The sequence below is a fragment of the Rhinatrema bivittatum genome, chromosome 12, assembly GCF_901001135.1.
Source record: "Rhinatrema bivittatum chromosome 12, aRhiBiv1.1, whole genome shotgun sequence".
NCBI classification, from domain to species: Eukaryota; Metazoa; Chordata; class Amphibia; order Gymnophiona; family Rhinatrematidae; genus Rhinatrema; species Rhinatrema bivittatum.
In genome coordinates, this window is record NC_042626.1 from 1,604,676 (window position 1) to 1,726,571 (window position 121,896).

General features: G+C 50.3%; 1 protein-coding gene across 4 annotated transcripts; it reads left to right on the top strand.

The window, feature by feature from the left end:
* Window positions 1-34,869: 34,869 nt before the first annotated feature.
* On the top strand, window positions 34,870-119,652 carry FOXP4 (forkhead box P4). Of its 4 annotated transcripts, none has more exons than XM_029572695.1 (17): window positions 34,870-34,947; window positions 69,582-69,768; window positions 79,754-79,843; window positions 87,358-87,480; window positions 87,554-87,637; window positions 88,986-89,118; window positions 89,544-89,739; window positions 101,279-101,383; window positions 101,908-101,995; window positions 103,220-103,285; window positions 104,277-104,478; window positions 104,571-104,647; window positions 104,883-104,984; window positions 107,501-107,622; window positions 114,442-114,508; window positions 116,372-116,523; window positions 116,781-119,652. In XM_029572695.1, exons 2-17 carry the CDS (start codon window positions 69,598-69,600, stop codon window positions 116,923-116,925), a joined length of 1,923 nt encoding a protein of 640 aa, XP_029428555.1. In that variant the 5' UTR covers window positions 34,870-34,947; window positions 69,582-69,597; the 3' UTR covers window positions 116,926-119,652. The 4 variants fall into 4 exon arrangements, with proteins under 4 accessions (XP_029428555.1, XP_029428554.1, XP_029428556.1 ...); XM_029572694.1 differs by lacking the exon at window positions 34,870-34,947 and adding an exon at window positions 46,917-47,065; XM_029572696.1 differs by lacking the exon at window positions 34,870-34,947 and adding an exon at window positions 46,917-47,065 and having other exon boundaries at window positions 88,989-89,118.
* The last annotated feature ends 2,244 nt before the right edge of the window (window positions 119,653-121,896 follow it).

The following is a 121,896-nucleotide window of genomic DNA, read 5'->3' on the forward strand; positions in this document are numbered from 1 at the left end:
CTGTTGAGGGGGTGGTTGGCAGGGTTCATTTTTTTTATGATTGATTGGATTTCGAGGGAGGAGGCAGTGTCAAAGTTTGCCCATTTTGTGGTTTCCTTTATGCTCATTTTGATGGTTTGGCTGTTGTTGATTAGAAAAGAGATGTTCAATTTATGAGCGTCCGTTTTCCTAACCCGCGCACAACCATGTCTCCTGGGCACCCGATGCCATGGATGCATTAGGGATGCACGATTTTTCCCTAGCATATCCTTTTTAGCATGGCAGCTCATCTGTCTATTGCATTGAGCACCCAGGAGAGGTGAATGTGTGTGCGACCAGTTTGGATGCACATTTTTAGCATGTTGGTATTGCATCGGCCTGTAAAAGTATGTATACATATGTAAGTATGAAACCTCCGCTCAACTAACAAAGGTCTATGAAAAATTCTACCTGCTCATTCCAAACAACTTACCTCAACTCGGAAGAGAGCCATATCCCTAGGAAGTCCTGAACTCTGGAACTCCCTCCCAACCGAACTAAGAACACAATAAAATTTAAAAACCTTTAAAACAGAACTAAAAACTTGGATGTTCAGCAAAGCCTACCAAGACACCCAATGACTCTGTTACTACTGTACTCCCTACCGGCCCTATGTAAACATGTTGAACCAAGGCAAGCACGTAATATAACCTGTACAGTGTGACATCCAAACTACGTTTATAATGCCCACATTAACTATGTTAACAACAGCATGAACCTTTTGAACACAATGTTAAACCTCAAAACTTTGTAAACCGTTGTGATTGCAATAACCGAACTACGGTATATAAAACTCGATAGATAAATAAATAAATAAATGAGCTGCTGAAAAGAGACATCAGGAGAGGAGACAGCAACACCTCTGAGACACCCTGTGAGGGGTGCACACCAGCTGTGTACTATCCACATGCCTGCAATCAAAATCACTGACACCATTTTCATTTTTCACCAAGAAATGTTTTTGTTTAGAAAATTCCTTACACTATAGTTATATATGCAAGAATTGCTTGAAATAAAACATGTCATTCTGTCTCAGTGGCTTCCTAAACCCACATTTTCCTCTCCAGCATATACCTGATAGGAAATCTCCTTTCCAGCAACCTCTCTACCTCTCTCCTCTGCCGTCTCTGGCCCAGGACGCTTGTTTCCAAGTTATCCCTTGTTTCCTGCTCTTCCTCTTTTCCTTTCCCCATCCAGAGTGTGGATGGACCTGTCCTCTTCTTAGGATCTCCAATCCCAGGGCTTTTACTTCTTTAAAGTGAAATGTTCTTTTGGAAACTCTTCAATTTCACCTCAATCCCTAGGAGTCTTCCTGGTGTGGTTAGTGCAGTTAGTGTAGCTGGGTTCAAAAAAGGTTTGGATAAGTTCTTGGAGGAGAAGTCCATTAATGGCTATTAATCAATTATACTTAGGGAATAGCCACTGCTATTAATTGCATCAGTAGCATGGGATCTTCTTAGTGTTTGGGTAACTGCCAGGTTCTTGTGGCCTGGTTTGGCCTCTGTTGGAGACAGGATGCTGGGCTTGATGGACCCTTGGTCTGACCCAGCATGGCAAGTTCTTATGTTCTTATGTTAGTGACCTCCCTCTGAAGCGATTCCATCCTGTTTCTCTCCTTCTGAAGGTGGGGTCTCCAGAATTGTACTCAGTATTCCCAGTGAGGTCTCACCAGGGACCTGTACAGGGGCAATTTCACCTCCCTTTTCTGCTGACCCTTCCTCTCCCTATGCAGCCAAGCAGCTTTCTGGCTTTTACCATCACTTTATCCAGCTGTTTGGCCACCTGAAGATCATCAGATACAATCACCCCCAGATCCCGCTCTTCCCTTGTGCTTAGAAGAATTTCAAGTCCAATACTGGACCTGTCTTTTGGGTTTTTGCATTCGAAATCCATTACTCTACATTTTTTAGCATTAAATCTTAGCTGCCAAATCCTAGACCATTCCTTAAGCTTTGCTAGGTCCCTCCTCATGTTTTCCACACCTTCCTGGCTGTTCACCTGGTTGCAAAAACCCAGCACGGAGCATGTTTCACCATTTGGACTGCATCGGGAGGGATAGAAGCCCAAAAACTAAACTAATTTCAGTGTCCAGGAAGGTTTCCAAACAAGACAGCTCCAAACACGTGCAAAAGAAATGCAAGTGGGGTAGAAATGTCCAAAACGGCCCTTCTAATAGCATCTCTGAAGGCACGGAACAATTAATGTAATGGATTTATATGTGTTTTATTATTTTTTATAGCAACGGGTGCCAGGACAATGAGCAAAAGGCAAATGGCACTGCAGCATTAAAGGGTTTTGGCCAAGGCAGCTGTAAAAACAAATCAGAGACATAGACTAAGGGGCTGAAATCTACTGCAATTTTGAATAAAAGTTGGAAATGCTTGACAACCTCTTCATTGACCTCTTGATTTGATGACTCCTACAAGGATTCCGGAACCTTTGCTGCTAGACTATTGACGCATGGCTGGTCACCAGCATGTATACCGCATCTGCAAAAAGACAATCCTTTCGCTATGTCGCTCATGGAAATATTGAAAAGAACCGGTCCAGGACCACCAGTAACATCCCCCTCCTCAGAGTAAACTCCATTTCGCACTGGTCTTTGTCACTTCCCACTTAGCCAGTTTCTAACCCAATCAGACACTCTAGGTCCCATACCAAGGGCACTCAATTGATTTATAAGTCACCTATATGGAACAATGTCAAAGGCCTCGCTGGAATCTAAGTATATTCTATCTAGCACTCTCCCTTCATCCAGCTCTCTGGACACCCAGTCACAGAAATTGATCAGATTCCTCTGACAAGATTTGCTGCTGGTAAAACCCTGCTGCCTCGGATCTTGTCATCCATTGGATTCCAGAAGCTGCACTCTCCTCTGTTTTAGCAGTAATTACATTAATTTGCTCACCACAGAGGTCAGACTGACCAGCCTCCTCCTTACTTCCATATCCACCCATCCCCAGACCTCTGGAACTACTCCCATCTCTAAAGAAGCATTGAAAAGGTCAGACAGGGAGCTGCTAGGACTTCTCTAAGTTTCCTCAATATCCTGGCCCCATCGCCTTACCTACTTTAAGTTTAGTTAGCTCCAGACAAACACACTTTTCTAAAACTCTTATTTGTGTTTGTTTTTGTGGTCCAGACTTGGCCCATATGTTAGGTATGGTTGGGACAGAAGTGGAGGATAGTAGTTGGGGAAAACAGTTGGCGAGGCAGGTAGAAGACACGAGGGAAGGGGAATTGCTGTTGTATTGTATAAGCGATTTTTTATGGGCATTTACAAAACCTGGATGAATCTCAGCTGGACAAACTAGACGGACCATTTTGTTCTTCATCTGCCATCATTTACTTTGTTCCTGTGTTTCTATGCACTCTGACTCCTTTACTACACCTAAGACCTGCATCTCTCTCAGCTGCTTCAGCTCTTCCTTCATTTTGACTTCCAGAAGTTGGTATGGCCTCTTTCAAACTACTTTCTTCAGTTTGTTTTTTATAGAATGTGACAACTAGATCCAACCATCCTGGAATGGCAAAAAATCCTTCTGAATTTTGGTATCACCTGGGCCCTGAGCCAACCAACTTTCAAGCTGTGCTGACCCAGAAGTTCACCTGCAGGTAGTGACTGGCTCTCTGCAACTCCCTACTCCTAGGACTTCCAGCCAATCACCTCTCCAACTTTTTCAAAATACAGCGGCCAGACTCCTCACTGGGAACAGAAAATCTGATCACATCACCCCGGCTCTGATTGCTCTATATTGGCTACCCCTGCAATCCAGAATAATATACAAAGTTCTAACAATAATTCTCAATAACTTGAATCCTAACAATGAACTGCTAGGAATAAAATGTAATCCTCATACTCCCTCATGTTCTCTTAGATCCCTCGACAAAGAATTACTTCAGATCCCTACTATAAAAAACTACCACCTAAAACAAATCAGATACAGAGCTTTATCAATAGCTGGCCCTGTTCTCTGGAACTCATTACGAGAAATCCTTCGAACGTCTACTGACACCAAGAAATTTAAACAAGAACTGAAAACCTGGCTTTTCCACAACACCTTCTCTATATCTCTGTAACTAAAGCTCACCCTTAATTCCTTGACTCTTTCCCTGATTGTCATCCAGTTTATTTGTCTACCCTTCAACTCTACATCTGTTCTTCTTTTTTGTTAAACCTTAAACACCCTTGTGATCTAGTGCTTCTCACTTGGAATGACGGTATATAAAAACCTAAATAAAGAAATATAAACATCTGAAGAATACAGACATCCGCATGGCTCAGGTTCACAGAGAGCCATGCAGCGCCTGCGGGGGCAGTCCAGGAGGGGGCCTGCCAGACTGCATGACTGATGGCTGCCACTTGGAGGCTGCAGGCTTGGGGTCTGAGCCTTACTGGAGGGTCCAAGGCTGGGGCTCTGAGGGTGGGTGGAGTTGGGGGCCTAAGGCTGAGGCTGGAGGAAGGCTGGCTTGGGAGGAGGTCAAGGCTGGCTGGTGTGGCTGGGGAAGAGGCTGAGACTGGCTGGCTTGCAAGAGATCAAAGAGTCATGGCTAGCTGGCTGGAGAAGATGATGTTGGCTGGCTGGAGGGGAGGTTGGATGGGTTGATGCTTGCTGGCTTGGGGAGAGGCTGGTTATGGGAGGGGGGCATCGAGGCTGGCTGAAGAGAGAGATGGGACGGGCAAAGCTTCACTGATTTGTTTACCCCCCCCCCCCCAACAAAAAGTGTGCATCTGTGTTATGTATCACACATCTCTGTATGTGTAAGTGTGAGTGTGTGCAGTGCAAGCTGAGACCGTATACATTCAGTGCATGTGTGGCTGATAGCTCTGGGGATTGACATCCTGCTGCGCTCTTTGTGCACTGCTTCCTGGAACTGCTGATCCTGACAGAAAGGAGGAAAGAAAGATCAGACTTTGTAAAGTCCACATGCGGCAGCTAAATATAAAAAGTGAGTGCACTGGAAGTCTGCAGTCAGGGTTTCTACCTTGGAAGCATGAAAGCAGAAGTAAACTGTTGACTGTTTCATCGCAGGATTAAGTGTGATAAATGGAGGTTTTGTTCTGCCTCTGTCCAGATGTTGTGTCTGTGCTGGGTTTTTTACATTCTTGGCTGGGAGCCTGTGTATATTTTGGATACTACAGGGAGTATATAATATCACTGGGAAATGATGTCTTCTGCTTACCTTAGAAATAACATTTCCTCTCACCATTTCTAACACTTTGCTTTTCTTTGCATGTTTTCCTTTTATTGGAGGAATTCTTTTGGCAATAATTAATGAGGACAAAGATTTTCCCACCCCTGCCCCCCTCCCTGAAAGTTGTGTTCTTGTTATTTGTAGAATGAGGAACAGAGGGTGGGGGTGCATCCCCCTTCTCTCACCTTTGACCCTCTCTTGCAGGAAGTACCTGTTGCTGTCTGAGGAATGGCAGGCAGGGACTGTGAAAGATGGCATTGAGCAGGAATTCGGACCTCCCAATCTGAGGAAGCGAACAAAGGGCGGCCTGTGCGAGAAGCCACTGCCACGTGTGCTCCTGCTCAGGAAGTGCTGAGTCCTCACAAATCCATGTGCAGGAGCGGCAGCACACAGCCACATGTAATATCCTCCAGCACCCTCTCCCTCCACCCCGGCTTCTGGCACTGACCGCTGAGCACTAAGGTGGACAGTCTCTCACTTTATTCCTGACATGGACAGTCTCACTTTCCTGCCTATCACGGACAGTCTCTCACTTTACTCCTGACATGGACAGTCTCTTGCTTTATTCCCTGACAGTGACAGTCTCTCACTTTACTCCTGACATGGACAGTGTCACTTTCCTGCCTATCACGGACAGTCTCTCACTTTACTCCTGACATGGACAGTCTCTTGCTTTACTCCCTAAGGTGGACAGTCTCTCACTTTATTCCTGACATGGACAGACTCTTGCTTTACTCCCTGACAGTGACAGTCTCTCATTTTACTCCTGACATGGACAGTCTCTTGCTTTACTCCCTGACATGGACAGTCTCACTTTCCTGCCTATCACGGACAGTCTCTCACTTTACTCCTGACATGAACAGTCTCTTGCTTTACTCCCTGACAGTGACAGTCTCTCATTTTACTCCTGACATGGACAGTCTCTTGCTTTACTTCCTGACAGGGACATTCTCTCATTTTACTCCTGACATGGACAGTCTCTTGCTTTACTCCCTGACAGTGACAGTCTCTCATTTTACTCCTGACATGGACAGTCTCTTGCTTTACTCCCTGACAGTGACAGTCTCTCACTTTACTCCTGACATGAACAGTCTCACTTTCCTGCCTATCATGGACAGTCTCTCACTTTACTCTTGACATGAACAGTCTCACTTTCCTGCCTATCATGGACAGTCTCTCACTTTACTCTTGACATGGACAGTCTCACTTTCCTGCCTATCATGGACAGTCTCTCACTTTACTCCTGACATAGACAGTCTCTTGCTTTACTCCCAGACAGTGACAGTCTCTCATTTTACTTCCTGATGCATACAGTCTCTCACTTTCCTGCCTGTCACAGACAGTCTCACTTTCCTGTCCGGCGGCGAAGTTCTAGTGCTGAGAGAGCAGGAACCTGATCACAGCTCGAAGCTGCTTGGCGGTGCCTCACAACTTCTCCTTTTCTCTTTGCTGTTTTTCTTTCCAAGGTAGCAGCGTGGGAGCTTTGCCAAATGTAGAGTCCCGGGGGAAGCTTCCCTCTCTCTGAAAGAACCCGTTTGGCTGCCAGCTCAATCACAGCAGTGTGGAAGGGAAGTAGCATCTGGAATTGTTCCTTCTCACAGCCAAGTCACAATTGTTTAGTCTGAGAGTTGTCTAAGAGAGAGCTGGTCTCTGGATCCACATCTGCCTCTTTTCCTGGCCACCCCGTGCCTGTGCAGGAGAGCTCAGATCAGTAAAGGTAACAAGCATGACGGACAAAATGTGCCAAAATAAAACTTTTCTACCTCTCTCTGTACAGCTGTTTCCTCTCTAAAAGTTGCCTTTTGTAAGGGCATCTGCCTTTCTCTGCTCACTCATGCAAACCACCCAGAGAAGAGAGGACCTCCCTTACTGCTCATGAGGCCACCCCATGTCCGGAGTCTCCTGTACAGTACAAAGCCTCAGCTAGAAGGCCTCACCTTCAGACATAAGCCTGATCAGGAAAGTCATTCCTTTGTACCTTAGGAAAGAGAGGGCAGGAGTTACAGTGTTACTAATGGCGCAGATGGCATATTGGGTGTTTCTAGGGGTAGAGGAGAAATGTTAGACTACTAAGGGCAGAGGAAGGATGCCAGGATATGATGTTGCTAAGGGTGGAGAAGAGATATCTGCTTATGGTGTTACTAAAGACAGAGAAGAAATGTTAGGCTACAATGTTACTAAAGACAGAGAAAAGATGTCAGATTACAAAGGGCAGAGAAGGGATGTCAGGATACAGTGTTACTAAGGACAGAGAAGGGATATCAGGTTACAGTGTTACTAAGGGCAGAGAAAAGATGTCAGGCTACAGTGTTCCTAAGGACAGAGAAGGAATGCCAGGATACAGTGTTACTAAGGGCAGAGAAAATATGTCAGGCTACAGTGTTCCTAAGGACAGAGAAGGAATCCCAGGATACAGTGTTACTAAGGACAGATAAAAAAAATGTCAGATTACAATGTTACTAAGCACAGAGAAAAGATGTCAGGTTACTAAGGGCAGAGAAAGAATGCCAGGATACAGTGTTACTAAGGACAGAGAAGGAATATCAGGTTACAGTGTTACTAAGGACAGAGAAGGGATATCAGGTTACAGTGTTACTAAGGGCAGAGAAAAGATGTCAGGTTACAGTGTTACTAAGGACAGAGAAGGAATGCCTGGATACAGTGTTACTAAGGACAGATAAAAAAATGTCAGATTACAATGTTACTAAGGACAGAGAAAAGATGTCAGATTACAAAGGGCAGAGAAGGAATGCCAGGATACAGTGTTACTAAGGACAGAGAAGGGATATCAGGTTACAGTGTTACTAAGGGCAGAAAAAAGATGTCAGGTTACAGTGTTACTAAGGACAGAGAAGGAATGCCTGGATACAGTGTTACTAAGGACAGAGAAGGAATGCCTGGATACAGTGTTACTAAGGACAGAGAAAAGATGTCAGGTTACAATGTTACTAAGGACAGAGAAAAGATGTCAGGTTACTAAGGACAGAGAAGGAATGCCAGGATACAGTGTTACTAAGGACAGAGAAGGGATATCAGGTTACAGAGTTACTAAGGACAGGGAAAAGATGTCAGGATACACTGTTACTAAGGAAAGAGAAAAGATGTCAGATTACAAAGGGCAGAGAAAGAATGCCAGGATACAGTGTTACTAAGGACAGAGAAAAGATGTCAGGTTACTAAGGGTAGAGAAAGAATGTCAGGATACAGTGTTACTAAGGACAGAGAAGGAATATCAGGTTACAGTGTTACTAAGGAAAGAGAAGGAATGCCAGGATACAGTACTACTAAGGACAGAAAAGGGATATCAGGTTACAGGGTTACTAAGGGCAGAGAAAAGATGTCAGATTACAAAGGGCAGAGAAAGGATGTCAAGTTACACTGTTACTAAGGAAAGAGAAAAGATGTCAGGTTACAATGTTACTAAGGACAGAGAAGGAAAGCCAGGTTACAGTATTAATAAGGACAGAGAAGGAATGCCAGGATACAGTGTTACTAAGGACAGAAAAGGGATATCAGGTTATAGTGTTACTAAGGGCAGAGAAAAGATGTCAGGCTACAATGTTACTAAGGACAGAGAAAAGATGTCAGATTACAATGTTACTAAGGACAGAGAAAAGATGTCAGATTACAAAGGGCAGAGAAAGGATGTCAGATTACACTGTTACTAAGGAAAGAGAAAAGATGTCAGGTTACAGTGTTACTAAGGACAGAGAAAAGATGTCAGGTTACTAAGGACAGAGAAGGAATGCCAGGATACAGTGTTACTAAGGACAGAGAAAAGATGTCAGATTACAATGTTACTAAGGACAGAGAAAAGATGTCAGGTTACAGTGTTACTAAGGACAGAGAAGGAATGCTAGGATACAGTGTTACTAAGGACAGAGAAAAGATGTCAGGTTACAAAGGGCAGAGAAAGAATATCAGGTTACAGTGTTTCTAAGGACCGAAAAAGCATGCTAGGCTACAATATTACTAAGGGCAGAGAAAGGATGACAGAGTACAGTGTTACTAAGGACAGAGAAAGGATGTCAGGCTACAGTGTTACTAAGGGTAGAGAAAGTATCTCAGATTACAGTGTTACTAAGGATAGAGAAAGGATATAGGGTTACGGTGTTACTAAGAACAGAGAAAGGATAACAGGATATGATATTACTAGAGACAGAGAAAGTGTTGTGAAAGCTCTGTAACAGAGCTGGGAGTTAACAATCTCTGTTGTAAATCAGCTCCCAAGGAGGGAGGAGTTAGCAATCTGTTAGTTTTCCGATGCTGGATACTCCTGTTAGAGGAGGAGTTAGCAATCGGTTATGGATCTCTTCCTGTTAGGGGAGGAGTTAGCAATCTTGTTATGAATCTGCTCCTGTGGAAGGAGGAGTTAGCAATCTGATATGGAACTCCAGGAGGAGTTAGTATTCTGTTATGCTCCATAGGCGGAGTTAGCAATCTGATATGCTCAGCTCCTGTAGAGGGAGTAGATAACAATCTGTTCGGGTTTAGGCTGCGAAGTAGCAATCTGTTATGAATCTGTTGCTGAAGACTCCTGATGAGGAAGGAGTAGCAATCTGTACCAGCGGAGTGCTTGGAGAGGACACTCAGCTGTAGAGAAATGTATATAGGTGAATCCTTGGGCCGATAGAAGATGACAACGCCCCCAGGAGGATATCCTGAGAGGGACCACCTGTTAAGCCGGGTATGGAGACAGACACAAATAGTACTTTTATTAGACAGGTTAGTAGAACCACCAGAGGTAGCAGTAGTGAGCTTTTATGCCCAGCAGGGCTGAAGTCCCTCAGATACTGGAACAGTGATCCCAGGGTTGCTGAGCTGAAGAGAAACTGTAGATAGTGAGTAGTCAGGGTATGCTGTGTTCATAGCCAGAACTAGATGACAAATCTCACATAAGGTCTTAAAGAAGCTCAGTAGCTGGAAAGGGTTAGGTCCTTGAGGAGCGAGTACCTGGTTCCAGGGAAAGCTCTGAGAGAGCGATGGTAACTCACAAATGTCTGTATCTGCAATAGCTTCCAGGCAATAGAGAATCTTCAGAGTGTCCAGGAACATGGGCCCTCGAGGAGCGAGTACCGGTTCCTATCTGCAATCTGAAATAAAGAAAAGAGAACGAGGCCCCCGAGGAGCGGGTACCCCTGTAAGTCCGAGGAGGGAGAGTAGCTTGGATGAATCCGTAGCGAGTCCATATTCTTGTCCTTGTCCTTGCTAACTCAATCTGTTAGCAAATGTTGAAACTTTTTGTATTGGAAGTGGATGATGTCAACTCAGGGGGACGCCCCCGAGGTTCGCGCCCTTGCTGGTACATCAATCGGAGTGCGCGCGCCCTACGTCATCAGGCAACATGGCGGATCCGCAGCGTCGAGCTGGTCCGGGGACGCCAGAGGGAGATGGCATGGAGACGCCTCGGCAGCAACCATCCATCAGACCCAGAGGGAGTCACCACAGCGGTAGAGAGGGCGGAGTGAAGGCATTGAGCAGCGACGGACGCAACAGAAAGGATGCCAAGGTTCAGTAATACTAGGGGTGGAGAAGGGCTGAGTTACAGTGTTACTACAGGCAAAGAAGGGATGTCAGTGTTACTAAGGTCTGAGAAGGAACTTCAGACTACAGTATTATTAATAATGGCTGAGAAGGGAGTTCCCAAGAGTTAGGAAGGGATATCTGATGTTACTAGAGGTAGAGAAGGGATGTCAGACTACAATCTTACTAAAGATGGAAAAGTGATGTTGGGTGGGTAATGCTATTATGAAGGTTGAATAATGAGGACTAGGTGTTGTTGTCGCGAGATGCATGGCACTCCTTCCTCCCAGGGGCTGTGAATATTGTGTCCCCAGTATCCTGCTCCACAACACAAACACATAAACCCTTTAATACATACACCCACATGCTCGTTCTCTCTCTCTGTCACACACACACACACACATATTCTCTTTAATACACACACACTGTTGCACTCACTCTCACAGAGATACACACATACACACACAGATATACAGGCAGGAACATAGTATATAAGAACATAAGAACATGCCATACTGGGTCAGACCAAGGGTCCATCAAGCCCAGGTCCTGTTTCCAACAGTGGCCAATCCAGGCCATAAGAACCTGGCAAGTACCCAAACATTAAATAAATCACAAGCTACTATTGCTTATTAATTACTGTAATAGCAGTTTATGGATTTATCCTCTAGGAACTTATCCAAACCTTTTTTAAACCCAGTTACACTAACTGCTATAACCACATCCTCTGGCAATGAAATCCAGAGCTTAACTATGCACTGAGTGAAAAAGAATTTTCTTCGATTTGTTTTAAATGAGCTACCTGCTAACTTCAAGGAGTGCCCCCTAGACCTTCTATTATCTGAGAGAGTTCTGCTTTGCCAGCAGTTTTATTCAATATTTACTTACCTCCAATTACAAAACTCCTTGCTAATGTTACTGATGGAATTAAAATATATGCTGACGACATTCAGTTTTTCATCCAGGTACATCCCACTTGGGATAAAACTCTTGAACATCTTCACATTTGCATTTCTTCTTTCAAACAGTGGCTACATCAAAACAAACTTTCTTTAAACACGTCAGAAACAGAATTTTTATTAATCCACAGGCCTCACTCCATCTGTCAGTATGATTCTGTTTCAATTGATAACTTGAGTTTTCCAATTAATGTTCCTATAAAAAGCTTAGGTGTTTGGATTGACCCTTTCCTTTATTTTCAGCCACAAATCAAGTCCATAATTAAAATTGGATTTTTAAAATTACGTGTATTAGCTGATCTTTGACATCTTCTATATAACCATGATTTCCTCGCTGTTGTTCATGCGATCATCTTTCCTCACATTGATTATTGAAACAGTCTTTATTTAGGTCTTCTATCTAATTCTTTCTATCCACTACAATTGCTACTTAATCTGCAGCTAGACAGATTACTGGAGTTAAACGTTATGATCACATTACTCCTGTAACTGATGAACTGAAATGGTTACCAATTCAACAGCAAACTTTTTATGAAATTGGTAAGACTATTTTTAAGCTATTAAGTTCAGATTCATATCCATGGGCTAATTGTTTGTTAAAAATATATAAACCTTCACATAAGCTGAGATCTTCCCAATGAGGACTACTTGATATACCATCTGTTCGTCATGCCCGTCGTTCGATAACAAGGGACTCTGCCTTTTCGGTCGTGGCATCCATCTTTTGGAACTTCGGATGGCAGACTGCCTTAAGAAATTTAGACTTCTTTTAAAAAGCTTTTTACTGAAGCAAGCATTTCTTTATTTATTTTTATTTATTTATTAAGGCTTTTATATACCGAATTTCTTGATACAAATCAAATCAATTCGGTTTACAATGAACTAAGTAGAATATACAATTAACCAATCAACAAGAGATACAGAGCATACAGTTACATTATAACAAGGAAGCCTTAACTTGGAGTAGGAAAATAAAGAAGGGGTGCACTTCTTAAGAAGTTAGAACCGCATGCCTGATTTCTTTTATTATGATTTGGCAGCTTGAGATTTCGTTATGATTTATGATTTTATTAGGTCTTTTTGTGTGTCTTATGTTTATATGTATGTTTTTATTATGAATGTTATTTGTATTGTAAATCGCTTAGGCCTTTTTTTGTGTTAAGTGATCAATAGATTCAGTAAATGAAATGAAATGAATAACCGATGTACATTAACTTGTTCAAGTCCTTTCATGATTTTGTGGACCTCTATCATATCCCCCCTCAGTCGTCTCTTCTCCAAACTGAACAGCCCTAACCTCTCCAGACTTTCCTCATAGGGGAGCTGTTCCATCCCCTTTATCATTTTGGTTGCCCTTCTCTGTACCTTCTCCATCGCAATTATATCTTTTTTGAGATGCGGCGACCAGAATTGTACACAGTATTCAAGGTGCGGTCTCACCATGGAGCGATATAGAGGCATTATGACATTTTCCGTTTTATTAACCATTCCCTTTCCTAATAATTCCCAACATTCTGTTTGCTTTTTTGACTGCCGCAGCACACTGAGCCGACGATTTTAATGTGTTATCCACTATGACACCTAGATCTCTTTCTTGGGTTGTAGCTCCTAATATGGAGCCTAACATCGTGTAACTACAGGAAGGGTTATTTTTCCCTATGTGCAACACCTTGCACTTGTCCACGTTAAATTTCATCTGCCATTTGGATGCCCAATCTTCCAGTCTTGCAAGGTCCTCCTGTAATGTATCACAATCCACTTGTGGTTTAACTACTCTGAATAATTTTGTATCATCCGCAAATTTGATCACCTCACTCGTTGTATTCCTTTCCAGATCATTTATAAATATTAGAGATGTGAATTGGAACCGGAATCAATTTGGATTCCGGTTCCAATTCACATGTGGGTTTTATTTTCATTGGGCCCGATCGCGGTTTTGTTTATCGGCTGCGCCCGAGCCGATAAACAAAAAACCCACCCCGACCCTTTAAAACTAATCCCTTAGCTTCCCCCACCCTCCCGACCCCCCCAAAAAACTTTTTACAGGTACCTGGTGGTCCAGTGAGGGTCCCTGGAGCGATCTCCCGCTCCCGAGCCGTCAGCTGCCACTAATCAAAATGGCGCCGATGGCCCTTTGCCCTTACCATGTGACAGGGTATCCATGCCATTGGCTGGACCCTGTCATATGGTAGGAGCACTGGATGGCCCGCGCCATCTTGTGCTCCTACCATGTGACAGGGGCTGACCAATGGCACCGGTAGCCCCTGTGACATAGTAAGGGCAAAGGCTATCGGCGCCATTTTGATTACTGGCAGCTGATGGCCCGAGTGCAGGAGATCGCTCCAGGGACCCTCACTGGACCACCAGGTAGCTGTAAAAAGTTTTTGGGGGGGTTGGGAGGGTGGGGGAAGCTAAGGGATTAGTTTTAAAGGGTTGAGGTGGGTTTAGGGGTTATTTTTGTGTGCCATTTTTCCCGCCCTCCCCCAAAACAATAAGAGAACCCCATGATCAATATCGTGAGGTTTTCCTATCATTTTGGGGGAGCCCCCGATTTCTGACGATTTTGAAAATATCGTCCGATATTTTCAATCGTCCGAAGCCCGATTCACATACCTAATAAATATATTGACACGCACTGGTCCAAGTACAGACCCCTGAGACACTCCACTGTTTACCTTTTTCCACGGTGAAAACTGACCATTTAATTCTACTCTCTGTTTCCTGTCTTTTAACTAGTTTGTAATCCATGAAAGACCCAAAAAACAGCAAGGCAGGCGATCTAGCAAAGCCGTGAGGAAGCAACAAAAGAGTAGATGCCCAAGAAAGTCTTTGCCAATTCTTTAATAAGTGGAGACGTATAAGACAAGTTAAAACGCCCGACTCAGGCCGAGTGTCACCACATTCCAGTGGCTGCCTCAGGGCTTAAATTTAACACACTCAAAAATTCACAATGGAATTCAAATTGCCATCCGCAGTGTAGGCATATCTGATGTGTAATGGGTAATGCTTAACCATCTGTCGGTTCCATTCACTGATGGTCCCGCATACGTCTTCTGCAGATCAACTCAAATCGTCAATGCATTGACAAGAGGGGAGACGATTCGAGTTGATCTGCAGAAGACAAGAGTTGATCTGCATTGACAAGAGGGGAGACGATTCGAGTTGATCTGCAGAAGACGTATGCGGGACCACCAGTGAATGGAACCGACAGATGGTTAAGCATTACCCATTACACATCAGATATGCCTACACTGCGGATGACAATTTGAATTCCATTGTGAATTTTTGAGTGTGTTAAATTTAAGCCCCTGAGGCAGCCACTGGAATGTGGTGACACTCGGCCTGAGTCGGGCGTTTTAACTTGTCTTATACGTCTCCACTTATTAAAGAATTGGGAAAGACTTTCTTGGGCATCTACTCTTTTGTTACTTCCTGTAATCCATGAAAGGACATCACACAAAAAAGACTGACAAGGATATATTGCAGTTGCCAGCCACAGAGTATGACCTCTTGTAAGATCTCAGTACAATTCTGGTCGCCGTATCTCAAAAAAGATATAGTTGCATTGGAGAAGGTACAGAGAAGGGCAACCAAAATGATAAAGGGGATGGAACAGCTCCCCTATGAGGAAAGGCTGAAGAGGTTAGGGCTGTTCAGCTTGGAGAAGAGACGGCTGAGGGGGGATATCATAGAGGTCTTTAAGATCATGAGAGGTCTTGAACGAGTAGATGTGACTCGGTTATTTACACTTTCGAATAATAGAAGGACTAGGGGGCATTCCATGAAGTTAGCAAGTAGCACATTTAAGACTAATCGGAGAAAATTCTTTTTCACTCAACGCACAATAAATCTCTGGAATTTGTTGCCAGAGGATGTGGTTAGTGCAGTTAGTGTAGCTGGGTTCAAAAAAGGTTTGGATAAGTTCTTGGAAGAGAAGTCCATTAACTGCTATTAATCAAGTTTACTTAGGGAATAGTCACTGCTATTAATTGCATCAGTAGCATGGGATCTTCTAGGTGTTTGGGTAATTGCCAGGTTCTTGTGGCCTGGTTTGGCCTCTGTTGGAAACAGGATGCTGGGCTTGATGGACCCTTGGTCTGACCCAGCATGGCAATTTCTTATGTTCTTATGTTCTTATGTTCTTATGACATAGAGTGTGACCACTTGTAAGATCTCACTCCTTATCCAGGACATAGAGTGTGACCGCTCATAAGATCTCATGCCTTATCTAGGACATAGAGTGTCCCCATTTGTAAGATCTCTCTCCTTATCCAGGACATAGAGTGTGACCACTTGTAAGATCTCACTCCTTATCCAGGACATAGAGTGTGACTGCTCATAAGATCTCATGCCTTATCTAGGTCATAGAGTGTCCCCATTTGTAAGATCTCACTCCTTATCCAGGACATAGAGTGTGACCACTTGTAAGATCTCACTCCTTATCCAGGACATAGAGTGTGACTGCTCATAAGATCTCATGCCTTATCTAGGTCATAGAGTGTCCCTATTTGTAAGATCTCACTCCTTATCCAGGACATAGAGTCTGACCACTTGTAAGATCCTACTCCTTATCCAGGACAGTTTTTGTCATTGTCCTCATTTCTACTCCACCATCTCAGGCAAATAAGCACAGGAGATCCCCCACTTAATCAGACCTATCACCTCTCATTTCCTATTTCTAGCTCCAAACTTTGTAAAAATCTAAAGAGATACCACTACTAGCATGGCTGCAGCCTCCTAAGAACATAAGAAATTGCCATACTGGGTCAGACCAAGGGTCCATCAAGCCCAGCATCCTGTTTCCAACAGTGGCCAATCCAGGCCATAAGAACCTGGCAATTACCCAAAAACTAAGTCTACCATGTTACTATTGCTAATGGCAGTGGCTATTCTCTAAGTGACTTAATAGCAGGTAATGGATTTCTCCTCCAAGAACTTATCCAATCCTTTTTTAAACACAGCTATACTAACTGCACTAACCACATCCTCTGGCAACAAATTCCAGAGTTTAATTGTGCGTTGAGTGAAAAAGAACTTTCTCCGATTAGTTTTAAATGTGCCCCATGCTAACTTCATGGAGTGCCCCCTAGTCTTTCTACTATCCGAAAGAGTAAATAACCGATTCACATCTACCCGTTCTAGACCTCTCATGATTTTAAACACCTTTATCATATCCCCCCTCAGTCGTCTCTTCTCCAAGCTGAAAAGTCCTAACCTCTTTAGTCTTTCCTCATAGGGGAACTGTTCCATCCCCTTTATCATTTTGGTTGCCCTTCTCTGTACCTTCTCCATCGCAATTATATCTTTTTTGAGATGCGGCGACCAGAATTGTACACAGTATTCAAGGTGTGGTCTCACCATGGAGCGATACAGAGGCATTATGATATTTTCCATTTTATTAATCATTCCCTTTCTAATAATTCCCAACATTCTGTTTGCTTTTTTGACTGCCGAGCACACTGCACCGACGATTTCAATGTGTTATCCACTATGACGTCTAGATCTCTTTCTTGGGTTGTAGCACCTAATATAGAACCCAACATTGTGTAATTATAGCACGGGTTATTTTTCCCTATATGCATCACCTTGCACTTATCCACATTAAATTTCATCTGCCATTTGGATGCCCAATTTTCCAGTCTCACAAGGTCTTCCTGCAATTTATCACAATCTGCTTGTGATTTAACTACTCTGAACAATTTTGTGTCATCTGCAAATTTGATTATCTCACTCGTCGTATTTCTTTCCAGATCATTTATAAATATATTGAACAGTAAGGGTCCCAATACAGATCCCTGAGGCACTCCACTGTCCACTCCCTTCCACTGAGAAAACTGTCCATTTAATCCTACTCTCTGTTTCCTGTCTTTTAGCCAGTTTGCAATCCACGAAAGGACATCTGTGTATCCTGGTGCCTGCATTTACACCAGGACCAGCTGCTATCTTTCACAACCTGAGTCCAGTTGGAGAATTCAGCACCTTGTGCCGCCCTGCCCCATCTTCCCTGAGTGCATCCCCACCTCCCTAGCTTCAGCCTTTCTCGGAGGCCATTACCTGATTCCCCCTGTGGTGGTTCTTAGTTTTTTGGGTGTTCAAAAGGCCTTTTAGAGGGAAGACAAAGGTATTTCACCTTGCGGCTTGCAGGTAAATATGCAGAATCCCTCTCTGAGAGGGGAAGGTTGGCTGCTTATGTGTAAACATGAGAGTGAAAGCACCTTCCACCCACTCCAAGCACTAAAGGGATTTGATTTAGAGAAAAGTAAATCTGGCACATTTCCTGAGCACCTTCCAGTGTCTGTCAGGCTTAAAAGAGGCCCCAATCCAGAGCACTCACACTTCAGACAGAAAACGAATCAAAACAAAGGAAGAATCAAATCATTCCTTAAAACTTTGCAAGAGAATGAAAAAAAAAAAAAAAAAGCTTTCTGATGCATGAATCATTTCCCAAAGCAAACAGGTTTTTACTTTGCTTTCTCTTTCTTGGTTTCTGTCCAAACTGGGGCCTTTGAAAGGTGCTGGGTCTGAGTTGTGAAAGTGCAGTAAAACTGACAACTCACATGCCCAAGGACTGTTTAGCTGTGCCACAGAGTCAGAGGGCAACCTGGCTCCAAGTCACAACAGCTGAGCCCTCCTGCCCTGGATAAACTCATTCATTTTTAGGTCCTGTGGCTGCTATGCTTGCATCTTTTGCTCCTGTCTAAAGATGAGCCTGGAAGACTGATCCATTTTGGTGGATATGTGAATGCACTCCTGGAGCCTGACTTTCCCTCACTTCAGTCCTTTTGCTGTGAGTGAGTGCTGAGTGCGTTTCTTGCTCTATGGCTTTTAGAACAAGCAGGAAGAATAAGCTGATACTGCTAGTATGCCCATGAGGACTGGAGGGGACTGTGGTGCCAGGCTGCAGGCTGCAGAGGAGGTTTCTGTCAGTGCTGGTAACACCAAAATACTGTGAGCACAAACAGCAGTTAGAATCGGAGTCATCCTGCAGCCGCAAAACTCCGCTCAGACCAATTCCAAGAAGTGTAATTTACACGGGTTAGGACACTAATACTGCCCATTTCAGGCAGTAATATCAGAATTTTATACCTGTTTGGCTGCAGCTGGGCACAGGGTATCTCAAACTGCTAATACTTTCTCCTTTAGTAAAATAAATGCATGGCATTTTGTTCTCTGTTGTAAAATCTCCTCTCTTCCAGCTGCCTGGGCTGTGTTATTAGGAAGGTGCTGGCAGATGCATGCCTGTAACTCAGCTTTGGAGCAGATAACTTTTCATTTTATATTCCACTTTTCTTCAGCACATCAAAGCAGATTACATTCAGGTACTGTAGGTATTTCCCTATCCCCAGAGGGCTCACAATCTAAGTTTGTACCTGTGGCAATGGAGTGCGACTCGAACCCTGGTCTCCTGGCTTGTAGCCCACTGCTCTAACCACTAGGCTACTCCTCCAATTAAAAAGAAGAACTTTGGGAAACTTTAAACACATCAGGAAGAAGATGTGGTGGCACAATGATTTTGTAGGGAGTAGCAGCCTCGCTTCCTGTTAATTCTTAGTGCACCCAATTTCCTCATCAGTAGTTTCAGATGTTTGGAGGACAAGATGGGTATACTCTGTCCAAAATTAAAATGCCCAAGTGGAATTCACAGCACGTGTACTCTTAGATGTACTAAAATGTCCTCGTGGGATTCACAGCACGTGTACTCTTAGATGTACTAAAATTTCCTCGTGAGATTCACAGCACGTGTACTCTTAGATGTACTAAAATGCCCTCGTAGGGTTCACAGCACGTGTACTCTTAGATGTACTAAAATGCCCTCGTAGGGTTCACAGCACGTGTACTCTTAGATGTACTAAAATGCCCTCGTGGGGTTCACAGCACGTGTACTCTTAGATGTACTAAAATGTCCTCGTGGGGTTCACAGCACGTGTACTCTTAGATGTACTAAAATGCCCATGTGGGATTCACAGCACGTGTACTCTTAGATGTACTAAAATGTCCTCGTGGGGTTCACAGCACGTGTACTCTTAGATGTACTAAAATGTCCTCGTGGGGTTCACAGCACGTGTACTCTTAGATGTACTAAAATGCCCAAGTGGGGTTCACAGCACGTGTACTCTTAGATGTACTAAAATGCCCTCGTTGGGTTCACAGCACGTGTACTCTTAGATGTACTAAAATGCCCACATGGGATTCACAGCACGTGTACTCTTAGATGTACTAAAATGCCCACGTGGGATTCACAGCACGTGTACTCTTAGATGTACTAAAATGCCCTCGTGGGATTCACAGCACGTGTACTCTTAGATGTACTAAAATGCCCACGTGGGATTCACAGCACGTGTACTCTTAGATGTACTAAAATGTCCTCGTGGGGTTCACAGCACGTGTACTCTTAGATGTACTAAAATGTCCTCGTGGGGTTCACAGCACGTGTACTCTTAGATGTACTAAAATGTCCTCGTGGGGTTCACAGCACGTGTACTCTTTCTCATATTAAAAAGTATACGCAAGGGTCACAAGATGGGCACTCTAAAAGGGGTGTTCCTTTAGGCATTCGTAGGCTGGGGGAATAAAACCATGTGCAACCTTGGCATTTTTAAAAGTACATGTGCTGCTGTCCCTCCCCCTCCCCCCATGCCACTCACAGAAATAGCAGGTACAATGTAGCTAGAAAATATGTGGGCTATTAAGAATTGTCCCCTTAATTTCCAGAAATGCAGCACTGAATGAAAAGATCTGCTCTTCAGCTGTCTGTGCTGTATTCATGCTTTACACCTCCGTGCGATGGCTGCACGTGGTCCTCATGAAGACGTATTTGTCAGTTGTCTGTGCTGTATTCATGCTTTACACCTCCGTGCGATGGCTGCACGGGGCCCTGATGAAGAAGTGCTCCTCAGCTGTCTGTGCTGTATTCATGCTTTACACATCCATCATGTAATTTTTTCTAGTTAAGTGGCAGCATGCTTTTTCTTTTTGAATTTAGCACCTTTTTCAGGATCAGCCAATCAAGGAGGGTTTTTGAAATCATTGAAATTGTCTTCTGATGCTTTTTTATTTGAACAGTTTTCTCCATATTGAATTTGTGGGGAAAATTTCTAGCAATGAGCGTTCATTTGTTATTTGCTGATTTTTTGGTGGTAAATTTGAATTCCTTTGAAGCCAGGGACTGCTGGTGAGCAGGCTGTAGCTGCCATGTAAATAATGAAATCTTTGCCATTCTTCTGCGTTTGCATGCAGCTTGTTTTGCTTTCTTTTCCATGATGGTGAAACATGGGCAACGTCGCGCTTTTTCCTTGAGTTTAGATGGGATTGAGGAAAGCCACACATTCTTGTTCCATTTGGGACGACAGCAAACTGTCCCTTGGTAGAACCGGAGCTGCTTCATGAGAATTGCTCAAGCAATAAGAAGGGAGATTTATTTTTTAATGTTTATTGAAAACTGATATAATTAAAAAATTATAAGAGATCTGAAGGATTTTCTTTTAGCTATGATAGAAAAATGTCAAACGTTTCCATCAACGTCTAATTTCTGATGGCTTCTCCCCCTTTTTTTTTTTTTTTAAACAATTTCCTTATAAATTAAAATATCAAATATTGTGTAAGAAAGCCCTGGGAATGGTGCTTCCCATGACTTCTTGTTTTAGAGCCGTCAGGTTTTCAGGATCTCTCAATGAATATGCATGAGCGAGATTTGCATACAGTGGAGGAGATCCTGAAACCCTGGGGAAAAGGTTTGTAGCTTGGCTCTTTAATTTCTCTTTTTCCATGCCTCAGCCCCTGTACTCTGTGCTGGTGCAGGATTATGAAAACCTTAGTCACAGCACAGTGCCCCTAACACATTCTTTCCACATCATTTGCTGTTTCCTGTTTACTTCTTTTTCCTGTCTCCATCACTTTCATCCTCACTTTTCTCTCTTAAAGGGCCAGCACCGCAGTAGGTAACGACCGTTCTTGCTTTTCTGAACGCACAGGTTTACATTTTGCAGCGTATAGACCGAGACTTTCAGTCTGTTTTGCTCGAAAGAAAGGAAAAAGTGATGGAGAAGATTGCCTTCCCAGCGACATGCTGGTGATTTTCCTCTTTAAATCTATGCCTTCCATGGTTCCCCCTGTAAGGAAGGAGGAAGCTCACAGCCTATAATTTCCTTGTCAGATCCCAGGCAGCAGGTCAATGTTGTGACTGACTGTGAGAGGTTGGCTCCCTTAAGGGTAATTACTGGAAATTCCCCCCTGAAGGACAGCTCTCTCTAGATATGATACCAGCAGTCTGCTTTTCCCTTTCACAGAAATTCATGAATTCTATAGCAGTAAGTAAGAAAGCAGCCATGCCCTGCCCGTGCCAGGGGGAGTCAGGAGGAAGAGAGAACGACAGAACTGGATACTGCCTTCATTATCTCCATGGGAGACCCTGGGGCTTGGGGTGTAGGAGACAGGAGTGTCTCGGGGTCAGAGGCCCCTGGGGCTCAGGGTGCAGGGGACAGGAGTATCTCGGGGTCAGAGGCCCCTGGTGCTCAGGGTGCAGGGGACAGGAGTATCTCGGGGTCAGAGGCCCCTGGGACTCAGGGTGCAGGGGACAGGAGTATCTCAGGGTCAGAGGCCCCTGGGGCTCAGGGTGCAGGGGACAGGAGTATCTCAGGGTCAGAGGCCCCTGGGGCTCAGGGTGCAGGGGACAGGAGTATCTCAGGGTCAGAGGCCCCTGGGACTCAGGGTGCAGGGGACAGGAGTATCTCAGGGTCAGAGGCCCCTGGGACTCAGGGTGCAGGGGACAGGAGTGTCTTGGGGTCAGAGGTCTCTGGGACTCAGGGTGCAGGAGTATCTCAGGGTCAGAGGTCTCTGGGACTCAGGGTTCAGGAGTGTCTCGGGGTCAGAGGTCTCTGGGACTCAGGGTTCAGGAGTGTCTCGGGGTCAGAGGTCTCTGGGACTCAGGGTTCAGGAGTGTCTCGGGGTTAGAGGCCCCTGGGGCTCAGGGTGCAGGGTGCAGGAGTATCTCGGGGTTAGAGGCCCCTGGGGCTCAGGGTGCAGGAGTATCTCGGGGTTAGAGGCCCCTGGGGCTCAGGGTGCAGGGTGCAGGAGTATCTCGGGGTTAGAGGCCCCTGGGACTCAGGGTGCAGGAGTATCTCGGGGTTAGAGGCCCCTGGAGCTCAGGGTGCAGGAGTATCTCGGGGTTAGAGGCCCCTGGGGCTCTGGGTGCAGGGTGCAGGAGTATCTCGGGGTTAGAGGCCCCTGGGACTCAGGGTGCAGGAGTATCTCGGGGTTAGAGGCCCCTGGGGCTCAGGGTGCAGGAGTATCTCGGGGTTAGAGGCCCCTGGGGCTCAGGGTGCAGGAGTATCTCAGGGTTAGAGGCCCCTGGGGCTCTGGGTGCAGGAGTATCTCGGGGTTAGAGGCCCCTGGGGCTCAGGGTGCAGGGGACAGGAGTATCTCGGGGTTAGAGGCCCCTGGGGCTCTGGGTGCAGGGTGCAGGAGTATCTCGGGGTTAGAGGCCCCTGAGGCTCAGGGTGCAGGGGACAGGAGTATCTCGGGGTTAGAGGCCCCTGGGGCTCTGAGTGCAGGAGTATCTCGGGGTTAGAGGCCCCTGGAGCTCAGGGTGCAGGAGTATCTCGGGGTTAGAGGCCCCTGGAGCTCAGGGTGCAGGAGTATCTCGGGGTTAGAGACCCCTGGGGCTCTGGGTGCAGGAGTATCTCGGGGTTAGAGGCCCCTGGGGCTCAGGGTGCAGGAGTATCTCGGGGTTAGTGGCCCCTGGGGCTCTGGGTGCAGGAGTATCTCGGGGTTAGAGGCCCCTGGGGCTCAGGGTGCAGGGGACAGGAGTATCTCGGGGTTAGAGGCCCCTGGGGCTCTGGGTGCAGGAGTATCTCGGGGTTAGAGGCCCCTGGGGCTCTGGGTGCAGGAGTATCTCGGGGTTAGTGGCCCCTGGGGCTCTGGGTGCAGGAGTATCTCGGGGTTAGAGGCCCCTGGGGTTCAGGGTGCAGGAGTATCTCGGGGTTAGAGGCCCCTGGGGCTCTGGGTGCAGGAGTATCTCGGGGTTAGAGGCCCCTGGGGCTCAGGGTGCAGGGGACAGGAGTATCTCGGGGTTAGAGGCCCCTGGGGTTCAGGGTGCAGGAGTATCTCGGGGTTAGAGGCCCCTGGGGCTCTGGGTGCAGGAGTATCTCGGGGTTAGAGGCCCCTGGGGCTCTGGGTGCAGGAGTATCTCGGGGTTAGTGGCCCCTGGGGCTCTGGGTGCAGGAGTATCTCGGGGTTAGAGGCCCCTGGGGTTCAGGGTGCAGGAGTATCTCGGGGTTAGAGGCCCCTGGGGCTCAGGGTGCAGGGTGCAGGAGTATCTCGGGGTTAGAGGCCAGGAATGTCAGAATGGCAGGGATGACAGGAAATGGGAAAGTTTATTCTTTCAGGGGGTCTGAAGATTGGGGGCTTTCAGTGAATTATTTCTGATTTGGGCTGTAAACAACAAACAGTTAAAAGGAAAGAGAGAGGGAGATATCCTGGCCCTGTGGTAACAATAAACTCTGCTTTTAATTTATGCTAATATCTGGGGTTGTGGTGACAATAAGAACTAAATTACAGACTGGCTTTCTAGCTGGTAATTATCCCCCCATTCCCCTTGCTAGGGAAGATGGACACACAATTATGCTCTCTTGCTGTATATTAATACATATTCTTGACATCTTCAGCAGACCTCGAGCTGTCAGCGGGCTTTTTGTCTACTTTAATTGAAAATTAATGGTTACTGGGTTACCATGGTTACTGTGGGAATGGACGCCAATAGCAGTCACATTTCAAAGAGGGACTGGTGGTGCTGTGTGTCCCCAATGACCTTGGAAGTTAAAAGAAAAGTTAAAATCGGGGGAACGGAGACACGGAAGGTGGAATATTTTGTATCAAAGGAGGAAGAGAAAGTAAAGTCCATCCTGGCCTGACTTTTGGGCTCAGAAAAACACCCACGTGAAAGTGAGAGCGTCGGGGTGAAAGCGCCAAGCAGACAATTAGGTTGCACCACAAGATCTCCTGGGGCATTCCTGCTCTTTCTTTGGACCTACAAGGAGAGACCCAAGCTGAGGGTTAGCAGGGATCTGCCTTGCTGCTCGCCTCAGCAGAAACCCAGGCGCAGGACAGAGCATCATGGAGAGCAAAGCCGGGGATTCATCCTTGTGCTCAGGTCCAAGCTCACTTTACGAGTGGAATTATGAAACGCAAATGTGCTCTGTGTGTAACAGAAACCAAAGCTTCCACCTCAGCTCCTGCCTGCTCTCCCTGGGACACCGGACACTAGGCAAGCTCATGCAGCCAGATGAGCCTTGCAGCACCAGGACACCTCCTTTCAAGAGCTCAATTCCCAAAGACTGCATCCTCCCGAAGAAGAAAGATTCTGGTGGTGTTCTGGTCCCACGCAGAAGACTGTCAGACACTTCTTCTGCGCCACCTTCTCTCAGACCTAAAGATTTCTGCAGTTACTGATTGATTCACTTTCAGGCCGATACAGTAAAGTTGCATGGAAAACAGGTGCTCAGTGTTGAGCACCCGCTTTCCTGACTTCTGCCCAGCCACCTCTTCTGGGTGTGCAATACAATATCGCGATATAATATCGCCACGATATTAAGTTGGAAGATGTGCAGAAAAGCAATATTTTCTGCTTTTCTGTGCCCTTTTTTGGATTTCTCAGAAATTAACGACTGCTCTGGGCTGGCATTAATTTCTGAGCATACAAATGTGCGGATCAGGCACACATTTTTTTTCTATTTGGGGCGAATAGCTAACAGCCTCATCAACATGCATTTGCATGTGATAAGAACTATTAGTTTGGTTTTTTTTTGGGGGGGGGGGGGTTGGTCGCGTGTCCAACCGCATGTTAAATAGTGCGCTCAGCTCAATACGCTTTACTGTATCAGCCTGTTTGTGCCCTCCAGCCAAATGCTGCCTCCCTGGTGGAGACGAGGGTGCATGGCAGCAGAGCTGCCTCCTTGAACAGGGTCTGAGGTCATTTAGTAAGGGAAGGACACTGCACCCATCGGATGCTGGATGGGATTGGAAAGGGAAGAGGAAAAGATGAGTTTCATTCTTTGAATCATTGCAACACGTCTGAAAGAACTTTTATGGCTAAAACCATCTGAAGTGAAGCTCTGCACGGCGTTTGTGTCCTGCAGGAAGTGGCTTCTGTCCTACCTTGCACAGGGCATGGAGCCAGACACAGCTGTGAAATATATATTTGCTACTTATAGACTAGCCAGTCCTCTGACCCACTGATGAGCCGGATCACTGCCATCAAATTCAGCAGCCAGAAACATCTGATCAGACGAGGCTGACCCACTGATGGGCCGGATCACTGCCATCAAATACAGCAGCCAGAAACATCTGATCAGAGGAGGCTGGGCCACTGATGGGCCGGATCACTGCCATCAAATTCAGCAGCCAGAAACATCTGATCAGAGGAGGCTGGGCCACTGATGGGCCGGATCACTGCCATCAAATACAGCAGCCAGAAACATCTGATCAGAGGAGGCTGGGCCACTGATGGGCCGGATCACTGCCATCAAATTCAGCAGCCAGAAACATCTAATCAGAGGAGGCTGGGCAACAGCACTGCCATCTGAGGCGTTAACTTTCAGCTTGCAAAATTCAGTCCTGGCCTGACTTGCCTCTGTTTCATGCTTTCAAGATACATAAGAAGGCGACTGATGTGTAATTGTTCAGTATGTCAGTAAAGCACAGCCGTATTCTGATTATTCCTAAATTTACAGGTGCTAGGTCTGGTATTGATTTCTCTCATTACCATTTAATTTTTAAAGCATTTTACCCATGTTACATGGCAGCCATACGTCCCCAGGAAGAAGTGAGCACAACTTGACAGACTTCAAAACAGGAGGCCAATCCCAAAGCAGCACATGTGACTAGTGGCACAAACCAGCAGGCTCCCTCTGCCCCTCACAAGCTGTCTAAGTGACAAAGAGAGTGAGCTACATAATATGTAATAGGGATGCACATTCATCACATCTGTTTCGATGGGTATGCGCGTACCTCGCTGACTTTCTAGTACACGTGGATAAATGGAGCGTATGCGTGTATCTCATTATTAAGAATGCACTCATAGTCACCGTTTCCCGCGTGAATTAGAAAGTCGGTGAGGTTCGCACACACCCACCGAAACGGATGTGACGAATGCACATCCCTAAGTCATGTAACATACATGCTACATGGAAGAGCTTCTAAGATAACACCGGTGAAACAGAGAAGGCTGCCCAAAGCCCCTACCCCCTGCATGGGGACGTGAAGTGCCCCAGTGAGTTGATGCTCTGGCTTTGATGGCCATTTGCCACACTGAAGTTATAAAAAGCCAATGCTCTTCCATCACAGACCCCCTGCTGTCTTCACTTAGTATAAGACCTCATCTCCTGAACGATACTCCTGGCAGTGAGAGGTACTTGCGTAGAGAAGTAAGGTGCCTGTGGCACAAAAAAAGAGAGCTGCAGCCTTATATCAGAGTGAGAGAGAGAGAAAAAATCCTGCAAGGGGGGAGGAAGGGAGAGGCATGAAGGCTTCAGAAAGAAAGGAAGGAAATATAAGGCAGCCCTATGAAAGGCAAACAGAAGGTATTATTGGAATCCAGTTTTGTCTGTCCATCAGCAAGTACGTTACCTCTTTAGAGGGTCGTTTTGAACTGTGCGTAAGTGGATGGCTAAACTTACGCCTGGACTTGATAAAGTGGGTGGCGGGAGCCCCCAGGTTTTGCGTGTTTTCTGAAAAGTGCATGCATAGTTTTATTCAGAGGATCTGCAGCGTTTTTACACTTACGTTATAAAAGTTCTTGTTTGTATTTCTCATGCTAAATAATTGTAACCCAGAATGAGGCAGGTATTTTACAAAACTGCATGATGTGTGCATGTCCTTCGCTGATGAAAACCCTTACTTGTGCAAGTACTTCCGAAACAACTCCACCTCCCCGGAACCCCTTACCCAGAAAAGCAAATGCAATGCATTTCCACAAGTCAAATAGCAGGTGTAAGCGTGTGTCACCTTGTGCACGGACTTCCCAGCCATGAAATTCATGGACATTTGCAATGACAGATTTAGGCACTAAGGGTGCTGTCGCTCCCATTCTGCCCCTGGACAGGGGGCAATGAGCAGAAAATCTAAGGCACATCTCTGCTCACCTCCTCCCCTTATGTCTCTGAATGACAGGGAAGGGGGGGGGCTGGATTAGGGAGAAGAGTGGCGTTTTTACACCCCCAGATGGGGTGTGGGGCAATGGAGCCTGGAATTGGGAAGGCTGCCCTCCTCCCTGAATGTTGCCGCCCACAGCACAGGCCTGTGCATTTGCACGCCACTGCCGGTACGCGCATACTTACATGCGTTTTAAAAATACTACTGACGTGCACACCGGAAACCTTTTGAAGATGATCCCCTTTCTGCACTGTCCAGGAAATGCTGTATTCCATGTGCATGGCCAAGGACGTCGTGAGACAAGGAACACTCCTTGCTTCATGTCCCTGGCAGGGAACTCTGTGTACAGGTTCTGTCTGGGAAGTGCACAGTAGTTACTTCTGGAATCAGAGATCTGGAGACCAGGGCTGAGATGGGCTCACGTTTTTAAGATTTGAGTGTACAGAGCTTAGGGGGCTGCACAGACCTGAGGCAGGCAGTGTGGCTCTTGTAAAATCTATTTCACTCCATTATTCTGCCTTCTGCACTACAGATCATACGCAGACAATATTCCGTTTTTCTTTCCCCTGAAATTGTCTTAGGTGAAACTGAAAAATTTGCTTCATTTTGCATATCCTCAATTCAGGGTTGGCTTTGTTCTAATAAGCACAAGATTCTCATCCTCCTCTTTCCTTCTGTAATTACAGTCAATGATTGTCAAATATCTATTTCTATTAACCCCTTGTATAGTAAGATAAGTTACTAATGTGGAAAGAGCTTCACAATAGGCACTAGTGGTCTGTTGGACCTTCACTTGCCTTTTCTATAATCATCAATCTTGGTATCACAAAATATTATTTTTTATCAAATTTTTGTTATGCAATTAAAACACTTATCCTTAAGGGTTTGTTTGTTTTTTAAGTCCATTAATGTCTCTTCAATGGTGTCCTGCAAGAAGTGGCTTCCCCAATGACTTAGTTCAAATTTTGGGTACAATAGCAGTCCTGACATGGGCTGTGTTTCGAATATATATCCTCATCAGGAGAATTTCATTTACTATGTACAATTTTCAGATTTTGCTTCACATCTTTTAACCTTCAATGGTAAAACCTTTTATAAATGGGGGTAAGATTTAGCAGAAAAATATTCAGAAGAAGATAACAGCTTATCTGAGATCACAAACCTGTTACGGCATCAAACTATCACATTAACCGGAAGTTTGCACCTTACATAAAATATTTCATCACTATGCTTGATTGACTTAATTTTAAACTAATTGGCAGCTTCTGCTCAAATCATTTGTTAGTAAGAGCATTGGTGACCGGTTACTGTACAACACATACATACAGTTATTTATACCGTACCCAAGATTCATAAGAGGCTCTACCAACTTCCAAGACGTCCAGTTCTGTCATTTATAAATTCAGCTTTAGAACCACTGCCAATTGTTGTTGATCAATTTCTAAAACCAGCAGTTCCATCGGCAAGATAATATGTACAAAGCACCAAATATATGCTGAATAAAATTGCCAGGATTCAGTTCAATGTTCACACTAGTTACATTAGATATACAATATACCTCAGTCAGAAGCGTTGCAGGTAACAGAAGTTTCAGTAGACCTGCAGCCTAGAGCACACCGTATACCCACACAGTTCACAGTTAGACCTGCAGCCGTATACCCACACAGTTCACAGTTAGACCTGCAGCCGTATACCCACACAGTTCACAGTTAGACCTGCAGCCGTATACCCATACAGTTCACAGTTAGACTTGCAGCCGTATACCCACACAATTCACAGTTAGACCTGCAGCCGTATACCCACACAGTTCACAGTTAGATCTGCAGCCGTATACCCATACAGTTCACAGTTAGACCTGCAGCCGTATACCCACACAGTTCACAGTTAGACCTGCAGCCGTATACCCACACAGTTCACAGTTAGATCTGCAGCCGTATACCCACACAGTTCACAGTTAGATCTGCAGCCGTATACCCACACAGTTCACAGTTAGACCTGCAGCCGTATACCCACACAGTTCACAGATTAGAAGAAAGAGCATTATGTCATTAGTGCTTTCTGTTTCAGGATGTGCTCTACCTTCAGAAAATAAGATTGTCAGACAAGGATTAATTTTGACCCAGAATATTGTCCCGATAACCTGTCCCAACTTCCTTCCTCCTAAATGGTTATTCTCTCCTGTCCCCCAGCATCTGCTGGAGCCAGACTAACCTGCACTCGGCTTCATGCATTCAGTTGTTTGGCCTCTAAACTCTGGAAAGAGATAGCACTGTCTTCATGCTTAGAGACTTCAGGAAGAGAGCCAAGGCCCTGGTTATTATACATTATTCAAGCACGCCTCCCCCTAATTCCATTTGACATGGCAACAAGGTGCGAGCGACCAACCAACGCTTCCTGAGACCCTAGCATCATCACAAAAGATCTCCAGCCCTCCTTCTACCAGGCAGGTGCAAAACTGCGCAAATAACTTTTCCTAATCTATTCATATAAATCTGCGTGCTCCTCTTGGCCCCAGCCAGGAACGCCGCAGCACCTTCTCTTTATGTCCAGGTAAATGTGCACATTTAACCAAAATATGCGAGTCCTTGTGGTGTTTATAAATAGTCACGTGTGTGCGCATGAGCTAATGTAACGGGTCACTTCTCTGAAAACGCACTCATTAATGACCAAATTAATCTCCCTATATCTCTGTCCCTCCTCTAGTGCTCCCTATTAGAGACTGGTACATTTGCAGCATTGTATTCAGAATTTAATTTTACATTTGATTGTAATCCGCTTTGAGACTAATTTGGGAAAGGAAGAATATCAAGCGTCTTTAAATACAGAAAGAAATGAGAAGGCCTCCCACAGCTGGTGTGCGGGTTTATTTCTACCCATCCAAGTGACCTCACCCAGTGACTACCAGCCCTTCATCCCCCGGCACTAATCCAGACAGAATTCTGCACAGAGCAATAATGATAAGAATGGGTGGAGAGCAAAATTACGAGAGATCACATTATAAACAAATTCTGCAGTCACCTAAGCCAAGAAAAAGTCTCCCTCCACTACTAAACATTTTGTGAAGTAACAAACTCTGGCAAAAAAAAAATGGTAACTACAGCTCAGGACTCAAATAATAGCAACCTCATGAAAAAGCAGCAATGCAAATACTACACCAGGCCCTAAAACATTAGGGGTGGATTTTAAAAGGTTACGCGCATAGGGGCGGATTTTCATACTCCGCGAATAGGCCTACTTTTGTTTGCGCTCCAGGCGCAAACAAAAGTACGCTGGATTTTAGTGGATACGCGCGGAGCCGCGCGTATCCACTAAAATCCTGGATCGGCGCGTGCAAGGCTATCAATTCCCTCCAAGGCTGCTCCGAAATCGGAGCGGCCTCGGAGGGAACTTCCTTTTGCCCTCCCCTCACCTTCCCCTCCCTTCCCCTACCTAACCCACCCACCCGGCCCTGTCTAAGCCCCCCCCCTTACCTTTGTCGGGGGATTTACGCCTCCCGGAGGGAGGCGTAAATCCCCGCGCGTCAGCGGGCCTCCTGCGCGCCGGGACGCGACCTGGGGGCGGGTCCGGAGGGCGCGGCCACGCCCCCGGGCCGCCCCGGGCCGTAACCACGCCTCCAGGCATGCCCCCTAAACGCCGCGCGGTTCGGGCCTGCCCCCCCGACACGCCCCCGACATGCCCCCCTCGGAGAACCCCGGGACTTACGCGAGTCCCGGGGTCTGCGCGCGCCGGTGAGCCTATGTAAAATAGGCTCACCGGCGCGCAGGGCCCTGCTCGCCTAAATCCGCCCGGATTTGGGCGGATTTAGGCGAGCAGGGCTCTGAAAATCCACCCCATAATATACACACGTAACCCTTTTAAGCCCCTCCTGCGCGCAAGCCCCAGGATGCGCGTATGTCCCGGGGCTTGAAAAAAAGGGTGGGGCGTGGGTGGTCCAGGGCGGGGTAGGGGCGTGGCCAGAGGCAGGCGCAACTTAAATAATAAAGGTGGGGGGGGGGGGGGGGGGTTAGATAGGGGAAGGCGGGGGGGTGTGGGGGGGTGAAAGGAAAGTTCCCTCCAAGGTCGCTCCCATTTCAGAGCGGCCTCAGAGGAACGGGGAAAGCCATCGGAGCTCCCCTAGGGCTCGGCGCACGCCAGCCCTGGATTGTATAACGTGCACCTTTGATGTAAGGCAAAGGTTCTTAACCTTTTTTGGGTCATGGACCTCCTTTGAGAATCTGAGGAACACTAGGGACCTCCACATTACACAAGCTTCCTTGTGCACCCAGTTCAAGGACCCCAGGTTAAGAGCCCTTGAGCTTAGGAATAAATGCAATTTTAAAAGTTAACCATGTAAGCTACTGAATTTTAAAGAGTTTAAAGAACGTCTCCAGTTCTAATTGATCTGCACTGCTTCCCTTTGCTCAGCAGGTAAACTATAAAATTGGGACAATTGTGCATAAGTCAATCACCTCCAACGATTGCCCCTGGGGCAATGCACTTGTTCGCCTTTGGGACATTGAGATGACAGCAAGGTCTACTTGATGTTCCTGTGACTAAGCAGGCGAGGCTCGCTGAAAGCAGGCACTGTTCTTCCTTTGAATTGTTTGAACTCATTACCGGAAGAATTACGACCACTAAATTGTATGAAATCATTTGAGATGCTTTTCTGTTTAATTGTAATTAGTTTACTTACAATCAATTCAGTTTCGGCTTGTCTTTGTTGAAGAAGAACTTGTGATGGTTTTAATTGTTTGCGTGTTAATATGTGTGTAGGCGATTTATAAATCTTCTCTCTATATACCGGGACGAGCACCCTCCCATCGGCTCTCACTAGCTCCCCCTACGTCCACAACATGTCCGTGCTTGCCCTGATGTGCCCATGCAACCCTGGGCAGCCCGAGGAGCTGTGCAACATGTTGAGAAAGGGGAGTCTAGAAATCTGCCAAGCTCCAGGAGGTAATGCCAGCTCCCCCACTCTGGGCTATGGAAAGAGAGCGCTCCTGTAGGGGTCTCTCGCTCTCTCATTCTTCTGCGGCTGTGCAAGTCACCTGGAGAACTAGGACTATGCAGCAAATACTAAGTCTAGAGTACCATTATGAAAAGCTTCCTACACCACCTCTCAGCCAATCTCTCACCAGCCCCTCCCCTCCTGCCCACCCACCTCTCAGCCACTCTCTCGCCAGCCCCTCCCCGCCTGCCCACCCACCTCTCAGGCACTCTCTCGCCAGCCCCTTCCCTCCTGCCCACCCACCTCTCAGGCACTCTCTCGCCAGCCCCTTCCCTCCTGCCCACCCACCTCTCAGCCACTCTCTCACTCTCTCGCCAGCCCCTCCCCTCCTGCCCACCCACCTCTCAGCCAATCTCTCACCAGCCCCTCCCCTCCTGCCCACCCACCTCTCAGCCACTCTCTCACTCTCTCGCCAGCCCCTCCTCTCCTGCCCACCCACCTCTCAGCCACTCTCTCACTCTCTCGCCAGCCCCTCCTCTCCTGCCCACCCACCTCTCAGCCACTCTCTCACCAGCCCCTCCCCTCCTGCCCACCCACCTCTCACCCAATCTCTCACTCTCTCACCAGCTCCTTCGCTGCTGCCCACCCACCTCTCAGCAGGGGCGGATTGGCCTATCGGGGGATCGGACATCCCCCGGTGGGACGGTCACTCCAGTCACATGGTCTGCCATGCGCGGCTGTGACAGAGCCGCGCTCGGCAGATCATGTGATGTGTCCTGGGCTGGCCTGGGCGGCGAATAACTGGGCCGGTCATCCTTGGGAATCCGCCGCTGCCTCTCAGCCAATCACTCACTCTCTCACCAGCCCCTCCCCTCCTGCCCACCCAGCTCTCAGCCACTCGCTCACTCTCTCACCAGCCCCTCCCCTCCTGCCCACCCATCTCTCAGCCAATCTCTCACTCTCTCACCAGCCCCTCCCCTCCTGCCCACCCACCTCTCAGGCACTCTCTCGCCAGCCCCTTCCCTCCTGCCCACCCACCTCTCAGCCACTCTCTCACTCTCTCGCCAGCCCCTCCCCTCCTGCCCACCCACCTCTCAGCCAATCTCTCACCAGCCCCTCCCCTCCTGCCCACCCACCTCTCAGGCACTCTCTCGCCAGCCCCTTCCCTCCTGCCCACCCAGCTCTCAGCCACTCGCTCACTCTCTCACCAGCCCCTCCCCTCCTGCCCACCCACCTCTCAGCCAATCTCTCACTCTCTCACCAGCCCCTCCCCTCCTGCCCACCCACCTCTCAGGCACTCTCTCACTCGCCCCTTTCCTGGGTCCTTGCCCTCTGCCTCCTTTTCTCTATGTCCTCATCCTTCCTGCCCCCCCCCCCCCCCATGGTCCCTTTCCTGGGCCCTCTTCCTTCCTTCCTCCCTACTACTCCACCCTCCCCTTCCAGGATTCGCTTCCTCCTTTGCTCCCTATGGCCCACTTCCTAGCTCCTCTTTCTTCCTTCCTATTCTCCCAACATTTTTGGGGGCCTCTTCTTTCTTCCCTCGTACTCCTCCCCCCATGGCAGTCTCCTCTTCATTCTTTCTACCCTTCCAAGTCCACAATAATTCCCTTCCTGGGTCCTATTTTTCACTCCTGCTCCATTTCCAGGTCCTCTTTCTTCCTACCTAAGGCCCAGTTCTCCGCTCCTTTCCTCTTCACCCTCCCCCTGAATAACTGCTTTCCTGGTTCCTACCCCCTCTACCCCTCCCTGACTCCCTCCCCCAGAATGACTCCCTGCTGACCCCCCCCCCCCCCCCCCCCCCCAGCATTGCCGTGAGCCACCTCGAGTTCCATTTCATTAAAGAAACTTCCTCATGCAATCTGGCAAGCACCACCCCCCAGTCCTCCAGGGGCTCTCGCCTGCATCCTTCTCTCCTGAGCCGCGCCGTACATTCTCCTCATTAAATGCGACGCTGACTGGTAATTCCCTGGTAAGAGCTGCGCAGTGCCAGGTAATTTCATGGCAAATGCAATGTCTCCGACGGGAAATGCAGTTGGTAACTGCCATGTCATATGTGAGGTGATCACTTCAATTTATGTTTTTTATTCTCTTTTCTAGGAGGAAGAGCGTGTTACCTGATAATGTCAAATTCTGCCAAGATACTCACTTTTACTGAACTCAGTCAACACCACCAAATAAGTAAGACTTCCTTTTATTTCTGGTTTTAATTCAGAGCAATGAAGATGTTCAGAAGTTTAGCTGCTTGGCCACTGCCAACATGAGGATGTATTGCATGTAAATGAGATGTGGCAGAAAACCTTAGAAATACAGAAATAGGACTACAGCTAAGAACGTATGGCCCTCGTCCGCACCGGCTCAGCTTTGGAGTCCCTTTCTCTCCCTCAGAGATCCACTGTGCTTGTCCCATGATTGCTTGAATTCAGATCCTGTTTCTGTCTTCACCACCTCCACTGGGAGGCCGTTCCCTGCATCCACCACCCTCTCTGTAAAGAAACGTTTCCTAAGATTACTCCTGAACCTGCCCCCTTTCACCCCCATCCCATGACCCCTCGTTCTACAGCCTCCTTTCCTCCTGTGCATGGAAACCTTTGAGATATTTGAATGCCTCTCTCATATCATAACATGGATTTACCTTTTTTCCCCCTAAAACAAGTAGTTCAAACCATGAACCTTGGGTAGCCCCCAGAGCCCACTGTACTCAAGTACAGTGGGCTCTGGGGGCTACCCAAGGTTTCATTCTGGGCCTTGCAGCCAGGGCAGCGACTGGAGCAGGGTATGAGAGGATTACCCCAAATTAAAAGTCCTCCACTGGCTTCCAGTTCAATATAGAAAGCAGTTTAAAGTTCTGGAGCTGATCCAGAAGGCGCTATACAGTGATACACTGAATGGTCTGCTGCCATGTCAGGAAATCAGAACGGCGCCTTTACGTCTGCAGGGCCCTTCTGTGCAACCCTGAGATAAGGAAAGTTTAGTGCCAGGCTGGGTCAGACCAAGGTCCAGCGAGCCCAGCAGTGCCCAGTCCAGCTGACAGGTGCCTGTCTATTTCATTCCCAGGGATAAGCAATGGCTCCCTGGCTAAGATCTGGTTAGAGACTTTTCCTTCAGGAACACGTCCACTCCTCTTTGCAACTCCACTGTGTCCCTTGCCTTGACCTCAGCCTGCGGCCTCAGATTCCATAGTTTGATTCTGCACTGAATGACAAAATACTTCCTAGGATTTGTTTTAAATCTGCCAGTTCCTAGTTTCATGAAGCGAACCTTGTGCTGTTTGAAAGGGTAAATTATGTTCTCTTTTACTTGTTCTACCCCTCCACTTATGATTTTATAAATCTCCCTGAGGGAGCTGTTCCATCCCCTTTCATTTCTGTCCCCTTCTCTGTGTCCCCTGTGTCTCTCTGGAGATGGGGGCGACCAGAACTGCTCGCAATACTCAGGGCGCACTCACACCCTGGATCTGTGCAAGGGCATTAGGAGAGTCTCACTTTTCTTCTCTCTTCCTTTTTAAACAATTCCTAAATTTCTGTTTCCTCGTTGCCCGCCACCTCACACTGAGCCACAGATTTCAAAGGATTGTGCAGAAGACTCCGAGGTCCTTTTCCTGGGTGGCGACTCCCGATGTGGAACCCGGCGTCCTGTACCTGTAGTTGGGATCATTTTTTGCACTTTTCCACATTAAATCGCATCTGCCAGTCTCCCATTCTCGCGAGCTCCTTCTGCAGGTCCTCACAATCCACTGCTGTCATCTGCAAATCTCATCACCTGACTTTCTCCAGATCATTTATGAATTTACTAAATAGCACAGGACCTAAAAAGGCCTCTGGGGCACCCAGCTAACGACCTTTCTCCATTTAAAAAGATTGGCCACTTAGTCCTACCCTCTGTTAGCAATCCACAATAGGACACTGCCTCTGATCCCATGACCTCCCAATTTCCTGAGGAGTCTTTCACAGGGCAGTTTGTCAAACGCCTTCTGAAAATCCAAATACATTATATCAACTGGCTCGCCTTTATCCACACATTCACTTATGTCTTTATCCACACGTCCACTTACGTCTTTATCCACACATCCACTTACGTCTTTATCCACACGTCCACTTACGTCTTTATCCACACGTTCACTTACGTCTTTATCCACACGTTCACTTACGCCTTTATCCATCCACACGTTCACTTACGCCTTTATCCACACGTTCACTTACGCCTTTATCCACACGTTCACTTACGTCTTTATCCACACGTCCACTTACGTCTTTATCCACACGTTCACTTACGCCTTTATCCACACGTTCACTTACGTCTTTATCCACACGTTCACTTACGTCTTTATCCACACGTCCACTTACGCCTTTATCCACACGTCCACTTACGCCTTTATCCACACGTCCACTTACGTCTTTATCCACACGTCCACTTACGTCTTTATCCATACGTTCACTTACGCCTTTATCCACACGTTTACTTACGTCTTTATCCACACGTTCACTTACGTCTTTATCCACACGTTCACTTACGTCTTTATCCACACATTCACTTACGCCTTTATCCATCCACACGTTCACTTACGCCTTTATCTACACGTTCACTTACGTCTTTATCCACACGTTCACTTACGTCTTTATCCACACGTCCACTTACGCCTTTAGCCACACGTTCACTTACGCCTTCAAAAGCATCCAGTAAACTGGTGAGGCGAGACTTCCCTTTGCAAACACGTTAACGTGCACTCTTTTCGTAACCTTTGCTAAGAAAGCATTTAAACAGTGGATATTGAAACTTTTTTTGCCTTTCTAATAAATTGATCTTAGGTCAAAAGATTTCCTTGTTCCCTGCTGGTGTAAAAGATAAACAAGCTAGGAGGAAAATTTTTCTATTGAAAAAAATCAAGGGTATTAGCACTGGGGCGACGTTTGTTTTAAGATTCCCCTGTAAATGCACAGCGAGATTCCATGGAGACAAATCTTCTTCAAGATACGAGAGCTGCAGTTGGTCTTATTTCCTGTTCCTACTCCCCATTCATGTGCTCTAATGTTGCACTGATGGACCCTTGCACCGAGAGGGAGTTGGTAGTATCTGTGAGAAGGAGCCCCAAAGGTCCCCACTGTCAGTAGGCGAGGTTAGTGGGAGCAGAGGCCCAGCTGGAACTTCACCACTACCAGCCTACGTCCCCCTTAGGTTCAGCCCTTGGGTGCCGGGGGCCGGCTGGACTTAGGTGGGGCGTCTGCGACGATAGAAGACTGGGTGAAGAGATGCAGTCGGTGTACGGGTCAGAGACAGGAGCCAGCCATGGTGCAGAAATGGAGGACAGGCAGCAATTGAGGCAGGTGGTGAGCTGGTCAATGACCAGGCAAGGGTCATGGCAGGCGGTGTAGCTCGGGGTCGATTACCAGGCAAGGGTCGTGGCAGGTGCCATAGCTCGTGGTCAATGACCAGGCAAGGGTCGTGTCAGATGCCGTAGCTCGTGGTCAATTACCAGGCAAGGGTCGTGGCAGGTGCCATAGCTCATGGTCAATTACCAGGCAAGGGTCGTGGCAGGTGGTGTAGCTCGTGGTCAATTACCAGGCAAGGGTCGTGGCAGGTGGCATAGCTCGTGGTCAATTACCAGGCAAGAGTCGTGGCAGGTGGTGTAGCTCGTGGTCAATGACCAGGCAAGGGTCGTGGCAGGTGGCGTAGCTCATGGTCAATGACCAGGCAAGGGTCGTGGCAGGTGGTGTAGCTCATGGTCAATTACCAGGCAAGGGTCGTGGCAGGCAGCGTAGCTCGTGGTCGATTACCAGGCAAGGGTCGTGGCAGGCGGCGTAGCTCGTGGTTGATTACCAGGCAAGGGTCGTGGCAGGTGCCATAGCTCGTGGTCAATGACCAGGCAAGGGTTGTGTCAGATGCCGTAGCTCGTGGTCAATTACCAGGCAAGGGTCGTGGCAGGTGCCATAGCTCGTGGTCAATTACCAGGCAAGGGCCGTGGCAGGCGCCATAGCTCATGGTCAATTACCAGGCAAGGGTCGTGGCAGGTGCCATAGCTCGTGGTCTATTACCAGGCAAGGGTCATGGCAGGCGCCATAGCTCGTGGTCAATTACCAGGCAAGGGTCGTGGCAGGTGGTGTAGCTTGTGGTCAATGACCAGGCAAGGGTCGTGGCAGGCGGTGTAGCTCGTGGTCAATTACCAGGCAAGGGTCGTGGCAGGTGCCGTAGCTCGTGGTCAATTACCAGGCAAGGGTCGTGGCAGGTGCCGTAGCTCGTGGTTAATGACCAGGCAAGGGTCGTGGCAGGTGGCGTAGCTCGTGGTCGATTTCCAGTCTAAGGTCAAAAACCACTATCATTCCGAGGGAAGAAAAATCAGGACAAGGAACTCAGGAGGCAGGAAGACAGGAATGCTGGAAAAGGAACACAGGAATCCAGAGACGCAGGAATGGCAAACAACTACTCTTAGCGAGGAGACTTATTGCAGGGCAAGGAGCATAGCCAGGGGCTTGCTTTAAATAGTCCCAGGGCAGTGAGGTCATCAATGGGGGCCGCCAATGCTTTCCCGCCGCAGGCTCTTTAAATGTAGAGGAGGAGTGTGCGCGCCTAGGGAAGTGAAGGAGGACGCACCGTGGGAATGACGGCAGCAAAGGAGGGAATGCAGGATCAAGATGACGCCGGCAGGGCCGCGGGTCAACAGCAGCAGCTCCCCAATGCGACCAGGAAGCCCGGAGCTGCGTCGGGTCAGTGAGGCGAGTCGCGGGAACCTGCGACCCGCAAGCGTAACATCTAATTTAAGGTAAAGCGTATATTTACCTTCTTCATTATTTTGTTATGAGAATACCATGTATGTAGCATGGATTTAACTTTACTTTTCCTAAAACAAGTTCTTCTCTTATAATCTTTGCAAATTCAATAAAAATAAAGTTGATTCTCCCCCGTTAAACCATGTCTAACTATTTGGGCAGTAATTTTGTTTTTAAGAGCATCTACCATTTTGCCCGGCAACAACTTTAGGCTCCCCGGTTTATAGTTTCCTGGATCACCCCTGGACCCTTTCTAAAAATTGGCATCACATTGTCCACCCTCAAATCTTCAGGTATCATATATGTTTTAAATGGTAAGATGCAAATTACCAGAAACAGGTAATAATTTCAGGTTTGAGTATGGAGCGGCAGTTACTACCCTTAACAGAAACATGGGGGTAACCCGCACGGAGCGGCAGTCACTACCCTTAACAGAAACATGGGGGTAACCTGCACAGAGTGGCAGTTACTACCCTTAACAGAAACATGGGGGTAACCTGCACGGAGCGGCAGATACTACCCTTAACAGAAACATGGGGGTAACCTGCAGGGAGCAGCAGTTACTTCCCTTAACAGAAACACGGGGGTAACCCGCACAGAGCGGCAGTTTCCGCCCTTAACAGAAACATGGAGGTAACCTGCACAGAGCGGCAGTTACTGCCCTTAACAGAAACATGGAGGTAACCTGCACAGAGCGGCAGTTACTGCCCTTAACAGAACATGGGGGTAACCTGCACGGAGCGGCAGTTACTGCCCTTAACAGAAACATGGGGTAACCTGCACGGAGCGGCAGTTACTGCCCTTAACAGAAACATGGGGGTAACCTGCACGGAGCGGCAGTTACTGCTCTTAACAGAAACATGGGGGTAACCTGCACAGAGCGGCAGTTACTGCCCTTAACAGAAACATGGGGGTAACCTGCACGGAGCGGCAGTTACTGCCCTTAACAGAAACATGGGGTAACCTGCACAGAGCGGCAGTTACTGCCCTTAACAGAAACATGGAGGTAACCTGCACAGAGCGGCAGTTACTGCCCTTAACAGAAACATGGGGGTAACCCACACGGAGCGGCAGTTACTACCATAAAAAACTTGTTGAGCAGACTGGATTGCCTGTTTGGTGTTTTTTCTGCATCATTACTGTTACTATGTAAAGTGATACCTTTTTATTGGACTAATTTAATACATTTTACAATGAGATTTTGGTAGCTAATATTCAGAATATTTTTGACCGAGTGTTAGCTTCCAAAAGCTTATGAAGTAATGTTTTAAGTTACTGCAATAAAAAAGTCTCAGCTGATATTTTATGCTGTAAAGGAGACAGGGGAATAAGAGTGTTGTTATCATTCTCCATTTACAGTAAGGTACAGAAGCCCAGGGATAGAAAGTGACAGTGGCAGAGCCTGGGATTGGAGCTGAGGAACACCTGAGGTGACCCAGATTGCAGGCGGCAGAGCTGGGATTAGGGGATCCGGCTGACTGCTTCTGGCAGAACTGCTGGGGACTCTCTCCTGAGCCTAACCCTTGGAGAAGGGCTCCTGTGGCAGACGGATGTAGGGTGCATTGCCTCTTCCTTTAAGCAGGGTCTGCTGGATATAATCTCAATCTGTCAGATTTACTGTTCGTGCCTTTTTGAATACTTGCATTGTGCCAGAGAAGCCTCCCTCTGGAGTTCATAGGATGCATTAACTCTGGAAGTCGTTGGTTACATCACAAAATTGCAAAAATTGAGATTCTTTACCTCGTTCCCCTTCAGTGGTCATGCCGATTAAACAAAACGTAAGGGACCTCGGAGTCCTAATTAACACTATTTATCCATGAAGGATCACATTAATTTTGTTGTGAACAATGTGCTCTATAAGTTATGCCTTTTAAGGCAATTGAAACTGTGGTGTTTCTTGGGTGTGGGTGTGATGCGCGAATGGTTGTCTTGTGTTAACCTTGTGTCAGGCTTAGGCATTACTTGGTTGTTCAGTTAAAACGAGGTTATCTGCACTGAATGGATTTTGGAAATAGCGAACAATAAGTCTGTTTAAATAAATAAATAACAACTTTGCTCTTTTGGATATTTTGTGCTATTAGCTTAGCTGTGCTGACTTCCGATGTTTCGCTGACTGTAAAATATTATGGGTTTCACCGTTTCAAAAATAAAGTCTACCAAAAAAAATAAACCATATCTTGATGTGCAAGATTTTCGGACAGTGCTGCAAGCACAGGGGCCTGACTATTGCAGTGGGTTATAGGTTGCTCTCCCTGCAGTACCAGAATGGGCGAGCAGATTACTCTGGCTGTCATTCTTGCCCAGACTTCGGCATGACGCTGTGCGGAGGATGTGCTCACTATTACCAGCTGGCAGGAACGTCCTCCCTAGCAGTGAGAGGCAGCGTTTTCTACAGCAGGTCCACGTTTCTGGAACTCCGCTTAATGCTAGGCCCTAAGGCCTCTAAAGGGCTTCCAGGATATTATTTATGTAAGCTTCTAGCGCAACCCAAGTTTGTCTTGCATCTATCTTACTGTGAAATATCACAAGCTCCAGGTCTGCTTTCTGCGGCTTTTAATGTATTTGTTGTCATTTTTATTATTGTGCATGTGCACTTTGTAATCCTCCACGCACATTCAGTGGAGGTGTGCGGAAAACAAGGTATTTTAATACGTGCAGGAAGGAGGAGTGGGGTGCAATGCACTTGGAAGTGTTTCTGTATCTTTCTGCCACTTTTCCTGGTCTCTGATTGCATCACTTGGTGCTTACAAATAGCAGGGCCTGATCTGCCTTTCCTCACGGGACTCTGCCCCTGCGCTGGCTGTGCTACTGCTGAAGCTGAGGCAGGGCCACATGTGGCCAGTGGGGCTTCTGCATGGAATGGGGATGAGCTGTGGGCTCTGCAGCTCCAGAGGAAAGGATGCATTTGGGATTCAGGAATATTAGGAAGGAGGGATTTGGACAGACTGGAGGAGTCTGCACTCCCTGTCATCTATGGGCAAAAAACTAAATATCGGAGTGGAGAGAATGTACTGATTTATCTAAAATATTTGAACCTGTTTGGATATTTCCAGATGCGGCAAGGTCCACCCAAAAGAGAAAGCAGTAATTTCTAATGCTCATACCGGCTGCATTTGTTCTGATAGAAGAGCAAGCTTTGAAATGTGTGGATTTTGGCCCCTCTCCCCTAGAGGAGCGCCTTACGCTCGCTGACCACTTTCCTTGATGCCCCTCCTTACTCTGCACTGTAAAGGACGTCAGGGGCTTTTATTCCTTCGTCATTTTCTGACTTTTTTTTTTATTTTCCTTCTGATGTTCATTTCACATGAAGGTTGTCTTGCATTGTGTTATTTTCACAGTTACAAATAAATAGTAAACAAAAATGAGTATCCTGCACTATTTGCACCTGCAGGTGGATAACGTTGATGTTCATATTACAACTGATAAATCTGAAACAAACGTCACGCGGGCTGAGAAAGCTGCTTTGCTTCCCATTCTCTGGCAGGCAGGGGCAATGTTTCACTGAACTTCTCATCCTAGGAAAGGGCAGCCCAGTCAGGCGGCCACTGCAAACATCCTGGCCCACCTTTCAGATAAGAGCAGCTTTCTCCACTTTCAAAGCTGCAGTAATATCCATTCAGGAAGAACCACAGCGACAGGGAGCAAAGGGAAAATCTTGCAACACCTGAAGTCTTCTTGCATTATTCAGTGAGGAAAGCACCTCAGTCTGTTCAGTTCAGTCTTCAGAGCCGTGATTGACCTTCGCCCCAGATTTGACCCTGATCAGTCCCCTCGGAGGGACAGAATGACCATCCTGTGACTGACCCCCAGGATGGGCATCTTACAGGGGCCACCAGAGCTTACAGGAAGGATTCAGCTGCAGAAGGAAGAGATTTGGGGTTAGTTCAGAGGCCGAGGGTCTGTGGGGGTCCCTGATACCCCGACTCCCTGTGCCCTCTGTCAGCCCCTGCTTACCTATTTCATTTCCGGTTCTACCTCGGGGTATTACATTCGGGTCCTGTAGATATTTCTCTCTCCTTAGAGGGCTTTACCCTGATCTCTTTTCTCCTCTCAATGCCCAGGAGCCTCTCCTGTGCCCTGCACCCTCCCTCCCCAGGAGTCTCCCCTGCTCCCCCCCTCCCTCCCCTGTGCCCTGCTCCCCCCTCCCCAGGAGTCTCCCCTGCTCCCCCCTCCCCAGGAGTCTCCCCTGTGCCCTGCCCCCTCCCTCCCCTGTGCCCTGCTCCCCCCTCCCCAGGAGTCTCCCCTGCTCTCCCCAGGAGTCTCCCCTGCTCTCCCCAGGAGTCTCCCCTGTGCCCTGCTCCCTCCCCTGTGCCCTGCTCCCCCCTCCCCAGGAGTCTCCCCTGCTCTCCCCAGGAGTCTCCCCTGTGCCCTGCTCCCCCCTCCCCAGGAGTCTCTCCTGCTCCCCCCAGGAGTCTCCCCTGTGCCCTGCTCCCCCCTCCCCAGGAGTCTCCCCTGCTCTCCCCAGGAGTCTCCCCTGTGCCCTGCTCCCCCCTCCCCAGGAGTCTCCCCTGCTCCCCCCAGGAGTCTCCCCTGTGCCCTGCTCCCCCACTCCCTCCCCTGTGCCCTGCTCCCTCCCTCCCCAGGAGTCTCCCCTGCTCCCCCCAGGAGTCTCCCCTGCTCCCCCCTCCCCAGGAGTCTCCCCTGTGCCCTGCTCCCTCCCTCCCCTGTGCCCTGCTCCCCCCTCCCCAGGAGTCTCCCCTGCTCTCCCCAGGAGTCTCCCCTGTGCCCTGCTCCCTCCCCTTTTGCCCTGCTCCCCCCTCCCCAGGAGTCTCCCCTGCTCTCCCCAGGAGTCTCCCCTGTGCCCTGCTCCCCCCTCCCCAGGAGTCTCTCCTGCTCCCCCCAGGAGTCTCCCCTGTGCCCTGCTCCCCCCTCCCCAGGAGTCTCCCCTGCTCTCCCCAGGAGTCTCCCCTGTGCCCTGCTCCCCCCCTCCCCAGGAGTCTCCCCTGCTCCCCCCAGGAGTCTCCCCTGTGCCCTGCTCCCCCACTCCCTCCCCTGTGCCCTGCTCCCTCCCTCCCCAGGAGTCTCCCCTGCTCCCCCCAGGAGTCTCCCCTGTGCCCTGCTCCCCCACTCCCTCCCCTGTGCCCTGCTCCCTCCCTCCCCCCCCTGTGCCCTGCTCCCTCCCTCCCCAGGAGTCTCCCCCTGCTCCCCCCAGGAGTCTCCCCTGTGCCCTGCTCCCCCCTCCCCAGGAGTCTCTCCTGCTCCCCCCCAGGAGTCTCCCCTGTGCCCTGCTCCCCCCCTCCCCAGGAGTCTCTCCCGCTCCCCCCAGGAGTCTCCCCTGTGCCCTGCTCCCCCCTCCCCAGGAGTCTCTCCTGCTCCCCCCAGGAGTCTCCCCTGTGCCCTGCTCCCCCCTCCCCAGGAGTCTCCCCTGCTCTCCCCAGGAGTCTCCCCTGTGCCCTGCTCCCCCCTCCCCAGGAGTCTCCCCTGCTCCCCCCAGGAGTCTCCCCTGTGCCCTGCTCCCCCACTCCCTCCCCTGTGCCCTGCTCCCTCCCTCCCCAGGAGTCTCCCCTGCTCCCCCCCAGGAGTCTCCCCTGTGCCCTGCTCCCCCCTCCCCAGGAGTCTCTCCTGCTCCCCCCAGGAGTCTCCCCTGTGCCCTGCTCCCCCCCTCCCCAGGAGTCTCCCCTGCTCCCCCCAGGAGTCTCCCCTGTGCCCTGCTCCCCCCCTCCCCAGGAGTCTCCCCTGCTCCCCCCAGGAGTCTCCCCTGTGCCCTGCTCCCCCACTCCCTCCCCTGTGCCCTGCTCCCTCCCTCCACTGTGCCCTGCTCCCTCCCTCCCCAGGAGTCTCCCCTGCTCCCCCCAGGAGTCTCCCCTGTGCCCTGCTCCCCCCCTCCCCAGGAGTCTCCCCTGTGCCCTGCTCCCCCCCTCCCCAGGAGTCTCCCCTGTATCCTGCTCCCCCCTTCCCAGGAGTCTCCCCTGTGCCCCCCAGGAGTCTCCCCTGTGCCCTGCTCCCCCCTCCCCAGGAGTCTCCCCTGCTCCCTCCCCCCCCAGGAGTCTCCCCTGTGCCCTGCCCCCCCCTCCCCAGGAGTCTCCCCTGCTCCCTCCCTCCCCAGGAGTCTCCCCTGTGCCCTGCTCCCCCCCTCCCCAGGAGTCTCCCCTGTGCCCTGCTCCCCCCCTCCCCAGGAGTCTCCCCTGTATCCTGCTCCCCCCTCCCCAGGAGTCTCCCCTGTATCCTGCTCCCCCCTCCCCAGGAGTCTCCCCTGTGCCCCCCAGGAGTCTCCCCTGTGCCCTGCTCCCCCCTCCCCAGGAGTCTCCCCTGCTCCCTCCCTCCCCAGGAGTCTCCCCTGTGCCCTGCTCCCCCCTCCCCAGGAGTCTCCCCTGTGCCCTGCTCCCTCCCCTGTGCCCTGTTCCCTCCCTCCCCAGGAGTCTCCCCTGCTCTCCCCAGGAGTCTCCCCTGTGCCCTGCTCCCTCCCTCCCCTGTGCCCTGCTCCCTCCCTCCCCAGGAGTCTCCCCTGCTCCCCCCAGGAGTCTCCCCTGTGCCCTGCTCCCTCCCTCCCCAGGAGTCTCCCCTGCTCCCCCCAGGAGTCTCCCCCTGTGCCCTGCTCCCTCCCCTGTGCCCTGTTCCCTCCCCCCCCAGGAGTCTCCCCTGCTCTCCCCAGGAGTCTCCCCTGTGCCCTGCTCCCCCACTCCCTCCCCTGTGCCCTGCTCCCCCCTCCCCAGGAGTCTCCCCTGCTCCCCCCAGGAGTCTCCCCTGTGCCCTGCTCCCTCCCTCCCCAGGAGTCTCCCCTGCTCCCCCCAGGAGTCTCCCCTGTGCCCTGCTCCCTCCCCTGTGCCCTGTTCCCTCCCTCCCCAGGAGTCTCCCCTGCTCCCCCCAGGAGTCTCCCCTGTGCCCTGCTCCCCCCTCCCCAGGAGTCTCCCCTGCTCCCTCCCTCCCCAGGAGTCTCCCCTGTGCCCTGCTCCCCCCTCCCCAGGAGTCTCCCCTGTGCCCTGCTCCCTCCCCTGTGCCCTGTTCCCTCCCTCCCCAGGAGTCTCCCCTGCTCTCCCCCGGCGTCTCCCCCTGTGCCCTGCTCCCCCACTCCCTCCCCTGTGCCCTGCTCCCTCCCTCCCCAGGAGTCTCCCCTGCTCCCCCCAGGAGTCTCCCCTGTGCCCTGCTCCCCCCTCCCCAGGAGTCTCCCCTATATCCTGCTCCCCCCTCCCCAGGAGTCTCCCCTGTGCCCCCCAGGAGTCTCCCCTGTGCCCTGCTCCCCCCTCCCCAGGAGTCTCCCCTGTGCCTCTCTCCCTCCCCATGAGTCCCCCCCCCCCCCCGGGTGGCAGGAAAGCCGCGGCACCTGCTCTCCAGGGTTTATGGTAGGGGGCGGGCGGTGCTCGCAGTCCCCCCCAGCCCCGTTACCGGGCCGTACAGGAAGTGGAGCGCCGGCTGGGGGAGGGGCGCGGGCCGTGCCCGGACACTTTGGGCAGGGAGAGACGCCGCCCCCGGCTCCCCCTCCCTCCGCCTCCTCCTCCCTCCCTCCCCTCTCCCCTCCTCTCCTCTCTCTCCCTCACTCTCGCTGGGAAGGAGCCGCAGGCTGCAGCGCCCGGGCCCGGCGCTCATGGACGCTCCCGGTAGGCAGAAAACTTTGGCGGGCCGGGGACGCCCTCCCCCTCCCTCTTCCCGCCTTTCTTTTATTCCTTGCGCGCGCTCGCTGGACCGGACCGGCCCGGTACCGCCTCCTGCCCGGCGCCCTCGTTTCGCAGGCTTTTGAACTTCCCTCGCACTTCTCGCGCTGGGGCCCCGCTGTCCCCCCGGAACCGGGCCGGCTCCGGCGATCCGGTTCGGAAGGTTGCGCGGCCCAGAGGGGCGGAAGGAGCTGCGCCCGCCGGCTCGGAAACTTTCTGGTGCCTTTTGTGCGGAAAAAGCCCCGCGCTGTGGCCTCCGCTTCTCTTTGTAGGGACGGGGGGGGCGGGCAGGGGTCAGCAGGGGGGGGGCAGGCAGGGGTCAGCGGAGCTGTGGCCGCAGCCTCGGGCCGCCCCGCTCCGTCCCCTCCGCCCCGCTCGCCGAGTACAAAAGGAAAGGCTGCAGCGAGAGGTGGGCAGCGCGCAGTCCCGGAGGAGCAGGAGGTGTCCGGGGGCTCCGGAGCCCCCCCCCCCCCCCCGCAGGTAAAGCGGGCGGATTCCCCGGAACTTTCCCTGGCCCAAGATCCTTAGCAAAACAGAAAAGGCAGAGTCTGTGGCAGCAGAGAAAGAGCAGCCCGAGGAAAAAAGCTCTTTCCACTTTCACTTCTCCTCCTGCTGCTGCTGCTGCTTCGGTTTCAAGCTAAATCGGAACCGATCTCTCTTGGATTCTGGTTCTGTTAGCCCCCCCCCCCCCCGTCCCATTCCAGCTACCTGCAGTAAGTCTGGCCAGTGGCCACAAGCCAGGGCTAACATGGAGTAAATGTGACCTGTAGATGTCACTGCGGACTCCTTCCTCCAGCCCAGATCGTGGTCCAGGCATCGCTGACCCCCAGAGTCACCGCAGGGCCAGCTCCCAGCACTGCCTCACCTGCCCGGCATCGCTGACCCCCAGAGTCACCGCAGGGCCAACTCCCAGCACTGCCTCACCTGCCCGGCATCGCTGACCCCCAGAGTCGCCGCAGGGCCAACTCCCAGCACTGCCTCACCTGCCCGGCATCGCTGACCCCCAGAGTCGCCGCAGGGCCAGCTCCCAGCACTGCCTCACCTGCCCGGCATCGCTGACCCCCAGAGTCACCGCAGGGCCAGCTCCCAGCACTGCTTCACTTGCCCGGCATCGCTGACCCCCAGAGTCACCGCAGGGCCAGCTCCCAGCACTGCCTCACCTGCCCGGCATCGCTGACCCCCAGAGTCACCGCAGGGCCAACTCCCAGCACTGCCTCACCTGCCCGGCATCGCTGACCCCCAGAGTCACCGCAGGGCCAGCTCCCAGCACTGCCTCACCTGCCCGGCATCGCTGACCCCCAGAGTCACCGCAGGGCCAGCTCCCAGCACTGCCTCACCTGCCCGGCATCGCTGACCCCCAGACTCTGGGGTGACTCAGGGTCCCAGCACTGCCTCACCTGGGCTGGGACGCCAAGATTTATCCGGGCTCTGCCACCTTCTCCTCCGCACAATCACTGACGAGATGACACCAGGGCTCAGGTTTGGGCTGTGATACTTCACAGTTTCCTAAATCTCTGCAGTTTTGCTCGGCACCGCGGGTGTCTGAACGCAGCACGGGGCACAAATTCACAAGGGCTGAAATGAACTGTTAAAATGCTTGTAATCTGAAAGCAGGATATGAAAATCCTGAACATAGACTTTCTTTATTGGGAAGCCATAGGCAATAATTGGATGAAGGCAGTGAGTGTCTTCTTTTTCCCCTTCCTCTTCCTGACTGGGTCGCTGCGCGTGAGCTCGCTCTGCTCCGCCGGTCCCTGCCCGCATCCTCCGCGCAGTCCCAGCAGAGTTTCGGGTGCCCCCAGGGATTGGCACAGCAGAGCAATCTCAAACTGAGAAATGTTGTTTTGCGCAGGTATTGGAGGAAGGTTTGGGTAAATGTCTGGGTGCACTCGCATTTTTGGAGGGGAGGGAGTGTAAAACGGTCTTGAGTTATGTAGAAGGTGGTGTGGCGGGTTGTGTCTGCCGACCCCACGGCTCATAAATACATCATGCATGTGAGCCCTGGGTGGATGGGGAATAGCTCCAGTACCTGAACGTAATCTGCTCTGAAGTGCCGAAACGTGGAATATAAAAATCTAAAATAAAAGAAAGAGTAGGCTGCTGTCTAGGGCTTGTAAGGTCTGACGCTGAGTGGCTTTCTCTTACATCCTGTAGTGAAGGATTCTGGACACCTTTTGTAAGGGGGCATTAATCCCTCTGGCAGTAGAGGAGTCCCAGAAGCCCAGTGGACGTGTCTCGGGACTGACCCTGGGGCCGTGGGTGTGGACAGAGGTGAAGGTAGGGTGTGGGAATAAGCCACGCACGTTACCTGCAGGAGAGAGGTGACACTTATTCAGTTCCACCTTTCAAAGCAGGTCACATGCAGGTACTGTCCCCAGAGGGCTCACAGTCTGAACCCGAGGCAGTGCAGGCTGGAGTGACGCGTAGCACTGGGGTTTGAACCCTGCTTCACAATCTTTGCTGATGAAATGTTTCTTTGTGTTCCTGGAGCGGAGCGGGTTTCTGGCCCCCTGTCATTCTGATGCAGCTGGTGACCCTCTGCCCTTCATCTGGGTACAGAGAGGAGGACTTCAGTGAAGAGAAAAGAGCTCCTGCTTTTTCTGAAAGGGATGAGCCTCTTTCCTCGGTGTTTTGCACAGGAAACCTGTTGAGCACTTTGCAGAGAACGAATGCAGAAATGGCTTGAAGGGACTGGAGAGAGACTCTGCTCAGGCCGACCCCCATCTCGCCTTGCATGTGCTGCCTGTCTGTAATGTCGCCAGAACGTGGGCTTTGTGCTGAAAAGCAGAGAATAAAAGTTTATTTGCTCTCTGGCACGGAGAGGTTTTAGCAGAGTGGTACCTCCTGAATTTCTGGCGCGTGTCTCTGCTCTCCTTGTGTGGCGCTGGGTGCTAAGCAGGGGAGACCCTGCAGGAAAGACGCCAAATGGTTTTCTCCATCCAGGTGGGCTCATGGGAGGGCCCTGCTATAAGCAGCGAGAAAGGGACCTACCAGCAAGATGTCTCCCCCCAAGCAGACTCTGCAGCCCCATCCTGTCCACCGTATCCGCTTTCCAACAGGAAACCATGATTTCTCACCCATTTTGCTGTTGTGTAACTATAAAGGTTCCTTGGCTGCTGATGGGAGTAAGATCTCGGAGGATGGCTCCCGTGTATGCTGCATCCCCTCCCCCCACTTCACTGCTCTGTAAAATCAATAACTTTGGTGGTTAATGAGGCAGGAAGGCTTTCATTAGCAGCCACAGCGGTGGGGCCCATGTATGTACTAAGCGCAATGAAAAACCGTCCTCAGCGCCAGCTCGGGCTGAGGGATGGGCCCCAGGTGCCCGTCCCCCTCCTCCCGTGGCCTTCGCGCACCCACGGTTGCAGTGTGCTGGGACCTGATGTTGGTAGGGGGCGGCATGAACACGACGGAGGTCTCGTCGGAGCTTTTCTCTGGTCCCTCATCCTCCCTGGAGTCTTTCTGCGCATTTCGCATCCTCTTAGAAGCTGGGCATGGAAAAGTTTGCAGCTTGGGCCGTTTGTTTCCAGCGGAATAATTTCACTGGTGGGGTCGGACTCTTCTCCTGTGATGTCCCAGTGCTGCCTCGCCTCGCGTGGCTTTTGCTCTTTCTGATGTGTGGCAGAGTACGGATCAGCACCTGGGCTCTGCTCTGCGAGTGCCCATGCTGCACAGAAGGTCCCCTGTGCACTTCGTTTTCCTAAAGACACGGATTCTGCCTGAGCCTGCTGTGCCAGGGCTCCTCTAGTTGTGCTTTAACTCTAGCTTGGGGTTTACCCCTGGACAGCATTCACGCTGCGCACTTTGTCACTCCGGCGCTTTCCCTCCTCAGACCTGCACACATTTTGCTTTGAGAATTCTGAGGGTGCAAAGTGCTTGCAGACATGTGCACCTGCTTTTTCTGCAGGGACGTTTTCTATGGCAAATAACTTGCGCAAAATTAAAATGCAATCTAATGTTCTCTTCCGCCATCTCTTAACGCGACTAAAACACTGGGTGCACTGTTAGCCAGGCCAATGCAATCACCTCTTCATTAACCTCTGAATTTCAGTGCAGTTTTAATGCCCAGGTAGCTAATGTTATGCTAACAATTTGGAAGTTAAAATGATGGCTCAGCACAGTCTAACTTAGGAGGGGAGGAGCTGAACGGGAGAGAACGTAAAGGAGCGGATCTCTTCTTGTGCCCCTAAAATTGCTTCTCACTGCTTATATCTGAATTAAATCAGAACGATCATTAGTCCTTTTGACTCTCCCCATCATTTCTTTCGCTTTCGACTAAAACTACATGTCTAGCTTTAGCTCCCTTACTAAGATTTTTTGCCATTACTACGGTCGCAAACCTAATCGTAACCCCACTAGCCTCTTATTATATTGTTGAGTTGCACCCTGGGCTTGTTCCCGCAGTTTCATGATCTTAGTTTTTTGCAATCCCTGGTTTTCTTTTTTCAGTTCAAGATCTGAGCGTATACCTTCCCGTGTTCATTATATTTGCTCTCTCCGAGACACTGTTACTGTTACAATGTCAATGGTAACTGTTTCGGTTTTTATTGTAATCCTTAGTTCAATGTAATTGCTCTCTTCTGAGGCACTGTTACTGTTCCAATGTAAACCGAATTGATTTGTAACTTCTTACAAGAATTTCGGTATATAAAACTGTCAAATAAATAAATAAATATCCCTGGCGCCCCTAACTTCGGGGGCCGCTCTGTGGCGGCGCCGCTAACTTCGGGGGCCGCTCTGTGGTGGCGCCGCTAACTTCGGGGGCCGCTCTGTGGTGGCACCGCTAACTTCGGGGGCCGCTCTGTGGCGGCGCCGCTAACTTCGGGGGCTGCCCCGTGGCGGCGCCCCTAACTTCGGGGGCCGCCCCTAACTTCGGGGGCCGCCCCTAACTTCGGGGGCCGCCCCTAACTTCGGGGGCCGCCCCGTGGCGGCGCCCCTAACTTCGGGGGCCGCCCCGTGGCGGCGCCCCTAACTTCGGGGGCCGCCCCGTGGCGGCGCCCCTAACTTCGGGGGCCGCCCCGTGGCGGCGCCCCGTACTTCGGGGGCCGCCCCTAACTTCGGGGGCCGCCCCTAACTTCGGGGGCCGCCCCTAACTTCGGGGGCCGCCCCGTGGCGCCGCCCCTAACTTCGGGGGCCGCCCCTAACTTCGGGGGCCGCCCCGTGGCGCCGCCCCTAACTTCGGGGGCCGCCCCGTGGCGCCGCCCCTAACTTCGGGGGCCGCCCCGTGGCGCCGCCCCTAACTTCGGGGGCCGCCCCGTGGCGCCGCCCCTAACTTCGGGGGCCGCCCCGTGGCGCCGCCCCTAACTTCGGGGGCCGCCCCGTGGCGCCGCCCCTAACTTCGGGGGCCGCTCTCTGGTGGTGCTCCTAGCCTGCTATCTGGCCACAGTTAGGCTTAAAAAATGAACGCAGTGTCGAGCTGCTGCCGATTGTCCTTGCAGGTGGAGGGGAAGCCCCATCAGCAGATGGATTGTTAGAAAGTTTACTCCATCTCTGACCAGGAGTACAGTTGCTAGCGTTAAGAAGATGTGCGCTCAGCCTGCACGCATCTCTGCACTGGGAGGGATGCTTCATGCCCTCATGAGAGGTCTAGAACGGGTAGATGTGAATCGGTTATTTACTCTTTCAGATAGTAGAAGGACTAGGGGACACTCCATGAAGTTAGCATGGGGCACATTTAAAACTAATCGGAGAAAGTTCTTTTTTACTCAACGCACAATTAAACTCTGGAATTTGTTGCCAGAGAATGTGGTTCGTGCAGGTAGTATAGCTGTGTTTAAAAAAGGATTGGATAAGTTCTTGGAGGAGAAGTCCATTACCTGCTATTAGGTTCACTTAGAGAATAGCCACTGCCATTAGCAATGGTTACATGGAATAGACTTAGTTTTTGGGTACTTGCCAGGTTCTTATGGCCTGGATTGGCCACTGTTGGAAACAGGATGCTGGGCTTGATGGACCCTTGGTCTGACCCAGTATGGCATTTTCTTATGTTCTTCTTATGTTCTTATGGAATTTGCCTGCGAGAGCGCTGAGCTGACCTCACGTTTTGTGAGCATTGTCAGCGTGCATTCAGGAGCAGGTAAACCTGTGCGTTTGGGTGAATGCACCTCTCTGCATTGGCCATTGTACAGGAGTTAATGACTTTGAACGTACATGCGGGAAAGGCTAGGGAGCTGCCAAGCAGCAGACCCTCTGCACCCTGTAGGCTGCTCTCCTTGGAGGGATAATCTGCCGCTGGGTGAGGTCACATTTTAGCTCAGTTTATGGATGAAACGCTTTTGTGTGTGAGGCATAAACAAAGCCACGGGGAAGAGAAGTTCTTTACATTCAGTTTGTATTTTACGGCAAGCACGAATTCCAGGAATCTTGGTTGTTAACCAGTTTTTCCTCTTTATGTGTCTGAGATTTCCTTTCCTCGTTCTGCGCCAGATCCTTGGTGTTTGTTCTGATGCCTTCTCAGATTTCAGGTACACGATTCGTTCTCGGCCAGATCTGGTGTCCCCTGAACCAAGCACTTTCCCGTGGGGGCACAGCTAGGCGGCCTTACTCTTGATCTGTGTTGGGGCAGCGCGAGGAGCGTCTGCGTTTCTTGTCGCTGCAGTTCTGCGGAGTCTGCGCTCACTTTCAGGTGCTATAAATTCTGTTGGCTCTTGCCATTTTTGGGTATTGCTTTCCTGATCTTCCCGCACTGTTCAGGCCGGTACAGTATGTTGCGGTTTGTGCTGGCAGCACGATGTCTTGTCTAAGCTGCTGCCAGACCCTGGGGCCGGAGATATCTTGCATCCTCCTGGCATTTGGTTAAATTAACCGTACACGTTTGGGATGCATTTAAAACTGAGGGTCATCTTGTGAAAGCTTCCACCACCGTATGGATTACAGATTCAGATCGTTTTATGGGCAGGACAATTTTACATTAAATAAAGAAGGGAGACGGGTTGCAGTGAGTGCAGCATCTGCTTCCAGCTCTGTCCTAGAGGCAGGGGCCCCCAGATTTTGCTGCTCCCGCGCTAGTTTCCCTCGTCCCCCAGATTATACCTAGGGGTTTGAATGTGGCTGTGAAATACAGTGTGCAATGTGCGGCCGAAGGTGGAGCGGATTCAGCAAAGATTTGCCGATTATTGATAATCCCTGGCAAGCGAGAACGTGGGTCACTTGTGAGGGTAGGAGTTGGACTTACTTTGTTACTGCTGCTATTGTATTGGACGTTTTAACAGACTGATATTTTTAGGAAGCTGATCCAGGTAAAATGAAAATCTGGTGGAGAGATCCATTTTACATTTTCTTCATACAGTGTCAAACAAATGCATTTCCATTCCCCCTAATTAAATGATTTAAATTTGCACTAACTGCTCGGCAGCACTTCCTCACCGCCCCTGGTGATTACAAAGGGATATTCATTCATTTGTGCCTTTTAAATACCGCCCAGATTAAAATCGGAGAGATTTCCTTCATCAAAATCTAACATCCTTGAAAAATTAATTTGATGTCTCTTGTTATCAGTTAATTGAATCTGGTTGGGAAAGAGGCTTGGGCTGAGAGTGATTAAAAACAGCCTCCCCTTAGCTTTTTAAAAATTTTATACATTTTGTAAAAAATAATGGACTAGCTAGCAGTTGTTCGTCTTTATTTGTGTCTGTATAGAAGCAGCGGTCCTTCGGGGCGTTCTCTGGCTGACGTCTCCTGGAAGTGCTGGAACGCGGTGCTTTTTCAATTTCTCACTGCTCGGAAGCCATGCGGCGCACTCTGAAATGCATATATTGGGTATTTCATTGAAATTTACCTTTCAATTAAAAAGCGCTTTCTGTCTGCGTGCGTTGTCACTTATCTCCTCTTTACTGGAGTCGGCACAAGAAGTGACTTTTTCCAAACTCCTTGGGAAGTGAAGGTGGCTTCACGGCACCACCAGAAGGTCAGGCGTGAGTGGTGGGGGTCAGACGTCCTGACGGTTTCTCTAGAGGAGGGGGGTGTTCACGGTGACTCTCACCCTGTCTGGCCTTGTAACATTCTCACTCCAAATCGGGGACCCCTCCCACCTCCAAACTTGTTGGAGGTCCCTCGGCTGTCCCGCAGGCCAGACTGATGATTGCTGAGAAGCCGTGTTATGGGCACACAGCTGGCCACAACTGGAATTGTTCTCTCAGCTGACCAAGCTGTATGCACTGCAATTCTGAGGGGAAGCTGGGAAACTGAGGCACCAGGTATGTGGCACGTATGAATGCGGTCTTCCGAAATCGAGAGCGGGACTTCCTTTAATTCTGCGGGTGGTACCGGATTGCTCCATTTGCTGTACAAGGGAATTCTTCCCATATGGATCATGAGGTGCTTTTGGAAATCAGGGATAGTGGTGCTCCCTCACAGCTTAAATTCAGAGGTGGCTTTGAGGGAAATGCGCACACAAAGTGCAGAGGACGAGCAAGATTAAAATCCAAAATATGAGAATGTAGTGCTAAGCCGGGTGGGATTTTTCTTCTAAAGACCCTGGCTTGATCATTCAAACAATGGAAATCCACTTTTAATAGAAATCCAACAAATGCAGAAGTAAACAGGTAGTTTATGCTCCAAGCTGGTGTCTTTATAAGAGGGTCCTCACCCGCCTTAGCGCTGCGTTTGTAGGGAAATTGCCTCATGACCCCAGAATGTCCTCTGCATTTTAACACCTAAAATCAAAGCAGACTCTTATTCCTCTGCAGGCAGCCCTTCCTCCTCCAGAAACTTATCCAACCTCATTCTAACTGTGGTCTTGTGTATATAGCCCAGCTTCCGTCAGCACTACACTACTTAAGAGCATAAGAACCTGCCATACTGGGTCAGACCAAGGGTCCATCAAGCCCAGCATCCTGTCCAACAGTGGCCAATCCAGGCCACAAGAACCTGGCAAGTACCCAAAAACTAAGTCTATTTCATGTAACCATTGCTAATGGCAGTGGCTATTCTCTAAGTGAACTTAATAGCAGGTAATGGACTTCTCCTCCAAGAACTTATCCAATCCTTTTTTAAACACAGCTATGCTAACTGCACTAACCACATCCTCTGGCAACAAATTCCAGAGTTTAATTGTGCGTTGAGTAAAAAAGAACTTTCTCCGATTAGTTTTAAATGTGCCCCATGCTAACTTCATGGAATGCCCCCTAGTCTTTCTACTATCCGAAAGAGTAAATAACCGATTCACATCTACCCGTTCTAGACCTCTCATGATCTTAAACACCTCTATCATATCCCCCCTCAGCCATCTCTTCTCCAAGCTGAACAGTCCTAACCTCTTCAGCCTTTCCTCATAGGGGAGCAGTTTTGTCCTCTGGAGGGGATGAAAGCTACACTGCTCTGGCAGGGCTGCTACAAAGCAAGAGTGAGCCCCTTGCTTTAAAAAAAAAAATACCATCCCATTGGTAGCTTGTGATCTTCTCACTTCCTTGTGTGCGCCACTGAAGACGCATTTATTGTCACTGTGGAGCAGGTTTTAGCACTCCCTTAGCCGCATCATATACTGTGCAGGGGCCCTTCTCAAGCAGTCGGCAGACCATAAAGTGCCGTGTGGGTTTGCCCCTGGTCGCAGTCCTCATTTAAGGACTGCAGGTGGTACGTTCCTCCCCAGTCACTCTCATTCTCCCGCTACTCCCGCTGGCACGATCTTGGTCATGCCTGCCCTGTCTCCAGTTAATTACTTATCTTGTCATTAGGACATTTCTGTAAGACGTCAGTCATTGTTTTGCTACAGTGCGGCTGTAGAAAGGGTGTCTTGCAGGTCTGTGGAGGTCTGGCGCTGCTCTTCTAGTTTGGATGGACACCTGGTTGAAAGGACAGCCTGCGACAATCCAGCACCACATTAACTTTTGTTCTGACAGTGCAAGCACAGTGGTTCTGATTGTAACTGGCTGCACACCCCATTTTTGAGTTTGCAGCTTATGGCTGCTGAACTTCTCGTTTTTCCTGTCTGGATCTTGAAGGCGATTGAGGTGTACTGGTGTGATTCAGGTGTATGTCAGAACTTACCTGTGCGAATATATAAGCTCAAATTTCATAAAGCACTGGAGTGAGTCAGCATTAATTTTAAATTATTAATGTAAGAAAATGAGGTAGTGAGGTGTGGGAATGTGAGCTGATCTGACTGTATTCTGTACCTGGTGCCATTGATGAGAAGGGTCACCTTGACCTTGCGTACCTTACTTTCCAGTATGTGCAGCTAAGCAATGGGTTAAATTGAGATAGTCCAGTGCTTGGGCAATTCATCCTTTTTGCATGGCCATGATTGGAAAGGCATTAAGCACAGCATCGCCGCGATTGGAAAGGAGTTTAACCAGAGCAGAACTCTGCCAGCGCGTTCCTTGTCTGAGGAGCTTTTTCTAACTTGGTGTTGAAGTTGCTGTCATTGCTTTTGTGCTGTATAAGACGCTATAACCTGCTTCCAGTCACTGAATTCAGTGTCTGATGAAGCAGATTTGAGTACAACACTGACTGTGCTCTCTGGGGTCAGAGGGAAAAGTTGCTTTCTGTTCGTTACTCTGCTTCTCCTAAATGTCTGTTTGAAGGGAAAGCTTTTCAGGAGCTTGTGCAGAATCTGAAATGATAAAAATGGCTCTGGAAGTGATCAGTGAATGTGTCCTGTGCACTGAAAGCCTTGCGAGTGCTTGCAGTGAGGTCCTCCCCCTTCCTCGGCTTCTTTCTTCTTCTCTCTTTAAACCTTTTTGTAAGAAGGCCCAGACTGGGGAGGGATTAGAAGGGAAGTAGAAGAATGAGGAGAGAGGAAGCAGTCGTGTGTTTGGCGGACGAGGTGGCGAGGACCACGAGAGGGGCAATTGGGCCTCTAACTCTTATTTTTGGAAGGATCTTGTGTCTTTGAGATGGTTTTACAATGAGACTGTTTAAATCTGGATTCTCACACTGAGACGGCAGCTGGACCCAGTGCTGACCGAATATCCTTTGCATTCTGTAAGGTGCCGTGGCCAACAGGGCTACCCAGATTCAAGAAAGGTCATTAGCATGGCAATTACATAGAAACATAGAAACATAGAAATGACGGCAGAAGAAGACCGAATGGCCCATCCAGTCTGCCCAGCAAGCCTCACACATTTTTTCTCTCATTCTTATCTGTTACTCTTAGCTCCTTGTTCTATTCCCCTTCCACCCCCACCATTAATGTAGAGAGCAGTGATGGAGCTGCATGCAAGTGAAATATCTAGCTTGATTAGTTAGGGGTAGTAGGGGCAGTAACCGCCGCGATAAGCAAGCTACACCCATGCTTATTTGTTTTACCTAGACTATGTTGTACAGCTCTTGTTGGTTTTTTTTTTCTTCTCCCCTGCTGTAGAAGCAGAGAGCCATGCTGGATATGCATTGAAAGTGAAGTATCAGGCGCATTTGGTTGGGGTAGTAACCGCCGTAACAAGCCAGCTACTCCTCGCTTTGTGATTGCGAATCCTTTTTTTTCTTCACCCCTGTCGTTGAAGCTATGCAGGATATGCGTGAAGCATCAGTTTTTTGTGTTTTTTTTTTTTTTTTTTTTTTTTTTTCCCCTGCAATCCCATACACTAGGCAATCCCCTAGTGTATGGATTGCCAAAATAATCCATGGAGTAAAAGGAAGGCGGTCCTGGGTCTGGTAACACCACTAATGTGAGGGGGGTGATATTAGATCCAGGGCTTCTGATGTCATGGTGGGGGATCACCGGATGCTGGGATCCAAGGTGGGGGAACCTCCAGGAATCATTAGCAGGATTTTTATTTTATTTTATTTAAGGTATTTATATACCGCTTTTTAAAATAAAATTTTATCAAAACGGTTTACAGTAGTTAAAATAAGATAAAAATAAAATGCAAATTAAATTAAATAATAAAAAAAGTACATACATTTAGTTAAGTAGCCAGATAATTACTAGCTTAAAATAAAATTCTTAATTAAAAGATAAAACAATAATAATAATAATAACAATAGTAGTAGCGTGCCATGGTAAACGGAATAGGAAAAGTAAAAAGGCGAGAGGGGGAGGGAAGAGGTGAAGAGTTATCAGATAAATATATCCCAAAAAAAATGAAGGGAATGAAAAAAGATTGAATGAAAATGGAGGTATTATGTGTCAAGTGAGGAGAATTGGGGTAATATGTGTCAAATGGACGGGGTTGAAGAGGTGGAAACTTCTGTTTTGTTGGAAGAATACTTAGAGGATGGGAAAACCTAGGAGAAGTAGAAGGGCAGTGAGCAAACCTAAAAGGAAATATCACAAGGGCAGCTAAACCTTTTGTTAGGGAAGTGGAAAAAGAGACCGTTATGATTTTCTAAAGCAGCAGCTGAAAAGGTAAGGGAGAAAAGGTTAGCATTCATAAACTACAAGAGGTCGCAGAAAGAGGAAGACCAGGAACAATATCTGGAAAAGCAAAGAGAATCTGGGAAAGTAGTCAGGAATGTGAAATTCAAATGGAAGAAAAATAAATACAGTAAAACGTGGGGACAAGACTTTTTTTTTAGATAGGTTAGTGATAGAAGGAAGTGCAAAAGTGGCTTTGTGAGACGCAAAGGGGAGGAATATGTAGAGGTTGAGGTTAGAGATAGAAGGAAGTGCAAAAGTGGCTTTGTGAGACGCAAAGGGGAGGAATATGTAGAGGTTGAGGTTAGTGATAGAAGGAAGTGCAAAAGTGGCTTTGTGAGACGCAAAGGGGAGGAATATGTAGAGGTTGAGGTTAGTGATAGAAGGACGTGCAAAAGTGGCATTGTGAGACTCAAAGGGGAGGAATATGTAGAGGTTGAGGTTAGTGATAGAAGGAAGTGCAAAAGTGGCTTTGTGAGACGCAAAGGGGAGGAATATGTAGAGGTTGAGGTTAGAGATAGAAGGAAGTGCAAAAGTGGCTTTGTGAGACGCAAAGGGGAGGAATATGTAGAGGTTGAGGTTAGTGATAGAAGGAAGTGCAAAAGTGGCTTTGTGAGACTCAAAGGGGAGGAATATGTAGAGGTTGAGGTTAGTGATAGAAGGAAGTGCAAAAGTGGCTTTGTGAGACTCAAAGGGGAGGAATATGTAGAGGTTGAGGTTAGTGATAGAAGGAAGTGCAAAAGTGGCTTTGTGAGACGCAAAGGGGAGGAATATGTAGAGGTTGAGGTTAGTGATAGAAGGACGTGCAAAAGTGGCTTTGTGAGACTCAAAGGGGAGGAATATGTAGAGGTTGAGGAGGAAAAAGCAAAATTGATTAAATCTTTGTTTGGTGTTCACTGTGGAAGGGCCTGGAGAAGGGACCACATAAAGCAAACACTAATAGGATTAGAAGTGAGGTAAACCTCAATTTATTTTCAGAACAGCGTCTTGCTGAGGAGTTAACTAAACTTAAGGTGGATAGGGCGATGGAGCCGGATGGGACGACACAGAGGATCCTAAGAGAAGTGCTGGCAGCTCCTTTCCAAAGCTTCCTTACAGTCTGGATAGTCCCAGAGGCCTGGAGTCGGGTGGATGTGGTTCCTATATCATAAAACTGGAAGTAAGGAGGAGTCTGGGAACTATAGGGCAGTGAGTCTGAGCTCTGTGGTGAGCAAACTAATGGAGTCTCTGCTAAATCCCAGGAGAGTGCAGCTTCTGTAACCCAATGGATCGCAAGATCCGAGGCAGCAGGGTTTTATTAGAGGTAGGTCTTGTCAGACAAAATGAATCAATTTCTTTGAATGGGTGACCAGAGAATGAGATGTAGTGTGTTTGGATTTCAATAAGACCTTCGACACCGTTCCACATAGGTGACTTACAAATAAACTGGGCCCTGAACAGACTGAGTGGATTAGAAACTGCTGGAGTGGGAGGTGACAGTGTTTAAGGTAAAGAAGTTACTCTGAGGAAAGGGGGTTATGAGTGCTTCCTCAGGGTCCTTGCTCCAATTCTCTTCAACATTTTTGTTAGGAATATCTGGAAAGGCTTTTCTCTTTTTTTGCGGTTGATGTTAAAATCTGCAAGAGTGGAAGATGTGGAAAAACGGGGAGAAATGTAGGGAACCTTGAGGAATGGTAGAGTCTGGCAGCCAAGATATAATGTAAAAAATGCGGAGGGTACAGAACTCCAAGGGAGCAGCACAGTATAGGAGATGAAATTCTTCTAAGCACAAAGGAAGAGCGGGATCTGGGGGTGATTGTATCTGATGATCTTAAGGTGGCCAAACAGATGGATAAAGCGAGGGTAAAAGCCAGAAAGCTGCTTGGCTGCATAGGGAGAGGAAGGGTCAGCAGAAAAGGGAGGCGACACTGCCCCTGTACAGGTCCCTGGTGAGACCTCACTGGGAATACTGAGTACAATTCTGGAGACCCCACCTTCAGAAGGATAGAAACAGGATGGAGCCGGTCCAGAGGGAGGTCACTAAAATGATCAGTGGTCTTAATTCTAAAGCATATGGGGAAGGACTTAAAGATTTAAAGTACATCCTGAAGGAAAGGCGAGATAAGGGAGAAATGATAGAGACATTGAAATATGTCAAAGGTTTCCATGCACAGGAGGTGAGTCTCTCAATGGAAAGGAGGCTCTAGAACAGTGGTTCTCAACCCTGTCCTGGGGACCCCCCCAGCCAGTCGGGTTTTCAGGATATCCACAATGAATATGCATGAGAGAAAATTTGCATACACTGCCTCCATAACATGCAAATTTTCTCTCATGCATATTCATTGTGGATATCCCGAAAACCCGACTGGCTGGGGGGGTCCCCAGGACAGGGTTGAGAACCACTGCTCTAGAACGAGGGGTCATGGGTTGAGGGTGAAAGGTGGGTGATGGGTGCATGGCATGGCCTCCCAATAGAGGGTGGAGACGAGGAAGTATCTGAAGTCAATAAAACCTGGGAAAAGCACAGAGGATCCCTGAGGGAGAGAGAGGGATGTAAAGTTCAGCAGGAGATGTAGACAGGCCATATGATCGTGTTCTAGCTTTCTGTAAATGGTTAAAATTTAAAAGAAAAATGTATTGAATAGTAATTGAAAAACAATTCTGCACTACCAGAAGAGGAAGGCTTAATGCAGCTCTTTTACAAAGTGCTGAGATCACAGGGCAAGGGAGTTCTGGGAAATGTAGTTTCCCCCATTTCTGTACAAGGTCTCTGTTCAGCCTATGTACATGCAGGGGTTGTGCCTGGCGCTGGCGAGGTAGTAGCACAGGCCCAGCATAGTGGAACCCCTCGTACAAGACGTCACTGCTTAATTAGGCAACCCTCATTAACAAAAGTTGGTGTTCAGCATTCTCCTGCCCTCGTCTTTCCTGGCTCAGAATCAGTGGCTTTGATATGCTAATTAGGGAGTAATTTAATTTCAAAGGCCGCAATTAACAAGGGTGTTGTGGACATGCTGTAGTTAAGCGGCATAATCTAATTTGCATTAGTAACAAGCAGGGACTAATTAGAAGCTTAATTAGACACTTAGCTGGCTCTTATGTTTACCTTCCTAATGAGATGGAGTGGGGCCTCTCACTCCTCTTGTAGTGCTGAGCAGATGGGAGGCCTGGACCTCGTGCGAGCCGTGCTACCCATGCAAGGGACTGTGTGCAGACTGTGCGAAAGCTGGCACTGGCGATGCCCCTCACATCCGTGTGCGTGTGTGTGCGTGTGCAGAGCCGCCTTTCACGCGGCTGGCACCGGTCCTTCTGATCTCGCAGCTTCTCGATTCCTTTCTTTCTCTGCTCTTTCTGATGTACAGAACGGGGTAACTCAGTTTAGTGCCCCTCTCCCCCTATCCAGTAGAGGGGGTATGGAAGGGTTGGGGGGAGGCTTGTACACTCTTAATACTGAGTTTTAGGCACAGCAGCAAAGTGTTAGGCTCCATAGTATTTGGTTCTAAGGTTACATTGTTATGGTTTTACTTTTATGTTATTTTTTGTACATTGTTTTATTGTATCGCCCACCTGAGTTCTATGTAAACCGGCATGATGTGCTGCACGAATGTCGGTAAATAAAAGTTAATAAATAAATAAATAAATAAATCAGAGCTCTCAGCATTTCCTCTCTCCTTCCTGCCCTAAAGGGAGGGGAGATGGCAGCAGCCTGATGTAACGCAGATCATGAGGCGCGTGCTGAGCATGCATGTGCTGGCTTACGGTAAGATAAAGGGGTAGGACTGTGCGCGTGTCCTTTGGGGTTTATGAGTGAAAGCTCTGTCCCATTACTGTACTCGCTGCGTGCGGTGTCTTGCAAGCTCTCGTGCCGTTAGCGTTTGTAGCGTTCTGCCCATTGCTTCCCAGATGTTATGGGTGCACGGGAGCGCTGCCTTTCACCAGGCTTCCTATAATCACCCTGTCATCTAAACTTAAGGCCTTTCACCTGAAAATTCAGAGACGTTTCGGAAGCTGCTGATCGTAGTGTTAAAAATCAGTGCTGCTCTGCCTCCACACCAGACTCCTACAGTTAGCAGCCTAGTGAAACAAGCAGCCCTAATACGTTTCAGGAGCTCCAAAATTAGAGCCAATTTACTCCCCAACACACTGTTAAATCTCAGGTATAACTCAGCAGACCTGCCTGTGTGTAAAGCCACAGGGTACCACCATATGCAGGATCATTCCTGTGACACACGTGCATGGAAAGCCACGGAGTGTAGGTGTGTGCGGGCTTCGTTCCTGTGACACGCGTGCATGGAAAGCCACGGAGTGTAGGTGTGTGCGGGCTTCGTTCCTGTGACACGTGTGCATGGAAAGCCACAGAGTGTAAGTGTGTGCGGGCTTCGTTCCTGTGACGCGTGTGCATGGAAAGCCACAAGAGTGCCGGCGCGTGCGGGCTTTGTTCCTGAGACGCGTGTGCATGGAAAGTCACAGAGTGCCGCCACGTGTGGGCTTTGTTCCTGAGACGCGTGTGCATGGAAAGTCACAGAGTGCCGCCACGTGTGGGCTTTGTTCCTGAGACGCGTGTGCATGGAAAGTCACAGAGTGCCGCCACGTGTGGGCTTTGTTCCTGAGACGCGTGTGCATGGAAACTCACAGAGTGCCGCCACGTGTGGGCTTTGTTCCTGAGACGCGTGTGCATGGAAAGCCACAGAGTGCCGCCACGTGCAGGCTTCGTTCCTGAGACACTTGTGCATGGAAAGCCAGAGTATAGGTGTGTGCGGGCTTCGTTCCTGAGACGCGTGTGCATGGAAAGCCACAGAGTATAGGTGTGTGCGGGCTTCGTTCCTGAGACACGTGTGCATGGAAAGCCACAGAGTGCCGCCACGAGCGGGTTTCGTTCCTGAGACACGTGTGCATGGAAAGCCAGAGTATAGGTGTGTGCGGGCTTCGTTCCTGAGACGCATGTGCATGGAAAGCCACAGAGTATAGGTGTGTGCGGGCTTCGTTCCTGAGACGCGTGTGCATGGAAAGCCACAGAGTATAGGTGTGTGCGGGCTTCGTTCCTGAGACGCGTGTGCATGGAAAGCCATAGAGTATAGGTGTGTGCGGGCTTCGTTCCTGAGACGCGTGTGCATGGAAAGCCATAGAGTATAGGTGTGTGCGGGCTTCGTTCCTGAGACGCGTGTGCATGGAAAGCCACAGAGTGTAGGTGTGTGCGGGCTTCGTTCCTGAGACGCGTGTGCATGGAAAGCCATAGAGTATAGGTGTGTGCGGGCTTCGTTCCTGAGACACGTGTGCATGGAAAGCCATAGAGTATAGGTGTGTGCGGGCTTCATTCCTGAGACGCGTGTGCATGGAAAGCCACAGAGTATAGGTGTGTGCGGGCTTCGTTCCTGAGACGCGTGTGCATGGAAAGCCACAGAGTATAGGTGTGTGCGGGCTTCGTTCCTGAGACGCGTGTGCATGGAAAGCCATAGAGTATAGGTGTGTGCGGGCTTCGTTCCTGAGACACGTGTGCATGGAAAGCCACAGAGTGTAGGTGTGAGGGCTTCGTTCCTGAGACGCGTGTGCATGGAAAGCCACAGAGTATAGGCGTGTGCGAGCTTCAGGGGCAGATTGGCCTATCGGGGAATTGGGCATCCCCCGGTGGGCCGGTCGCTCTAGTCACGTGGTCTCTCCTGGGCCGGCCTGGGCGGCGAATCCCCGGGCCAGTCGTCGTCGGGAATCCTCCCCTTGCGAGCTTCCTTCCTATAACACGCGTGCATGGAAAGCCACAGAGTATAGGTGTGTGCGAGCTTCGTTCCTGAGACGCATGTGCATGGAAAGCCACAGAGTATAGTTGTGTGCGGGCTTCGTTCCTGAGACACGTGTGCATGGAAAGCCACAGAGTATAGGTGTGTGCGGGCTTCGTTCCTGAGACGCGTGTGCATGGAAAGCCACAGAGTGTAGGTGTGTGAGGGCTTCGTTCCTGAGACGCGTGTGCATGGAAAGCCACAGAGTATAGGCGTGTGAGGGCTTCGTTCCTGAGACGCGTGTGCATGGAAAGCCACAGAGTATAGGCGTGTGAGGGCTTCGTTCCTGAGACGCGTGTGCATGGAAAGCCACAGAGTATAGGCGTGTGCGAGCTTCAGGGGCAGATTGGCCTATCGGGGAATTGGGCATCCCCCGGTGGGCCGGTCGCTCTAGTCACGTGGTCTCTCCTGGGCCGGCCTGGGCGGCGAATCCCCGGGCCAGTCGTCGTCGGGAATCCTCCCCTTGCGAGCTTCCTTCCTATAACACGCGTGCATGGAAAGCCACAGAGTATAGGTGTGTGCGAGCTTCCTTCCTATAACACGCGTGCATGGAAAGCCACAGAGTGCCGGCGCGTGCCGCCTTCACTCCTGAGATGTGACTGGCTTGTAGTTTGAGTGAAAGCAGGTCTGGCTCCTTCCTGGTGCAGCGCCATAGACCTCAGCTGATCTCTGGCTCCAAGGGCCAATCAACAAAGCCACTGTGTGAGTAAATGCACAGGCAGCAGTTATGTAGCTGCTTGCAAGGGTATCGTGCGCCAGCTGCTGTCATCTGTGTCCGTCTGCCACCCGCATTCCACCTTGCTCTGTCTGGCACAGAAATGCTCCCTCTCTTGCCTCGTGCAAATAAAGCCGGCTGAACCTAACCATAAACTTAATGTCATTGGATTTTTTCTTCATATTCTGCCTTTCATGACTGCTCCACCATGATCTTGATGATTTCAGCAGTGTCCTCTGTAGCCGGTTGTTTGTCTTGCCTGTGTGCTGACTAGCTTGTAAGCTCCACAGAGCAGGGACTCTGTCCGTGTATCTGCATTGTGCTGCAGACATGATACGCAGAACATACCTGAAGCTGATGGTGCAGCTGTGCACCTTGGCTTCCATACTCCCATTTCACATCTGATTTGCGCTCTCTCCTGAGGACATTCTAGCCATCCATCAGCATGTTAATTGTGCTAATTAGAGAGCGTGGAGGTGATAATTGGAAAGAGCTGGGATGTGTATGTTTGGGAGAAGGAATGTCCTACCATTATGGGTTACTGACATGTCAGAGGATCTTGGTGTTAGTGTTACTGTACAGATTGAGCAATTGTTAATTAAAAAGCAACAGTAATTAATACTCTTTTTGTGCCATATGGCCCTCGGACAGGAGCAGAAGTCTCTCATTTCTTGATACGTAAAGATAATTTGTATGTTTTATATAACATTTCCTGGCTAGACAGTGTGTGTAGTGTGTCAGTTTTCTTCACTTTCTCAATACTGCTGTCTTATTCTCTTTCATAGGCTTTCTCCTGATTTCCTTCTTTCCCCACTGCCCTCAGAAGCTGGTGCAGGGATAAAGCTGTAGACACACACAGGGCAGGAGTGAGGTGCATGGGCAGAGCTGTGTGTGAGGGTCTCAGTACTGGAATAGCAGGGGATGCTGCAGGGCAGGAGTGAGGAGCATTGGCAGAGCTGTGTGTGAGGGTCTCAGTACTGGAGTAGCAGGGGGTGCTGCAGGGCAGGAGTGAGGTGCATGGGCAGAGCTGTGTGTGAGGGTCTCAGTACTGGAATAGCAGGGGATGCTGCAGGGCAGGAGTGAGGTGCATTGGCAGAGCTGTGTGTGAGGATCTCAGTACTGGAATAGCAGGGGGTGCTGCAGGGCAGGAGTGAGGTGCATGGGCAGAGCTGTGTGTGAGGGTCTCAGTACTGGAATAGCAGGAGGTGCTGCAGGGCAGGAGTGAGGTGCATGGGCAGAGCTGTGTGTGAGGGTCTCAGTACTGGAATAGCAGGAGGTGCTGCAGGGCAGGAGTGAGGAGCATTGGCAGAGCTGTGTGTGAGGGTCTCAGTACTGGAATAGCAGGGGGTGCTGCAGGGCAGGAGTGAGGAGCATTGGCAGAGCTGTGTGTGAGGGTCTCAGTACTGGAATAGCAGGGGGTGCTGCAGGGCAGGAGTGAGGTGCATTGGCAGAGCTGTGTGTGAGGGTCTTAGTACTGGAATAGCAGGGGGTGCTGCAGGGCAGGAGTGAGGTGCATTGGCAGAGCTGTGTGTGAGGGTCTCAGTACTGGAATAGCAGGGGGTGCTGCAGGGCAGGAGTGAGGTGCATTGGCAGAGCTGTGTGTGAGGGTCTCAGTACTGGAATAGCAGGGGGTGCTGCAGGGCAGGAGTGAGGAGCATTGGTAGAGCTGTGTGTGAGGGTCTCAGTACTGGAATAGCAGGGGGTGCTGCAGGGCAGGAGTGAGGTGCATGTGCAGAGCTATGTGTGAGGGTCTCAGTACTGGAATAGCTGGGGGTGCTGCAGGGCAGGAGTGAGGTGCATGTGCAGAGCTATGTGTGAGGGTCTCAGTACTGGAATAGCAGGAGGTGCTGCAGGGCAGGAGTGAGGTGCATTGGCAGAGCTGTGTGTGAGGGTCTCAGTACTGGAATAGCAGGAGGTGCTGCAGGGCAGGAGTGAGGTGCATTGGCAGAGCTGTGTGTGAGGGTCTCAGTACTGGAATAGCAGAGGATGCAGCAGGGCAGGAGTGAGGTGCATTGGCAGAGCTGTGTGTGAGGGTCTCAATACTGGAATAGCAAGAGGTGCTCTAGGGCAGGAGTGAGGTGCATGGGCAGAGCTGTGTGTGAGGGTCTCAGTACTGGAATAGCAGGGGGTGCTGCAGGGCAGGAGTGAGGTGCATTGGCAGAGCTGTGTGTGAGGGTCTCAGTACTGGAATAGCAGAGGATGCAGCAGGGCAGGAGTGAGGTGCATGTGCAGAGCTATGTGTGAGGGTCTCAGTACTGGAATAGCAGGAGGTGCTGCAGGGCAGGAGTGAGGTGCATTGGCAGAGCTGTGTGTGAGGGTCTCAGTACTGGAATAGCAGGAGGTGCTGCAGGGCAGGAGTGAGGTGCATTGGCAGAGCTGTGTGTGAGGGTCTCAGTACTGGAATAGCAGAGGATGCAGCAGGGCAGGAGTGAGGTGCATTGGCAGAGCTGTGTGTGAGGGTCTCAGTACTGGAATAGCAGAGGATGCAGCAGGGCAGGAGTGAGGTGCATTGGCAGAGCTGTGTGTGAGGGTCTCAATACTGGAATAGCAAGAGGTGCTCTAGGGCAGGAGTGAGGTGCATGGGCAGAGCTGTGTGTGAGGGTCTCAGTACTGGAATAGCAGGGGGTGCTGCAGGGCAGGAGTGAGGTGCATGGGCAGAGCTGTGTGTGAGGGTCTCAGTACTGGAATAGCAGGGAGTGCTGCAGGGCAGGAGTGAGGTGCATGGGCAGAGCTGTGTGTGAGGGTCTCAGTACTGGAATAGCAGGGGGTGCTGCAGGGCAGGAGGGAGGTGCATTGGCAGAGCTGTGTGTGAGGGTCTCAATACTGGAATAGCAAGAGGATGCAGCAGGGCAGGAGTGAGGTGCATGGGCAGAGCTGTGTGTGAGGGTCTCAGTACTGGAATAGCAGGAGGTGCTGCAGGGCAGGAGTGAGGTGCATGGGCAGAGCTGTGTGTGAGGGTCTCAGTACTGGAATAGCAGGGGCTGCTGCAGGGCAGGAGTGAGGTGCATTGGCAGAACTGTATGGAGGAGTCTAGAAAATAATTTTTTTTATATTTTTGGTGGGTCTGAGTGTAAGGACTGCTGCTTGAGCATTTTTGAGAAATTCTTATTTTTAAATGGATGGGTGGGTGCGTTGGGCATACCATTGTCACGTTCACTTTGTGTAGTTACTGTCTTTTGCCTGTGTGTTGGGAGGGATAGAGACAAAGTGCATGGGCTGAGAGGCCTCAGATGTTGGTAATCTTACTCAAAGCAAACAGCAGCTCCCCCACCTTTGTGAGTGCACAGGCCTCAGGAACTAGTACATGTAGGGGTGCCTCGCCTCCCTGCCCCCCTCCCTTGCTGCAACGAATTACCCCATCTCCCAACTGTGTGGTGCTTATTGCTGCATCCTGGCTCTCTTCGGCCATCTCCATGTTCCCTTGTGAAGGTGGGAGGGATTGGGGGGGAGTTGGATGTGTTGGGTAGACCATAGGCCTGGGAGTGCCTGCCTCCTGAAGCTCGTGGGGGAGTCGGATGTGTTGGGTAGACATAGGCCTGGGAGTGCCTGCCTCCTGAAGATCGGGGGGGAGTCGGATGTGTTGGGTAGACCATAGGCCTGGGAGTGCCTGCCTCCTGAAGATTGGGGGTGAGTCGGATGTGTTGGGTAGACCATAGGCCTGGGAGTGCCTGCCTCCTGAAGCTTGGCGTCTTTCTATTCTAGGTCTCATTAGCAAGTCATGATGGTCGAATCCGCATCAGAGACCATACGATCAGCTCCAGCCAATCAAAATGGGGTTGGTAGCCTCGCTAACCAATCGGATGGCGCTGGAGGGCGAGAAGGTGGAGCCAGTGGAGAAACAAACGGAGAAATGACTTCCGTGGAACTTCTGCACCTCCAGCAGCAACAGGTAAAAAATAATACGTGGATAAATAGCACTGTCCATACCTCTGGCCTCTAACCCCTGACCTGGCCTTGCAGACCTTTCCTTCCCACATCCCTTTTGGTGGATTTTCATCAGTCTCCCATTCCCTCCCTAGTAAATCCCTCGCTTGTGTTCTCCCTCGTTGATTGGCGAGTACTAAGTGTGAGTAGGAAGGGAGACTGAGACGTGCCAGACTGCTCTCCCCACTTGCCCTCTCTTACTCCACTACTCTGGATTTGCCTCCAAAGGGGTAGAGTGTGAGTTTTCCATTTTTACGATGGCATCTCCCATTCCCAGCTGTGATAAGAAGAACATAAGAAAATGCCACACTGGGTCAGACCAAGGGTCCATCAAGCCCAGCATCCTGTTTCCAACAGTGGCCAATCCAGGCCATAAGAACCTGGCAAGTACCCAAACACTAAGTCTATCCCATGTTACTGTTGCAAGTAATAGCAGAGGCTATTTTCTAAGTCAACTTAATTAATAGCAGGTAATGGACTTCTCCTCCAAGAACTTATCCAATCCTTTTTTAAACACAGCTATACTAACTGCACTAACCACATCCTCTGGCAACACATTCCAGAGTTTAATTGTGCATTGAGTGAAAAAGAACTTTCTCCGATTAGTTTTAAATGTGCCACATGCTAACTTCATGGAGTGCCCCCTAGTCCTTCTATTATCCGAAAGAGTAAATAACCGATTCACATTTACCCGTTCTAGACCTCTCATGATTTTAAACACCTCTATCATATCCCCCCTCAGTCGTCTCTTCTCCAAGCTGAAAAGTCCTAACCTCTTTAGTCTTTCCTCATAGGGGAGTTGTTCCATTCCCCTTATCATTTTGGTCGCCCTTCTCTGTACCTTCTCCATCGCAATTATATCTTTTTTGAGATGCAGCGACCAGAATTGTACACAGTATTCAAGGTGCGGTCTCACCATGGAGCGATACAGAGGCATTATGACATTTTCCGTTTTATTCACCATTCCTTTTCTAATAATTCCCAACATTCTCTTTGCTTTTTTGACTGCCGCAGCACACTGAACCGACGATTTCAATGTGTTATCCACTATGACACCTAGATCTCTTTCTTGGGTTGTAGCACCTAATATGGAACCCAACATTGTGAAACTATAGCATGGGTTATTTTTCCCTATATGCAGCACCTTGCACTTATCCACATTAAATTTCATCTGCCATTTGGATGCCCAATTTTCCAGTCTCACAAGGTCTTCCTGCAATTTATCACAATCCGCTTGTGATTTAACTACTTTGAATAATTTTGTATCATCCGCAAATTTGATTCTCACTCGTCGTATTTCTTTCCAGATCATTTATAAATATATTGAAAAGTAAGGGTCCCAATACAGATCCCTGAGGCACTCCACTGTCCACTCCCTTCCACTGAGAAAATTGTCCATTTAATCCTACTCTCTGTTTCCTGTCTTTTAGCCAGTTTGCAATCCACGAAAGGACATCGCCACCTATCCCATGACTTTTTACTTTTCCTAGAAGCCTCTCATGAGGAACTTTGTCAAACGCCTTCTGAAAAACCAAGTATACTACATCTACCGGTTCACCTTTATCCACATGTTTATTAACTCCTTCAAAAAAGTGAAGCAGATTTGTGAGGCAAGACTTGCCCTGGGTAAAGCCATGCTGACTTTGTTCCATTAAACCATGTCTTTCTATATGTTCTGTGATTTTGATGTTTAGAACACTTTCCACTATTTTTCCTGGCACTGAAGTCAGGCTAACCGCTCTGTAGTTTCCCGGGTCGCCCCTGGAGCGACACTTGGTGTGTGTGTTTGTGCAAGGGCCAGCATATCACACTCACCCTATGAAAACAATGTGTCCCCGTGCAAGGCTAACGTGACTGTGAACCTCAGGAAACAGGTGTGTGTCCGAGCAGGAGCCAGCATAGAACAGTGCGTGTGTGTTTGTCTGTCTGTGTGTAAGGACTGGTGCGTGACTGCGATCCCCAGGAGAGCAGTGAGTGTGCGCCTGTGCAAGAGGCAGCATGTCATTGTGACTCTTGTGAGAACTCTGTGTGTGTGCGTGCATGCTACACAACGACCATAGTGTGACACTGCAATGTGTGTTAAAACAGTGTGCGGGCAAGGGCTGGCAGGTGTTTGACTCTCATGAGAGCAGTATTTATACCTCTGCAAAGGCCGGCGTGGGACTGGACCCTAATGAGAACAGCATGTGTGCGCTTGTTTCTGTGCATGGGCTGCGTGTCAGTGTCCCCATGAATATAGTGCGTTTGTGTGTCTGCAAGGGCCAGCCTGGGACTGTGACCCCGGGAGAGCAGCAGGAGTGTTTGTCTCTCTGCAAGGCCAATAAGAGCACTGTGAGCGTGTCTGCGTGCTTTGTTCAGAACAAAGCATAAATCTGCATTAGCAGATACTAAATAAGGCAATGATCCCTCTCTCGCTCTTTGAGTCATAAATTCCAGTGTGAATGCTGTAAAAAATTGCTGTGTCGAATACTTTAGTAGCAAGTTTTGTAAATGCATTACCTGGAGACGAGCCGTTTTTCACGTAGTTAGGTTTTGTTCCCTGATCTGAAAGGTAATCGTGCGTGTGATGTTCCTCTGCACTGCCTGATGCAGCGTGGAGATGCATCCTCTGTCACACACTTTGCCTGCCTCGAGCGAGGGGGTGGGGAAGGAATAGGAGCCTTTCTATCACAACTTGTGGATTTACAGTCCAACATGGGGGCCTGTTGTGCTAAGCCTCTCGCAGTGCTTCCTGGGCTGAGGGTGCTCTGTTGCTCTTCCTGCCTCTCTCGGAAGTCGGGTGGTTCCCAGTCAAACAAAATAGCCATCAAATGCAAGATGTGCTGCTTCTGGATTGATAGTGGAGGAGGAAGGCAGAGCCTGTGAGAGCAGAAAAAGGCCATGCAGGCAGTCTAATCTGCCAGTGTCTCACAGATCCCCTGTGCCTATCCCAAGATACTCCCTTGTGTCCACCACCTCCACTGGGAGGCCCTTCCATGCTCCCACCACTGTCTCTCTAAAGAAATATTTCCTAAGATTACTTCTGAGTCGTCATCCTCTCATGATCTCTCATTCTAGAGCCTCGTATCCACTGAGAGCTCAGCTCCTGTGCATGCAAACCTTCCAGATATTTCAATGTCTCTATCATATCTCCGCTATCTCTCCTTTCCTCTAGGGTGCATCATGTTTAGATCTTTCAGTCCTTCCCCATATGCTTTAGAACAAAGACCACTGACCATTTTAGTGACCTCCCTCTGGACCAGCTCCATCCTGTTTATGTCCTTCTGAAGGTGGGGTCTCCAGAATTGTACTCAGTATTCCCAGTGAGGTCTCACCAGGGACCTGTACAGGGGCAATGTCCCCTCCCTTTTCTGCTGACCCTTCCTCTCCCTGTGCACCCAAGCAGCTTTCTGGCTTTTACCCTCGCTTTAGCCACCTGAAGTTCATCAGACGCGATCACCCCCAGATCCGGCTCTTCCCTTGTGCTTAGAAGAATGTCACCCTCTACGCTGCCCCCCTCCCTTGGTGAATGTGACTGCTTGCTTCCTTACCTTGGCTGGTTTAGCAGAAGCTCCTCCCTGCATTCAGTGCTCTGCCCTTCCATTGTGGCTGGGGGTCACTGGAAGTGGGAGGCCAGGCTGACCAGTGCTGCAGACTTGCCACAGGCCTGTGAGCATGCTTTCTGGCCCACTGTTTGCATTTTTATTTTTTGACATGCTGGGCTGGCGGGAGAGGCTCTCGCCTTGCGTTACAGTGTGAGCATGTGCACTGCATCGTCTCCAGGCCCAGAGACTGGCGAGGAAGCTGGGAAGCTCCGGTTCTGCCCCAGCCCTCCCAGAGCAGCGGGGCAAGAGGCTGGGTCTCCCGTCCGCTCTTTATTAGCAGAGCTCGGATTGAGGAGAAGCTCGTTTCTTCCTTTCTCATCTGAAGCTCCATTTGGTTCTGATTATGCTCGGGCGGGAGCCCTGCTGCTTATCTGCTCTCCTTTCACGGGGGATCAGCAGCTTCTTTTTGCAGAGCTGCAATCTCATCTTTAGGAGGCTGGTGTGAGACTCTGTCTGTAGCATTATTTGTCTTTAGTCGTTCCAGTATTGGCACTGGGAAAGCGTCTGCACCCATGTGAGGACTGGATCTGTGACGCTATCCGAACCTTCAGGGGAGGGAGGGGGCCACGTGTGCATCCCTGCGGCTCCGCACGCTCACAATTAGTGATGGTTGCAAATGCTGGCAGACTGAGACGGGGAACTCGTAAAACCCACACAAAGATCAGTCAGTTATGCAGATAAGTGCAAGTCACCTCAGGCCGTAAAGTAGCCTGGCACAGTCCTGGAACTTTCTCCTCTTATTGTGGCTAAAAGGAGCAGGATTCGGCCCCATTCTTACTGCTTTTTACACCAAGAGTCTTCCTGGGCCTCTCTTCACCATCGTGATGGAAACGCCAAATCCTTCCTTCCAAAATGGAATAAAGTCCCTTTCCAGTTTTCTTTTCTCCTCACGCTGATCCCCGCACTGAGGTATTCTCTCAGCCTCTGGTCCCCCTCCGCTGAGGAATGCGCTCGGTCCCTCACAGGTCACAAGGAGCAATGGGGGGAGAGAGAGGAAGAAATGGCGGAAAGATCAAACAAATACTTCAGTTCCGTGTTCACTAAAGAGGACCCTGGAGAAGGACCATCGCTAGTTAATAAGACTATGGGATGGGGGTGGAGTAGAAGAAACTCCGTTTACAGAAGAGAAAGTATGGGAAGAGCTGGGGAAACTGAAAGTGGACAAGGCCACGGGGTCGGATGAGGTTCATCCCAGGATACTGAGGGAGCTGAGATGTGCTGGTGGCTTCAATAGATCCCTGGAAACGGGAGCGGTGCCGCAGGATTGGAGGAGAGCGGTGGTGGTCCTGCTTCACAAGGATGGGGGCAGAGAGGAGGCTGAAACTACAGGCAGGTTAGCCTCACCTCGGTGGTGGGAAAAGTAATGGAGACTCTGCTGAAGGAAAGGAGAGGGAACTATCTACAGTCAGGAGGATTGCTGGACCCGAGGCAGCATGGAGTCACCACAGGAAGGTCCTGCCAGACACATCTGATTGATTTTTTTGATTGGGTGACTTAAGAATTGGATCAGGGAAGAGCACTCGATGTGATTTACTTGGATTTCAGCAAAGCTTCTGATAAGGTCCCACATAGGAGACGCGTGAATAAAATGAGAAGCTTGGGAGCGAGTGCCGAGCTGGTGGCCTGGATTACAAACTGGTTAATGGATAAAAGACAGCGCCTGATGGTAAATGGAAGCTGCTCTGACGAGAGAGCGGGGTTAAGTGGAGCGCCACAGGGAGCGGTGTTGGGACCGGTTCTGTTCAGTGTCTTTGTGAGCGACATTGCGGAAGGGATAGAAGGTAAAGTTTGTCTATTTGCAGATGATACTAAGATCTGCAACAGAGAGGACACATCTGAAGGAGCAGAGAGAATGAAAAGTGATTTAAGGAAGCTGGAAGAGTGGTTGAGGATTTGGTGTCTGCCATTTAAAGATGGCGACCTCATAAGAGATTGACGCCAACAAAAACTCTCTCTAGCCCCTGAAGCAGACATCTATTGCCAAAACGCTGGCAGTGTCAGGCAATGAGTATCAGAGAAAGGCAGGAAACAAAATTTAGAAACCACGGTTTTCTTCAATGTGAGATAAGTTTGATACTCCCTTCTCAGAAAGAGCCTTTTGTCTGAGAGTTTTTCAATCTATAGGAACTTGAAGTTCGAATGTATTTATCTGCATTACAAAATCAAAAAACTATAAAATGGACATTTAAATAATGATTCCTAAAACTTGAAATTAAAAACAGTACATTAAGTGTTTTAAGGCATAGCTATAGTTATTGTATATTCCTGTCTTACAGATACCGGATATTTATTGCTAATAAGTTATTTACACACTTCATTTTGTATTTTCATATGTTTGATTCATAGAGGGGGTGTCTTCAAGAAGAGGCAGTTTTGGTTTGTGTATCTCACAGGTGGGATTCAGTGCAGAGAGATGCATCTGGGGTGCGGCAATCCAAACGAGCTGTATGTGATGGGGAGTGAAAGACAGATGTGCATAGACCAGGAGAGGGAGCTTGGGGTGACAGTGTCTGGGATCTGAATATCGCGAAGCAATGTGACAAGGCGAAAACTAGAAGAACGCTGGGCTGCAGAGAGAGGAATAAAAAGGAGGTGATGATGGCCTTGTACAGGTCAGTTCTGGACCCCGTATCTCGGAGGATAGAGGTGGTCCAGAGAAGGGCAACCAAAATGGTGTGGGGTCAGCATCGGAAGACTTATGAGGAGAGGCTGAAGGATCTGAATATATAACCCTGGAGGAGAGGAGGGGCAGGGGAGATACCATACAGACCTTCAGATACCTGAAAGGTTTTAATGATTCACGAACTTCAAACCTTTTCTGTTGGAAAGGAAACAGTAGAACTAGGGGTCATGAAATCAAACTCTAGGGAAGACTGAGAACCAACATCAGGAAATGTTTCTTCATGGCGAGGGTGGTGAATGCCTGGAACGCCCTTCCAGAGGAGGTGGTGAGGAGGAAAACAGTAAACGAATTAAAAAAAAAAAAAAAAAAGCATGGGATAAACTCTGTGGATCCCTAAAGGTTGCATAGGGGTAACCAGCATGAAGCAGTGGTTACTACACTTAACCAATTAGCTTACGTGATTTTGACGCACTCTCTGCTTTGATGGCAGGTGGAGGTGGGGGAGAGAAGGAACTGGATGAGACAGCATATGCTAGGGTACTGATACGCAGACATTATGGAAAAAGCACACGAGCAGTAGCATTGTACAAATTATCAGGAAGGCTGCTTGCTCTGTAAAAGTTTGACAGTTGCTTGGTTTTGATTGTTAATAATATTAGTACCCTTAATATAAGGCTTGGGATAACCTGAAGGGAGCAGCTGTTACTACCATAAGAAGCTTGCTGGGCAGACTGGATGCACCATTTGGTCCTTCTGCCATCATTACTATGTTACTATATAGATCCCCTGTCAATGACAACCCTTAATCTGTGGTCCCTCACTTGGATCCCCCTGCTGGTGAATGCCCTCATCCTGTGATCTCTTGCACTGATCCCCCTGTCAGTGAATGCCCCTCATCCTGTGATCTCTTGCACTGATCCCCCTGCTGGTGAATGCTCTCATCCTGTGATCTCTTGCACTGATCCCCCTGCTGGTGAATGCCCTCATCCTGTGATCTCTTGCACTGATCCCCCTGCTGGTGAATGCTCTCATCCTGTGATCTCTTGCACTGATCCCCCTGCTGGTGAATGCTCTCATCCTGTGATCTCTTGCACTGATCCCCCTGCTGGTGAATGCTCTCATCCTGTGATATTTGCACTGATCCCCCTGCTGGTGAATGCCCTCATCCTGAGATTCCTTGCACTGATCCCCTGTCGGTGAATGCCCTCATCCTGAGATTCCTTGCACTGATCCCCTGTCAGTGAATGCTCTCATCCTGTGATCTCTTGCACTGATCCCCTGTCAGTGAATGCTCTCATCCTGTGATCTCTTGCACTGATCCCCCTGCTGTTGAATGCCCTCATCCTGAGATTCCTTGCACTGATCCCCCTGCTGGTGAATGCCCTCATCCTGTGATCTCTTGCACTGATCCCCCTGCTGGTGAATGCCCTCATCCTGCGATCTCTTGCACTGATCCCCCTGCTGGTGAATGCCCTCATCCTGCGATTCCTTGCACTGATCCCCTGTCGGTGAATGCCCTCATCCTGCGATTCCTTGCACAGATCCCCTGTCATTGAATGCTCTCATCCTGAGATTCCTTGCACAGATCCCCCTGCTGGTGAATGCCCTCATCCTGCGATTCCTTGCACTGATCCCCTGTCGGTGAATGCTCTCATCCTGTGATCTCTTGCAGTGATGCCCTCATCCTGCGATTCCTTGCACAGATCCCCCTGCTGGTGAATGCCCTCATCCTGCGATTCCTTGCACAGATCCCCCTGCTGGTGAATGCCCTCATCCTGCGATTCCTTGCACTGATCCCCCTGCTGGTGAATGCTCTCATCCTGCGATTCCTTGCACAGATCCCCTGTCAGTGAATGCCCTCATCCTGTGATATTTGCACTGATCCCCCTGCTGGTGAATGCCCTCATCCTGCGATTCCTTGCACTGATCCCCCTGCTGGTGAATGCTCTCATCCTGTGATCTCTTGCACTGATGCCCTCATCCTGCGATTCCTTGCACAGATCCCCTGTCAGTGAATGCTCTCATCCTGTGATCTCTTGCACAGATCCCCTGTCAGTGAATGCCCTCATCCTGTGATATTTGCACTGATCCCCCTGCTGGTGAATGCCCTCATCCTGCAGTCCCTCGCACAGATCCCCTGCCAATGAATGCTATTATCCTCTGGTTCCTTGCACAGATCCCCCTTGGATTTCTTTACCTGTAGTACTGATGGTCCATGGTGGGGTTAGGGCCTGAGGCTCTGAGCACTGCCCTATGTTTTGTTGCTGCTTCATACGGGGACTCCCTCAGAGCTGGATAAGAACCTGCCATACTGGGTCAGCCCAAGCGTCCATCAAGCCCAGCATCCTGTTTCCAACAGAGGCCAATCCAGGCCACAAGAACCTGGCCAATGCTTCATGGCGTCCGTGCTGTGGACCGCAGGCTGCCCGCGGGCTGCTCGCTACTGAGCACGGGATTCACTTCCTCTGTGGAGAGATCACAGAAAGTGTGAGCTGGCAGTGTGTGGCCGTCAGGGGGTCCCCTCTGTGAGATTGAAGGTCGTGTCAATTTTTTTTGCTGTAAATCTTGTAATTTCGTGCTTCAGAGAACAACAAAGTGAGGGAGTCAGCAGGGAGTAAATTAAATCCCCCAGGAGATGCTTGGGTGGAAGGGAGGGGCTGAGGTTTTCTGAAATATCCCAGTGCTTGCCCCCAGCCCGGCCCTGCGCCCGCTCTCTCTCTCTCCTGCCTGGGTCGTGCCCTCGTGAAGCTCAGGTTACTTCACCTTTGCATATTTGGCACAGGCACCAGCTGCCAGCATAAGCAGCTCCCTATGGCCACAGCAGTGAAAGAAGGGAGAAGAAAGCCAGGAGTCGCCTGCTGCTTAGAGCAGGGGAGCCTGGCTTTAAATGCCACTACGGCTACAAGCCACTTCCCGTTCCCTCCAAGGGCCACGTTTACCCAGCATTTCCCCATAGACACAGAATGTGAGAGAAGCCTCAGTAAGTGGAGCCCTCTGGGGACAGAACCTGAATGCAATCCGCTTCAAAAATAAATAAATCCATAAGATTTCCATCCACTGCCCCCTCAAGCTGCCTCCTATGAGATCTCTAAATTTGGAGGTTGGGAGCGTCCTCCAGGCCATTTCCCGCAGTTGCTGAGATTCTGGGTCCGGCCTTCTGCGGTACCGGCAGAGCCCATCGTAAGTGCGTTCTCTGCAATGCGATAGGTGTGGCTCCTCTGAAGCTCAGGGGTCTCGCCCTGGGAGTTATACGTGCACTTGCTGGTGGCTATCGCAGCAGCAGGGTTAGGTTAAGGCTGCCGGGATCCTATAGAGAGTGCGTGCTGTGCCGCTGGAGGTCTCTTTCAGACGCACCCTGAGAGTGGCTGAGGGCTGCTGATTTACAGCTCTAGTGTTGACAGCTTGGTGGATCCCACAGGCTGTTTGCAGAGCCTCCAAGCTGGGCTCTCACCCCCTGACCTCTCCCCTCCTTGTAATAAAATCCTGGCTTGCAGGCAGCACTACAATGACTTTGTTGTTCAAAAGTGTGCAAAAACGGTCTTTAAAAGCAAAAAATGAGTGGAAAAGCTTTGAGGTTGGGCCTGAGCCTGTTTTTATTAACATTTCTTGGCTTTCAGAGGGAGGGTTTGGAATGGGTGGGGCCTGCAAGCAGCAGACCTCGCAGACCCTTTTCCTTTCCTTGCTGCCTGTTTGCTGGCTGGAAAAGTTGTAGGTGCGGGATTAACTTCTGCTTTCTGTCTCAGGCTCTGCAAGCGGCAAGACAGTTCCTCCTGCAACAAGCCACAGGACTCGGCTCTCCAAGCACAAATGACAGCAAGCCACAGGCGGTCCAGGTAAGAGCAGCTGGACCTGCGCCTTGAGGACTGACACTCGCCTGAGCTTTGAAGCATCCCCTAGGGCCGTGCATCCATTTTCCTCTGATTCGGCGGCTTCGCGTCTTCGCCACTGCCTTTCTGCTCCATGCGGGAGGTAACATTATTAGAAATACACACACGCCCTGTTTCCCCCGAGTACTGTAAAGTCAGCAAGGTACGCGCATGCACATCCCTAGCATTCTCTTCTGCGCTCTCAGAGCAGATCCGACGCTGCCTGAACCGAATTGTACCCACAGGGGGAAGGCAGCCTGTCCAGGCTGGACTGTGGTGTGCAGGTGAGGCCTTTCAGAGGACCTGTGATGGCCCTGCTGCCGTTGCTTTGCACTAGGATTGTACCTGCATTGCTGTGCTGGGCTCAGCGGACCTTGGTCTGACCCAGCATGGCGCTCCTGAGCTTGTTTCGTTTCAGAGGTTCCAGCTGCAGAACTGCAACCGAAATGTAGAGAGAGCGGGTTTCCAGTGGCAGGCTGAATAGCTGAGCAGGCCAGTCCCTTCAGGCTAATTACGTTTATGGCGGAACAGCAGGTTCTCTTATTAGTGCCACGTGGGTGTAATTAGTGCTGGCTTTCCAAGACCCGCTGCCCCCAGAAGTGCCAGTGACCAGCCTGGAGAGAGATCTGTCTTTACTGCGGCTCTGCATGCTCTGCTGATTATATTAATAATCATTATCTTCACTAATGAAGCTTGAACTTTGAACAGTGTTAGCTGATTGGCCACAGTTGTGTGACAGTGGCCCAAGAGATTCCTGTAGAGAGCAAGTGTCTGCATGGCCATGCATTTCCTGCACCGTCTGTGGCACAGAATGAAATCGTGAATGTCCTGGTGAAATGCTGCAGCCCCCTGAGACCTGGCAGCAGGGATAGCTCAAGCTTTGTCAGCACAGGGACAGCAGGAAAGAAATGTCCTAGAATGGAAAGAGTGAGAGTGAAATTGCATTCCAGAAATGATTGGTTGCAATTAGGTAGGAGTGCACCAGCACTAATCTATGCCTCGATTTGGGGGATGACAAGCCCTGGATCTCGTGCACTTATTTCAGCTCGGAGGACTGCAGCAGGGACACCTCAAAATGTGCATTTCTGTGCACCCTGCCAACTCCTGCAATGTTGTATCTCCCCGGTCCTCCCCCAGTCCCTGCAACAGCTGCACCACATCCCTACACCTGCATTCTCACCTTGCTCTGCCATTCCCACCCCATTACAATTCTGCTGTGGCCTCCAAATATGCGCCCTGCGGCTCCTGCATCCCACCTCCCCCCTCACACATCACGCCCTGCGGCTCCTCCTGCATCCCACCTCCCCCCCTCACACATCACGCCCTGCGGCTCCTCCTGCATCCCACCTCCCCCCTCAGACATCACGCCCTGCGGCTCCTCCTGCATCCCACCTCCCCCCTCAGACATCACGCCCTGCGGCTCCTGCATCCCGCCTCCCCCCTCACACATCACGCCCTGGTGCTCCTCCTGCATCCGACATCACGCCCTGCGGCTCCTGCATCCCACCTCCCCCCCTCACACATCACGCCCTGTGGCTCCTCCTGCATCCCGCCTCCCCCCTCAGACATCACGCCCTGCGGCTCCTGCATCCTGCCTCCCCCCTCAGACATCACGCCCTGCGGCTCCTCCTGCATCCCGCCTCCCCCCTCAGACATCACGCCCTGCGGCTCCTCCTGCATCCCGCCTCCCCCCCCAGACATCACGCCCTGCGGCTCCTCCTGCATCCCGCCTCCCCCCCCAGACATCACGCCCTGCGGCTCCTGCATCCCACCTCCCCCCCTCACACATCACGCCCTGTGGCTCCTCCTGCATCCCGCCTCCCCCCTCAGACATCACGCCCTGCGGCTCCTCCTGCATCCCGCCTCCCCCCTCAGACATCACGCCCTGCGGCTCCTCCTGCATCCCGCCTCCCCCCCCAGACATCACGCCCTGCGGCTCCTCCTGCATCCCGCCTCCCCCCCCTCAGACATCACGCCCTGCGGCTCCTCCTGCATCCCGCCCCCCCCCCCTCAGACATCACGCCCTGCGGCTCCTCCTGCATCCCGCCTCCCCCCTCAGACATCACGCCCTGCGGCTCCTCCTGCATCCCGCCTCCCCCCTCAGACATCACGCCCTGCTGCTCCTCCTGCATCCCGCCTCCCCCCTCAGACATCACGCCCCGCGGCTCCTCCTGCATCCCGCCTCCCCCCTCAGACATCACGCCCCGCGGCTCCTCCTGCATCCCACCTCCGCCCTCAGACATCACGCCCCGCGGCTCCTCCTGCATCCCGCCTCTCCCCCCTCACACATCACGCCCTGCGGCTCCTCCTGCATCCCGCCTCCCCCCTCAGACATCACGCCCCGCGGCTCCTCCTGCATCCCGCCTCCCCCCTCACACGTCACGCCCCGCGGCTCCTCCTGCATCCCACCTCCGCCCTCACATGTCACGCCCCGCGGCTCCTCCTGCATCCCACCTCCCCCCTCAGACATCACACCCTAACCCGCTCTCTCAATACCACCCCTCCTGTGGACGCTGTGCCCACCGCCCATCACGTTTCCTCACTGTAGGTTCCTGTAGTGCAATGCATCCTGGGACCATGGCTTCCCCTGTTCATGCTCTGTACTTGTGAGCGTGGATCTGTGCAAGCACGTCCTCGTAGCTTTTGTTGCACACTTACAACCCCGTCTGTCTCTGAAAAGAAGAAAAGAGAAGCAAGTGGCTGAAGCCGAATGTTTTGTTTGGAGCAAATATCAGGAAATTGCTTCTTTTGTTTGCTGCCTCAGGATGCACTCGAGTGGAAAAGTGTATTTTGTTGATTTGAAACTTGAGTGAAACAAGTGATGAAGATGGATCAATACCGGCCCCAGGAAGCCTCTGCCGGCAGCTCCTGCTGCTGCACACAGCACATTTTCTGCTTCAGCTCACCAGGGTCTGGAGTGCCTCTCCCCTCACCCAGCCCTAGGATCGGTTTTACTCCTCAGGCCAGGCCTGCCTTGCACCCAGTGACCTGCCCTCCTCCCCGTCTCTGGCACCTGGGAATCCTTTTGTATGCAGCGACCTAGCAGCAGCCGCGGGATGGGGGACAGCGAGCAGGGAGAGTGCAGCACTGAACCCGCTCTCTAAAACGAGACGACATTGCTTATGAAATTTTGTGAGTTTTCATCTTCTGAGGAAGGAAGAAAAGATGGGGTAGGGGAAGAGCATTTCAACTACAGGGCGGCAGTCGGCCGGGCGCTGTTTAATTCTGAAATCTATAACTTTATTTTCTTAACTTTTCTGTCCCCTCCTTTACCGTACCCGCTGCCCTCCACTCCTCCTCCCCTCAGTTAATCCAAGAGGAAGAGTCTGCTGCACCGCAAGGGACACTCACTGACTTGGAAATGCATATTCCGCTTATCCACACTCATACATAGAATAAAAACAGCTTCACATCATAAAAATCATACTGAAAACAAATCAAAACACCCCACCTATCCATAAAAATGAGCATCACTACCTCATCCAACAACAACAGTAATATCTCTTTCCCCAGATCCTAAATAGATGAGCCTTTAATAATTATCTAAATGCACACGCTGATGCTTCAGCCTTTAATTCATCTGTCCTGCGACACAAAACAGCCTTAGTTAGTTCTCGGAAAGGAAAACTCCGCAGTTCCTGCTACTCTGAGGCCAAGAGCTGGGACTGGAACTCGCTTCCCATCTGCAGGGGGTGCAATGCTTGGAGTGTGCGGGTGGCGATGGGTTTTGTGGTTCAGGGGGAGTAAGAGGATACCCTGCATATACGACAAGCAGAGCAGGGTGGGATCCTGCAGCCCATGAGAGGGAAAGTTACTGATGCCACCAGACAAAAGCTTATAGGAAAGTGTAATTGGCCTTTTGTTGAGAGCCTCAGCCTGTCGGAGACGGTGCTTTGTCTAGGAGTCAGGTTGTGAAAAGCTGCGGCAGCACCCTCGTCCTGTCGATTAATCGCCGCTCCTTTGTGCTGTTAGATTATAGGGGCAATTAATGTTGTCAAAACCTGCCGCAGGTCTCTCTGTGCCTGACAGGGCGTCAGTCGGCCGGGCGCGAGATGGAAGGTGCTAGAATTCCACAGTAATTAGAATAAAAATGCCAAGGAGCACACGGCAGGGTGGGGGGGCGCAGGAGCACATGCAAATGAGCAGTTAATTATAGGTTTTTATTCCTGGCATGCTGCTGGCGGAGGAATGGCAGAGAGAGTGGGACAGGAGCCGGGCTTGCGTTAGATATTGGGGTTATTTCAGTGCCGGGGAAGCTGTGCCAGTGAGAGTTAGGGTGTGGGGTAAGGAGACCTCTTGTCCTGCTCCCCAGGAATGAGTACCTGCTTCCTCAGCCTCCATCCTGTGGGGATTATGCAGTATCACGTGATCTCTGCCCTTGGGGGTGCACATGTCCGGATGAAGCACTGCATGCTAGCAATATCAGTTTTGATAACCCTGGGACTTTACCATTTACCACTCTCCTCTCCTGTACTGGAGAATCTGCAGCTGGCAGGGCTGTGAGTGCCCCTCATTCTCCAGTGGAAACCTATGCCAAAAATTAGCAGTAGAATGCCCTAGAACTAGCCCCATGGTCTGCTGGCATGAACCAGAGCTTATATCCCAGGAAACGAGTATGAGGGACACCGCCTGAACCCCAGGAAATCAGCAGATGGAAGTCCAGGAAATGTTCATTCAGAGAGGATGGTGAGTGCCTGGAATACCAAGCTGGAGGAGGTGTGGGACAGCAAAATGGTGACGGGATAAAGAGAGGAAGCACGGGTAACCTGCATGGAGTGGCTGTTCAGCCCATAAAAGCAGAGGTGTGATTGCACCGGGAACCCTGCACAGAGCAGCGCGCACAGCAGTGGCACAAGTACTTCAGCTCTCCCAGGAAGCAGCGGTGTGATTGCACCGGGAAACCTGCACAGAGCAGCGCGCACAGCAGTGGCACGAGTGCTTCAGCTCTCCCAGGAAGCAGCGGTGTGATTGCACCGGGAAACCTGCACAGAGCAGCGCGCACAGCAGTGGCACGAGTGCTTCAGCTCTCCCAGGAAGCAGCGGTGTGATTGCACCGGGAAACCTGCACAGAGCAGCGCGCACAGCAGTGGCACGAGTGCTTCAGCTCTCCCAGGAAGCAGCGGTGTGATTGCACCGGGAAACCTGCACAGAGCAGCGCGCACAGCAGTGGCACGAGTGCTTCAGCTGTCCCAGGAAGCAGCGGTGTGATTGCACCGGGAACCCTGCACAGAGCAGCGCGCACAGCAGTGGCACGAGTGCTTCAGCTCTCCCAGGAAGCAGCGGTGTGATTGCACCGGGAACCCTGCACAGAGCAGCGCGCACAGCAGTGGCACGAGTGCTTCAGCTCTCCCAGGAAGCAGCGGTGTGATTGCACCGGGAACCCTGCACAGAGCAGCGCGCACAGCGGTGACACGAGTGCTTCAGCTCTCCCAGGAAGCAGCGGTGTGATTGCACCGGGAAACCTGCACAGAGCAGCGCGCACAGCGGTGGCACGAGTGCTTCAGCTCTCCCAGGAAGCAGCGGTGTGATTGCACCGGGAAACCTGCACAGAGCAGCGCGCACAGCAGTGGCACGAGTGCTTCAGCTCTCCCAGGAAGCAGCGGTGTGATTGCACCGGGAACCCTGCACAGAGCAGCGCGTACAGCGGTGGCACGAGTGCTTCAGCTCTCCCAGGAAGCAGCGGTGTGATTGCACCGGGAACCCTGCACTGAGCAGCGCGCACAGCGGTGGCACGAGTGCTTCAGCTCTCCCAGGAAGCAGCGGTGTGATTGCACCGGGAACCCTGCACAGAGCAGCGCGTACAGCGGTGGCACGAGTGCTTCAGCTCTCCCAGGAAGCAGCGGTGTGATTGCACCGGGAACCCTGCACAGAGCAGCGCGTACAGCGGTGGCACGAGTGCTTCAGCTCTCCCAGGAAGCAGCGGTGTGATTGCACCGGGAACCCTGCACAGAGCAGCGCGCACAGCGGTGGCACGAGTGCTTCAGCTCTCCCAGGAAGCAGCGGTGTGATTGCACCGGGAAACCTGCACAGAGCAGCGCGCACAGCGGTGGCACGAGTGCTTCAGCTCTCCCAGGAAGCAGCGGTGTGATTGCACCGGGAAACCTGCACAGAGCAGCGCTTACAGCAGTGGCACGAGTGCTTCAGCTCTCCCAGGAAGCAGCGGTGTGATTGCACCGGGAAACCTGCACAGAGCAGCGCTTACAGCAGTGGCACGAGTGCTTCAGCTCTCCCAGGAAGCAGCGGTGTGATTGCACCGGGAAACCTGCACAGAGCAGCGCTTACAGCAGTGGCACGAGTGCTTCAGCTCTCCCAGGAAGCAGCGGTGTGATTGCACCGGGAAACCTGCACAGAGCAGCGCGCAGAGCAGTGGCACGAGTGCTTCAGCTCTCCCAGGAAGCAGCGGTGTGGGCTTGGGACACGCATGGCAGGGTTGAGAGGGCGAGCAGGGCATTCATGCTGGTTTGTATTTGGGAATTCGAGGGTCATTCTCAAACATAGGATAAAGTCTGCAGATTTTAGCCTGAATTTTCAGAGCACGTAACCAGGGCTGCGGTAAAGGCAGAAAGTTACACCTGCTCAGACAGTAAAGACCAAAATGCTGTGCCTTGGGTATGTACATTCCTGCACAAAATTAGGAAAATCATTCCCCTGGCTTACAGCCTCTTTGTAGTGCATATAAAATTATCATTTTATGCACAATCATATGTTTTAAAGCCCTATTATCTGCATAAAATTGGGTTTTCTCTGCAGAAATGACTTTAAAAGTACCCCTCATGTGCACACCTACCCAAAGTGGACAAATCTCAACAGGGCATTTATTTATTATTATTTTTATATACTGACACTCGAGCTGAGAGATCACATCTGTTTACATTCAGGTACTGTAGGTATTTCCCTATCCCCAGAGGGCTCACAATCCAAGTTTGTACCTGAAGCAATGGAAGGTAAAGTGACTTGCCCGAGGTCACAAGGAGCCACAGCAGGACTCGAACCCTGGTCTCCTGGTTGATAGCCACTGCTCTAACCACTAGGCTCTTCCACCTCCCCAGACTGGATGGAGCATTTTGGTCTTTATCTGCTGTCATTTAATATCCCTTCCCCACCCTCAACTCTCTGATAGCTCTCACTCTCTCAGATCCCCCATCACTCCCCTTCTCTCTCTCTCTCTCTCTCCTCACCTCTTCCCTCTCTCTCCTCACCTCTCTCCCTCTCTCTCCTCACCTCTCTCTCTCTCTCTCCTCACCTCTCTCTCTCTCTCCTCACCTCTCTCTCTCCTCACCTCTCTCTCTCCTCACCTCTCTCTCTCTCTCCTCACCTCTCTCTCCTCACCTCTCTCCTCACCTCTTCTTCCTCTCTCTCTCTCTCTCTCTCTGAGGTCCTCCAACCTCAGGAGCGCTGTGTCCCTCTAACTATGCTACAGAAATAAGGAGCAGGTCCTAGAGTGCCAGGCCATTATTAAACCCCCTTCTCTCTCCTCACAGGTCCCAGTGTCCATGGCCATGATGTCCCCTCAGATGATCACCCCCCAGCAGATGCAACAGATCCTGTCTCCTCCCCAGCTTCAGGCTCTGCTACAGCAGCAGCAGGCCATCATGCTCCAGCAGGTACTGCTGCTTCCACAGCTTGGGGGATGCGGGGGAGGCCATCTCTCATCAGTCTCTCATCTCTTCCCTGCAGCTCCAGGAGTATTATAAGAAGCAGCAGGAACAGCTTCATCTTCAGCTGCTGACACAGCAAGCCGGAAAGCAGCAGCCCAAGGAGGTGATGGAGGGGGATCAGGGCACAGCTCATGCTGCATGGGGGAGGAGAGGGAAGTGCACGCTGAGGGCCAGAGCCCATGGGGGGAGAGGGAGGGGGAAGTGCACGTTGAGGGCCAGTGTCTGTGGGGGAGGGATGCACAATGGGGCTTGGAGCCCTGGGATGGGTGGGCTGACTGTGGGAGGGAATTGAATTTGGGAGGCATGAAGTGTGGGGGTGCATTGGCTCATGAGGCAGGAGGCATCACGCAGGAGATGGATGCAGCTCGAGTTTTGTAAGTTACTTTTGTTGTGCCAGGCAATTCCTGCAGATCAGTGCTGTGTCCCTTCAGAGGTAACGAGAGGCTGACCACCGCTGGCAGAGGGAGTGCAGAAGTCACGGTGACAGGCCAGATGCACACTACAGCCGTATAACGAGAGGCTGACCACCGCTGGCAGAGGGAGTGCAGACGTCACGGTGACAGGCCACATGCACACTACAGCTGTATAATGAGGCTGACCACCGCTGGCAGAGGGAGTGCAGACATCACGGTGACAGGCCAGATGCACACTACAGCCGTATAACGAGAGGCTGACCACCGCTGGCAGAGGGAGTGCAGAAGTCACGGTGACAGGCCAGATGCACACTACAGCCGTATAACGAGAGGCTGACCACCGCTGGCAGAGGGAGTGCAGACGTCACGGTGACAGGCCAGATGCACACTACAGCTGTATAATGAGGCTGACCACCGCTGGCAGAGGGAGTGCAGACGTCACGGTGACAGGCCAGATGCACACTACAGCTGTATAATGAGGCTGACCACCGCTGGCAGAGGGAGTGCAGACGTCACGGTGACAGGCCAGATGCACACTACAGCCGTATAACGAGAGGCTGACCACCGCTGGCAGAGGGAGTGCAGAAGTCACGGTGACAGGCCAGATGCACACTACAGCCGTATAACGAGAGGCTGACCACCGCTGGCAGAGGGAGTGCAGACGTCACGGTGACAGGCCAGATGCACACTACAGCTGTATAATGAGGCTGACCACCACTGGCAGAGGGAGTGCAGACGTCACGGTGACAGGCCAGATGCACACTACAGCCGTATATGACCCCCGAGGCCTGTTGTCAGCAGTGACCGTGCACTTGCTGACCGGTGCTGTGAGGAATGTACAGGGGGAGGGGAGAGGGGCACAGGGTGAATTTTCCCTATGTGGAGGGAGAGGCATGGGGGGCGAGGCCTGGCCAGTGTATCTGTAGTTACTGTTCCTGGCACCAGGCGATGAGCTGCAGCTTCTCCCCTCTGGAAGTGAATGTAGAACCCTGCCTGGTGATTTGGGTTTGGGGTCTGATCCAGGTCCTTCTCTGACAGCAGCCCTTGGGAAATAAGCAGCTCAGCTTCCAGCAGCAGATGTTCCAGACGCACATGTTAAACCTGCAGCGACAAGGGCTGGTGAGCCTGCCATCGGGACAAGGCACCCTACCCATGCAGACCCTTCCTCAAGGTAAGCAAGCCCCTTCCCACCTTCTGCTTTCCTCTACATCATATTCTGCTCCTTTTATTTATTTATTTATTTTAATTTTTTTATATACCGGAATTCCTGTATGCAATACAAATCAATCCGGTTTACAAGTAAAGAAAAGGTTGCCCTGGTCTGGGAGGTTAGACTGGGGTTTTTTACATAGAACATAGAACAATAACAATCAACTATTGAACATTATTACAAGGAACAGTGAAAATAACAATAGTATTTAACAAACAGATAATATTATTATAACATTATTCGTGTTCACATTTTACAATGAACTTAAGTAGCGTATATAGTCTGCAAGTAATCTGTTAAATAATATAATATGAGAAGGATGACTTAAATAGATAGATATTGCGAATATCTATCTTTTAATGCCCGCCCTCTCCCTCCGCCTGCAGCCGTCTGCCCCCCTGACCTGCAGCACCTCTGGAAGGAAGTGACGGGCACGCAGCCTCTAGAGGAGATCGGCAAACATGAGGGCTTGGACCTGAACAGCATGACCTGCACGTCTACCTCCAGCAAGGTCTCGCCAGCCATCTCCCACCTCACCCTGCCCAACGGTCAGAGCAGCGTGCTGACCCCACGCAGGGACAGGTAATCCCCTACACCTTTTATTCATCGCAGTCCCATGAAATAAAATACAACAAACCTAACGAGGCCCTACCACACTCTCACTAGGGATGAGCAGAGCTATAGATTTCAAATTAACACAAAATGAAACCCGCACACCATCTCCATGCAGCCATTTAAAGGCTGAAAAGAGAGCCTAGTGAGCAGCTAATGGGGAGAGGGTCATTGTGAACTTACAGTTCTGGGTTTGAGAAGATTGGCCTCATGGCTAATAGACAGAAGATGAGGGTATAAAAAGGCTGAGCAACACAGCACTGGGCTCATGAAGGTATGGAGGAATTGCATTAACCCTTTCTGCTCCAGCTGAGACTAATGGCAAGAAGCCAAAAAGGCATTTTCTCATTTACATAAGTCTCCAACACTTATTACCCCTGCTCCGTAGATTAGAATGGGGGAAAAGCAGACACCTGTGAAAAGCAACTTGTCAGTACTGAGCCAGCGGGCCATGGCCTTCATATTTGGCTATTTTAGCCAAAATATCTTACTTCAAAAATTGGAAGAAGAATCCATCTGAAGAAAATAGGATAAAGCATAAGTGTTGGCAAGTTAAATGTAAAACATTGATACACAGGTTAAGAGAGAATTTGAAAAGAAGTTGGCTGTGGAAGCAAAAACTCATTAAAAAAATATATCTGAAATGGGAAACCTGCAAGCGAGGGAATCGGTTGGACCTTTAGATGATTGAGGGGTTAAAGGGGCACTTAGAGAAGATAAGGTCATCGCAGAAAGATTAAAATTCTTTGCATTGGTGTTTACTGAAGATGATGTTGGGGAGATACCTGTTCTGGAGATGGTTTTCAGGGGTGACAATTTGCATGAACTGTACCAAATCACGGTGAACCTAGAAGATGTGGTGGGCCAGATTGACAAACCTAAGAGTAGTAAATCACCTGGACCGGATGGTATACACCCCAGGGTTCTGAAGGAACTAAAAAATGAAATTTCAGACCTATTAGTAAAAATTTGTAACCTATCATTAAAATCATCCATTGTACTTGAAGATTGGAGGATAGCTAATGTAACTCTGATATAAAAAAAAAAGGGGGCTCCAGGGGCGATCCGGGAAACTACAGACCGGTTAGCCTGACTTCAGTGCCAGGAAAAATACTGGAAAGTGTTCTAAACATCAAAATCACAGAACATATAGAAAGACATGGTTTAATGGAACAAAGTCAGCATGGCTTTACCCAGGGCAAGTCTTGCCTCACAAATCTGCTTCACTTTTTTGAAGGAGTTAATAAACATGTGGATAAAGGTGAACCGGTAGATGTAGTATACTTGGATTTTCAGAAGGCGTTTGACAAAGTTCCTCATGAGAGGCTTCTAGGAAAAGTAAAAAGTCATGGGATAGGTGGCGATGTCCTTTCGTGGATTGCAAACTGGCTAAAAGACAGGAAACAGAGAGTAGGATTAAATGGACAATTTTCTCAGTGGAAGGGAGTGGACAGTGGAGTGCCTCAGGGATCTGTATTGGGACCCTTACTGTTCAATATATTTATAAATGATCTGGAAAGAAATACGACGAGTGAGATAATCAAATTTGCAGATGATACAAAATTGTTCAGAGTAGTTAAATCACAAGCAGATTGTGATAAATTGCAGGAAGAACTTGTGAGGCTGGAAAATTGGGCATCCAAATGGCAGATGAAATTTAATGTGGACAAGTGCAAGGTGATGCATATAGGGAAAAATAACCCATGCTATAATTACACAATGTTGGGTTCCATATTAGGTGCTACCACCCAAGAAAGAGATCTAGGTGTCATAGTGGATAACACATTGAAATCGTCAGCTCAGTGTGCTGCGGCAGTCAAAAAAGCAAACAGAATGTTGGGAATTATTAGGAAGGGAATGGTGAATAAAACGGAAAATGTCATAATGCCTCTGTATCACTCCATGGTGAGACCGCACCTTGAATACTGTGTACAATTCTGGTCGCCACATCTCAAAAAAGATATAATTGCGATGCAGAAGGTACAGAGAAGGGCGACCAAAATGATAAAGGGAATGGAACAGCTCCCCTATGAGGAAAGGCTGAAGAGGTTAGGGCTGTTCAGCTTGGAGAAGAGATGGCTGAGGGGGGGATATGATAGAGGTGTTTAAAATCATGAGAGGTCTAGAACGGGTAGATGTGAATCGGTTATTTACACTTTCGGATAGTAGAAAGACTAGGGGGCAGTCCATGAAGTTAGCAAGTAGCACATTTAAAACTAATTGGAGAAAGTTCTTTTTCACTCAATGCACAATTAAACTCTGGAATTTGTTGCCAGAGGATGTGGTTAGTGCAGTTAGTGTAGTTGGGTTTAAAAAAGGTTTGGATAAGTTCTTGGAGGAGAAGTCCATTAACTGCTATTAATCAAGTTTACTTAGGGAATAGCCACTGCTATTAATTGCATCAGTAGCATGGGATCTTCTTAGTGTTTGGGTACTTGCCAGGTTCTTATGGCCTGGATTGGCCACTGTTGGAAACAGGATGCTGGGCTTGATGGACCCTTGGTCTGACCCAGTATGGCAGTTTGTTTTTATGTTCTTAAAAAATCATGGGATAGGAAGCAATGTCCTTTTGTGGATTGCAAACTGGTTAAAAGACAAGAAACAGAGTAGGATTAAATGGTCATTTCCTAGCGTGTAGCCAGATGGACTCAGGACCATCGGTTGTGCTCCCCTGCCAGCAGGTTTCAAAGCTGACATCACCCTAGAATACACCCCTGCGTTGACCTCAGCCCTTCAGTATTTCTCCATCTCCTGGTAGATGTGGATGTGCTTTCCCTATGGGGATTGCTGTACCCTTTAGAAGAAGAAGTTCTACTTTTAAATTGGAGAAAGATTGAGCCCCGCTCTCCTGCGGTGATACCTAAAGGTCCCTCCCCAATTGAGAATTCCCGAGGTGATTTCCGAGATCCCTCAGAGGGGAGCCTTGGTCCGGTAGCCGGCTCCTGGTGTGGACTTTGCTGCTGAAGCAGCTGAAAGGCAGCAGGTGCAGGAAGCAGAGGGTGGTGGTGATGGTCAAAGCCCTCTCCCCCCATAGCCAGAGACAATCTGTGTACTCAGCCGGTAAGCGCTAAGCCTAGGTAATAAGCCTTCCTCGGGTCTCCTTGCTCGGCTCGCTGTACCGACGTCGTTCCTTATCCCATTGGGACACAAGGAAGTGGGCTTATGAGCAGGTTGAGCGGTGCCCCGGTGGGCTAGGCCTTGCTTTTAAGTTTGGTCGGCACACTGTGTGGTAGGCTGTGGCAGCGCCATCTTGTGCGCATTTTTGCGCATCTCGTATTGCCTGCCATAGGATATTGGTACACCTAGTGATTGGCTCTGTGCACTCACCGTGCGCATAACATCGTGCATGTACTTAAGTGCAGGATACAGGAAAAGCCAGGTGCACAGGCTGTACGTGCGTCTCGCCATACCCTGCCTAGGCGCTCAACATTTGTGCACAAAGATTTTTTAAGTGTGAGCTGATTGAATGCACAGTTACTACTGCCAATGGCACCAGCAGCCAAGAAACATTAGTGCCTTGCTCTCTGCACTGCTTTGTCGTATTAGGGCTTCCCAGCCTGACCTGGATTCCAACTTGTCAGCACTGTGAGGAAGCCCAAGGAGATTTGGCGTCCCCGGACTTTGCTGAGTTTGGCTCCTCCCCTTCAAATAATGCTTTGGCAGCCTTAACTGCAAGTACTCCGGATCTGAGTAACCCCTTGGCTGGGTCTTCCATGGTAGAGGGAAACTCGGCTGGGCCCAACCCAGTCGTTCCCCCCCCCGGGTGGCCTTTTCTTGGGTGGAATATTTCCAGGGACCTCAGGCCTTTCTACGGGCACAGTCTACTTCCTTGCTTGCCACTGTCTGGACGGAACCCTGCCGGCCCCCTCTCCCATTCATGTTGACAGACCTCGAGGCACGCCTTGCCTGACCAAGGTATCCCTCGTGGGTACCCCGATGGCACAGACGAAGAGCAAAATCCCTTGGGAGAAGGGGAAATTCCCCCGAGATTAGAACCGTATCGAACCAAGTTACTGTTCTTTCATAGAGATGAATTGCCAGCCTTGGTTTCCCAGACTCTGAAAATGCTGGGAGTTCCTGGAGCGGAATCTGTGATGGAACCAACGAAGAGTCCCATTCTGATTTCCTTCAGCAAAGCCTCTTGCTACTTTCCAGTACTGGAAGCCATCCAGGAGTTGATTGATCTGGAATGGGATGTCCCAAAAGCAAGTTTTAAAAGGGAATGAGTGTTAGAAGCGCTATACACACTGGATGAGCACTGTGAGAACATTTGCATTTCCCTAAAGTGGATGCACTGGTCTGCACTGCCTCTAAGTGAACAACTATCCTAGTGGAGGGAGAATCAGCCTTAAAGGATGCACGCAATGCACTGTTTAAGTCTATCTTTAAACAAGCCTTTGATGCAGTAACAATGACCTTACAGATTGCTTCTTGTTGTGCCCTGGTAGCTTGTTTGTGCCTACTTCTCTCTCAGAAGATGGATGACTCGGAGGTGAACCCCAGAGCGGCTATGGAACCCGCTGCCTTTTTAGCAGATGTGGGCTCAGATTCACTCCGTACTTCAGCCAGAGGAGTGGCCTCAAGGGTAGTAGCCAGAAGACAGCTATGGCTGAGGAATTGGTCAGCCGACACAACCTCCAAGGCCAGCTTTACAAAGATGTCCTTTAAAGGATTACTCCTATTTGGAAATGAATTGTAAAAACTGGCCAGTAAATGGGGCAAATCTCCAGTCCCCCAGCTACTGGAAGATAAGAGGAAGTAGTTCCAGTGCCCCTTGCCTATGAGGGGCCAGTCTAGGAGCTCTCGACATTTCCGCCCCTACAGAAACTCAACATTTCTGTTCTCAGCCATTTGGAAGAACTTGTTCCTTTTATAGTTGACAGCCCAAGAGAGGGTCAGGTTCAGAATCGTCCCAAACCACCCAATGAAATTTTATCAACCCATCTTTGGAACGAGGAGATAAGGGATAGACTATCTTTCTTTTACCAAAGGTGGGTTGAGATCACTTTGGACAAGTGGATACTGGAAATCATATGAGAAGGATATGCTCTGGAATTTCGTACAACTCCTCAGGATGTATTCATGATCTCTCCTTGCTACTCCCAGCACAAAACGCTGGCAGTGGAGATTACTCTTTTAGGGCTTCTCAGGTTGAGGGCTGTAATCATAGTACCTAGGCCCCAGGAAAATACAGGGCATTATTCCATCTATTTCATCGAACCCAAGAAGGAAAGGTTCCTTTCACCCCATCCTGGACCTCAAGAGTTTCAACTTACGAGTGAGTCATTTCCCCATGGAAACCTTACACTCTGTGATAATGGCCGTACAACTGGAAGAGTTCCTAACCTCCCTGGACCTATTCAAGGCCTACCTACATATTGCAATCTGTCAAGAACACCAATGCTTCCTACGCTCTGCCGTACTGGGTTGCCATTATCTATTCCAGGCACTGCCCTTTGGCCTAGCCACTGCCCCAAGAACATTTTCCAAGATTATAGTGGTTGTGGCTACAGCATTGAGAAGAGAAGGAATCCAGGTACATCTGTACTTGGACGACTGGTCAAAGTACAAGTCTGTAGAAGAAAGTCTCTGGATGACTAACAGGGTGACCTCCTGGCTTCAGGAACTCAGTTGGGTAGTAAACCTGGACAAGAGCAGTCTCAAGCCTTCCCAGTCACTGGAATATCTGGGAGTCTGGTTCAACACCAGGCAGGGCAAGGTCTTTCTCCCGACCACACAGATACGAAAGTTGATGTGCCAGGTGCATCAGTTGATGAACATAATATGCCCGATGGTGTGGAGCTATCTCCAAGTTCTCGGTTTGATGGTGGCAACCTTGGAAGTAGTGCCGTGGGTGAGAGCACACATGCGCCTACTTCAACGCTCGCTGCTGTCATGTTGGAACCCACAGTCTCAAGACTATGCGATTCGGTTCCACTTACCAATGGGAATCTACTCTCACCTCAAGTAGTGGTAGCAGGAGGCTCTTCTGAGCAGGGGAGTGTCCCTATCCTCCCTAAGCTGGCTAGTTCTTACAACAGACTTGAGCCTCTGGGGCTGGGGAGCTCACTGTCAGGAACTCATGGCCCAGGGACATTGGATGGAGGAAGAGGCCCTCTGGAACATCAATCTCCTGGAAGCCCATGCAGTGAAGATGATGTGCTTGCAATTCAGCCACAGACTCCAGGTTCAAGTGGTCCGCATAATGTTGGACAGTGCAACAGTGGTAGCCTACTTCAATCGCCAGGGAGGAACCAAGAGCCAGCAGGTGTCTCAGGAGATAGACTTCCTTATGGAATGGGCAGAAATACATCTACAGATGATATCAGCCTCACATGTCACAGGAAAAGAAATCAGAACAGACTTTCTAAGCAGGGAGAGTCTGGATCCAGGAAAGTAGGTGTTGGCCGAAGCCTTTCAACTGATAGTAGATCACTGGGGCCTCCCATCCATCGACCTGTTGGCCTCATCTCACAATACAAAGCTTCCCTGATTCTTCAGTCGCAGAAGAGATCCGTGGTTCGTGGGGATTGACGCTCTCATTCAGACCTGGTCGGAAGAAGAGTTGCTATATGCCTTCCCTTTGTGGCCCCTGCTTGGCAAGATCATTCGCAGAATCGAGCACCACAGGGGATTAGTCCTACTAATAGCTCCAGATTGCCCCAGGAGTCCATGGTATACGGACGTTTTGACATGCGGCCCCCCACCACCGCTGTACCTCCCACCGATCAGGGATCTGCTATAGCAGGGACCAGTTCTTCACGAGGATCCGACTCGATTCTGTCTTAAGGTCTGGCCCTTGAGAAGGCGCGTCTGATGAAGCGAGGATATTCTGCAGTGGTAATTGCCACCTTACTCCACACTCAGAAGTTCTCTACGTCCCTAGCGTATGTGTGGCCTGGTGCGAGGAATGCAGTGTCCCCCCTCAGTCGGTCAAAATCCTACTTATTCTGGAAATTTTGCAGGACAGATTGAATAAAGGTTTGGCCCTTAACTCTTTGAAGGTCTAGGTAGTGGCGCGCTCCTGTTTTTCAGGGGCGAGGTGCACAGAACCCTCCTGTCGGCTCATCCAGGTGTGGCCCGTTTTCTGACAGGGCTGAAACACCTTCAGTCACCCCTAAGGTGGCCAGTTCCCCTGTGGAATCTTCATCTAGTTTTGGAAATTTTGGCAGGGCCCTCCTTTTGGCGGATTAATGACCTTTCCTTGTATTTATTAACCTTGAAAACTGTGTTCCTGATGGCTGTATGCTTGGCGTGTCGCATCTCTGAACTGCAGGCATGGTGTCAGGAACCATTCCTTCAGATGACTCCAGGAGCATTACAGCTTCGTATCGTTCCATCCTTCTTGCCCAAGGTTGAGTACAGTTACGGTTATCTGTTTTTTTTTTTATAAAGTAATTTTTATTGAGAGAATAAACAATAGAACAAACAGATATCCGGAAAACGAAGGTCCCTCAACAAATGCTTTTCAGGATACACCCATCACACCTGGATCCCAAGAAACTCTTCCCACCCCCCTCCCCCTCCCACCCACCCGGTACAGAGAATCCCAGAGTAACAAGCAACCAAAGCCAAGAAGAAACAAAAGAATGACTGTGCATCCATATACAAGTGAGCAGGTGCATGTACAACACATGAAGAAACTCCAGGTCTCAGAGAAAAATTGCCAACGAACCGGGATCTTAATATTGGCTAGATAATACAGCAAGAAGAGTCTCAACAACTTCCTAGGAGGCAAGTACAGGGCCGGTAAATATACTACCCCTAACAGCCTCGCTCTTCACACTTGGTCCGTATTTCATATCTCCAAAGGCGAAATCTTTTGAATATCCACTGGAAGAACTGCATAGTAGGCTTGCCAAATGTCTCTAAAGTGTCTCTTCTTGCTGGGAGAGTATCTGGCATACAAGGATCCATACTCCATTTGATACTATCTGTTTTTAATCAAGTTTTTTCAGTTATATGTCCACAGTGGCCTTTGAAGAGAATACTGAATGGCTGAGGTCACTGCAGGGCAGTATCCAGGGTGATGTCAGATTTGAAACCTGACTCTGTCTCCATCTGCTGGCAGGGGAGGACATAACCCATTGGTCCTGAGTCCATCTGTCTACACTAAGGAAAACAAAATTATCAGGTAAGTAATTTCTCCAATTTTCTCAGTGGAAAAAGTAAACAGTGTAGTGTCTTAGGGATCTGTACATGGACCACTGCTTTTTTTTATATATTTATAAATAATTTGGAAAGAGTTACAATGAGTTCGGTGATCACATTTGCAGTTGACACTTATTCAGATTAGTTAAATTATACGCGGATTGTGTTAAATTGCATGAGGACCTCGTAAGACTGGAAGATTGGGCATCCATATGGCAGATGAAATATGTTGACAACTGATAACTGCATATAGGAAAAAATAACCCATGTTGTAGCTACACAATTTTAAGTTCCATTTTAAGAGCTACCACCCAGGAAAAAGATCTGGATGACATAGTTGATATTACATTGAAATCGGTGGCTCAGTGTGCTCTCACAATCAAAAAAGCAACCAGTTAGGAATTATGAGGAAGGGAATGGAAAATAAAATGGTGGATGTCATAAAATCTCTATCTCTCCAGGGTGCAACCGCACCTTGAATACTGTGCACAATTCTGGTCAATGCATCTCAAAAAGGATATAGCTGCACTGGAGAACGTGCAGAGAAAGGCAACCAAAATGATAGAGGATGGAACAGCTCCCCTATGAGGAAAGGCTGAAGAGGTTAGGGCTGTTCAGCTTGGAGAAGAGACGGCTGAGGGGGGATATGATAGAGGTCTTTAAGATCATGAGAGGTCTAGAACGGGTAGATGTGAATCGGTTATTTACACTTTTGGATAGAAGGACTAGGGGGCACTCCTTGAAGTTAGCAGGTAGCTCATTTAAAACAAATTGAAAAATTCTTTTTCACTCAGTGCATAGTTAAGCTCTGGAATTCATTGCCAGAGGATGTTTGACAGCAGTTAATGTAACTGAGTTTAAAAAAGCTTTGGATAATGTTCCTAGAAGAAAATCCATAAACTATTAATAAGCAAGAGTTGCTTGAGATTTATTTAATGTTTGGGTACTTGCCAGGTTCTTATGGCCTGGATTGGCCACTGTTGGAAACAGGATGCTGGGCTTGATGGACCCTTGGTCTGACCCAGTATGGCATGTTCTTATGTTCTTATATATAGTACTCTGGTGAAAGTGAGCTGTATGATAAACACTGTATGTTCCCTGCCTTCCTTGCTCTGTGTAAGGATACCTGACGTCAACCATTTATTTACAAATATTTGTAGACCAACTTTGTGGTCTGAGCATTGCCCAAGGAGCTTTACATAAGAATAGTGACATTGGCAGGAAAGCTACACAGCAATGCACCCTGTGGAGCCATGACCTGTGCAGGTGGGTGACAGCATGTGAGCACAGTGTGTGAGAGCAAGCCGGGGCAGAGAAAGTATAAACATGGAGAGAAACTGTTCTGAAAGCAAAGTTTAAACATCTCTCCTGGAGCCAGGAGAGTGAGTGATTAACCCCTGGGGTTACTCTGCCTCTTGCATGCCCATGATTTTTTTCTAGCTGTGCCAAATCTCTCTCCCCCCCCCCCCCCCCAGGATTAACCTCATGAGCGTGATAATTAATTAGTGTCACATGCAGGCTCCTGCAAACCCCATGGGGAATACTTTCATTATTGCAATAGAAGAAATTACTTGCAAAGATTTCTGCCTCCTTTCTCTCTAGATAATCTTTCCATTGGAAACAACATGCGCAGTGTCCAATAACCAAAACTACACACATCATCCCACTCTCTACCACCAGGACTGTCTATGGGTAAAACCACACATGTTCCAGACTCCACCCTTGGCTCCTCCCCTCTTTAGGGTCCACCTCTTCACACTATGGGTAAAACTGCACACATTGTTCCAGGCTCCACCCTCAACCCCTCCCCTCCTCCAGGGTCCACCTCTTCACGCTATGGGTAAAACTGCACACATTGTTCCAAGCTCCACCCTCAGCCCCTCCCCTCCTTCAGTGTCCGCCTCTTCACACTATGGGTAAAACTGCACTCATAGTTCCAGGCTCCACCCTCAGCCCCTCCCCACCCCTCATCCAGGGTCCGCGTCTTCACGCTATGGGTAAAACTGCACTCATTGTTCCAAGCTCCACCCTCAGCCCCTCCCCTCCTCCAGGGTCCGCCTCTTCACGCTATGGGTAAAACCACACACGTTCCAGGCTCCACCCTTGGCTCCTCCCCCTCCTTCAGGGTCCGCCTCTTCACGCTATGGGTAAAACTGCACACATTGTTCCAAGCTCCACGCTCAGCCCCTCCCCTCCCCTCCTCCAGGGTTCACCTCTTCACGCTATGGGTAAAACCACACACGTTCCAGGCTCCACCCTCAGCCCCTCCCCTCCTCCAGGTTCCGCCTCTTCACACTATGGGTAAAACTGCACACATTGTTCCAGGCTCCACCCTCAGCCCCTCCCCACCCCTCATCCAGGGTCCGCCTCTTCACGCTATGGGTAAAACCACACACGTTCCAGGCTCCACCCTCAGCCCCTCCCCTCCCCTCCTCCAGGGTCCGCCTCTTCACACTATGGGTAAAACTGCACACATTGTTCCAGGCTCCACCCTCAGCCCCTCCCCTCCTCCAGGGTCCGCCTCTTCACACTATGGTTAAAACTGCACACATTGTTCCAGGCTCCACCCTCAGCCCCTCCCCTCCCCTCCTCCAGGGTCCGCCTCTTCACACTATGGGTAAAACTGCACACATTGTTCCAGGCTGCACCCTCAGCCCCTCCCCTCCTCCAGGGTCCGCCTCTTCACACTATGGGTAAAACTGCACACATTGTTCCAGGCTCCACCCTCAGCCCCTCCCCTCCTCCAGGGTCCGCCTCTTCACACTATGGTTAAAACTGCACACATTGTTCCAGGCTCCACCCTCAGCCCCTCCCCTCCCCTCCTCCAGGGTCCGCCTCTTCACACTATGGGTAAAACTGCACACATTGTTCCAGGCTGCACCCTCAGCCCCTCCCCTCCTCCAGGGTCCGCCTCTTCACACTATGGGTAAAACTGCACACATTGTTCCAGGCTCCACCCTAGCTCCCACCCCAGACTGTGGCTAAAACCACCAGTGTTGTTGAACAATGCGGTTTCTTTTACCTGCCGACAGGTGAAGCAGTTTCCACTGGTAAAATGCTTCTTTTTTTTTTTTTTTTTTTTACCAGCGAAAAGGCTTTGATTATGTCCCTTCCATGACAGCAGATATTTGGCAAAGTGTGAGCAGCAGGTGCTATTCAGAGATGAGTCGAGCTTTGTGCAGAGCTGAGAAGAATCTGGTATCATTTGTTGCCAGTGGTTCTTTCTCCCCTGCTGTTGGTGATGTTTCTTTGTAGGTTTGTGTCCTGGTTGCTTGATCTGTTGCTGTGGGGATTGCTTGGTGTCCCTGTGAACGGGCAGTGCTGATTTTGTGACTTTGCACTTCTCTGTTTTTGGTAGCTCCCCCCATGAGGAGAACTCCAGCTCTCACCCCTTGTTCGGGCACGGAGAATGCAAGTGGCCTGGCTGTGAGGCGCTCTGCGAGGACGTGGCACAGTTTATCAAGTAGGTGGACTCCTCTTGCATGTCTCTCAGTGACTGATTAACTCTATTGTCTGAGGGCCCTGCTAGCATCAGGGTCAAATAAGTTGTTTTCACGCTTCGTCAGAGGTTTAGTTAATTAGTTCATTTGCAATTATATCCCTTTGCAGCTGGGATTTTAGCAAAGACATCGAAAGAAAGCGACAGCCTCAACTGAAGCGAATGTTGAGTCTGAAAATGCAAGCAGAGTACAGTTCAGCCCCCTCCTTCTCTCTCCCTCTCTCCCTCTCTCCCTCTCTCCCTCTCTCCATGGATGCTAATAGATGCTGGCTTGTCTGGGGAGTTCTCAGTTTGTCCTGCTGATTGGTGTCCTGGAGGAGAGGGCTGGTGGTGGATTGCTGCAAACGCTGCCGCTCACTCTTTCCTCGTCTTCAGGAGAAAGGGGGATTACCTGTAGCCCCTTAATGTGTTTTCCTGCATTTGTGGCGATGTAGGGGGGAAGCATTATCCTTCTTATGTGTAAATGGATTTTGGGATTCTTTCTCCAGACACCTCACCACGGATCATGCACTTGATGACCGCAGTACAGCCCAGTGCCGGGTGCAAATGCAGGTTGTACAACAGCTGGAGATTCAGGTGCGTCCCATCAGAGCCACAGCAGCAGGAACCTTGTGTGCCCCTGGGATCCTAATAAGCCAGCGCTACAGCTGGGGTTAAGTGACTCCGGCTTGTGAGTGCAGAGCAATCCACTCCTGTTTTCCATGCAGTGCATGTAGGATCCTGCACTTCAGATTTCACTACCGTGAGGATAGGTAAGAGGAAGGAGATAGACAGGAGTGGGAAGGGCAGACCTGGCTTTCTGATAGGGAGGGCATGATGGTGCCTTCTGATCGTATGGATGTTGGTTGAGTAAGGAGGCCGGGCTATGATGTTCAGCTCTGATTTCAGTTTATTTCACAAATATCCACTAAAGCAATTACCAGGACTAAGAGAAATGAAAGGGGGAGAGAAGAGACAGGAGGCAGAAAACTCTGTGCGCCGGGAGGAGAAGCTGCCACCCCAGCTACCAATTATAAGTTTTCAACTTGAAGCCCCTGCTGCGTTTATGCCGAAGGTGTCAGCATGGCAGGGGGAGACGTCTGCTGTAATGAGGAGGCTGGTGCAGGAGTGCGATCGTCCTCTTCAGCTTCAGCTCCCGCATCCTGCCCCTGCACTGCAGTAGGAAGCTGGGAATGCACCTGCAGCTTTCATAGCCTGGGGCAGAGAGGGCAAGAGAAGATGGCATGGGCTGATGGTGGAGGACTGAAGTTCATGTGGGGGTGAGATGTGACCATTGGGCTCACTACAGCAGCGTTTGCTGAGCGATTCTAGATTTGTTTTAAAACATTAATAGAGGACGGGGGTTACTATGAAAAGTGCAGAGTAATACAGTAACTTACTAACTCTACTTAGCTCACTTCAAACTTTCCAACTTCAGTTTCATACTCTGTGGGTGTAGAAGGGCAGGAGGAGGGTCTGGGGGTACAGGAACATCTGCTTCTAGAGTGCAGGGCCGCATTGCTCTCCAGATGTAGGATGCATTGAAAGCACGGAGGCCGATATTTAGTGCTACACAGCTGGAGAAGTAAGGACCGTGAGCAGCACTTAGCAGGACTGGTAATTATCAGGCTGGGTGGATCAGGGCAGGACTATTTATCCTGTTATCTTGAGCAGATAAATCAGAGCTAGCATACAGCAGGTCTGACTTCCAGATTCAGCTTTGAATACAGAGGCCATTAATATGCCAGGAGGGGGCCATTTGCAGATGCTGTAGCAGGGCTTGGTTACACCAGTGACACTGCTGTTTCTGCTTCCTCACAGTTGGCGAAAGAGACCGAGCGTCTTCAGGCAATGATGACCCATCTGCACATGAGGCCCTCGCAGCCCGTAAGCACCAGGGCTCAGGGTACTTGTTACAGTAAGGCCGAGTGTATGGCCCATGGACACTTTCTGTGCAGTCCAAGCTTTGCTTTTACGTTGCAGTTTGACACTCTGGGGCCAATTCAATACCATGCACTGCGCACGGCGTAAGATGCGACTGGACGTGCGTCCATAACCCTGGGTCCAGTATGGGGATAAGGATGCAAAACGCGCGTAGGTAACAGCGCTCATCACATGGAAATCCACATGGATGAGGCTGTTGGCTCACCCCCGCAACACTGCACATTTTACAGCAGCCTAGGGCTGGGTGGGCCACGCTCAAGGCCACGTTGAAAAAATCAAACCCTGTTTTCTGAGGTTCTTCCTAATATTTATTGAAAAAAAATGTGGGCGTGCAATACCCACAGGTTGCATGCTCAGGCTGTGTATCTTGTATGTGCCGGTGGCAGGAGAAAACGGGCGCTCGGAGATTGAGCCTCCATTTTCCCAGCCGGCTCTCTCTGCACCCGGTTCCGAGGGGGCGCTATGGACACACACACTGGTCCCCAGCACCCCCTCATTTTAATATTGCATGGGGAGCCTAGGAGAGGTGGCTGCTTTCTGCGCCCATTCCTTTCATCATTTCCGTCTCTGGGCTGTGGAAGACTGCGGGGAGCGGGGGGGAAGGTTTCATTTCTTCCTGGCACTGGCTGAGGTAGAGAAGGGAATGAGTTTTTCTGTCGCAGTTACTGTAACCCAAGTGATGTGTCCTGTGCCTGCCACGTGAGTCCCCCTGCTCCGGCAGCGTGCGTTTGTGTGTCTGCACGTGCCACGAGGAATAGCCGCCAGCTTCTCTCTCTGACATTACTCGTGAAATATTGATTACTTTGCCAAACAAGTCATCGGAGCCATTTCTGAAGTGCAGAGAAACTTGATCTTGTTTGTCACTTTGTGTCCTCCTCTCCCGTCCCCTTTCCCTGTGGGTTTGAGGATTTTCTCTCTTTCACTGTCTCTGTAGCTGAATCTGGTGTCGAGTGCCACACTTACCAAGACCTCTGCGGAGCCTTTCTCCGGTGGCCTGGCTCACCCCCCCACCTCCGCCACGGCTCCCATCACACCCCTAAGGCAGGGCCCATCTGTCATCAGCTCGTCCACGCTGCAGAACGTGGGATCCATTCGCAGAAGGAACGCAGACAAGTTCTGCACCCCCATCTCTTCAGGTAGAGGCATGGCCGCTGCTGCTGCTGCTGGCCTCGTCCCAGACGCTCCACTTTCACTCCATGGCTTCATCTCTTTCACTCTGCTTTTTCAGAGCTTGCACAGAACCACGAATTCTACAGAAATGCGGATGTGCGGCCCCCCTTCACCTACGCTTCGTTAATTCGGCAGGTGAGATGCTGTCTTCCTCCCTCTCAGGTACTCTCACCCTGCTGTGCTTTTTGCAGTGCAGATGGTGCCAGCTCTCGTGCCGCTGTCTTCACGGACCCCAGTGGAAATGATTAAGACGAATGGGGCAGTTCCGCAGGAGTTTTCCATTCTTGAGGCCCCAGCTTGGCCTCCAGGCTGAGCTACTTTTTAAAGTTAGATGTCATGGGTTCTCCTCCTGGTATTTGTTCTCTTACAGGCCATCCTCGAGACCCCGGACCGGCAGCTCACGCTGAACGAGATCTACAACTGGTTTACACGCATGTTTGCTTATTTCCGGAGAAACACTGCCACTTGGAAGGTGAGCACTGCAGCAGGGGACCGGACGTGTGTAATGGGAGGGGAGAGCACCCCCGCTCTGCTCACTCAGTCTGATAAGCAAGACCCCAGTCCCCACCAGGGCGTGCATTATGAAAGAGGCATAGCTTGGGAGCAGGCACCCCAGGGGGAGAAATCCTAGATGAAATGGAAGCAGAAGGACCCTCCCCCTGTCTTTTTACCTTTATCTTCTGCTTCCTTTAGGGGCTTGATCCTGGCACTGAATTGAATTGAGGGATTTATATTCCTCTACAAAATACTGCTAATATCCCAGGGTATAAAAGCCCTATCACAATATCACATGAATATTATCACTGGATAAAAGACAATTTTTTAAATCTTTTCACATTTTTTATTTTTTAAATTATTTTTAACAAAATTTGTTCTAAACGCTCCATCAACGCAACTCAGCTCCCATCAGTAAATTTGCAATATTTTTATATTTTTTTAAAGACTGCCTAGACTGCTACTTTTTTTTACCTCAAGCAGCACTAATAGCAGGATCTTTATGCCTTCTCTGGGTGCTTCTCACGCAGTCCGATGGGCTATGTCAGTGTTGGACAGATAATAGCAGTCTTTGGGTATAAAGAACCGTACCATTACATATATATATATATATATATATATATATATATATATATATATATATATTTGGTAAAATAGAATGATCAATGTTCAGGCTGAAAGGGCTTTTTTTTTTTTTTAACCAGTGAAGTGATTGCACGAGCAGCACTGAGAAAACGCATAATGATCCTGGTGTTGCTGCTGTCTGAGGCTTTCCCTTTCTAAAAATTAGCAGCCTAGCCAGTCTTGTTGATAGATAAAATTTTTAAAAATTAAAATATTACAAGTTTCCAGATGATTGAATTGCATTGGAGCATTTAGAAGAGAAATAATTTTTGTTAAAGTAATAAAAAAAATAAAAAATGTGTAAAGATTAAAAATGTTGTTTTTTTTACCCAGTGAGCATCCATGTGATATTGTGATAGGTTTTTATATTCAGCCATTCTTAAGCACAGTGGATAATATCAACATAATCCTCCTGAGCCTTCATTCACGGCGTCCCAGCATCATCTCCGAGTTCGCTGGCTTAAATGAGACACGAGAGCGTGCTTTGCCCATCACAGGCTCGGGCTTTTGGAACTCTACTGCTCACAGTCGGGAACATCTGGCTCTGAAAACGTTTTTATTCACGCCAGCATCGGAGATGGCAGATTAGCCTCTCCAGTTTCCGACTGCCAGTAATATAGCAATCCTTTCTTGCTCTCTGCAGGTGATGCCTTTTTCCACCTAGATATCCGTTATTGTCGGTCTGTTATGTTTGTTTATTTTTTTTTTGCTGTTTTTATTTTATGATTGTTTGTGGCTTTGTAACCCACCCCGGACATTCTGGAGGGTGAGAGAGAGAAATAATTTAAAATAACTAAATAAATTTGTGCCCTGCCCCGCCTTCATAGCTGACTGTGCCTGGCCAGGCTGCACAAACCACAGCTTCCTCCTGGCCTTGCCCAAAAAGCAGACGTCCTTGTGAGCGCCCTCTGCTGGAAGGGCAGTGAGCTTGCCAGGAGTCTCCCAGTCGTGCCGTGCTCTGTCTCATCGGGGTCTCTCAGGCTGGATGGGGTTAGGGGAATGACAGTGCAGGCTCTTAGCTCACAGGTATAATTCTCGCTCTGCCTCTCTTGCTGGGTGCCAGTGTCTCCTCGGTGCCGCCCCCACACACACACACTCTGTACCACGCTGACAGTTTCACTGTGTGTCCGTGGCACGTCTGGCTAAGAGCTCCCAGCCCAAAATTACCGCAGACGCCACAATGCCCTTGCTGTCTTCGTCAGCTCCTTTATTTTTGTGACCCCTGTTTGGCCTCTTAAATTGCTCTTAATGTTTTGGCGTAACAAATTAGTCCCTCATCACAAACGAGGGCTTGGAATAAGCCCCCTGTGAGGCCGTCTCTCTGAAATTGGGGTCATTCTCATTTGCAAAGCAGTGTCCTGAAGACCAGCAGCCGCTCGCTCGGCGTGATTAGCTGCTTTCTAATTCAGCTTGGGAGAGTCCAGCCTCGGCCTCCTCATGGATTAGCCACTGAATCAGAAAAATACACAGCATTTAATTAGAGGCAAATTAAAACTGCTCATGAAAGCAGACCAGTGGAGAAAAGGCTCTCAAGTAATTGCAGTTTGTGTGCCTGTCTGTCCATGTGTCTGTCTGTCTGCCAGCCCCCGTGCTCCATGTTTAGTGGAATTAGCCCTGGTTGCACTCGTTTTGCACAAGTTCCTTTTTTCCTTGCGTACCTGCAGGAGTCTCTGGCTGTCACTTTCTGTCACGCTCTCTGTTCCTCATCTGCCTCCATGTACAGAGCACCTTGCAGCTCTCATTACCTCTCAGACCCGCTGCTCCTGACTCCTCATCACTAATTCCCCATGCCCAGTCCTAGCCTGGGAGTTTGGGATGTAACGTCTGTCAGTCCTGCATGCTCATGCCGTCCTCCATTCTCACTTGCAGAATGCAGTGCGCCATAACCTCAGTCTGCACAAGTGCTTCGTGCGGGTGGAGAACGTGAAGGGCGCTGTGTGGACAGTGGATGAGCTGGAGTACCAAAAGAGAAGACCGCCAAAGATGACAGGGTGGGTGTGCAGAGCCCTGCTACTCCAATACCTTCCCCCCTTCAGTCACCAGCAGGGACAGGATTGCCTGCCACTACCTGCTCCCCATTGGCAGGGTTGCTGGTGCTCTGTTCAGGCACAGTTACCCCAGCTGCTGGGGGTGTGGGGGTGTGTGTACATGAAGGCACCGTTGGGCTGGATGTGGGGGGGGGGGTGTGTACATGAAGGCACCGTTGGGCTGGATGTGGGGGGGGGGTGTGTACATGAAGGCACCGTTGGGCTGGATGTGGGGGAGGGGGTGTGTGTACATGAAGGCACCGTTGGGCTGGATGCTGGGGGGGGGTGTGTGTACATGAAGGCACCGTTGGGCTGGATGCTGGGGACGTGGGTGTGTGTGTGTGTACATGAAGGCACCGTTGGACTCGATGCTGGGGACGTGGGTGTGTGTGTGTGTGTACATGAAGGCACCGTTGGGCTGGATGTGGGGACGGGGGGGGGTGTGTGTGTGTGTACATGAAGGCACCGTTGGGCTGGATGCTGGGGGGGGGGGGGTGTGTACATGAAGGCACCGTTGGGCTGGATGCTGGGGGGGGGGTGTGTGTACATGAAGGCACCGTTGGGCTGGATGCTGGGGGGGGGTGTGTGTACATGAAGGCACCGTTGGGCTGGATGCTGGGGGGGGGGGTGTGTACATGAAGGCACCGTTGGGCTGGATGCTGGGGGGGGGGTGTGTACATGAAGGCACCGTTGGGCTGGATGTGGGGGGGGGGGTGTGTACATGAAGGCACCATTGGGCTGGATGCTGTGGGGGGGGGTGTGTGTACATGAAGGCACCGTTGGGCTGGATGCTGGGGGGAGGGGGTGTGTGTGTGTACATGAAGGCACCGTTGGACTCGATGCTGGGGGTGTGGGTGTGTGTGTGTGTACATGAAGGCACCGTTGGGCTGGGGGTGTGGGGGTGTGTGTGTGTACATGAAGGCACCGTTGGGCTGGATGTGGGGACGGGGGGGGGGGGTGTGTGTGTGTGTACATGAAGGCACCGTTGGGCTGGATGTGGGGACGGGGGGGGTGTGTGTGTGTACATGAAGGCACCGTTGGGCTGGATGTGGGGACGGGGGTGTGTGTGTGTGTGTGTGTGTGTGTACATGAAGGCACCGTTGGGCTGGATGTGGGGACGGGGGTGTGTGTGTGTGTGTGTGTGTGTACATGAAGGCACCGTTGGGCTGGATGTGGGGACGGGTGTGTGTGTGTGTGTGTGTGTGTGTGTGTGTACATGAAGGCACCGTTGGGCTGGATGCTGGGGGGAGGGGGTGTGTGTGTGTACATGAAGGCACCGATACGCTGGATGCTGGGGTGTGTGTGTACATGAAGGCACCGTTGGGCTGGATGCTGGGGGGGGGGTGTGTGTACATGAAGGCACCGTTGGGCTGGATGCTGGGGGGGGGTGTGTGTGTACATGAAGGCACCGTTGGGCTGGATGTGGGGGAGGGGGTGTGTGTACATGAAGGCACCGTTGGGCTGGATGCTGGGGGGGGGGTGTGTACATGAAGGCACCGTTGGGCTGGATGCTGGGGGGGGGGGGTGTGTACATGAAGGCACCGTTGGGCTGGATGTGGGGGGGGGTGTGTGTACATGAAGGCACCGTTGGGCTGGATGGGGGGGGGTGTGTGTACATGAAGGCACCGTTGGGCTGGATGCTGTGGGGGGGGGGGGGTGTGTGTACATGAAGGCACTGTTGGGCTGGATGCTGGGGGGAGGGGGTGTGTGTGTGTACATGAAGGCACCGTTGGACTCGATGCTGGGGGTGTGGGTGTGTGTGTGTGTGTACATGAAGGCACCGTTGGACTCGATGCTGGGGACGTGGGTGTGTGTGTGTGTACATGAAGGCACCGTTGGGCTGGATGTGGGGACGGGGGGGGTGTGTGTGTGTGTGTACATGAAGGCACCGTTGGGCTGGATGCTGGGGGGGGGGTGTGTGTACATGAAGGCACCGTTGGGCTGGATGCTGGGGGGGGGGGTGTGTGTACATGAAGGCACCGTTGGGCTGGATGCTGGGGGGGGGGTGTGTGTACATGAAGGCACCGTTGGGCTGGATGCTGGGGGGGGGGGTGTGTGTACATGAAGGCACCGTTGGGCTGGATGCTGGGGGGGGGGGGGGGTGTGTACATGAAGGCACCGTTGGGCTGGATGTGGGGGGGGGTGTGTGTACATGAAGGCACCATTGGGCTGGATGCTGTGGGGGGGGGGTGTGTGTACATGAAGGCACCATTGGGCTGGATGCTGTGGGGGGGGGGTGTGTGTACATGAAGGCACCGTTGGGCTGGATGCTGGGGGGGGGGGGTGTGTGTGTGTACATGAAGGCACCGTTGGACTCGATGCTGGGGGTGTGGGTGTGTGTGTGTGTACATGAAGGCACCGTTGGGCTGGATGCTGGGGGTGTGGGGGTGTGTGTGTGTACATGAAGGCACCGTTGGGCTGGATGTGGGGACGTGGGTGTGTGTGTGTGTGTACATGAAGGCACCGTTGGGCTGGATGTGGGGACGGGGGGGGGGGGGTGTGTGTGTGTGTACATGAAGGCACCGTTGGGCTGGATGTGGGGACGGGGGGGTGTGTGTGTGTACATGAAGGCACCGTTGGGCTGGATGTGGGGACGGGGGTGTGTGTGTGTGTGTGTGTACATGAAGGCACCGTTGGGCTGGATGTGGGGACGGGGGTGTGTGTGTGTGTGTGTGTACATGAAGGCACCGTTGGGCTGGATGTGGGGACGGGTGTGTGTGTGTGTGTGTGTGTGTACATGAAGGCACCGTTGGGCTGGATGCTGGGGGGAGGGGGTGTGTGTGTGTACATGAAGGCACCGATACGCTGGATGCTGGGGTGTGTGTGTACATGAAGGCACCGTTGGGCTGGATGTGGGGACGGGTGTGTGTGTGTACATGAAGGCACCGTTACGCTGGATGCTGGGGTGTGTGTGTACATGGGCTGGCAGTGTACATGGGCTGGCAGTATGTAGTGTCCCTGCATATCTTCAGAGCGTCACCAGGTGGCGCTCAGGGATCAGATCCTTTTCAATCACAGAAGAAAACATTTCCATGTATTGTAGTTGCCCCAAAGCTGTGAGAGTCTCTGTTAATCCTGAGTTTTACTGATTATTTCAGTGCAGAATTTGTATATATCAGTTATGCTCTTAATGTTTTCAGGTGGTGAGTGACTGATTCTTTGGCCTCCTCGCTTGTAGCTGCAGGGAGATGGTTTGCAATGTGTGTCCTCTGTGTGTTCACTTGCATGGAACGGCCCTGGCTCCCCTTCTCTAGTTCCCCTGGGTTCTGTTCGATCGCTCTTTGGGCTGTGAACTCTCTCCTTTCAAAGACATTTGACCGTTTCCCATTCTTTGTTGTTCTTAAGGTAATAGTAAGGTTTGTTCACATTGAGCAGACGTGGTCCTACTCTCTGGGGTCTGTCCTGTGTGGAACTGATATTCTGTCAGAGCATCTTCTGAACTTCCCTGCTAGCATTACAACATCTGGCATGGTTTCTGACCTTGCTGGGGCTGGATGTTCTGGAAGACGACTTTTTAAATATCAGACTGGTGCGTTTACAGGCTCTGCTGCCTCCTTAGTGTGTGTACAGGCGGTGGCGTGGCTTTGTGTCGTAGGATGGACGGTATGGGATATACTGTTTGCAGGGAAAGGAAATCCCTAAACTAGCGTACCTGCAGTTGTGGTGGCTGCAGTCCCAGTTGTGAAGGTAAGGTTTTCCATACTGGGTCAGATCAAAGGTCCATCACTGTTTCCAACAGTGGCCAATCCAGTTTACCTAGTAGGATTCCAAGATGTTTATCCCAGAGATAAGCAGGGGGTTTACCCAAGTCCACCTTAATAATGGTCTATGAAATTTTACTCCAGGAACTTGTCTAAACCTTTTTTAAACCAACTAAACTAACAGCTTTCACCACATCCTCCGCAATCAACTCCAGAGTTTAATTATGCATTGAGTTAAATGTATCACCTAATAACTTCATTTCATGCTCCTATTCTTTGTACTCTTTGAAACAGTAAACAACTGATTGTTTACTCGTTCCACTCCACTCATTATTTTATAGACCTCTATCCTATCCTCCCTCAGCTGCCTCTCCTCCAAGCTGAACAGCCCTAACCTATTTAGTCTTTCCTCGTAAGTTGGTACTGTGAAGACTGCAGCTCTACTAGAGAAGCAGGTTATCCTCCTAATATCCAGAGGACACTTACCCCCGCCCTTCCCCTCCTAATATCCGGGGGACACTTACCCCCGCCCTTCCCCTCCTAATATCCGGGGGACACTTACCCCCGCCCTTCCCCTCCTAATATCCGGAGGACACTTACCCCCGCCCTTCCCCTCCTAATATCCGGGGGACACTTACCCCCGCCCTTCCCCTCCTAATATCCGGGGGACACTTACCCCCGCCCTTCCCCTCCTAATATCCGGGGGACACTTACCCCTGCCCTTCCCCTCCTAATATCCGGGGGACACTTACCCCCGCCCTTCCCCTCCTAATATCCGGGGGACACTTACCCCCGCCCTTCCCCTGTGGGGAGAGCGATTTCCCCTCCTAATATCCGGAGGACACTTACCCCCGCCCTTCCCCTCCTAATATCCGGGGGACACTTACCCCTGCCCTTCCCCTGTGGGGAGAGCGATTTCCCCTCCTAATATCCGGAGGACACTTGCCCCTGCCCTTCCCCTGTGGAAACAGCGATTTGCCCTGCTAAACTGCCCTAGCGCGTTGTTCCCCCCCCATGTGTAAATGTACATGGGGGTTTCCCTAGCTTGGATATTTCTCCCAGGGTTAAAGGGATGAGTTCCTGGGGGCGGTTGCTTTAGGTCAGGATTAATAGCGCAGATGTAAGCATTTGCCCCTCCTGCGCAGCTGCAGTCTCACTGGACACTTCTCTTTGGCACTTGCCTACAGAAGCAGCCACCTCCTTTGCAGCTACGCAGCCTCTGAAGGTGACGCCCAAAAGCACAAGCATAGCCCGGAGGAGTGGCAGGGCAATAGGGTCGTTGCCATGGACGCTGCGCACACTTAGCAAGGCGCCAGCATCCTGGACTCAGAGTCATTGCACCCGTCCCAGATCTGCATGGTAGGGTGCTGGTCCGTACAGGCTTCCTGCACATCCCATACTGCAGCAGCGCGGGGGAGCGGGGCCGGCCCTGTACATCCTGATTCTGCAGCCATGTTCTATGGTTTTACACTTTGCTGCAGTATGGGATGTGCAGCAGCCCGGGGGAGTGGGGCCGGCCCTGTACATCCTGATTCTGCAGCCATGTTCTATGGTTTTACACTTTGCTGCAGTATGGGATGTGCAGCAGCCCGGGGGAGTGGGGCCAGCCCTGTACATCCTGATTCTGCAGCCATGTTCTATGGTTTTACACTTTGCTGCAGTATGGGATGTGCAGCAGCCCGGGGGAGTGGGGCCGGCCCTGTACATCCTGATTCTGCAGCCATGTTCTATGGTTTTACACTTTGCTGCAGTATGGGATGTGCAGCAGCCCGGGGGAGTGGGGCCGGCCCTGTACATCCTGATTCTGCAGCCATGTTCTATGGTTTTACACTTTGCTGCAGTATGGGATGTGCAGCAGCCCCGGGGAGCGGGGCCGGCCCTGTACATCCTGATTCTGCAGCCATGTTCTATGGTTTTACACTTTGCTGCAGTATGGGATGTGCAGCAGCCCGGGGGAGTGGGGCCTGCCCTGTACATCCTGATTCTGCAGCCATGTTCTATGGTTTTACACTTTGCTGCAGTATGGGATGTGCAGCAGCCCCGGGGAGCGGGGCCGGCCCTGTACATCCTGATTCTGCAGCCATGTTCTATGGTTTTACACTTTGCTGCAGTATGGGATGTGCAGCAGCCGGGGGAGAGGGGGCCGGCCCTGTACATCCTGATTCTGCAGCCATGTTCTATGGTTTTACACTTTGCTGCAGTATGGGATGTGCAGCAGCCCGGGGGAGAGGGGCCGGCCCTGTACATCCTGATTCTGCAGCCATGTTCTATGGTTTTACACTTTGCTGCAGTATGGGATGTGCAGCAGCCCCGGGGGAGCGGGGCCGGCCCTGTACATCCTGATTCTGCAGCCATGTTCTATGGTTTTACACTTTGCTGCAGTATGGGATGTGCAGCAGCCCGGGGGAGAGGGGCCGGCCCTGTACATCCTGATTCTGCAGCCATGTTCTATGGTTTTACACTTTGCTGCAGTATGGGATGTGCAGCAGCCCCGGGGAGCGGGGCCGGCCCTGTACATCCTGATTCTGCAGCCATGTTCTATGGTTTTACACTTTGCTGCAGTATGGGATGTGCAGCAGCCCCGGGGAGCGGGGCCGGCCCTGTACATCCTGATTCTGCAGCCATGTTCTATGGTTTTACACTTTGCTGCAGAGCTCTGGGCACTTCCCACTGTTGGGCAAGAATAATCAACTTCCAACTTCAGCCTGTACAGCATCCATAACCATCAAAGATGCAACATAACTTAACTTAACTTAACATAACTTAACATATGTTAAGTTATGTTAAGTTATGTTAAGTTAACATAACTTAACATAAACAATCCGCGTCTGGAACGTGTACAAATGCTGCTTGCAGCTATCAGGAGAGACTTTGTCTTTTGGGGGGTCTCTGTCCATGGACCCTACCACCCCCTCAATGGGCGAGTACATTTCTGTAAGTGAGCGCTGGGGGGAGTGGGGAGGGCGGGGGCTTCTGTGGGGACCTTGTTTTAACATGTTTTGTGTCCTGTTTCATCTTGGGCTGGAGGAGGGGTCTGCAGGAGACAGATAAATTAGGTTTTTTTTTTTGTTTTATTTTCTAGGAGTCCAACGTTAGTTAAAAATATGATTTCTGGGCTTGGCTATGGAGCACTAAACGCCAGTTACCAGGTAAGAGCCACGAGAGGGCCCTGTCCCTGCTGAGCATGAGAGAGTTCCCCTCGCTGCAGGGGGTGATCCTGTCTGGGGCCAGGGCACAGCCAATGAGGACGTAGGAGGGAAAGTGAGAGTTTGCAGAGGGCTCCAGGGGCGAGGCAGACTTCAGTGCTGGGAAAAATCATGCAAACTCTTCTAAAGAATAAAATCACTGAGCGTAGAGAGAGACCTGGCTTAGTGGGACACAGCCAGCATGGATTTACCCAAGGCAAGTCCTGCCTTACATTTTTGTGAAGGGCTTAATAAACACCCTGGCTAAAGGTGAATCAGCAGATGGGGGGAGTATTTGGATTTTCACAAACCTGTAAGAAAACTAAAAAGTCATGGGGGCTGCTTACCCTGTAATAATGTTGCCAGCAGTAATTTTGATATGGGTTTGATTACCATTACTACCCTTATAACCTGCACAGAGCAGCAGTTACTCCCATAAGGAACTTACTGGGCAGACTGGATACACCATTTAGTCTTTTTCTGCCTTATTACTATGTTAAATAAGAGGCAATATCCTTTCGTGGATTGCAAACTGGTTAAAAGACAGGAAACAGAGAGTAGGATTAAATGGTCAATTTTCTCAGTGGAAGGGAGTGGACAGTGGAGTGCCTCAGGGATCTGTACTTGGACTGGTGCTTTTAATATATTTATAAATGATCTGGAAAGGAATACGAGGAGTGAGGTTATCAAATTTGCAGATGACACAAAATTGTTCAGAGTAGTTAAATCACAAGCAGATTGTGATAAATTGCAGGAGGACCTTGCGAGACTGGAAGATTGGGCATCCAAATGGCAGATGAAATTTAATGTGGATAAGTGCAAGGTGTTGCATATAGGAAAAAATAACCCTTGCTATAGTTACACAATGTTGGGCTCCATATAAGGTGCTACAACCCAAGAAAGAGATCTAGGTGTCATAGTGGATAACACATTGAAATCGTCGGCTCAGTGTGCTGTGGCAGTCAAAAAAGCAAACAGAATGTTGGGAATTATTAGAAAGGGAATGGTGAATAAAACGGAAAATGTCATAATGCCTCTGTATCGCTCCATGGTGAGACCGCACCTTGAATACTGTGTACAATTCTGGTCGCTGCATCTCAAAAAAGATATAATTGCGATGGAGAAGGTACAGAGAAGGGCAACCAAAATGATAAGGGGAATGGAACAGCTCCTCTATGAGGAAAGACTAAAGAGGTTAGGACTTTTCAGCTTGGAGAAGAGACGGCTGAGGGGGGATATGATAGAGGTCTTTAAGATCATGAGAGGTCTAGAACGGGTAAAAGTGGACTAGGGGGCATTCCATGGAGTTAGCAAGTAGCACATTTAAATCAAATTGGAGAAATTTCTTTTTCACTTAATGCAGGATGCTGGGCTTCATGGACCCTTGGTCTGACCCAGTATGGCATCGCTTATATTTAAGCTCTAGAATTCATTGCCAGAGGAAGTGCTTAAGGCAATTAGTGTAGCTGGGTTTACAAAAGATTTGGACAAGTTCCTGGGCGAGAAGTCCATAAACTGCTATAAATCAATAGGGAATAGCCACTGCTATTAATTGCAGCAGTAGCCTGGGATCTTCTTGGTGTTTGGGTAATTGCCAGGTTCTTATGGCCTGGATTGGCCACTGTTTGTCACAGGATGCTGGGCTTGCTGGACCCTTGGTCTGACCATTTTATATGTTTTAATCTACTCTTGTGGGGCGGGGGATGCTGGTTATTACATGGTCAGGAGAGTCACCCTCCACTCTTCAGTCATAGTGGTGCCCCCTGAAAGCTGGCTTATGTGTTTGTGGGTGGCCTCACCCCTTGACCCTTCTGTTTTTCCTGGCAGGCGGCATTGGCAGAAAGTAACTTTCCCCTGCTGATGAATACGAACTCAGGCAGCAGCAGTGGCCTGCACGTGGCTCACGACGACGTGAGCAGCACCGTGGAACAGGTGACCAGCAACGGCAGCCCTCCCCACCCTTCACCACAGCAGTACAGGTACGAGGTGCCTGCACGTGTGTAACTGGCTCAGGACTTTGGAGGAGCAGTTAGCAGGAGGGGAGAGGCCCTGCACGCTGTTCTGACTCCTCCAGTGCCTGGTTAGGGGGTGGGAGGAGAGTGGCTGTGATGTGTGCTCTGTCCTTACTTGCACTCACGCTCACACTCACCTGCTTACACTTACTATAGGTGGGGGATGGACCATTCAGTCAGAGTTTAATTGACATTAACAATTTCTTTCCCTGACCCTTTGTCAGCCATCAAGTGTATGTAAAGGAAGAACCAGCTGAGGCTGAGGAAGATGCCAGCCCGCTGTCTCTTATGGGAACCAGTAATCAAAATGTGGTGATTGCGGATGAGCAGGACCTGGAGGAGGAGCTGCCCATGGAAGATTTGGCTTAAGTCTTCCGTTTCACTTCCCTACTCCAGCACTTCGACTGAAGCCAAAATGCCAGCTGGTCGTTTCCTGCCACTTCCACCCCAGCTGGCTACAGACTTCACACTGACCTCTAGTGCAGATGGACACAGGGGCCACTGGGGACCTGGCCTGCAGTGGGAGAGTGAGCAGCACGGACTCTCTGCTGCTCACAACTGCATTTCTTTCCATCCTGATGCTGGATTTTTTTCTATTACTATGATTACTGACTCAACGACCCCTCGGACAAGATGTGGTTTGCTCTGTGCTTTTCCCAGCCCTGGGCGTGTTTCTCCGTCACAGTCTGTGTATCAGACGAGCTCCTTCCTTTGTGTTAAGGCCACTGTGGCTAATCTCGCCTCCATTCCTCCACCCTCACAAGGCAGCCTGCAGGGGAGAGGGAGGAGGGTTGGTCTTGGCTAAGATTTGGGCTCACGCCGCTGTGCCAGGAGCACTCAGTGGGTACAGGATGGCTGCTGATGCCAGTGGCTCTGCGACTGTATCTTCAGATGGTTTCACCTCTTCCTTCCAGCAGCAGGTGCAGGGGTGAATGCTGCTGGCCCGGTCAGTAACTGCGCTTACAGCCCCTCTGCCCATGGCCGCCTCCTGATATAGAGATGAACAAAGCCAACAACGTTTAAGGAAAGGTTAGAGCCAAGGTGTATGGGAGCTGCCTTCAGTAGCTGCAGTTTGGCTGGGCTGGGGTCCAGGTGGTCCTCTGCTCTGTTCAAAGGTGAAGAGCAGTGGCCACTCCTGCACTGGCCTATGGCAGTAGGGTCAGGTCACCAGAATCTGGAGCGCACTGGTCCCTGCATGGTTTTATTCCTCTATCACCTAATGTTGTGTTATGTCCTAGGTCATAATGTGAATCGGTCCAGCCCTCCTCTGTACCATTCCTCGAGGCGGCTGCTGCTGCTGCGGTACCGGGATGCCTCACTGATAGCTGGGTCCAGGCCAGCACTGTTAGTTTGCTGTAATAGAGATGAAGGTGGCTGTAGGAGTGGGAAGGCCTGTGTGCTGCTGCAGCCGTGGCACTTCCTTCCCTGGAAGGAAGGTGGGGGGAGGGTGCAAGCTCTGAGACATGCAGAAATGAGGTCTGTGCATGCACTGCGCGTGTGGGTGCCGCTAGGAAATTAGGGCTTGGCCCTGCTGTCACCCTGCCTTAGATGAGTGAGACTTGAGGAAACCTGTGGGACATCAGCTACACTCCCTCAATTCCTGGGCCCGTTCATCTGGTCTTCCTCTTTCATTAAGCGCACAGGCAACAAGCCATGCTCTGCCCGTGTGAGGTGAGAGCAGGATCTTTGTCTTGTGTGACTTGTTACACGTCTGACCGCCTCTGGGCCCTGAGACCCAGCTGAGAGAGTACAATGAGGGCAGAGTGAGCTGCGTGTCTGCCTCCTAAGACCATGAGCTGCCCCTAGCACAGCTGCCTGACCGATGCCCGTCCTCTGCGCTCTGTGAGGAGGGAGCCGGTGCAATGGGGATGGAGCAAATCAGGGATACGTGTAGCCAAGGGCGTGGGCGCTACTAGCAGGTAAGTCTTTATTCTCGTATTGCCTGCTGGCTCCAGGGTTTCAGGACAGGGTGAGCTGCAGGCTCAGGCATTGCTAGTGCACTTTCTAAGAAAAGCCATGGCCTCTAAAAGCAGCATTGGCTCAGCCTCTCCTGAAGAGCTGGAGCAGAGCTTCGTGCTAAGCTGCCAGCAGCGGGTGCAGCCTTTTCCAGACGGCAGCAGGGCCTGCCAGCAGTGCACTGCTCCTGGAGACCCAGTAACTTGCAGAGCTGTAGCAGGCGTCCAGCTAACAAAGTCCTCCTTTAATCTGCCACCATGGGGCCATTAAATGTCCTAGCAAAGCCAGATTTCTGTCAAAATACTGAGAAACCTGTCTGCTTTCTGCTGCTAGCGTGCAGGATAGTGGCGGTGGTCCCTGCAGAGCTCAGAGGTTATGAGTTGGCATCTTTTGTTTGGGGGTCATTTCTGCTTATTTTGCCCTGTGAAGGAAGCCGGGCTCCGTGCAGGCAGCACACAGAGGGACAGGTGGCCAGCGCTGGAGTGAGAAAGTGATGGTGGCTGATGGTCTCATCCCTCAGGAGCTGCCCCCACATGGGAGCTCAGACCAGATGGGGGGGGGGGGGGGGGTGCTCGTAGAGAGATGCAGGTTTTTTGGCCCAGATCTTGGAGGGTGGGAGGAGGAGTTGACAGCTGTGGGCTGGTGGCGGTGCTTTCATGTGCTGGAGGATTAGTGGCCAGAGAAGTTGATCCTAGTCCCAGGCCTGAGCTGATGGGAGGGGAGATCTTCTTCGGATCCGGGATTAACTCTGCTGAAGAGAATTCCCCGAGCTATATTTCAGCTCTTCCCATTCTCACTGGGGTTTGGACTTTGGTGGTGTTCTTATACTGTCAAGACCACTGGCTAGGCCCATGTGAGAGCAGGATTTTTGCTTGCCCCGGTAGAGACTGCCTGGGTGTGTAATGCCCCAGCTGCTGCCCCTGCCAGGCCCTGAGCGGCTGCAGCATTTGTGAGTTCTTGGAGGAGGTTGGGGGGAAGGGGAGAGAGGAGGGGGATCTTCGTGACCCAGTGCTGTATAAAGCTGTCTTGTTTGTATTCTGACTGTCTGTCTGTCTCTCTGGCAGACGATAAATCCTTGTACAGTAGATGCTAGGTGCATGATGTAATCTGTATGCAATAAAAGGAGTACTTAAGACACTGCTACTGCCTCTGTTGCTTGAAGATACTCAGGTTTGGCCTTTGCTGTTAGTCCCAATGAGCGCCCAGTGGCCGGCAGGCACAGCTGCCCATTCCATGCCAGTGGGTGCGTAACTATGCCAGCTCTGAAATAAGGAAACTGGCATCTCTCACAAACTCTTAGCTAGAACGTCCTCTACTCCATGGGTGGGCAGAAAGCTTCCTGGACTATCATGGGCTGAACTGTTGCTGTTAACAGCACTTTCAGAGGACTCTGCGATGAGAAATAATTGCAGGCCTCACGTTAGAAGTGGCCCCTTCTCAGTGACAAGACAGGAACCGGCTTCTCACCTGTCGTCTCAAACAGCCCAACTCATTCAGCCAAACCTGCCCCGTTCCCTCCAGCCCCTCAAGCACCCCATGCTCGCCATTGCATTGCTCAGTTGGGTAATGCAGCCCCTGCCTCCACTGCTTCCCTCTCGTTTGGGGAAGGGGTTTACTGCTGCTCCCAGGGCCTTTCATTCCATTTTGATTCTTTAACCTGTGTAACTCAGCAGGGCTCTGCCTGCATCTGAATGTGCTGGGCCTGTAGTATCATGATTGAGTATCATCCACCTCTCCTGGGCGCCCGAGTTCATAATAAAATTAGCTGCCATGGTAGAAAGAAGGCACAAAGGCAAACTGTGCGTCCCTAACAGCTCCTGGGTATCGGCTGCCAGTGCAGGGTAAGAAACAGACGCTCAGTATGAAAATCTGTTTCCTCCCACTGCCGGCACCGTATAAACCCAGGGCCTGCACTCTGTATATTTTGGGTGAATATTTTTTTTAAACTGATTAGACTTCTGTGGTCCCTCCTCCTTAGTATCATAACGATACTGCTGGACGGGATTTGGGATTTGTTTTTACAATGAACCCTAGAGCTCAGCAGACCTGGGCTGACAAAGTTTGCCTCGTTGCAAGGGTGCATTGCCCACATGGGAAACGTTTTGCATCATCTATAGGTGATGAGCGCTATCAGCTACGCACTGCCCTAATCCACGTTTTGCATGGGTTTATGGGCGCGCGTCCAATCGCATGTAAGCCATGCACTAGCTGCAGTGCCCGGTATTGTATCCGCCTGAATGTGTTTATCATCATTTCTGAGACCAGCTGTATCTCCTTCAAGTCTGAGAGCTGAGCGACCCGTTTACTAGATCCCTGGAAACGGGAGAGGTGCCATAGGACTGGAGGAGAGCGGTGCTGGTCCCGCTTCACAAGGATGGGGGCAGAGAGGAGGCTGAAACTACAGGCAGGTTAGCCTCACCTCGGTGGTGGGAAAATTAATGGAGACTCTGCAGAAGGAAAGGAGAGGGAACTATCTACAATCAAGACTGGTTATGGACCTGAGGCAGCTTGTGACCAACTAACCTGATCAATTTTTTGGATTGGGTGGATTTCAGCAGAGCATGGGAGGCCTATGAATAAAATTAGAAGGCTGGGCATGAGTAGAAGAGAGGGTAGAGGAATGGAAGTCACTCTGAGGAAAGAAAGGTAATTAGTGGAGTGTCCCAGGGATTGGTTCTGGGGTCAGGTCTGTTCAATGTCTTTATGAGTGATTATAGAGAGATTAAAAGGTAAAAGTTGTCTTTTTGCAGATGATGTTAAGTTCTGCAACAGAGTGGACATCTCTGAAGAGGTAGAGAGAATGAGAAGTGACCTGAGGAAGCTCAAGGCGTGGTTGAAGGTTAGGTAGTTAGGATTCCTTGCTACAACGTGCAGAGTCGTGCAGCTGGGGTACATGAGATAGGGGACAAGACTGATGTGATAGACTGGGACATGCTGATGGTGTTTGAGATGAAGATAGCAAGGTAAGAGGGATGCATGGAGAAGAGTATAACAAGGAGCTGCTAGTGCCCCTGTACAGGTCACTGGAGAAGCCTGGCTTCAGTGCTGAAGAGCTCATCTCAAAAACAATAGAGCTAGGATGGAGTGGCGTCTACAGTGGAAGAGATATGAGAGGAGATTGGAGGATCTAAATATGTATTCCCTGGGGGCATGAAGGTAACTTGCACAGTCACTACCACCATTAACAGAAGGCACGGGGGTAACCTGCATGGAGCGGCAGTCAGTGCCACCATTAACAGAAAGCAGGGGGTAACCTGCATGGAGCGGCAGTCGCTGCCGCCGTGAACGGAATGCACGGGGGTAACCTGCATGGAGTGGCAGTCGCTGCTGCCGTGAACGGAAGGCACGGGGGTAACCTGCATGGAGCGGCAGTCGCTGCAGCCG

Bases quoted from the DNA above. Each gene is read 5' to 3' on its own strand.
- FOXP4 (XM_029572695.1), top strand. From the start codon at position 69,598: ATGATGGTCGAATCCGCATCAGAGACCATACGATCAGCTCCAGCCAAT. The intron at 101,996-103,219 runs GTGCGTCCCATC...GCTTCCTCACAG, and splicing joins TACAACAGCTGGAGATTCAG to TTGGCGAAAGAGACCGAGCG. The intron at 116,524-116,780 runs GTACGAGGTGCC...ACCCTTTGTCAG, and splicing joins CCTTCACCACAGCAGTACAG to CCATCAAGTGTATGTAAAGG.